The sequence below is a fragment of the Rattus rattus genome, chromosome 9 (genome assembly GCF_011064425.1).
Source record: "Rattus rattus isolate New Zealand chromosome 9, Rrattus_CSIRO_v1, whole genome shotgun sequence".
Taxonomy (NCBI): domain Eukaryota; kingdom Metazoa; phylum Chordata; class Mammalia; order Rodentia; family Muridae; genus Rattus; species Rattus rattus.
In genome coordinates, this window is record NC_046162.1 from 60,143,769 (window position 1) to 60,286,416 (window position 142,648).

The window sequence follows — 142,648 nt, forward strand, 5'->3', positions numbered from 1 at the left end:
GATACCTCTCATAGGACCATACTGCTTCTCCTATATTGTGAGGACACCAGTCTTAGGATACAGAAAGTGCTGGAAGGAAACTGAATAGAAAAGTAGGATCTTGGAAATTTCCAGAAAGATACCTGGAGGTGTAGAGATGACCACTGGGAGACAGCTCTCCGTCCACTCTGGCCTGGCCAAGAGAGAAAGAGACCACATGGAAGAGCTCCAAAGCCTGGCTCACAGCCTGTGGCCATATATCCTTCCGGTTCTCAGCCAGGACTAACTGGAGCCTCCTTCCTTCATGCTCGTGGATGACCATGTGGCTGCCACAGAGAACAGCTCCTTCATTTCACATCCTTCCTTCATAGCCACAGGGAGATCATGAGATCTCATTTTCTTGAAACGTAATTGAAACCACAACCACGATCCACTTTAGCCAGAGACCCATGTTTATCTGACTTTCCTGTGAATACTTCTCTGGATCCCAGGAATCAGACTGGCTCTGGGGATCCACCTGCCACACTTTAGCCAGGGAAGGGCCCTCATGGGAATTTTCCTTCTATGGTATGGGAAGAAGTCAGATTAGGCCTTGAAGGCAATAGTGGAGGCTAGACCCTTAACAGACAGGACAGGAGAGACCACAGAGCTCTGGGACCTATGGAAGCTGTCACAGGCAATGCCTTGTGAGAGTCTCTGGTGGTATGCAGGATTGCTTCTGCCCAAGATTGACAGCTTGATTTTCATCCAAGTTCCAGCTTATCGTCCATGTGTCCTTGCTCAAACTGTTTGACATCTTTGAAAGCCTCAGCTTCCCCTCATGGGCAAGTCAACTTTAGGGGGTGATGTGAATATAATCTTTCAGGGTACATGCAAGATTCTAATAACAGTGGGGCAGGTGTCCTACCAGAAGGGACATGAGGAACAGAGACGGGAGACCCAATTGTTCTCTGTCTGCCCTTTCGGACTGTGTGACTCTTATATCATGTAAAATGTTAGTTAGATGGTTGTTCTGTTTTTAAAGGAAAAGGGAAATGTGACTGGGTGTGCAGAGGCAGCCCTGAAGTCCCAGCAACTTGGGAAGCGAGAGTTGGAGGATCACTGCCCAGGAGAGAGAGAGAGAGAGAGAGAGAGAGAGAGAGAGAGAGAGAGAGAGAGAGAGATTAAACCAACTAAGCATGTTGCTTGCTTTAAGGAAAGGCATGTAATAAATGTGTGCTTTCTTTCCTTCTCTCAGCCTAGCCCCAGCCAGCTTGCTGGGTCAGGAAGGAGTAGATTTTTGCTGAGGGGAGGAAAGGGTTGGGAGGGGTAGGGAGGAAAGTGGAGGGATGGAGGCGTAGATCCAGGCAGGACTCACCACCTGGAGATTCTCAAGCTCTCCTATCTGGAGCCTGTGTACCTCACCTATCTGGGCACCCTTCCAGGAATAGTTAAGGGGTGGCTCTCTGGAAAGCTCAAGGGCCCCCATGTCTCCTGGGACAGGGTCACCATGCCCTCTACACCCAGAGTCCTGGGGCGATGGTGCATTAACCAAGGGAGGGTGTGGCTGATGCAGAGGAAAGAACACTGCCAGCACAGCCGGTGTCTTGCCAGCTTGCAGGGCAGGTTAGGAACTCAGAAGCCAGCCCAGCGACAGACAAAGATGCTGCAGAGGCTGCTGCTGCTGCTGCCGCCGCCTTGGGCTGGAAAGCAGGTCAATGGGATGTGAGCAGCCGGAGGCTAGGACTGTGAAAGGCAGAGCCGGTGGCGGGGCTCTGGGTTGGGGAGAGCGATCTAGGAAATGCCCTGAGCTTGAAGCTCCGGGAAGCCCTGAGCTGTCTAAAGGGCCTTCTTGTCCAACAAAACATGTACTTTGAGTAAGCAGTAGGATGCAGGCTTTGAAAGAAAAGAAAGGAAAACAAAACAAAACGAAAGCACCACCAATGACAACAGATTAGGACTGTAAGGGACACACAAGGGTTGGGGATTTAGCTCAGTGGTAGAGCGCTTACCTAGCAAGCGCAAGGCCCTGGGTTCGGTCCCCAGCTCCGGGAAGAAAAAAAAAAGAAGGGACACACACTACACGTGGAATGCACAATACACAGAGTACCAGACGCTCTAACTGAGACTTGATTGGTTGGTTTGTTGGTTTGCTGAGACAGAGTCGGCCCTGGCCGACCTCAAATTCACTGTGTAGCCCAGGCAATTCTGTCTCAGCCTCCCTGGTGCTAGGATGGCGGCCATGAGGCGTTATCCCTGGCTTCGTGGCTAGTTTTAACAGTATCCTGACAGATGGGTCTTGCTGGCCTCCTTCTGGGAAAGAGGGTGCTCGGCCCTGAAAGTTTGCTGAGCTTGCGCAAGATCACATGGCAGAGGCAAACTTTCTATCAGGCCCATACAACGCTAAAGACTTCGTGTTTTCCTCTAAGATCGCCAAGACTCTGTGAGCAAATAGGAGGCTGTCAGCAAGGGACCAAAGGAGCACTGGTGTTCCAGGTGGGTGGACGGGGAGTAAAGACTTGGGGTTGAGAGGGGGTGCAAGGGGACCGGGGTGGCTGAAGGCCAGGGTGAAAAGAAAAGCCCGTGCTTGGGACTGAGCTGAGTAGAGCACGGAGACCAGGCCCAATGCCAAAGGTTTTGGTCTTTTTGAGGTTATGGTCTCCATTCTCTCCTGGGACCATTGAGCCCTAGTTAGAAGCTTGGAGGACAGGGAGCAGACAGGGACAACGTGGGTGGGTTGGAGACTTAAGAACTGGGGAACAATGAGAAACAGACTGTGAGAAAGAAAGCCCCTGGGGTCATAACAAAGGGAAATGGCGAAGCACTGGGGGGTGGCAGGGAAGGAGCCCTCTCCCACATACCCCCAGAAGACCGAGGTCAGGTCCAGGCTGGTCATGGCACAAAAGAGTTCTTGTTGAGCTGGAAGGAGGGCAAACTAGCTCAGCGGGAAGAGGGGATGATAGCCATCAGGGTGAGGACACAAAGCCAGACTGGCCTGGGCTCCTTAGAACGGTGGCCAAGCCCACTCCTGCCCACTCCACTCTCTCCCACCACGTCCCTGGCCTATACCTGCCGCGGGCCGGGTGTGCAAAGCACAGGATTCCTCCTGCCCACCTGGCCAGAGAGAAGATGGGCCCCCAGTGTTGTATCTGGACCCTCTTCTGTCTAGTGTACCCGACCTGCCAGCCTCTCCTCAGCCTAGGTGGGCAAGGCAGCTGGCAAAGAAAGCAGGATCCCTCCCCTCCACTGCACCACCCAGGCTAATCCCACAGCCTCCTCCCTTCCCCCTATTCCCAGAAACAAGGGACAGTGACTGTGCCTCCGGCAGGGTAGCCTTCTGTTCTCTTGGTGAGTTCTCTGTAAACTGACTTCTCTGAAGAGTGTTAGAGACCAGGGGACAGAGGTGGAAGAAAGGGGCTTCACCCCAATCCTGAGGTCCTTCCCCTTCTCAGCATTCACAGAGAGAAAACACACACACACACACACACACACATGCATGCACGCACGCACACGCATGCACCCACACACACATAAACACACACGTGCGCGCACATACACACATACACACATACATACACACACACGCATGCATGCACAGGCACGCACCCACACCCACACCCACACACGCACACGCACACACACATACACACACATACACACATACACACATATAAACACACACACACGCACCCCCACACACACACACACACATACACACATACACACATACATACACACACACGCATGTATGCACACGCACACACACACACACACACACACACACACACACACACACACACGCACACACACACACACACACACCACACACACACACACACACACACACACTTGCATGCACACACACACACACACACACACACACACACACACACACGGTCCTCATTCTCCAACTTCTATTCTGGTCTCTTCTGGCTTCATGGTCAAGGACAGCACTTCTACACAGAAGCGAGGTGGGTGCTGAGCACTGGTCTGTGGCCAAGGCCGGGGACTGGAACAGTTGTAGCCAGTCCAAGCAGAATACGGATGAGTGAAGGAGGATGTTTAAGAGCCTCAGGGGTGTCTGCTCTCCCCTTCCAGCCATAGAACACAAACACTTCCTGGGACACCTCTAATTTTCTTGGGAACACCTCCCTGGCTCCCAAGCGACAGAAACTCTCCTGGAAGAGGAGACGAGCAGAAGAAACAGGAGATTCTGCTCCAACTGCCTAACCCAGGCACGCGAAGCCAAAGGAGACTTCTACCTCTGCCTGTTCGTCCTACTAGGTGCTTTGCAGGCCTTTCAGACTCTCCTGATGACTGAGAGCACAGCGAAAGGTCACTTCAGCATTATCTTTCCCTTCTCCATAAAGTTAATCCCACTTTCACACAAACACATGGTCACACGGACTCACCCTGTACAACGGGGCTCTGCCTAGCATGGGGGTGCAGGAGCCATGATCAATACCAAGAACCACCTAGCGGGGAATCTTTTTACTGGCCTGGGCTTAGAGATGGTACAGCTAGGAATGGTCACTGAGCCCCTGCCCACAAGCTATTGGTAGCAGCAACCACATACAATACCAGACAAGGTCTCTTCCACGGATGAATCGCTGGGGTGATTCCAGCCCTATCTTCATTCAATGGCGGCATAAATGTGCCATGATTCAGGCCAAGATGGGTGTGGAGGGAGATGGGTTTCTGTGGGATTTGGGGGCATGTGTACATGTATACGTGGACACACCTATGTGTATGTCTACCTATGTGTGCATACGCACATGGGGAGGCCAGAGGTCAACCTCAAGAGTCAACCTCAGGAGGTGTCCACCTTGCTTGTTTAGCTAGGGATCTCTCACTGGGACTTGCAGGAGGTGACCATGCTTGGATGGCTGTACCTCAAGGCTCAGGGACCCCACTTGTCTTCATAGCCCCAGTGCTAAGATCACAAAGTGCATACCACCATTTTGGACTAGCTTGTCCCATTTTATTTTGAGCCCTCCCCCTCCCCTTACTCCAACGAATACTGCAACCCCAAAATTGGGGACAAAGCATTGTCAGAGGCAAGAGGCTATTTCCAATTCCACCCAGGTCCCAGGCCATTTCTCATCTTCCTAACTCCTTTCCCCCAGGATTCAATTTTCTCCCTTAGAGCTTGGTCCCCTAAAACCACCAGGGTGCTTTACCATGGGAAATAGCAGAGACCAAACCAAGGCATTGAAAGCAAAAGCAAAAACAAACAAAAACAAAAAACCCAAAACAAAACAACAAACAAACAAACAAAAACCCTAAAAGCCAAATTTGACACTTCCGGGTAAGTTCTATTATCCAGAGTCATAACCACAGTCACCTCTGCTCCCAACCCAACCCAACACCTTCCCTCCTCAGCTCCCATCTTGGGAAAGCTGTAGACTTGCCCTCCTCCCCATCTGACCATCCTGTCTTTTCCAGAGAGAAGTAGAAAAAGGTGGAATTGAGCAGTGAAAGACACAACCAGAAGAAATGGCAAAGTGTCTCAGTGGGTAAATGCGTTTGCCAAGCAAGTTTGGCAACACTTACAGGGTTGACAGACATCACTCCACCATTGTCGTCCCCTCCACACAAGGGCCACAGCTTATGCACACACAATAGTGATAAGAAACAAGAAAATGATACAAGGTTTAAAGATACAAGGTTTCAGAGCCTCAAAATGGCCCAGAGAGAGCCTGAGGCAAGGCAGGGAGCCAGCCACCTGTGGGTCCTGGTGAGGTCCGGGGACATGAGTGGGCTCTGCAGACTCTTCTACAGTTCTGCTCAAGGGCACCTCCATCCTAGCTTTTGAGTAAGCAGGCCTAACCGCCTTCCCAGCAAGCCAAGCCCAACCCAGCCAGATGTGGGAGCCCCAGACTTCTGCGGGTCCTGGTGAGGGCGGGGTCTAGAGAAGTCAATGCCTGGAAATGGGTGGGCAGCTCTGTACCGCCCACTCCCAGGTGTCCAGATGGAGAGCATGGCCAGCGTGGTCCTCTACCTATATAGATGTAGCTCAGAGATCTTGGGAAACCTATTGAATCTGCTGTCATGCCCGCTGTGAATGACTGGGGACACCGGTGCCAAGTGGGGTCCACCTACCATGAGTCAATTGGCTTGGATTTGCCACACAGGCTCCAAGAGTCTAGTCAAGTCACTTCCCCTATCTGGCCCTTTATCGTTCCCACGGGGAACATCACCTTCATGCCCACTGCCAGCTTTGCTTACTGATGGTCATCTGGAGCCGAGGGTCTACTTGGCTCCCATCCAATGCATTGTGCAGAGTGGAGGAGGAAGACGGTGGGGGTTGGGGGGGCGATGCTTATGCTTCTTCCTCCTGAGCCCCTTACCCTATCTGGTGCTGGCAGGGCATCTGCAAAGCAAGGTCCCTCCCATCCTCCGGTCCTCCTTGCAAACCCCCCCCCACCTCAGTTTTCAATTCCTTTCCTCGTGATCCTGCCAAGTAAAGTCACTGTGACCACACGCAGAGGGCGGGGACAACCCAGACATTTCAACTTCTGCAGAAAAGGTTCAGGTTTCCCCCCCCCCCCTCTAAAGTAAAAAGGGTAAAAAAAGAGGAGGTCGAAAGACCAGAAAGAAGGATCAGGAACTAGGAATGGAAAGAAAAAATACAAGAAGAAATTAGTAAGAGAGGAAGCCAATTAAAATGATTCCCTCCAGGCCACTGGGTCTTGGCCTGATGGTCTGTGAGTAGGCAGCCAGGCTGGCCCCTCCTTTGGTACTGCCTATGCCAAATGCCAGGCAGAGAGGAGGCCCAGAGGAGAGGGAAGCCGGGCAAAGGGGATGGCAGACTTCCAGCCTGGCCTTGTCCAACCCCTGGGCCTTGAGGGGGAACTCTTAGGGCTGGGGACTATGATCCAGGCAAGACTCCAGGAAGCAGGTCTGCTCCCCTGGCAAAGTCTGCGGGCAGATGTGAAGTTAGAAAGTGCAAAAGGCCCCTTCCTGGGCCTTTTGAAAAGGTAGGACCAGCTTTAAGATGTAATCCTTCTAGGTGACTAGAGGGACGGAATCGTTTGTGGGTCCTAGTCTGCTGATGAGTCTGTGATGTGACCACAGTGTGGTCCTGGGCAGGCCCCTTCTCTTCTCTGGATTGACGTTTCTTACCTGCAAAGGTCGGGAGGGGGTGGAGGGTTGAAACATATGCTTGGCAAGGTCTTTTGCTCCTGCTTTAACGGGGAAGGTCACATGGTAGAAATCATGCAAGGAGGAAGACTTTAGAGGTGGGCTTGGCTTCTCTGGAATCCCCAGTCTTTCTAAAGTTTTGACTCTGCAGGGTCGGAGAGACCACATACACCCTTACCTAGGCACACACACACACACACACACACCATATTTTGTAAATCTAAAGACAAGAGTCGTTGACGCCAGAGGTAGGAGCCATCTCTGATTAGCCTTTTTTTTTTTTTTTCCCTTCCTCCCTAACCGCCCCCAACGCCCCCCTCCCTTTTTTTAACAGATGATAAAACTGAGGCCCTAGTTAGGGATTTTCAGAGTTCGGTACTTCCCGGCACCCTCCGGCTGCTCCAGCTCAGCTGTCCCAGGACGCTCCTCCCTCATCCCCCCTCACCCCACCCCCGGAGCCGCAGGGGAGCACAGACCGGGAGTCCCGGTGGTGGTGGGGGACCCCCGCTGTAGGGGCCGTCCTCCGTACAGCGCCGCCCAGCCTAGTGGTCCGTCTTGTGAGCGGGGCGCCCTAGCGCACTCGCCCGGGAGCCGGTGATCGAGGGCGGAGGCCAGGAGGGAGCGACCGCTGCTGGGAGGGGTGCTGGCGCGAGCTCGCGCGCTGTGTATGGTCTATCGGAGGCAGCTGACCTTTGAGGAGGAAATCGCTGCTCTCTGCTCCTTCCTGTAGTAACAGCCTCCACCGCCGCCGCCGTCAAGAGCCGTCAGGAGCCGTCAGAAGCCCCAGCCCGGAGCGACAGCCGCGGGCGCTCCGCAGCACCAGGTGAGTGGGTCTCCGTGGCGTAGCCCGCCGCGCGTGGACAGGGGATCTAGGCTGCAGCCACGTCCCTGGGACCCAACATCCTGGAGTCCCCATGGCCTGACACGGGATAGGCATCGGTCCCAGCTTCGAATGGGATCTTCAGAGGGAGCAGGGACAAGGAACGGGTGCAGGCGGCACCCAAGGGTGGATTCACGAAGTGGACACTGACACTGTCAGGCTCCACCTGAAGCAGGCAGACTCTGGGGTGCAACCCAGGGCTCCTCTGAAGATAACGTCGACCCCTTAGTCTTCTCTCTCTGACAGCCCCAGACACGTGCCTGGGGAGACCTGCACCTCCAGTGGCCGTAGCTGCATTGGCCTAACTTTTAGGTTGGAAGAGCTTACCTTCCCAGAAACTGAGTGCGGGTCCTAGTCTGAGTGGCAAGAATTTTTGTGTTTGTCTAGTTGGGGACTGTGGGCCTCTCTATGTCTTAAGTTTCTCTTTCGGTTTGTAGACCACCCCTTTCTTTAGTTTGGGCATAGCTTCGTGGAGGGAAGGGACATGGAGGGAAGGGACAGGAAGAGAGGAGGGCAGCCTCAAGGGTTCCTTGTTGGAAGGGAAGGGTGGTCATCTCTCTTCTCCGCACAGGAAAGCGTGCCTGGGGTGAGGGAGGAGCCTGGCCTCACCTCCTTAGGTCCTTTGGTGGCACTGAAGGGCACTGGCAGGCTAGAGACTTCTGCAGAACAAATGACTTATCTTCTCCGCCAGGTGAACAGCCATGGCGGGCTGGATTCAGGCCCAGCAGCTGCAGGGAGACGCTCTGCGCCAGATGCAAGTGTTATATGGGCAACATTTCCCCATCGAGGTCCGGCACTACCTGGCCCAGTGGATCGAGAGCCAGCCGTGGTGGGTGCCCCATGCCCTGAGTCTTCACCTTCAGAATGTGTCCCTGCTATCCAGGCCAAGGGTCTCTTCTTGTGGTTTGGTGTGACTCGGGTTCTATCTGCCCTGGTGCGGAAGGGGTGGTGTCCCTGGGAAACAGGAAGAGGGAACAGAAGCTATCGGAGGGGAGACCCTTCTAGAGTTTGATGCTTATACGACTACCAGGAGCAAGTCTCATGGGACTGGTAAGCCCTGAATCACTCTTGCTGCTTTAAACCCCCCCCCTTTTTTTTTTACGTCCCAAGGGATGCTATTGACTTGGACAATCCCCAGGACCGAGGCCAGGCCACCCAGCTCCTAGAGGGCCTGGTGCAGGAGCTGCAGAAGAAGGCAGAACACCAGGTCGGGGAAGATGGCTTTTTGCTGAAGATCAAGCTGGGGCACTATGCCACGCAGCTCCAGGTGGGTGTGAATGCTTGCTTTTGGCAGGAAGGGGCCCCCTTAAGCTTTCTCTCCCAGCATCAGAACCCCTGGGATTTTTACTGGCTTGGCCACTGAGTCACCATGTGACCAAAAGCTTACTGGCAACTTTTCTTCAACTTCCCCCACCCCCTCTTTCTAAGTCAGACCTGTCAGATCCTTTAACATATTACAAAGCAAGAGGTGGGAGTGTGTGGGGAGGGGGGAGGGGAGTGTTTCCAGCCTGGTGGGGAAGCAGCCCTGTGGATATAGATCTAGCAGTAGAGATGGGGCTGGCTTGAGTCAGGTGAACCCCTCAGCAGGACAAAGGAAGCCTGGCAGTCTAGAAACGAGGGAATAAGGCAAGCAGACATTCCCCTTGGGGCTCATTTAAAATCAAGACAGTTGCTGAAGAGAATCAGAGTTGCCCTGGAGCGAGAGCTGGATGAAAGGCATTGGGAGAAAAACAAAAGGAACCTTCCCTTTCTATGGGCTGGGGGGCGGGACTTTTATGGAATCAGGAAAGGGGTGTGGGTGGCGTTCATGGTCAAGCATTAATCAGAATTCACTTGTATTTCTTAGAGAACCCCTCTTACATCCAAACAGTGGGATGGAAGGGGAATAAAATTTCATCCTAGAGAGAGGAAGAAACAGAAAGAACAGGAGAGGAAGCAAAATAGGAACCCGGGGCCAGGTGCCTAGCGGAAAGCACCTTTATGCTGACCTCACATGCCCCATGTCTGTCTGTCTCTCTGTCTCTGTTTTCTCTCTGTGTCTGTCTCTCTGTGTCTGTCTCTCTGTGTCTCTCTGTCTCTCTGTGTCTCCCTGTGTCTCTGTGTCTCTCTGTCTCTCTCTGTTTATCTCTGTCTGTCTCTCTTTCTCATTTGCCTCAGGACACATGCCTAGCCTATCTGAACATCAATTTTCCCATCCATGACTTGAGAACAGTTTGAGTTTCTGTCGTAGGATTTCCATGCTCAAGAGAGTCCATGCTGGTGGGAGGTCGGAAGCAATTTTATGTTTAGAGTATGCGTTTCTCAATCACTATAAACCCAGTAAGAAGTCCTGGGAGGGGAGGGGCAGAGAGAGTTGGAGGTGTCTGATAATCCTGGGGCTCCTGGGGGAAAAGCTGAGACTTAGGGGAGAGGAAGGAGTGCCAGCAAGGAAGCCAGGTCAGAACCAGGTGGCCATTGGTGGTTCCTGTGTCCTCTTTCAGAACACGTACGACCGCTGTCCCATGGAGCTGGTTCGCTGTATCCGTCACATTCTGTACAATGAACAGAGGCTGGTCCGAGAAGCCAACAACGTGAGTGCCTGTAGGCGTGGGCAGAGGAGCTGGGGAGGCCTTCATATGACTTCCTCTCTAGATCCCACTGTGTTTATGTAATGCGGCTAAGAGGAGAGCACAGGAGAAATAAAAGACAGGGGCAGGTGTGAGAGACGGTGTATTTTAGGCTGTGGACAGAGTGAGTGACCTCCCTGGGCCCAGTCCCTGGCTCTCTAAGCCTCTAATTCTTTTCTTTCATTTCCTTCCCTTTCTCTGCCTTTCACAAAAAAATAAAGAGTTATCTTACTTTTACCTTTTAACCTCGTGTGCAAGTGACCTTGGAAACTAGAGGCATCAGGTCCCCTAGAGCTGCAGGCCGTTGTGAGATGCCTATCTATGGGTGCTGGAAACTAAATTCGGGTCCTGTGCGAGGGCAATATACGCATTCTTCATGCTGGACTATCTCTCCAGCTTCTCAAGCATGGGTCTTTTTTTTTTTTTTTTTTTTTTTTTTCGGAGTTGGGGATTGAACCCAGGGCCCACGCTTGGTAGGCAAGCACTCTACCACTGAGCCAAATCCCCAACCCCTCCAGCTTCTCTTTCATCTTCTCCTTTCTTTGTTCTTCCTTTCCTGGATTCTGAGGATGACCCAGGGCTTCCAACCTGCTAAGCGAGTCTCTACCAGTGCCTCCCCAGGCCCCGCTGTTGTAAAATGTCTATAGCGATGGTCCTTTCGTGATAGGGTTATTATGAGGATGAAATGAATTTGTATGCATGCTGAGTATGGACAGCCACACTGCAGGACTGAAGAGAAAGCCCCCCGCATGTACACATGCACGCACACGCACACGCATACACTAAATAAGTTTTAAAATAAAATAAATACTTGAAGCAGAGCAGTCTCCGCCTAGGAGTCTCAGCAAAGACGGGACTCGGAGTGAGCTGAGTGGTAGGAAAACACAGGGCATCTGACAGGGTTGTGTCCTGAGGGGACAGAGGAGGGAAGGAGCAAGGGTGAAGGATCGCTTTCGTATCCTAAAATAACATCAGTGTACTTTGGGGCAGGAAGGTGCTGGTGTTGCCCGATGGTTGAAGACTTGCAAGTGGTTAGCACAGCAAGAGAACCAAGTGGGGAGCCCCAACGGGCACGGAGTCAAGAGCCAGGCACTGCACCCCCCCAGCCCAATTCTGCGTCCCTGAATTGTAGAGATTGCAGAGCCACTTATAAAAGCACGCAAAAGAAGTCACCTGGGTTGAGAAACTCGGTGTCTACAATATGGGGTTGAAAATTGCCCATCTCAGGAAGATCTGCTGCCAGAACGCTCCAGGCTGATCGCATAGCGAGTGCAAGGGCCCTGGGGCAGGCATAGACGAGGTTGAAGGGACAGAAGGTGCAGAAAAGCACACGTGGGATTGGGGATTTAGCTCAGTGGTAGAGCGCTTGCCTAGCAAGCGCAAGGCCCTGGGTTCGGTCCCCAGCTCCGAAAAAAATAAAAGAAAAAAAAAGAAAGAAAAGAAAAGCACACGTACCTGCTGCACACTGGCGACAGGCAGCAGACAGAGGCCACCTGCCAGGCTGGCTAAAGCCAGGCCAAGGAGTTTAGATTTTGTTTTGAGGGCGCTTAGTTTGAAAGTCCCTGAATACATGGTGGCCTCTCAACCAGACGTTGTAGGAGTGATGGAATTCAAAGAGACATCCGTGATATCTCTCTCCCTGTCACTTTATGTAAGGGGTCTCCAGGATGCCCCCTGTGACAGGTTTGCTTCTTTCTCTGTCCCTCCAGGTGTGAGGGAGGACGCAAAGGCCGTGTGTGTGCATGGGCTCTGCCCCTTACTTGTCCCCAGCACTTAGTGTAGTCAGTGGCATTGCATCAGTAGATAACTGTGGCGTTGAGGCACGCACGTCATCCTTAGGAAGATCATGGGATGCCTGCCAGGTGTCCCCTCCTGGTTTCTCTAAAGGAGATTTGATGGATTCTCCGTATTCTCTAGGGTAAACCAGACCGGACACAGACATTTCTGCCGCAGACTGTCAATTATTTGCCAAGCCCCGTGTTTAACTTCTCTGTTTCCTTTCTGCTCCAATTCTGGCATCCTCTAGCCCTCCCTTCTAACCCCAGATTTGGAGTTTGGGGTGTCTGATGTTGGTCTCCTTTCTGCTTGGCACACAGCTCCTGACATTTCTGTTGAGTCTACCCTTGTTTGGTTGTTTGCTCTTTTCATTTTGTTTGGTTTTTCAAGACAGGGTTTCTCTGCATAGCCCTGGCTGTCCCGGAACTCACAGAGATCCACCTGCCTCTGCCTCCCAAGTGCTGGATCAAAGGCGTGTGCCACCACCACCCACCCAGCTCACTCAACCTATTCTGTCCCCAGTGCAGCTCCCCTGCTGGTGTCCTGGTTGACGCCATGTCCCAGAAGCACCTTCAGATCAACCAAACGTTTGAGGAGCTGCGTCTGATCACACAGGACACGGAGAGCGAGCTGAAGAAGCTGCAGCAGACCCAAGAGTACTTCATCATCCAGTACCAGGAGAGCCTGCGGATCCAAGGTGAGGCCTGGAACAGGATCCAGGACGCTGCGAGCATCTTGCAGGTGGGAGGGAGAAACATTCTGTGATCTCCAGCGGGTGATGGTGAGAGGAGGCTCACCATCCCTTGGGCACTCTACCCAAAACCTGGTAAGAACCACCGTGGCTTCCACGGGTTCCATGGTTCCAGCACTGCCCACAGTGGTCCAGATGCTGAGTTAAGTCCTTTGCGTATACAATGCAAGGCAACCTCCCAAGGAGCCTGCAGAGGGCAGAGCTTGATGTCTTTGTTTTACAAGGGAAGTTTAAAGAGAACAAATAACTCGGCCTAGGTTGCCTGTAAGTTGCAGGACCAGATCTTCACCAGAGATAGGTCATAAAGCCCTGTTATCTTCCTAACCGAGAGTCTCCCCCTAGACTCCGGCAGACAGTGAAATGTGAGCAAACAAAAAGATATGGATCAAGTGTGCCCCAACCAGAGGGAGCTCTTGACATGGAGTCTGCTGGTTGACTAGGCTGAGAAGAACCAGTATAGCAGCTTTCCCTCTAATCGACTCTCTAAGGGGACCTGGTCCTAGAGGCCAGGTGACTGAAAGTTTTCTGCTATCTCCTAGCTCTGTAGTTTGTCACTGGCTGTTAGAGTAGCAGTGTGGGGAAAGAAACGATTGTTTCCAAAGGTAGAGGCTTAGCTCTGGAGTTCAGTACTTTCCTATGTATTGAGATATATAAGTGTATAAGCAAAAACCCAACTACATATATTTATACATACTTATCTACACAAAATATTGTATCTGTCACAGAAACTGTAAGAAAGAGTGGTTTTTATTTTGTTGAGACAAGATCTTACTATGTAGCCTGGGAAGACCTAGAACTCGCTCTGTAGACCAGACTGGATTCAAACTCACAGACATCCACCCGCCCTTGCCCTCCTGAGTATAGAGGTTCAAGCTTTGGAAGGAGTAAATCTTGTGCTCTCTCTAGGTATATTTTTCAAAGATGTAAATCTTCCTCTACAACCGGCTTTATGGTGCCCTGTACTTTTTAAGAGTCTCTGTGTGTTCATAGTGTTCACTTTGAAGTAGTTCCAATCTCTCTTGTGATTAATCCCGTCACCTGTGTTTTGTTTAGAAACACATTGTCTGATTTCCGTCTGTCTGCTATGTTTCAACGTTGCACTTTTACTAGCCCTGATACTATCTTTTTATTGAACTCTACCTAGCCTAGAGAATATGTTCCGTACCTTCTCAGAACTTAAAACTTTACCGAGACTTTGATATGGCCCAGAATACGCTCTGTCTCGGTGAAAACATTTTGTGTGCTTGAAAAGAATGGGTCTTCTATGGCTGTCACCTTAAACAACAACAGAGAAAGCAGAAATTTGGTAATGTAACCATAAAAGGAGAATTAAAAAAATTTGCTCTTTGGGGCTGGAGAGATGGCTCATTAGTTTAGAGCACTGACTGCTCTTCCAGAGGTCCTGAGTTCAGTTCCCTGCAACCACATGGTGGCTCACAACCATCTGTAATGGGATCCGATGCCCTCTTCTGGTGTGTCTGAAGACAGCTACAGTGTATTCATATACATTAAATAAATAATTTAAAAAAATACTCTAGACTTTTCCAAAGTCAAATTTAGTGAATAGAAGAGACGTGGCCTTCCCCCACCCCCTTTAGTTTTTCCACATAGGGTTTCTCTGTGTAGCCCTGGCTGTCCTTGGAGCTCGCTCTGTAGACCAGGCTGGCTTTGAACTCACAGAGATCTGCCTGTCTCTGCTTCCGAAGAGCTGGGAATAAAAGTGTGTACCACCCCCAACTCCTACCAGAGTGGCTTTCAGATAGTCATGTACCACACAACAATGCGTTGGTCATCAATGGAATGGGGCTCTTATATGTTTCATACCACATAGCCTGAGTATGTAGTAAGCCGTGACCTCTAATCTGTGAAGTTTTCTGATGTCCACACAATGACAAATCCCCTAACCATGCATTTCTCAGAATATATCCACACCCTTAAGCATGGCTGTCTTTGCAAATCTCTTTCATGGCAACCTTGATAAAAGATAGCTGTGTCTTGCTTTCAATCTGTGGTAATGTCTTGTAGCCGCTGGAAAATTCCACGGCACACTTGTTAGATATCAAGAGTGAAGCCTCTGGCTGGGGATGTGGCTCAGTTGGTAGTTTGCTCGCCCAGAGTGAAAAAGTCCTGGGTTCCGTCTGCATAAATCGAACGTGGTGACCCAGGCCTGTAATTCCAGTAATTGGGTGTTGGAGGGAGAAAGATTAGAAGTTCAAGGTCATCCTCAGCTATACAGCAGGTTCAGTCTAGCCTGGGCTAAATTAGATCCTGTTACAAAAACAGAAAGGATAGAAGACCCAGGCTTGGTGTGCTTATCTATAATCTCAGCACCGAGAAAGGGCTATCAGCAAGAGGATGAGGAGTCTAAAACTAGCCTAGGCTACACAGGGAAACCACATCCCCGACAAAACACATGGCAGGGTAAATATGAATATATATATATATATATATATATATATATATATATATAGTGTGTGTGTGTAAAATTATCAAAGAGAGGGCTGGAGAGATGGCTCAGCAGTTAAGAGCACTGACTGCTCTTCCAGAGGTTCTGAGTTCAAATCCCAGCAACCACATGGTGGCTCACAACCATCTGTAATGGGATCTGATGTCCTCTTCTGGTGTGTCTGTAGACAGCTACAGTGTAATCATATAAATAAATCTTTTTTTTTTCTTTTTTTCAGAGCTGGGGACCGAACCCAGGGCCTTGCGCTTGCTAGGCAAGTGCTCTACCACTGAGCTAAATCCCCAACCCCATAATAAGTCTTTAAAAAATTATCATGGAGAAAATCAAAATTATTTTAAAATAAGAAAATTAAAAAGCCATTATTACCCCCAATCATAAAGTTACCAGTTAAAAATCCAAGATTCATTTGCAATGATTTTTGTGTACAACATTGGTACTGTACAGTAAGAAAATTCAAACATTTTTCAACAAACTCTTTTTGCTGTGTTGGTCTATTACCCATATACTATGTAATTTGACAAGTTAAAGAAATTCAGCAAAAGACAAAACAAGTATCATGGCAAGGCAATTGAGGTCTTAGGACTTTGTGAAAAATGGTTTCCCTTCCTGAGGGAAATTTCTGAGGGTCTCGGGTGCTCACCTGGGGTCCTTTAAATGACTCTTTGAAAACCGCAGATCTTGGTCTTTCGATCTTTTAAAAATGACATTTATTTATTGTGTGTGCTTGGGTGGGCGTGCCTGTGTACATGCTTGTGACACATGAATGCCATTGCAGGCATGTGGAAGTCAGAGAACAGTTTGTAGGAGATGGCTCTCTTCTCTAATGTGAGTCCTGGCCATTGAACTTGGGACTTGGGTCTTCGTGCTTTTCAGAAAGCATCCCCCAACCAGGCTGATGACCCTTTTATTTCTAAAGAGTTTTTGTTGTGGTGGTTGTCGGGGTTCTTTGGTTTTGTTTGTTTGTTTGCTTTGGGGTTTTTTATTGTTGCTGATTTCAACTACTAAAAGAGAGGCATCGGAATATCCTCCATGACTAGTGCTTTCTGTAAGCACTTCCTGTAGGAATTTTGAAGCTGTTAACAGGTGCAGGTACAAACACTTATGATTAGTTTGCTTTTCTGATCAAGCATTCTGACAATTCTGGAATGGTTTTTTCTTTTCTTATTTATTTATTTATTTATTTATTTATTTATAGACTTTTGAGACAAGGTTATGCCATGTAGCCTAGGCTGGCTTTGAACTCATGATCCTCCAGGGGATTACAGATGTGCTTTGTCATGCCCTCTCTCTCTCTCTCTCTCTCTCTCTCTCTCTCTCTCTCTCTCTCTCTCTCTTCCTTCCTTTTTTTTTATTTTAGAGTTTATTTTATTTTATTTTGTGTGTGTGTGTGTGTGTGTGTGTGTGTGTGTGTGTGTGTGTGTGTGTGCACTCTGAAGATACAGGCAACTGTGAGCTAGGACACAGGATCTGGGAATCAAACTGGGGTCCCCTGGAAGAACAATAAAAATAGTGAGAACTTTTAAATGCTGAGTATCTGTCATATCCCTTAAAAAAACAAAAACAAAAACAAAACCAAAAAGACAGGATCTTACTGTGTAGTCTTGACAATCCTGGAACTCACTACGTAGATCAGGCTAGCCTTGAACACACAGAAATACACCTGGCTCTGCCTACCAAGTGCTGGGACTAAAGGTGGCTGCCACTCCCAGTTTATCATGGTTGTTCCTAAATTTCCTTTTGCCGCCCTCCTTTCTTCTTTTCTTCTGTGCATGTAAGTATGTGTGCATGTATGCACGTGTGCATGTGTGCATGTGAGCATGGTGTCCTTGTGCACTTCTGCATATAGAGGCCAGAGGTTGGTAGCTAGCATCTTGTCAGTTTTTCTCTATCATAATTTTGGAGCTCTCGGAGCTTCAGAGGTCTTCCGTCTCTGGCTCCCACCCTCCCCCCTCCCCCACCACTCTATGAAGCTGGGGTTTCAGAGGAGCACCTTCATGCTGGGCTTTTATGTGGGTGCCGGGATGCACGCTCAAGTCCCTATGCTTGCAGGTACACACTTCCGCCACCGAGTGATTTCACTGGCCCCTTATCCATGCTTTTAAAAAATGTATAATGTAGCAAGACTTAGTCGTAGCATGAAAAGGGTTCATAATGTAGACTTCGCCCTATTGAGTTTGGCTTTGTATTTATTCTATTTCATTTTTAAGCTCAGCTAGGCCCCAGCCTCCCTGTGTACCTGGCAATGGCCTTGAGCTGCCTCAGCCTCCCAAGTGCTGGGATTTCGGGTGTGTACTATCACCTCCTGAGAACCCGTGTTTAAGGGAGCCGTTTCCGTTGCCTGTGTGCAGCACTGGCTTTGTGTTCTGAGTGAGGTTTGTATCCATATGTAGGTGGGGTCACTTTGTCTCGTTTATCCAGCTCGATACTGTAAGCACAGAAGGTTGGAAATAGAGTTCAGTCAAAGAACCCTTGGCTGGCAGGCCTGGCGCTCTGGATTTGATCTCCAGCCCTGCAAATCAAAACACGAAGTACTGATCTGTTTGCAGAAGGGAAGACCCAGTTCCTCCGATGGAGCCAACGGTTGTCTTGGATCGTTTGGCCTCCTTCCCAGAAACCTGTGCAAATGGCCAGGAGAAATCTAAAGGGATCCTCGAAGGGGAGTCTGGGCCAGGACATTGGCAGCCCTGTGTTCAGAAGGAAGTTCTGAATCTAGTCAGTAGTCCCTCCGCCCACCACACTGCCGGAAAATGGGAACCACGTTCCCGTGAGCTTGTCCTGGTTGGCTAGCGTTGCTTTTGTCTGTCCCAGCTTGTGTGTCCCTGGGGCAAGGATCAGGTCAATGTGACATGGTTCTCGGAAGCCAGCCAGGAACTTGAATGAGCCATGCCAGTGTGCATAGTTTCTTGACTAGACCTAAGTAAGGATTCAGGGAGGCTCCAGGACCACTAAAGAGAGTGGTAAATGCCAGCATTCAGGGTCCTTTTAATGTGGCACAGGGGAGGGTTGCCAGCAGTGGAGATGGCTGGTAGCTTCAACCCTCAACTTGTTTGACGCTGAGCCAAGCTGAGAGAGCTGAGCTGCTGGGTTTGTGTTCCCTGCATCACTCTGTCCCACACGTGTCTCGTGATTTCTTCTCAAATGTGAAAAGGGTGCCGGGGTGAGGGGTGAGCATGGATCTCAGCTGGTAGAGCACTAGCGGGACATGCAGGAAGTCAGTCAATTCCCAGTACCACAGACAACTGTGCATGGTGGGCTACATCTGTGGCCCCAGCATTGGAGAATAAGTGTTCGAGATTATCCCTGGCTATACAATGAGTTTGGTGCCCTCCTCAGTTTCATGATCCCTAGGTCAACACCCACCTCTGACATAACATATACACACATATGCACACACACACAGAGACATGCTTCAGCACCTACCCCTGCATAGACACACCCATCCCCACATGCACGCATGGGTATTAGAACTACATTTCACCACCTGTTCCTGCCACCCATGGGCTTCCCAACAGCTGATGGTGAGGCCCTGTCACCCCTCACCTTGTTCCTTATGAGAATCTTGCTGATTGTGATGGTTGTTCCTGGTTGTCAACTTGACTATATGTGGAATGAACTACAGTGCAGAATCGCAGGGCTCTCCTGTGATCCAGATCTCGAGGCTGGGAGACACAAGTTTCTGACCTGGATCTTGGCCTGGAGATCTTGAGGCTGCTTTACCAGATGTAGCTTTGTTACTTGAGCAAATTAACACACCTCCTGGTACCTGGTATGCAGCTGTTGATCTAGCAAATGCCTTCTTCCCAGTACCTGTCTATAAGGACCACCAGGAACAATTTGCTTTCAGGTGGCAAGGCCAGCAGTATACCTTTACTGATACACATAGGGTATATTAACTCTCCTGCCCTGTGTCATAACTTAGAAGGGATCTCGATTGTCTGTCTCTTCGGCAAAATATCACATTGCTGCACTATATCGATGACATTATGCTGGTTGGACCAAGTGAGCAGAAAGTAGCAACCACTTTAGACTCATTGGTAACACATGTGTATATCAGAGGCTGGGACATAAATCCAACCAGAATCCAAGGACCGTCTACCTCAGTGGAATTCTTAGGAATCCAGTGGTGTGGGACATTCAGAGATATTCCTTCTAAGATGAAAGATAGGTTATTGTACCTGGCCCCTCCCACCACCAAGAAAGAAGTTGCTCAAATGCCTATGGTTTCTACTCCTGCTACAATGCCATCTGCTGCCAAGCATGCACCTGTAGTCTCATGGGGGGTTCCCTGTGATCACCTGACTGAAAAAGAGACCATAGGACCTGGTTGTTGGTTTAGCATGTCATGCTGGCACTACCCGGAAGTGGACAGCTGCAGCCTTACAACCCCTTTCCGGGACAACCCTGAAAGGTGAAGGAAAATCTTCACGGTGGGCAGAACTTTGGGCAGTACACATGGTATTACAGTCTGCTTGGAAGAAGAAATGGCCAGATGTATGACTGTTCACTGACTCATGGGCTGTAGCCTATGGATTGGCTGGATGGTCAGGGACTTGGAAAGATCCCGATTGGAACATGGTGAGGAAGACGTCTGGGGGAGAATTATGTGGATAGAACTCTCCAAATGGGCAAAGGATGTGAAGATATCGGTGTCCCATGTAAATGCTCACCAAAGGGTGACTTCAGCTGAGGAGGAGTTCAATAATCAAGTGGATAGGATGACCCATTCTGTGGATAGTCAGCCTCTTTCCTCAGCCATCCCTGCCATTGCTCAATGAGCACAGGAACAAAGTGGCCATGGTGGGTGAGATGGAGGTTATGCTTGGGCTCAACAACACGGACGTCCACTCACCAAGGCTGACCTGGCTACAGCTGCTGCTGAGTGCCAGATCTGCCAACAGCAGAGACCAACACTGAGCCCCAGCTGTGGCACCATTCCTCGAGGTGACCAGCCAGCAACCTGGTGGCAGGTCAACTACCTTCCCCTCCCTGGGCCAAACATACTCAACCCATTACACTAATGATATTCCAGGGGACTGTGCAATGCTTGTGTGCGTCTGTCCATCTGCCTCTCCCTCCTTCTCAGCTGAGCTCATGGTGGCCCACCCTGGTCAGGCACCACGCAGTCCCAGCCAGTCACACTGCTCCTGAGAAAACACTGCTGAACTCAAGGGTGACTGGATGAGGTGGAGGAGCCAGGTCCTCTGGATGGGGCTCCCACGTCACGGATGGGGCTGAAAGGGCTTGTCTCTGTCACCCCTCATTTGTAACCTTCGTCTGTCCACCAGTTAGGACCAACCTGCATAGATCCTACACGTGACAGGCACTTTACAGCACCATCAGGTTTTAGTCACCATAGTAGCCCACTGGGCTAGTGTCAGGATTCTACCCTTTTACAGATGGGGAAACTGAGACACAGGAAAGCAAGGTATTTGGCCATTTCACCCAGCTTTTTTTTTTTTTTATAAAGATTTATTTATTTTTATTTTCGGTGAATTGGTGTTTTTCCTGCATGTGTGTCTGTGTGAGGGTCTTGGAGCTCCTGGACCTGGAGTTACAGTCAGTTGTGAGCTGCCACGTGGGTGTGGGGAATTGAACCCAGGTCCTCTGCAAGAGTAGCCAGTCCTGTTAACCTTGGAGCCAACTCTCCAATCCCAGCTTTTCAAAAGCAGAGCTACTTGTGCCCATCTCTAAGCCCTATGGGAAGTTGCTGACAGTGTGGTGGGGGCAGACAAGGGCCACCTCTGCTGCTTCGCTCTGGACACTGACTCCCACTGCTCAGGGGAGAGTCAGCAGGAGGCTAGTGAGCAGTCTAGAAGCTGTCTTCTGAGGGCACGACCTTGAGCACTCACGCCTGTAGGCACCATAACTTGTTACAGATGGGAGGCCTGACTGAGAAGCTCACTCCAGAGCATCTGAGTGCAGATACTAAAAGGTTCCTGATGGACACCAGAGATGATGACTTGTCCCCTCCTCCAGCTCAGTTTGCCCAGCTGGCCCAGCTGAACCCCCAGGAGCGCATGAGCAGGGAGACAGCCCTCCAGCAGAAGCAAGTGTCCCTGGAGACCTGGCTGCAGCGAGAGGCACAGACACTGCAGCAGTACCGCGTGGTTAGTGGGCCCGGCATCCTCTGCCCTGGGAGGGAGCTCTGTCACCTGGGATTCAGGGCATCAGGTGGGGGACAGAGCCTGGGAGAACAGGTCCCCTCTCTCCTGGGGTGCACATGAGTGAAGCGGGTATGAGAGAGCCAGGCCCTGGGTTCTAGGCCAGGCCCTGAGGAATGCTCCCCGGAAGCCAGAGAGCTGCTGTGCCCTCACACAGGAGCTGGCTGAAAAGCACCAGAAGACCCTGCAGCTGCTGAGGAAGCAGCAGACCATCATCCTGGACGACGAGCTGATCCAGTGGAAGCGGCGGCAGCAGCTGGCCGGGAACGGGGGTCCCCCCGAGGGCAGCCTGGACGTGCTGCAGTCCTGGTGAGGGTGAGAGGTGGGCAGGGTGGGCAGCTCGGGCGAGGATGCCAGCTGCCTCTTCTGTCCCTGCGTTGGTGTGAGCGGCAGATTCCCACCGTCTATGACAGCTCTCACTTTGGCAGTAACTTGGCTCCTGGTGGGACTTGGCTCCTCACGCCTGTGCCACCTCCCCCAAGGGATAGTGGGGTCTTGGAATGGGCAGGGCTACTTTTGAGCTGGTTGGTGCCAAGTTGGGGCCACCCTAACAGTTCTCTGCTTTTGGAAAGAGGGACTCTGTTCTATGCCTGTGCAGGGTAGCTGTGACCAAGGCCAGCATCTTTCTAGGGGTGGGGGGCAGTGCTTTGTTGGGAAGGAGAAAGCATATCCTGCACCCTCCTCCCCTGGCCTGGGCTGGAACAGAAGCCGCTGTCCCTCTGAAGGCCCTGGGCTCCTTGCAGGTGTGAGAAGCTGGCCGAGATCATCTGGCAGAACCGGCAGCAGATCCGCAGGGCTGAGCACCTCTGCCAGCAGCTGCCCATCCCAGGCCCCGTGGAGGAGATGCTGGCCGAGGTCAACGCCACCATCACAGACATCATCTCAGCCCTGGTCACCAGGTGACTGCTGCCTCCAGGCCGTGCTCAGAGGGACATGGCAGTTCCTGGGGGGTGGGCACGTTGAGGCCCCGGAACTGTCCAAACCCAGAGCTCTGCCCTGGTCCTGCTGGGCTGCCCTTCCCCCGTCCACTGTGGCTCCAACAGCCCTGCTGCTGTGGCTCCCTGCCCCAGTGTGTGTCGGGGACACTGGGGGAAGCACCACAGCCTCCAGCTCCCCTCACACCTGTCTCCAACCCCACATCCTCTCCTGGAGGAGGCCAGGCCCCTCCTCCCCCTGTCTTCCTTCGCCCATCAGGTCCCACAGGAAGACCCTGCCTCCCAGCTGGCCCCCAGCTCTCTTCCCTGGGCCAGCGTCTGGCAACCGTCTGGTCACTTGTGTCCCCTGCAGCACGTTCATCATCGAGAAGCAGCCTCCTCAGGTCCTGAAGACCCAGACCAAGTTCGCGGCCACCGTGCGCCTGCTGGTGGGCGGGAAGCTGAACGTGCACATGAACCCTCCGCAGGTGAAGGCGACCATCATCAGCGAGCAGCAGGCCAAGTCCCTGCTCAAGAACGAGAACACCCGCAAGTGAGTGTGCTTTCCCCACCCCCGCTCCCCCGTTGGTGCTGGGTGGGGTCTGTGCGTGGGCATAGCCCAGGCTTCATCCCTTCCAGGCATTCGCGTGTTCCTGGTTCTCCGTAGTACACCCCTCTCTCTCTGCTTCCTCAGCCCTGCCTGTGTGACATCTAGTAGGGAGCCAGTACTGATAGACACTACCCCTGCCATGCGGTCCTATCACGCGTGCTGAGAGCAGTGGGTACACAACCTTGATCAGAAGAGAACTTGCCTACTTCCTAACTGGAACACTGACTGACCTTAGCCTTCTTGGTTCAGTGAACTGTCATGGCTGGCACAGCTCTCTGGCAGGCAGGTTCACGTACGTACTGTGCCTCGTGTGCCTGGTGGTGAGAACTGACGTTTAGAGACTGGAGTGGGTGCACACGCCCAGTTCTAGGGTGGCAGAGGCAGGAGGATCAAGAATTCAAAGCCGCCCTCAGCTCCACGGTCAGTTTGAAGCCCGCTTGAGCAACCAAGAGACTCTGTCCAAAAACCAAACCAAACCAAACCAAAAAACCCATGACGAGCAAACTCAGCTGGGCATGGTGGTGCCCACCTGGATGCCAGTGCTCGGGTGGCCAAGGCAGGTGAATCTCTGTGAGTTCAAGGCCAGGCTGATCTACATAGAGAGTTTTGGGCCAGCCAAGGGCTACCTAGGGAGACTGCCTTACAAAATAAACAAAGTTCCTGAAGCGTCACCTCAGGTCACGGTTGGATAGGGAGTGGCTAGTGAAGGTCAGGGAGGAGGGGACAGCTGAGTTTTCTTTCTTTCTTTCTTTTTTTAAATATTTATTTATTGTATGTATATGAGTACACTGTAGCAGACACACCAGAAGAGGGCATCAGATCCCATTACAGATGGTTGTGAGCCACCACATGGTTGCTGGGAATTGAACTCAGGACCTCTGGGAGAACAGTCAGTGCTCTTAACCACTGGGCCATCTCTTGCTTGCTTGCTTTCATGCAGACACCATGTGTTGAGCTGTAAGAGTGTAGAGAAGCATATGAGAATGGAAACGGGTCAGGACAAGCTATCTATTTGGTGCTTGAGTGAGTGAGTGGATGAATGAATGAATGAATGAACAAATGAATGAGTGAGCGAACGAATCTATAAAGGATTGGTACAGGAGGCTTGCCCATCTTTTATCTTTTTATTTTTTTTTTTTTTTTTTGGTTCTTTTTTTTCAGAGCTGGGGACCGAACCCAGGGCCTTGCGCCTTCCTAGGCAAGCGCTCTACCACTGAGCTAAATCCCCAACCCCTTTGCCCATCTTTTATGATGGTCCCATTAAAACATGTCTCCCAGGCTCAGGGATGTCAGTTAATGATTCTGTGCCTGTGTAGTGTGCACAAGGCCCTTCCCGGGGCCAGACCTTGGCACCGCACTGGCACTGAGCTCTTCTCTCTTTGCAGTGATTACAGCGGCGAGATCCTGAACAACTGCTGCGTCATGGAGTACCACCAGGCCACAGGCACCCTCAGCGCCCACTTCAGAAACATGGTGAGGACCGGTCCGCCTTGGAGGGAAGGTCCATCCAGGATTGGGGCTCGGTGGCTATTTTATCCTTGGCTTTGCAGTCACTGAAAAGAATCAAGCGTGCTGACAGACGCGGTGCAGAGTCCGTGACAGAGGAGAAGTTCACGGTGCTGTTCGAGTCTCAGTTCAGCGTTGGCAGCAACGAGCTGGTGTTCCAGGTGAAGGTGAGGTTCCAGCTGCTCCGCCCATGAGGGCCATCCAGCTCAGTTAAGGGACCTGCCGAGGTTACCGGGCTCCGGTGAGAAAGCTGCAGACTGAACTAGTGGGGATGGTGTAATCCATCTAATCTGTAATCTGTAATCCCCGGAGTTAGGAGCCAAGCAGGCAGACTACAAGTTCAGGGCAGACCTAGGCTCCGTAGTAAGTTCCTGACCAGCCTGAGCTACCAAGGAAGATCATGTCTCAAAAAGCTAAAAAGGGCTATAGAGATGACTCAGAGGTTAAGAGCACTGACTGCTCTTCCACAGCTCCTGAGTTCAATTCCCAGCAACCACATGGCGGCTCACAACCATCTATAATATGATCTGATGCTCTTCTGGCATCCAGGTGTATGTTCAGACAGAGCACTCATACATAAAAAATAAACAATTTAAAAAAAAAAAAAACTAAGCAAAAATTGTTAATACGAACACACAAACAGCCCCAGGGGCTGGAGGGCAGGAGAGAAAACAACTACAACAAAATATCGCATGCAATATAATATAATACAAAATATCACATGCAATATAATATAATACAAAATATCACATGCAATATAATATAATACAAAATATCACATGCAATATAATATAATACAAAATATCACATGCAATATAATATAATACAAAATATCACATGCAATATAATATAATACAAAATATCACATGCAATATAATATAATACAAAATATCACATGCAATATAATATAATACAAAATATCACATGCAATATAATACAAAATATCACATCACATACAATATAATACAAAATATCAAAGCCGGGCAGTGGTGGTGCGTCTTTGTTCCCAGCACTCCAGAGGCAGGTAGATCTCTGAATTTGAGGCCAACCTGCTCTACAGAGTGGGTTTCAGGACAGCCAGGGCTACCCCATCTTGAAAAACAAAGGAAAAAATTATGGAGCTCTGAGTTCTCTTGCCTCAGCCCAGTTACCCTGTAACTCCCTGTGAACCTCTTGCAGGCTCCCGATTGTTGCGTTCGGCAATCACTTGAGCAATAGGCTAAGAAGAACTATATCCCCAGGACGCTCTGATTTTGTTTTAGAACAAAATCTTGCTATATCTCCTAGACTAGCCTTCACTCCACAGCCCTGTCTCCCTCTCCCAAGCACTGGGACTACACTCATAGGCCAACAAGTCTCGCTCATGCTGTCTGGGTTTTGCTTGTGTTTAGAACTGTTGGGAAGGGCCTGTGGCTGAATGGTGGGTTTGCGATAAGGGTCAGGTGTCTTGCTTATGCACAGGGCATGCTGTGTTGAAAACCCTTAACTCTTACCCTCTGACCTCCGTAGACCCTGTCCCTCCCTGTGGTCGTCATTGTTCATGGCAGCCAGGACCACAATGCTACTGCCACCGTGCTGTGGGACAATGCCTTTGCTGAGCCGGTGAGTTCTGGGCCTGCTCCCTTGGCCCCCAGGCCTTGGAACTGTCCTCAGGTTGGTCCAACTCCTTAGGCCTCAGAGCTGAGCTGGACAGTGAGTGCCTGTCCCATTGGCTGCCATGTCCTCGTGTGTGTGTGTGTGTGTGTGTGTGTGTGTGTGTGTGTGTGTGTGTGTACATTTCAACCTCCCTCACTCTTCCCTTTCTTGTCTTTTCTTCTCCCCCTCTCAGGGCCGGGTGCCATTTGCCGTGCCTGACAAGGTGCTGTGGCCGCAGCTGTGTGAGGCGCTCAACATGAAGTTCAAGGCTGAAGTGCAGAGCAACCGGGGCTTGACCAAGGAGAACCTCGTGTTCCTGGCACAGAAACTGTTCAACAGCAGCAGCAACCACCTCGAGGACTACAACAGCATGTCCGTGTCCTGGTCCCAGTTCAACCGGGTGAGTGGCCGGCCGTCAGCTATCCGCCAGGGACCATCAGGGCCCTGACACACTGTCTTTTCTCTCGAAGTCAGGCTAGCAGCCCATCCTCTACTCCCAACCACACTCCCCATAATCGGGAGAGGTTGACACTTAAACCACAGAAATGCAAAGAGGGACCACGTTCAGCCACAGGACCCAAAGCAAGACGATAAGGGGAACCCTGAGCTGAGAACCACTCGTGAGCCTGCCATTAATATTTAGGCCTTGCCTGCTCTTCGTGTCTCAGTTTCTCCATCTGTCCATGAAAGGATGGGGCGAGAATGACCTTGATGGGTCTTTCCAGCCCAGACCACTCCTCTTAGCGTCAGTCCCCACTCACAGGGTGGCCCCGTGTGTAGCAATGTGAAGACTTGACTAGGGGCTGTCAGTTCGTGGCCTGGTGGGGGCTGAGGCTTCTGGGCTGCCGTGACTTGGGGTGTCCTTGGGCTCCCAGGAGAACTTGCCCGGCTGGAACTATACCTTCTGGCAGTGGTTCGACGGGGTGATGGAGGTGCTGAAGAAGCATCATAAGCCCCATTGGAATGATGGGTAAGGAGCAGGATCCCGGGGGAGGGGGGCTGGGAGGAGCAGGCGGGTGGAAGGCTCTGCGAATGTTGCCTGCCTACCCAGCCATGACACCAAATGGACCACACACGCAGGGCCATCTTGGGTTTCGTGAACAAGCAGCAGGCCCACGACCTGCTCATCAACAAGCCAGATGGGACCTTCCTGCTGCGTTTCAGCGACTCGGAAATCGGGGGCATCACCATTGCTTGGAAGTTTGACTCCCGTGAGTTCCCGTCTTGCCCACACTCCAACCTCATGAGCTCTGTCTTCCATTTCCTCACTCTGTTTCCATGAGCACCTCTGTCCTTAGCTGTCTCCCACTTCTGGCAGAGGCGGGAACTGAGCTCAAAGTATGGGAGGTGTGGGAAGGGAAATGACACTTCTTCACATGATTTTGGTCTCCAGGAACCTAAAACCACCGATTCCACAGAGAGTAGACACCTGGCGAGACCTTTAAGTTTTATGCCGTCCCCACCCTTCCACGAAGTTTGATGAGTAGAATGTTCCAGTTTGAGCTCCCTTGAGTGCAAAAGCAGGAAGGCTAGGGTTGTAGTGCATGCTGGGAAAGGCTCTGATTTTTTTTTTTTTTTTTAAAGCAATTCTTCCTAAAATCCCAAGTTCCTCTGGGGCGGTGAGAAGCAGCTTTTGAGACAAATTATTCTTTTTACAGCGGACCGAAACCTGTGGAATCTGAAGCCATTCACCACGCGGGATTTCTCCATTCGGTCCCTGGCGGACCGCCTGGGGGATCTGAATTACCTCATCTACGTGTTCCCAGACCGACCCAAGGACGAGGTCTTTGCCAAGTACTACACTCCTGTACTTGGTGAGTCCTGCTTCCAGGAGGGCTGGACAGGGCCATCTCCCTTATGGGCTTTGAGTCTCAGCATGGCGGATATCAGGGCTCACACCTGAGGAGAGAGAAAGTGAAACCTGCCCCCCCAACCCCCCAGCTTGCTTCTCTCCTGAGCTGAAAGCTGAGATCTCAATTCTACATTTCTACCTGAGGAGGAGGTGAAAGAGTTGAGGGAGGAGCTGGGGCATTCCCATGGTGTTACTCTTCTGCCCCTCTAACCAGCAGCTCTCACCACCTTCCGTGGCCCCCTCAACCTGCCCCAAGTTAAATTAGAAGAGAGAAATGGATGCGGTCTTCTCTTCTATGTCCCGTCCATTGGTGGGGTTTGTAGCTTGTTGATGCCATTTCCTTGGCAGGCATGCAAGTGGCTGGGAAAGAAACCAGATAGAGGATAGGATTGAAGCCAGGGATCCCAGTGGCCCCCAGGCTGGATCCATTAGCAGGGGTTTATCGGAAGTCCTTGGGAAATCACATCCCTCAGAAAGCTCCAGGGTGGTGTGGGCAGGAGGACCAGGGCACGTTGTACTCACAGCTCTTCCCCCCTCCCTCAACCCTGCCCGGCAGCAAAAGCAGTCGACGGATACGTGAAGCCACAGATCAAGCAAGTGGTCCCTGAGTAAGTGTCCGGAGCCAGCTCTGGGACTCCTCTTCTTGTTCTTCCTCCAATACTGGGAAATGTGGCTTAGCCCTTGAGAAGGAAAGATTCAACTGTCCTGGGATGGCACTCAGGACCTCATGGCCGCAGCCTGAGCCTGAAGCCCAGTGGGGACACTTGGATCAAATGCCATGAGGATGCTAGAAGCCCCTCCCCCAGTCTGTACCACTGGTCTCTCTGGACACCGAGGCTGAGTTCTGCTTCGTTTTTTGCAGGTTCGTCAACGCTTCTGCAGATGCCGGAGCCAACGCCACCTACATGGACCAGGCTCCTTCCCCAGTGGTGTGCCCTCAGGCTCACTACAACATGTACCCACCGAAGTAGGTCGTGGTTTTATGGGGGTCCACGGGGAGAAACTGGGGCTGGGCCTGGGGCTAGATTCTTGATGGACAAAGGCATCCAGAGGTCCCCTGGATTTGACTCCATCCAGACCAGGCCCAGGCTGTAGCTCTGCCCACGATGTAGGAAGGTGAAGTTAGCCAGGAACTTGTGAATTTTGGAACTAGACAGCCAGGGTACTGTTCTCATTCTGGAAAAGTCTATATGGTCCCGAGAAAATGTTCTCCAGTGCACGTGTAAACTAGAAGCAGTGGGTGTTCCCGCCACCGTGGAGGAGTGGGGATTAGGATCAAAGGGAATGGTGACGGAGAACCTTTACCTATAAGGTTGTCAGAAGGGTATAAGACAGTGCTGCTGCTGTTGGAGAGGATTCAGGGTGGGAGTGGGACGCAGAGTTTGTCCTTTCTAAGCTATAGTGGCCTAGGCCGGATGCCTGGGGTTAGGAAGGTAGCACGCTGCAGTTGGACAGCACGTGGAAATGACAAAGACTTATATTCTTTCTCCCGTTTTTGAAGTTTAAAATCATGAGCGTGTGCATGGATGTACACATGACTGAAACAGGGCATCGGACTTCCTGCAGCTGGAGGGACAGGCAATTGTGAACTGCCTGCATTTTTAAGTTTTAAAGTGTGTGTGTGTGTGTGTGTGTGTGTGTGTGTGTGTGTGTGTGTGTGTGATAACTTGTGTGAGTCAGGTCTCTCCTTCCACTCTGCGGGTTCCAGGATTGAACTCAAGTCATTGGGATTGATTTGTTGACAAGCGTTACTGAGCCATAGGATCATCGGCCTCCATATGATTATTTATGTATATGGTATATATCTATGTGTCCACGTGGCTCTGTGCATGTGTACATGCATGTGGAGGCCAGAGGTCAAAGCCAGACATACTTCTCAATTACTTTCCACCTTATTTTCTGATTCTGTCTCTCACCAAACCTGAAGCTTCTCCATTTTCCCAGGCTGGCTGACCAATGGATTCCAAAGACGCTCCCGTGTCTGCCTTCCCCATCCCCTTGTGCTGGGGTTGCAGACACACACTGCCCCGCCCCCCGGCTTTTTATGTAGGTGCTGCAGATCTTAACTCAGGTCCTCTTGGTTGTGAAGCAGTCCCTGACTAAGCCACCACCCAGCCTCCTTTGAAAGTTCTTTCTCACTAGCAATGTGTATTGTTCCAAGGGACAAGTTTCATAATGCCATTGTCATTCGGGGCCTAGGCTCCAACTCTTTTCCCTTTTTTACAAAAAGACAGAGTCTATGTAGTCTTGGCTGGCCTGGAACAAAGAAATCCACTTGTCTCTGCCTTACAAGCCTGCACTACCACACCCAGCCAACGTCTAGATTCTGAGTCTAGCTACAGGCGGCTCCATGTTCCTAATTCTCACCTGAAGGTGGTTGAAGGATTGGTGGTTAGTGGCCAGAAGCTACCACCACAGGGGCTTCATGAAGGATGTGGTAGCATACGTAAGTGAAGAACGTCCTAGGTGAGAGGCCGGCCACCTTGTCTTACAAGTGCGGGCAAGGGGAAAACACACCCTGAATTGTTGTATGAAGCAAGAGAAATGAGTGGTGGTAGATTATCTTCCCAGGTCCACCCTGGTGGGAGTTCCAGTCAGGCTGCCACGGGTCTGGTCCTCACGTGAGACCCCAGTGTTTGCGAGGAGCAGCCTGACGACTCTCTATGTGGGTTTGGAGCCATGAGACCTGCCAGTTTCCCCAACATCCCTCTCTTCGCCAGCCCCGACCCTGTCCTTGACCAAGATGGTGAATTTGACCTGGATGAGACCATGGATGTTGCCAGGCACGTGGAGGAACTTTTACGCCGGCCCATGGACAGTCTTGACCCCCGTCTCTCCCCACCTGCTGGCCTCTTCACCTCTGCCAGAAGCTCCTTGTCCTGAACGCTGGACTCCGTGCTTCTCTTGGACAAGCACCTTCAGTGTGAAGGGCCCGTGTCAGTTGTGTCCCTGTTCATACCAGTGGCTTTGCACCTTCGCAGTTCCGCCTTGCCCACAGTTCGGGGCCTGGCTAAAGCAGTGGTGGCCTTTTCACTCAGACCTCAAGGGTCCCCTGGACCTCTCCTCTAAGAGCTGAACCTGTCATTGCTGACAAACCTATTTCTCCGGTGCCCTTCACCTGTCCCGGGGCCATTGAGTGAAATGATTCTAGAAAAGGAAGGGCGGCAGGTTTATGCAACTGAAGTTGGAGTTTTACTCCTGAGCTAGAAGCTTCCTCCGGACTGGTGTGCGTGCACCTGTCCTCGCACATGTGGTAGCCTAACTGATGAACCCCTCTACAGGGAGATTGGGGCTCACCTTAGTAACCCTTTATACGTTAGTGAATATGGGCTTGGATTTTGTGACCGCTCACAATGTGCATAAGCTGTTCCCACCAATACAGGCGGCTGCCAAAGCGGACTGTGTCAGTTCTCAAACCAGCGTGGACATGGGATTCGGGTCTAATGGCCTCGTCTGCATCCCCTCTTCCCCATCCGATGTCCTCACCCTTCCATATAGAGTCATCCTTGCTTTTTGTTTTGCTTTTTTTTTTTTTGGTTCTTTTTTTCGGAGCTGGGGACCGAACCCAGGACCTTGCGCTTCCTAGGCAAGCGCACTACCACTGAGCTAAATCCCCAACCCCATTGTTTTGCTTTTTTGAGACAGGGTCTCTCCATATATCCCAGGCTGTCCATGAATGATCCTCCTGCCTCAGCTTCTGGAGTGCTAGGATTATAGGTTTGCATGACCACACCTGGCCTCAGCCTTTCTTCCTTTCCTGCTTGCAACCTTGCTTGTTATCAGAAAGGAGGGGAATACTGGGTGCCTGGGATTAGGAGACCTAGGGCGAAAACCTTGTAGCCCACGAAAAGGAACAGAGCTGCCAGTTACTGCAGGCAACACAGTGTGTGTGTGAGGGGGAGGCTCAGTCTGGTCCACTCTGCTGGGAGGTAGGACCTGGAACAGGCCCTGCCTTGTTGCAACATGGGTTGTGGTCTAGGAAGGCCTCTCAGCAGCTCTTCCCTTGGAGGCTGTGACAGAGCGGCCAGGACTAGTTGACTAGGAGTCCTGGCTTCCAACCTGAGGGAAGCAGAGGATGCACAGAGGGATGTTTTTTATATTTTGTACATAGAACTCACATTTATGGAAAGTGTTTTTGAATAAAATTTCTGTTGGGTTTGTTTTTGCAAATCTACCAGTCTGCCTTCTGGTTTACTTGGGCTGGTGATGGGTGGGCCTTACTAAAGCTGAAGTTGTTTTGTTCCCATTTTAGCTTGGAGTTACCTCTGCTCCCTCTGCTGTGATCTCAAGGGTGCTGCCCTAGAACGTGTCAGAAAGCTAAATAAAGAACGGTGTGTGTGTGTGTGTGTGTGTGTGTGTGTGTGTGTGTGTGTTAGGGGCTACATGACCAGGAACGCAGGGGCTTACGGTCTTGGGGAAAGAAGATGCAAGAATGGCTGGGGGAGGGGTCTGGGTGGGGAGAGCAAAGCCATTGAACCATGCTGCCCCTCTCCAGCTGCCCCTCAGCAATCAGTGGGGCCAGTGCCAGTGCCTGCCAACCTTCCTGTGGCCAGGGGCAGTAGAGCCTGGGCAATAGTCCTTCATCCCCTTGGCCTCTTCCCAGAGCCTAGCAGGTGACACCAGCCAACTGCTGCCGTAGACAGAGAGCAAAGGAAGCTGGTCAGGACAGAGAGAGGCCCGACTTGCCCTGGCTGGACCTCTGACACCCAGGTACAATTAGTCCAGGCCCTGGGGTTGGGGCCTTGGACTTAGGAACACCCTCCTGAGGGCTAAGGGTTGGAGCACAAGGAACTGTAAGACAGGTTACCTCAGAGCTCAAAGCGTGGTTGGGGGCAGGGGCTTAGTCCACAGCCTGTCCCAGGGAGGCCCAGGGTGGCTGGGGGTTGGAAGCAGGGTCTCCCCCCCGCCATGCTAAGCACTGATCTCTGTGGGAGAAGCGCTGGTATCTTTCACAGAGGCACCCAGTACTGGGCTGGGCTCCAAGGTACTGAGTGGGGAGTGGAGTAGGTGGGGAGATGCTGAGGACAGGCAGACACCTTGTCTGTGGCCTTTTCCTGAATTATCATTACTGACTGCCCAGGGGCCCTGCAGCCACCAGCCAGGGAAGTGTCTGCAAGTTGTCCCCACTGATGGAACTGTAAAGAAAGTGATAATGGGCCAACCGTGGAAGGAGAGGCCTTGGTCTACACCCCAGCCTGCCCGCCCTCCACTAGGGAGCTTATCTGACTCCAGAACAAACACAGCGACTTTGGGAGGGCAGAGGGAGGAGGCCACTCTGACACTTTCTTGCCGCTGGACAATGACCCCTGGCTCCTGGGTCACCTCCGCTGGAGGGTGACAGCTGATATAAGATGGAGGCAGGGGGCTGCATCACCTCAGGAATGAGAAGCAAACAGAACCTCAGCCGAGCTGGGTTGCTATGCCCCCTCTTGACTCTCCTGTGCTCCTGGCCCAGCTCGGCCTGGATGGAAGGTCTCTTCCAAGCACAAGCTAGGCAAAGGTGGTCCCACCAGCCACCAGTCCCCACTGCCAGACAGTTCCTATATAATCTTTATTTCTGGAAGTTAAAGTAGTTACAGCAATATACAAAAACAAACAACAACATAAAACAACCCACAGTAATATAAATTTTTACATTAGAAAGTATACATTGGAATTTGAGTGCAGTGGCCAGGACAGAATAAAAGCCACTGTACTGGGAGGCCAAGCAAACTGCAGGCATGGCTGGGTGAGGTTGGGGACAAGTGGGGCCAAGGGGAGGGGAAGTGGGCCGTTCCAAGGGCTCACTATGGGTGATTAACCCAGATACAGACTTCCCAGAGCCCCTGAGGTACAACACCTGCCCCAGAGAAGCCCTCACCTTGTTCCTGGGTCCCCAGGATTGGAAGCCATCAACATGCCCATGCCTTGCCTTCCTAAATACCCTTTCAGTTTATGAGTTCAGCTTATTGTGTAACTAAAGAACCTGGCCAGGGAAGGGAGAGCAATGACTGCCTCGAAGCAGAAGGCTGGGGTGGTCAAGGCAAGCAGTTTGTCTTGGAGACAATGTCCTCACTGCCCTTAATTCAGACACTGGTTAACTGGAGAAAAACAATTCCACAGACAGATCAGCTGAGCAAGGTGGCTTTGAGTCACTGAATCTAGCCATGCCCCTGTATCAGGGGAGGCTTGCCTTGAACCACTCAGTGTTCAAGTATGCTCAGTGACTGAGGCAAGCAGGTGACAGGAAGGCCACAGTAGGGGCAGGCACTCTGTCCCACCTCACCTAGGAGCCCCAACGGGGAGCATACAATCGGCACTCGGGGGCGGGGGGGAGTACGCCACTCACATGAAGGGCAGACCTGGATTTTATCAGTCAGCTTTTGTCCTGTGGTTACAGGTACCCCTGGGAACCAAGCACATAGAATAAGGACCATACTCCCTGAGCTTTGCTGAGGACCTGTAGTCTGAGTTAGGTTCAAACCTCTAAGGCAATCCCTCTCGACACAAGGTTCTGAGGCAGGGATTCCCAGTGTAAGCAGGACAGGGGCCTTTGGACATGGGAAGGAGACATACCACTAGCAAGGTCAAGTGGGAAAGGGAGCCAGGTTGACCCTAGGCCCAGTAAGGCACCCACAGGGCAGGATGACCCTGGAACAGGGTCCAGAGTCTGGGCTGGGGAGGGGGGTATGACAAAGGTTTTCCAGTGCCCTTGGCCTACCTCACCCCTCCAACAGACAAGCATACTGGGTAAACAAAACCCAGTTCGTGACAAGAGTCTGGGATATCTAGGTTCTCTCTAACCTTTGTGTTTGAACCACAGTTCTCAGATGTCTTTTACAGATTTGATTTGAAACCATTTCAGAGTTTATATAAATGATCAGCCTAAAGACAGCTTAAAGCACCGAAGAGGCTGTTAACCGAGTTTTCTTGGATATGGAAAGGCTATGCTGTTTCAGTGTGTTTTGCCCTTTAATTCTTAGTATTTTTTTTAATTTAAAGAGAAGCCTATAGGCTTAGTCCTAGCTTCTATGTGGACATTAGCAAGGTTGAAAGTGCAGAGCCGGGAGTCCCCAGCCTGGGGTATCAGCTCACAGAAAGGGGCAGCAGGGTGCCATGGGCACCAGGAGGCGCTTGTCCAACAACAGACCAGAAGGACAGGCGGACAGAGCATAGGCGGTTCCTTTCCCCCCCCCAGCCCTCTGCTTCCACAGCCATCACGGACTCGGAGGTGCCCTCCTCCTCACATAAGAGCGCATCACCCACGCTCACTCAGTTCTCTATTTTAAAAAGTACCCAGATTGCCCAAAGATAGCAGAAGTAGGAGATTAAAGAAAAAATCTGGAACCACAAAGTTGGGAGTTTCAGATGATCTGGGAGTTTGGCTGCTTAAGGGGTGGAACATGGGGCAGGTGTCTCAGTCATACTCTGCAGTTTCCGCTTTCAGCTCCTCACATCGGGGAGGTAGCACACTCCGAGGTCAGATCCATGTCAAACGTGAGCGACTCTGTGGAGACACAAAGAACACCAGCTCAGCACCCGACTGAAGCCGACTCACAAGCCCCATCCCTGGGTAAGCGGACAGGGCTCAGGAAACTCCATTAGCCAGTCTCCTGTTCCTTCAGGCATGGACAAGGTCAGAAAAGCCAGACTTCCTGCCCCTTACAGGGCCTTGCCCTCCATAAGAGCTCAGTCTCCACCTCAGCCCACACTCTCTACTTCAGGGGGTCTGAGGCTGCCCTGGATGTGGTAGCCTTAGCCACACATAGCCACTGAGCGCTTGAGACTAGCCTAAATCAAGGCATCAAAACCACTACATTACAAAGATTCAGTCGAGGAGACCGCGATGGGGGGGAGGACAGCCCCGTGACTTCTCAGATGCTGACGTGAAGTGTGCGTGTACCTAACGTATGTTCTTGCCACTTTTTATTGATCTTACTATGGCTACTGGGAAATTACACATGTGAGGCTCGTTTCCATAGCAGAATGTGGCTCTAAAGACCAGTTTTCTCTGTGTAACAGAGCCCTGGCTGTCCCGGACTCACTTTGTAGGCTAGGCTGGCCTCGGAACACACAGATCTGTCTGCCTCTGCCTTGAGCCAGGGCCACTACACCCAGCTCCACAGCAGTATTTCTACCAGTGTGGATGGCAGCCTCTGGCTCTGTATAGGCAAGCGTCAATGGGCCCACTCTCCACACTCACCAAACTGCCCTCCTGCTGAGGGCTCAGCGCCTTCCCCGTTATTTCCAAACTGCATCAATGAATCTAAAGTGCGGGGGGACATCGGCAGGTCAATGGTATTGCTGCAGGTCGTTCTGTAGGAAAGGGGGACGGCAGGAGTGGGAAGGGCCAGGTTGACAAGACACAATGGAAGGGGGAAAAAAAAAAAAAAGAACAAACACACACACACAAGCCATCAAACTCTGGTCTCCAACAGAAAAAATAAAACCTCAAGCTTTTTAAACACACAAGGTCACTGTGAGCACTAACAAGCCCAGAGCTTTTTAAACACACAAGGTCACTGCGAGCACTAACAAGCCCAGAGCTTTTTAAACACACAAGGTCACTGTGAGCACTAACAAGCCCAGGGGCTTCCAGTCCTTCTCGGGAACCTCTCCCCCCGGTCCTCCCTATTCCTGGGGACAACTGAGGACACTAGAAATGAATGTGAAACTGGGAAGGGCAGCCACTTACGGTGTCACACAGATGAACTTGGTCTTCAGGTAAGGGGCAGCACCTGCAGAGAGGAAACTGGGCTTTAACTGATTGTGACTTGCTTTGAGAACGTGCAAGAGGAATCCCCCTGCCTCTCCTGGATGACTTGAGCCAACCTTACACAGAGATGGCCCAGACACTGCCGTCCACCTCTTAGGCTCTCCTCCCTCATCAGATGCTGCTTGACATCCAATCCTGCAGTCTGAAGCTCTGTCTCTTCCATAGAATTTCCTGAGCTGCAAAGACTTCTGTAGAGACACCTGCCTCACCTATACCTGTACCCTGCATCCTTCCCCACCCTGCCTGAAAGTCAACCATCTTGTGTAGTGTTAGAGGTGTCTCCTGTGACCTGGTCATACCTGTGAACTGACTTCCCTGTTTGGTGACCAGCCCAGACACCAACAGGACTGAATGCTTAACATGGTTAGTGCTGGAGGCTCCCAGGCCACTTCCAAGCAGGAAAACACATCCCAGCCACTGGGAAGACAGGACACCACCAGGTCCGAGTACATACGCAACAGAAGGGAAACCTGGCCAAGGCACCACCTCTCTGCTGTGTGAGATGGGAGAGACAGGGCTGGCTGCCTTCCATCTCTGCCGTTTATGTTGGAAATGTGAGGACTGAAATGTTAGGCCAAGAAATCAGGAAGCCCTGGGGACACTGGCATGAAGCCCTGGGGGGTTCAGTTAACAAAGTGCACAGCAGGCCTGGGGCCATGTGGGTAGGCTAAGAAAAGCACAGACACAGCACTGGGGCTGACAAGCATCCAGCAAGACAAACCCCTGGGAGAAGCCATTAGAAAGTGGCCCTAGATGAAAACCCACGCTCAGTTGTGGCCAAGAAACAGGTTCACTCAGCACAGAACCAAAGGAGTTACTGAGGCAACTGTGCTGTCTACAAACCCAACCGCTCTGGTCTTGAATAGTTCTCTAGGGTGAGAACTGTCACCCTTGAGAGGCAGAGGGGACCAGGGAGATGGCTTAGTAATAAAGTCATCTGTCACCAAGTCTGATGACCTGAGCTCTGTCCCCAGGGACTTCATGGTAGAAGGAGAAAGCTGACTCCTCCAACAAAGACACAAGACACACACACACACACACACACACACACACACACACACACACAAAACTAGAGAGAGGGCGAGAGAAGAATTTCACTCTCCAATGACCAAGAGAGCTGAGAAATATACTTTGACCCCAGGTAGGAATGTGGGACACAGGACACAGAGAGAAGAGCGAAGAAATGGCCTGCTCCTGTCTGGTGAACTTGCTCAAAATCCCTAAGAGAAACACAGGTATGGAGTCCTGGCAGATAAGGAAAACCCAGGAAGAGGCTCTGGGTGAGGTTCATACCATAATACTCCTGTAGCGGAGGCAGAGGAAGGGGTCATCACAGGCTCAGCTCCCTATGGGGTTCATCAGACCCTCCTACCCTTCCTCTGTCAGGTTCCTTGAGCCCTCAGTGCACTCTCTTTACGCTCACAGGCGAGCACACTACATAAGGTTTCCTTTCTCACGCCCAGGGCCTTGCCCCTGAGGAATGTCTCTGGGCAGCCTACACCGGGGTTGGTGATGGAGGTGGATGCCTCGGACCAGGGGCCTGGATCTTGAAACCAAAAGTAGTCAAAAGGATCAGCGCTTGGACTTCAAAGTCCTCTGTTAAAAGAACAAAGACTAGCATGAGAGGGACTGATAAACAGATCTTCCAACTGAAGGCAAGGTGGAAGCAGAGATAAGGGACAGACAGGAAGTGAGAGCTGAACTCCTCCACAGAACGACTAGAACTCAACATCAGAGCAAAAGGAAAGGAAAGTAACCGTCAACAAGAACGACTCTTCCAAGAATGGCGGACAGCCAGGGGGAGCTGTGCACAGGTGCTATGTGAACCAAGGCAGGTGTGTGAAGAAATGCTAGCGGGAGGAGGCTCACACATGGTACCTCAGAGCCTCACACAGGCAATGATCAACAAAAGTCGCAGACAACCAAGTCCTCACCAGCAATGAGGCCAGAGGCAGAGTCAATGCAGCAAGTTTGAAATGACTTCAGACCCGACAGCTCTGACTCTTTATGCTGGGGACAGCCCCAGACACCACAGACTTAACACCACGTGACTTCTATTTTTTTTTTTTTGCATAATTTATACCTTCAGTTCTCAACCTTCCTAGTGCTGCGACCCTTAAATACAGTTCCTCATGTTGTGGTGATCCCCAACCATAAAATTATTTTCATTGATACTTCATAACTGTAATCTTGCTACAGTTACATGAGTCATAATGGAAATATCTGTGTTTTCCTATAGTCTTAGGTGCCCCCACCCCGTGAAAGGCTCAGAAATGCTGATTTACAGCCACACGCACCCCCACATAGTAAATTCGTCTTGTTTCAGCAGCTGTACATTCCCTCTAGTCGTTCTCTCCTGAACGTCAACACCCCCACCCACCCTGCTGTCAGCTCTGCCCAGGCTGCCCACAGCCACTGCCCCAGAAAGCCTCTCTTCAGACTCCTGGTACCGCTAATCAGGACAGCAAAGCATGCTGGGCTCGAATCTTGTCTCAGGTCTGGAATCCACTGTGTAAGAAGCACCAGAGAGGAGACCTGTCCTCATTCTCTCTTCCTAGTGTTTCGAGGTGTGTGTGTGTGTGAGAGAGAGAGACAGAGAGAGAGAGAGAGAGAGAGACAGAGAGAGAGAGAGAGAGAGAGAGAGAGAGAGAGAGAGAGAGAGAGAGAGAGACACTATTTTCATCTTTAGATTTCCAAGCTCCCAATGAGACCGGATTCTGTCCTCTTGAATCTTGAGTCAGTCGCCCCGCCAAGGCACCCGATAAACCGCTCTTTCCCATAGGAAGGAATCACCAGTCCCTGCTCCCATAAGATACCCAGCCATGTCCTTGTCTCTCATCCAAGGATCTACACTTTTTCCCTAAGAAGGAAGGCAGAACCACGGAAAGTCAACAACTACCTGGGTCAGCTTCAGGGTGCTCCTGGCTCTCGGGGCGACAATACTTTCCGAATGCCTCCTCCTTGGGAATGTCAGGGTAGAGGTAGACCAGTGGGGATACCAGGATGTTGGTAGCGTCCATGATCTTATAGCCCATGATGATTTCAGCAAATGACATGTTGTTCAGCTGCTGCTTGGTGTATGGTTCTACAGACTGGATCTGGGTCTTGCCTGTCAGGGAACATGGGAAGGAGAGATTATGCTAGGCTAGTGCTGGAGACTCTGAATGCCCTACCCAGTGACTTGGAACTGTGGCAATATTCAGGCTGGTTTTTAGAGATCCAGCTGGCTCACAGGCAAAATACTTGCCTCAGATGTGTTAACGGGGTAGGCAGGAACACAGAAGTAAGATTTAAATCACACTTTTCTACACAAATATTAGCCAAACGAGTGAACAGAACAAACTGGCAGGCAGCCCCTTCAGAAAGAGGCACAGGCCCGCTCTGCCCTCCAGGGGGCAGCAGGACACAGAACATGGAGCAGCCAGGTGCAGCCAGTGGCCACCAGGTGGAGCAAGTGAGACAAGAGGAGCAGGTGAGCGTTCTTACCACTGATGTCCTTTTCCACCCAAGTGAAAGTGACCCCTCCTTCCTTGCTGCTCTCGCTGAACCGCAGCAGGAAGGTGCCCGGGGGCTTTGTGCTTAGGATGGCCCTCTCCCGCTCCTTGCTGATGAAACCCATGATGTACCTGCAGCCAAGGAAAACCAATCACAGGCTTGCTGGGAGCAGGTGACTTGGGGACACAGTGCAGCTGACACTGCAGAGTTCAACCTTACCCTTCATTCCAAAGGGCCAAGATATACTTTTTCACAAGGTCGATGATATTGTCTAGCCAGACCCAGAAGGAGAAGCCCTTGCCGGCCATGTTTTCCTGGGGAAACAGGATAATGGGAAAGTTAAGTCTGTCACCATTCATCCCAGGCCTTTCCTGCCAGAGCCTTCTTACTCCACTGCCGATACCCTCAGGCAGCTCCTAATGGCTGCTGGAGAAAGGGGTCCCAGGCTTTGCACAGTCATGGCCCCCACAACCACCTTACAAATGAGCACCCCACACCTGCCTCCTAACCGAGGGAATCAACGAGATCACTTACTTTGCAAAACTTAGCCCATGTGATCTGACACCCTGAGTAGTTCACACCAGGCCCTAGAAGAGAAAACAACCAGAATTTCAGCCTTGATCAACGTTGTTTCTCGGCAGGATTTTCAAACATCGCCACGTATTTGCAGGCTGTGGGTTGTGTGTGCTCACAGACGCCCATGTACACCCAAGGCCGACACCTGAGTCCTGGACTAGGCTAGCCCAGATGTCCTGTTGGGCCCCTGCTCGTCCTTGTCGTGTGTGACCTGGCAACACAGTGACAAGGTTGACAGCCAGGGTTACAAGGCTGTATTTGCTGGCAACGCTGGTCAAAGCTGCTTTTGGTCCAGACTTTTTTTTTAGAGAGAAGACAAAATTTAAACTAGTGCCTATGGCTTCTTAAAAAAATGGGCAAGGAATGTCAAACACACTTAAACACACTTAAAATACCTCCTCAGGTAAGAGAGAACAGTGCCTTCGAAGGCAAAAAAACCCAAAAAAACCCACTCTCCTCCATGTGTCCTAAAGAGAACGAACACCAGGATATGTCCGGACTCCCAACCTGGCCCTGACTTAGCGCCTTGCCCTAGGCGGACACTGGGAAGCACTGTCTGAATGGCCACCCCCAGGCCAGACATGTCTGAAGCTGTGAAATCCCACCTAAGAGCTTCTCGGCCAGCGTGGTCAGCTGCTCGATGCTCAGCCCTCGCTTGGTGGTGGACGAGAACTGCCAGCTCAGCACCTCGGCCACTTGGTCCCAGGTTCCAATCGGAGGCTTAGTGAAGAAGTTCACGTTCTAGTGAGAAGAACACATTTGTTCACGTGGGTGAGAGCAAAGCTGACGACCTGCACCGGGGGCAGAGAAGCCGCAAGGCTCAGGGATTTCGGAGAGGGTGTGGGGCAGGGAACTCACCTTGGGGTTATTGGTCAGCATGTTATACCACAGGATTGATGCCCAAGCATTAGGCATCTGACAGATGTTGGAGATCACCACGACTGGCAAGGAGTGGGTCTGTAGAGTATGGGGACAGGCGGGGAGTGACTTAATGGGACAGCTGGTCTCTCGCGGCTCCCAACCCTCGTCACCTGTATCTCAGTAGGTTAGAATTAAAAGTCATGCCATGGCCACCCTGATGCCCAGTGCAGACGGAGTGAGAACACCAAGAGGAGAAAGACCAGTCTGCATCTGGACTGACCTCTGAACATAATCAGTGACTTACAAAATGTCACTTGTTCAAAGTCAGGCCCTGAGACTAACACTAACCCAAACCTAAGGCTAGCTCAGGCCCTCAGTCCCGACTCTCCAGAGACAGACCTGCCAGGCAACCTCCAAAGTTCAAACAATCGGCATCTTTCTATGAAACTGAGTGAGAAATCAAAGGATGTCTGCTTTTCCACATCTAACTTAATAAAATCAAGAACGATGGAAAACAGGGGGCTGGAGAGATAGCTCGGCGGTTAAGAGCACTGGCTGCTCTTCCAGAGGTCCTGAGTTCAATTCCCAGCAACCACATGGTGGCTCACAACCATCTGTAATGGGATCCGATGCCCTCTTCTGGTGTCTGAAGACAGCTACAGTATAGTCATATACATAAAATAAATCTTTTAAAAAGAAAGGAAGAAAAAGAAAGGAAGGAAGGAAGAATGAAAAGAAAAGAAAGGCTAGAAAACAAAATCTAAATGGCGGCTACTAAGACCTATTACTTGCCTAAGCATCATTGAATCGATTCTAAACAATCACTAACATAGATCCTCATAACAGGTACTCAAGCAAGACTTTACTCTTGGGGGCAGGAGGTAGCTGCTCTCAGCGACTTTTCAGAAATAGATAATGAGAAGTAAATCCAGGCTGGGCAGACGGCCACCACCCCAGCAGGCATTTTTGCCCTGGCATCACTGCGCATACACCCCGGCACTCGAGCTGTCGGTCCTGTGAAGGCCTCACCTCTAGGTCGATCTTGAGACCTTGGTGGTACACCTCTGTCTCGAAGGTGATCAGGTGCAGCTCCTCAGTGACAATCAAGGAGGCCTACAACAACAGCAAGGTCTCTTCAGAGAATGGCACTGAGTTCTCGTGCCGGCAACAGACATAAGACATAATAAATTAGGGCCTCGGTCACTAAAAAGGTGGCGGAAGACACTGCCGGGAATACAACTCTGCCTTTTTTCTTCCACACAAAGACCCTCAAGGACATGGTCCTCACCCTGATCTCCTATTATGTACTACACAATACATTATATTTTATAATACACATTCAAGGCACAAAGAATAACAAAGCAATGAACATCCAAGGATAAGCCACCCAGCTTACTTCCTTATTTGGGGGTCAGCAAGATGGCTCAGTGGGCAAGAGCATCTGCCTGCCAACCTGCGCCTGATCCCTGTGACCCATCTGGTGGAAGGAAAAACCAGTCTGGCAAGTGGTCCTTTGACCTCCACGTTCACACCATGGCACATGCACAACCATACACAAACACAGACACATAGAAAGGAAGGAAGGAAAGAAGAAAGGAAAGGACGGGAGGATGAGTTAAGAGGAAGGGAAGGAGGGAGGGAGGGAGGAAGGGAAGGGGGAGGGAGGAAGGGAGGAAAAGGAAGGGAGGATAACTTAAGAGGGAGGGAGGGAGGAAGAAGGGAGGGGGGAGGAGGAAGGAAGAGAGGAAGAGGAGGGAGAGAGGAAGAGAAGGAGGGAGGGTGGGAAGGAGGAAGGAGGGAGGAGGGAGGGTGGGAAGGAGGGTTGGAAGGGGTAAAGAAGGCTTCTTAAGTTTCTTCTTTTCTCTCTCCCTCCTTCCTTTTATCATGAACTAGGGAGCAAACTCAGGGCCTCATGCATGCTAAGTGCACCCCAATACTGGGCTACATCCTAGTGCTACCATCTGGTTTAAGGACAAGCCATCACCACTGAGATTCCCCAGGTGAACTAATTTCCCCTTCTCGCAGTTGCCTGTGTCTTTATGTCTCTGTTGTTTCCCAGCTCCTCCTAACTGTGTTCATGGTTGTCTGTCCAAGCGTGTGTTTCACATGGTGAACTGCACTCTCAGGACGCTCCTGCTCCTGACACCAACCCAAGCCCCTCAGTTTGACGAGGGTGTGAGGTCCTGTGCAGCTCCCAATTCTTTCAGAGCTGTAGAGTAGCCCACTGTGCCTACAGCACAGCCCATGATCTGAGTGCTGATGGATCTGGACTATGTCAAGAGTGACCCGTGGCTGTGATTGTGTTATCTGTCCCTGGTTCACCTATGCAAAGCTTTTTCTACTGTAAATCCCTGAGACTGGAACTGCCGGTTTACAGGGTGTGCGGTTTACAGGGCGTGCTCATTTTTACGTTAAGTCACTTTCCAAAGTGAGCGTGGCAGCCTTCACTGCAGCCACCTGTGTGTACATGAATCACTGATGGATTCTCAGGAAGGAAATTCCAGTTCTTTTACATGTATGTGCTGATTGACAGAATAATCTCAAACTCATAATCCTCCTGCCTCAGCTCCTGAGTGCTGGGGGTTTTTGCTGTTGTTTCACTCTGACTTGCTAACTTGATGCCTTTTGTCTCACCAGGCACTGAAAAATGGAGCCAGCTGGCAGGTGGTGGCAAGGGACTTTGGGAAGCCCCCGGCAATGTGGAAACTTCTTTTCTACCAAATGGGTGTGGGTAACAGCTCAGCGAGGGACTTCCCACTGCTGAAGGGGAGCCAACACTCAGGGAAAGGCTCCTCGCTAGAAAACTCCACAGCACTGTGACTTCTGAGCTTGTCACAGTGGCCCAGAGAGCAACTGACTTTTCTAAATGACAAACAGCTGAAATAGTGGGTTGGTCTTTAATTCTGTGGGGGTTGGGGGAGAGGGAAGAGAGAGAGGGAGAGAGAGAGAGAGAGAGAGAGAGAGAGAGAGAGAGAGAGAGAGAGAGAGAGAGAATGTTTTTCTTCCTCAAAGAAAACACTCGCAGTTAGCTTTTAGCCTGAACAAAACTTACATCACAATTGGCACGGCCCCCATTCCCACATCTCTGCTCCCTCAGGGTCTGGAAGAAAGGAAAGAGAAAAAAGCAAGTTATCACTTGAGGCTGTGCCAGGCTCTCCCTATGCCGCTTGTCTGGTGAGAGGCCTCTCGCCCTCTCTCCTCCCTCGGAGGACTGACTGACCAGGTGCTTGAACTCTGCAGACAGGCTGCCGTTGTTGGACTCCTCCATGTTCATCACCTTTGTGTTCGTGCCCAGAATGTTAAATTTCCGAGACCTGAATCATGGGAGGAAAAACAACACCGAGTGAGCGCTGAGTAGCCAGAGGATAAAGATGGATGAAAGAGAACAAAAGGTGGCTGAACTCACCCTCTGAGGGCAGCAACATCCCCAGAGTCCCTGTAAAGAAGACAGCCGGGCGTTAATAAACCTGAAGTTATAGACCCTTTCTCTCCAGAACCTACTCGGACCACCTGTCAACATCCTCTGGTGGGAAATGCTTTCAGATGTCCAACTACATTTTAGGTGCGAAACAAACCTCTGTAAGTCCTTAAGCAGCAGTCAGCGGGGCCTACCTCAAGTCTCTCCCTTCACTCTCCTCAGCAGGGGAAGCAGCACCCACTACCCCCGGAAGCCCTGCTCGCTACATTCATCAGAACAGAGGAAGGCACGGAGAGGTGAAGATGGGGTCTGCCCCATCTGTTCTGTTGGCTTTCTGAGCCAGGGCTCTGCGTGTAGCCCTCCTGACTGTCCTGGAACTTGTTCTGCAGATCTGAACGCAGGCCACCTGCTTCTGCCTCCTGGTGCCATGGGAGTGAGGGCCTGCTCCCAGCTGGTCTGCCTTGTCTCAATCAGACCAAGAAGGCAATGTCCTAGGCTGCTCTTCTGTCCACAGCCATGGAACAACCTGGAAGGGGCCCTGTCTGCAGGGGACACGGTAAGGATGGCACGGAAGATCCTGGGTTCCTGAAGACACCTGTGAGTCACTGGCCTCGTCCTTAGGGACTTGCCCCAACTGCATTTCCAGTTACACAGGTTGTGAATTTCCTTATTATCTGAGCCACGCTGGGTTTTCCATAAAGGTATATTGTTACCGAAAACTGACACCACCTCCCACGACGCAGCTGGAGACACTGTCCCCATGTGACCACCGCTGCCTCTGTCTCTGACTAGGCCATCTTTTTATATTATGATGTTTCTGTCTTTCTCTTATTTCAGAATACTATTTTACAAGTTCTCAGCCAGGCATGGTGGCAAATACCTTTAATCCTAGCACTGGGAGGCAGAAGCAGATGGATCACTGTAAGTTCAAGGCTAGTCAGGGTTATATAGTAAGACTCTCTCTCAAAATAAAAATAAGTAAAATTTATTTTCCATTGCTATATATTTACCTACAAAAAGTGTATTTTGGTGGGTTTGTGGAAGAGGATTATTAACTTCTAACCAGTTCTCCTTCCACATATTATATTTTCAAACTAATTATTAGAAAGTTTTCCTTGTGTCTGAATTGTATTTCTCTCTTAAAAAAAAAAAGATTTATTTTATGTATATGATATATTCTTGCTTTCTTCAGACACACCAGAAGAGGGCATCAGATCCCATTACAGATGGTTGTGAGCCACCATGTGGTTGCTGGGAATTGAACTCAGGACATCTGGAAGAGCAGTCAGTGCTCTTAACCACTGAGCCATCTCTCCAGCTCTGTACTTCTCTTTTTTATATTCCCCTTTTCAAGTTTTTATCTATAATCCATAATCAAAAAATTGTACAATCTAAAATGTTCAGCCGTATGAAGCTGGTTTCTAGTTAAATGTTATGCACACCTATGAAACAAACCATCAGCACAATCCAGAACAGACTTACCACCCCAAAGTGTCCCTAAACTCATCTGTAATGCAACCAACCCCATACTCCACCCCTTCTTGGCCCCGGACAAGCATTACTGTGTTCTCTTACTACAGATTTGTTTGCCATTTTACAAATATATACATGGAAACATAAAATACACACTCTTTTGTGGGGAGGAGACCTGGTTTCCTTCACTCAACATAACTACATTGAAGATTTATTCCTATGTTACAACCATCAATAATTCCTTTCCTTTTGCTTGTGCGCAGTATACATTGTATTGATCTCTTATCTTAACCTCCGGTCTGTTTCCAGACTGCAGGGTTTGTTATGCGCTCAATCGACGCACTCTTGCCCCAGTTCCACTTTCCCTTCACAGCTGGAACTCTGGATGCATCTTAGCATCTGGCAGGGCAGCCTTCTGTACCCATGCCTAACGGAGGAAGGGAGGAGGAGTACTGCTCAGTCAGGACGATCCCTCAGGTCCATAAAGTGACTGCGTCTTCAGACCTGCTGCACGGCAGTGTGACCGTCCGACACCACTGAACCAGACATTAGGGAACAAATACAGGGGTGCGGAGGCGGATGGATGGGTTAAGTGTTTGCTGCACAAGCCTGAGAACACCAGCTTAGGTCCCCAGCCATTACATTAGATCTGGGTACAGCGGTGAGTGTCTGTGACACCTGTGCTGGGGGACTACAGAGACAGTGATGCTGACCAGCCAGCCTGAGCTCTGCTTCAGTGAGAGGCCTTGTGTCAAAAAATAAGTCATAGAGGAAGACATTTCATGTCAACTTCTGGTCTATACTCACACATTTACACACGCACTCACATAGACACACATGCACACACATGCACACAGACACACTCACACACACACACTCTCATACACATCACCCTGCTGTCTTTGCTTACCTCTTGAACTGGGGTATAACACGGCAAACGTTATTCATCTACAGCTTTTATTCTTCAGTATGGGGGTTGGACCCAGGGCCTGTGCACGCTACGTAAGCAACACTGAGCTGTCTACACTCAAGCTTTTTTATTTTCAATGCTTGAGGCAAATTGGCAAGGTTTTGCAAGGTTTTTGAACACAGATGTTCACAAAAAGATCCCTGAACAGAGACATCTCTAAAGTCAATGTCTGTCAAAGTTCTTGCTTCTCCATCCCATCAAGAAAATAAAAACCCAATTAAAAATAGGGTCCAAATCTAAACAGAAAATTCCTAATAGAGGAAATCCAAGTGGCTGAGAAACAAAGAAATGTCCAACACCCTCAGCCATTAGGGAAACGCAAATCAAAACTACTTTGAGAGTCTATCTTATGCCTATCAAAATATTAAGATGAACACAAGTGACAGCTCGTGCTGTCGAGGATGTGGAGCTGGGGAAACCATCTCAGATTGCTGCTGGGAGTGCAAGCTCGCACAGCAACTATGAAAATCAGAATGGCCACTCCTCAGGAAGACGGGAATCAAGCTACCTCGAGAGCCAGTTGTATCACTCTTGGGCACACACCCAAAGGATGCTTCATCCGACCACACAGACAGACACTTGCTCAATCACGTTCACTGCTGTTCTCTTCAGACTAACCAGAACTGGAAACAACCCAGAAGTCCCTCAACAAAAGAATGGATAAAGAACATGTGGTTCATTTACATACAGAGTATTACTTGGCCATTAAAAAATAAATAAAGGGGTTGGGGATTTAGCTCAGTGGTAGAGCGCTTGCCTAGGAAGTGCAAGGCCCTGGGTTCGGTCCCCAGCTCCGAAAAAAAAAAAAGAACCAAAATAAATAAATAAATAAATAAATAAATAAATAAATAAATAAAACCATGAAATTTGCAGGTAAATGGATGGAACTAGAAAAAAAATCCTCCTGAGTGAGGTGACCCAGACCCAGAAGGATAAAACTGGCGTGTACTCACTTATGTGTGGATATTAGCTGTGAAGTCAATGATAAGCAAGCTACATCCACAGAGGGCAGATAGAGAGTAAGAGACTGTAGGGAACGAATAGATCTGATTAGGAAAAAGAAATAGAATGGATCTATGGATGGATGAGGGGTCTGAATTGGAAGAACAAATGGGGAAGCAGAGGGGTTGGAGAGCTGGGGGTGGAAGGGAACAAAGGGAGACAGCAAAAATTATGGCGCATCTGTGAGGTAGCATGGAAATCTGTGGGGTAGCATGGAAATCTAGTACAGTAGAAACCTCTAAAACAAATATATATGAAGTGATTAAATTAAATCACCAAATAATGGGAGAGAATCAGGGTCCCAACTGGCCATCACTTGTCACCAAATGAAGCTTCTAGTACTGGGTTTGGCTTACATATAATTGAATTGTTGGCCAAAGGGAATCCCTAACAACCCATGCTGTTGTCAAGACTATAGGCTGCTTTCCACACTGACAGCAAGGCCCCACTGTTGAAGACAACAGCTAGACAACTCACTGAACATGGACACGTCGAGCTGGTGCCTACACAGAGCCTCCCACTGTATGCCAGAATCTCTGTTACAGGAAGGTACTCTGCATGTTATCAAAAGAGACGTATAAGGGTTGGGGATTTAGCTCAGTGGTAGAGCGCTTGCCTAGCAACCGCAAGGCCCTGGGTTCGGTCCCCAGCTCTGAAAAAAAGAAAAAAAAAATGTGCAAAAGAGACGTATGAACACCAAGCCAGCCCCAAACCCTCTATGTATAATAGTGTACCACCTGCAGGATATGCTAGGGCAATGGTGGCACCACACTGTGGAAGTGACCGACAAGAGTGAGTTTTAAGGCTCACTCCACGAGATGAAACTCATACCCAACAAGGCTTGGGTGACCAAGAACCAGAGACTAGACAGCCCAAGGACCTAGGGCAAAACTAAATGATACTGATCTAAAAAAGAGAAAGAAAAAGGAATGGAAAGGAAAAAGAAAAAAATGATAAAATGACTCCTAACGATATTCTGGTACACTCCTAGATCAGTGCTTTGTTCTGCCTTAATCAGGAGTCCTCCTGAAGGAGATGGGAAGAAATAGAGACACCCACAGCCAGACATCATGCAGAGGAAGACTTGGAATGCTCATCCCTAAATGGGATGTTTCCATCAAATCCCTGCCCTCAGAGCTCAGGGAACGCTGAGGAACAGGAAGCAGAAAGAGTGTAAGCCAGAGGGGTTAGAGGACACGAAAGACACAGGCCCTCTATCACCACCAGCAAAGCTCCTCTGAACTCAGAGATGGCAGCAGCGTGTACAGGGCTGCGCGGGGCTGCGCCACGGCCTCCTTGCTAATATTGTGGCTTCCACTGCAGTGTTCTCATGGGATTCCTGAGGTGCAAACAAGGGGGACTCTGACTCTTGTGTCTTCTCTCAGATTGTTTCCCTTCTGTCGGTTTGCTTCATCCAACTCGGATGTGATAGTCTTTGTTTTGCCTTGTCATATTTTATTTTGTTACATTAAAAAGATGAATGAATGAATGAATGTAAACCCAGCCGCTAGGGTAAAAGACTAACAGTGGCACTGCTGGGAGGGGAAGAGCAAGGTCCCTCTCTTGGAACAGCACTGGTTAATCAACCACGCCGTGCGGGTCTCGTGTGCAGGACAGTTGACCAACAAAGTCTGTGGTGTACGTTCTTCTTAGTTACAGTTTGGTGGTTTGTTTTAGTTCCGTTTTGTTTGTTTGTTTTCTTTTTGGGTGTTGTATTTTGTTTTCAAACTTTTGGGGACTTTGTTGTTGTATTAGGGTTCTGGTCCTTTTTCTTTTTCTTTTCTTTTTTTTTTTTGAGAAAGAACTTAAAGTTGGGAGAGTAGAGCAGTAGAGGATCTGGATATACTTGGGAGGAGGGAGGGAAGTGCATGAGCAAAGCATAAATTTAAAAGTTGCTTTTAAATAATAAGAAATTTTATATAGAAAGAATACTTACTTATCAATGCACACTTTAATTTTAAGCTGATAATTCAACTCAGGAAATTTGACCAGCAACCTATTAAAAACATATAGTCAAAGAAAGTTAGTAGGCTTTGTACCATGATCTCGTTTAAAAAAAAATGTAAAACCCCCTAATACTTCAGGTTCTAAGAAGTAAATACATTGCTGAGCATGGTGGTGCACACCTTTAATCCCAGCACTGGGGAGGCAGAGGCAGATGGCTCTCTGAATTCAAGCCAGCCTGGTCTACAGAGTCCCAGGCTAGCCAGGGCTACAAAGAGTCCTGTCTAGATGAAAAGAAAAAAAAAATATTTACAACCCCAAATTCCACTTCCACACAGGGTTACCTTTGATATTAGAGCTGAGCACTGACCCTTTAGCCAGGAAGTACGGAGATGCCTAAGAACGTGAACCACACTGTGAGACTCACGATGAGGAGTGGGCTCCACCACTCACCCAGTGGGGCCCCTCAGCTATGGCACCACTGAACCTTCCTTCCTTTAAAATCCCCAAGGAAGAGAACTGTACATCAATCAAAACTCCACCGAGAGCGTAAGGAGAGGCCCACCTGACTTTTGTGGTAAACTGGACACCAGTCTTGATGACTAAGGGCCGGTCCGGGTGCATGGGCATACAGGGCTGCCGCTCTACCACAAAGGCACTGGAAGGGAATGGGATGGCATCTCAGATGCTGGGCGACCGGTTCTGCCTGTTCCTTACTTCGGAACATCAGCTTTTTAAAGTTACCTCTTCATTAAGTTTCTGAACAGATCCACGATCCTCTCCTCCAGCATTGGCCGGTGCTGCACAATAGGGTCCCCCTTGTAGGACACTTTCTGCTGCAGCTCCTCCAGTTTCTTAATTTGTTGGCGGGTCTGAAGTTGAGATTCTGCTAATGAAGTTATCCTGCCACAATGAAAGAAGTTCCCAGTCACCTCCGTTGCCTAGCGGTGACCCCAGCCCTCAGGAGACCTTACGGCACCCTTCCTATCGCAACAAAGGAAGGAGACGGGCAGCTGCTACCTGCAACCGGATTTCTAGCTTCACATGTATAGCTATGACATCACCTACATATTCATGACATCACATGTATAAGAACATGACATCATATGTATACTCATGATATCACATATATATTCACGACAGGTGTCTACAGAACGATTGTCACATAGTCTGGTGACTTGCCGGTACTACTCAAAGATTGCATTTTAATTTTTTTATTTCGTTTTATTAGTTTTATATATATTCGGCTATTCCCTCTTTGCAAAGAACATATATTGTTTCAGATTATTAAAATAACTAAAATGGAGAATTTAGTGTTAAATAGAACTGAAAATATTATTTAAATTGAAATATCTTCTTTTCTTTTCTTTTTTTTCGGAGCTGGGGACCGAACCCAGGGCCTTGCGCTTGCTAGGCAAGCGCTCTACCACTGAGCTAAATCCCCAACCCCTAAATTGAAATATCTTAAGTAATCTAAGCTTGCTTTCTTTCTTCTTTTTAATTAACAATGTTGGCTGGGCAGTGGTGGCTCACACCTTTACTCCCAGCACTAGGGAGGCAGAGGCAGGCAGATCTCTAGGCGTTTGAGCCAGTCTGGAGTCTGATCTACAGAGCATGTTCTAGGACATAGAGAAACCCTGTCTCAAAAAAAAAATGTTAAAATTGGGTAATGGTTTTAATTCTTGGACTAAACTTGAGTGTAAAAGAAGCCACCTTAAGGCAGACATGGTGATACATGCCGGTAATCCCAGATATTTGAGAAGATGAGGCAGGAGGATTGCAAGTTCAAGGTCAGCCTGGGCTATACAGTGGGTATGAGGCCAGCCCACTCAGCTCAGTGAGATTCTTTCTCACAGGAAAAGACCAGGTGCCATCCTAGCAACAGTGTCCAGCACTAGGAGTGCAGTGCAGTGGTTCTAGCACACCTGTCTGCACACATCCACCCCAGCACTAAAAGGAAAAGCGAAAGCACGGTGAGGGGGCAGCCCCCTCCGCAGGCCCATGACTAAAGAAAGGAGCCCTTCTTCCCACTCTTACCAGTTTTCCAGACGGTCCAGGCAGATGTTGGGAGGGCCTCCGATGCACGCTATCTGCTGCCGCCTCTTCCAGTCAGCCAGCTCTTCATCGGTCAGTGTCTTCTGCACGTACTCCATTGCTGACAAGAGCCCTGCCAGCTCACTCACGATGCTCTGTTTGGAAACCAAAACAAAGTCAGAATGCACTTCCCCAGGCCATGTCTAACCACAGTCTCTAGTCAGTTCTAGAGAAGGAACCCATCAGAAACTGTCGAGGCTTCTCACGACAGGTGATGATGCTCAGGGAGCATCCAGAACGCTTACCCTCCGCATCTGGTCCAGGGCCGTGAGCATCTGCTCCAGCTGCTGCATCTTCTGTCTGGTCACAGACTGGTTGTTTCCATTCAGATCCTGCATGTCTGATGGGAGGAGGAAAGACTCCTTAAGCAGAGGGGATCCACACAGCCTTCTCAATGAGGCTCTCCACTCTGTGTGTAACTGCAGTCCCTGCTACTTGGACAGCTGAGGTAAGATGGTAGCGGGCTCACGGTCAGCCTGAGCTACATAGTCAAATCCCATCTCAAAACCAAACAATTCAAAGGTGGCCCCCTGAAGGGCCAGCAGCTCCCCGTCCTACCATGAAGTCCCACGGATGAAGGCGGGTCCTGAACTCAGTGACACCGCTAACCTCCCACACACCACATCGCGCCGCTCACTTGCCTCCTTGACTCTTGAGGGTTTTATAGTTGAAATCAAAGTCATCCTGGAGATTCTCCACCACTTTCATTTTCTGTTCTAGATCCTGTTTAAACAAACAAACCAAAAACAGAAGTAAAACAGAGGTTACCTTTGGGAAAGGGAAAAGAAAGTTTTGAATGTAATGAAAGTGTGCACGAAGGACCACTCTGCCGCCCCGGCACGGCTCCCCGGGGAAAGCCTGACTACCTGCACACGCTTCCGGACATCCTGAAGATGCTGTTCCAGCATCTGCTGCTTCTCCGTCACTACAGCGGCTGTGGGGTGGTTGGCCTGGCCCCCTTGCTGCCCAAAAAAGACAAAAAAAAATTAACACATACATGAATTTGTGGAAACCTCTCGTCTGATCTCCATCCCATCCTGGTACCTGTCAGTGGTGAAAAAGGGGGTGCTGGGAAACGCTCTCATTGTTCTTCAACAGGAAACACTGCAAACCCATTCTCTACACTAAACTAGGAGGCCCCATGTTGAACTAAGATGTCTCATTCTTCAAGCAGCCCAAGGGCAAACTGTCAAAAGAAAAAACTAGAAAGAAACTGGGGTGCAGTCCAGTCCTGGAGATTCTGCCTAAATACGTGGGTGAGGCCCAGGAGATCCCAGCGCTGAGAGAATATTACTAAGTAAATTAAGAACAGACGGCAGCAGAGTGCAGTATATTTCCATGAAGAAACATTTCCCAAGGATTTTCAAAATTGCACTTCCTCAGCCAGGGAGAGGCTGATGCCTTAAGGGGTCATTGGGACTAGAAACTAAAATGATGGGCTTTGCAGGGAGCAGAACCAGACATCTGACAGCAGAAAAGACAAGCAGGAGCTCACAGAACAAGATGGCAGGACAGCAGCCCAAGGATAGCGGTAGCCATCTAGAAGAATGTGATAAGGAGAGACGTTATCCACCCAGTTTTCCCAGCTAGAAATGCTCACACCCTGGGCCTACAGCTAATTGCACACACCTATCACACTTGTCAAATCAGGTTCTAATGCTGGTTTTACTTCCTTTTACTTTGTTTTGTTTTCTACTCTTTAGACGTATCTACTTCATTTTATGTGTATGGCTGTTTTGCCAGCAGGTGTGCCCAAGAATTCCTGTGTGCCTGGTACCTAAATGGATGTTGGATTCCCTGGAACTGGAGTTATAGATGGTTGTGAAGCACCTTTTGAGGGCCGGGAATTGAATCCGGGTCTACTCTCCAGCCCAGCGCTTTGCTTCTAGGACCTCTCATTTCTGGTCTGTTCTCTCCACTATGACAAGTCCCCAAAGTAGGTCTGAACAGGTCAATTTAGAGACGTTCTTCCCACTTCTCGTGGATGCCCAAACTATAGAATATAAACCTCTCAGAAGACTTGGAAAAACAACCCAGCCGCTCCCATTTTTCCCCATTATGGGAGCAACCTTGACTGATAAGACAGAGAAGTACCACAGACAGATAAGACAGAAAGACCCTCACAGGGCCCAGCCCCAAAGCTGTGCCTCTCCCTCTATCCTCTAAACTTGCCTAGGGCAAGAATGAAGGCCTCGCCCCTAAGAACAACTTCTGTTGGGCAAGCAGCGGTCTAGGCCCTCTCAAGCTCCATATGGATTACTAGGGAGGTGTGCTTCAGCAACTCCCAAGTCCTAACTCAGGGATCAGCACGGAGAAGTCCCCGTGGACCAGGCATGGTGGCTCACATGGTGGCTGAGGCAGGAGGATCTAGAGTTTACCATAATGGAGGATGTACTGAAGCCAAGCCTGGGGACCCCTGACTAAAATCTCAATGACTGGAGACTGAAGCAGGGGACTGGGGTGGGTTTGAAACAGCTCTGCCCACACAGAGCGTTCTAGGCAGCATGGGTAACAGACTGTGACTCTGTCTCAAAAGCTACAATGAAAACAAGAAAAGGATGTGTGGGAAGTGTGGTGACATCACAACCCCAGCACTTGGGTGGCAGAGGCAGGAAGAGTATCCCAAACTGGAAGTCAGATGTGCACAGTAAGAGCCTGACTCAACAACAACAAAAATGGGCGCGTGTGTGTGTGTGTGTGTGTGTGTGTGTGTGTGTGTGTGTGTGTGTGTGTGTGTGTCTACCGTGCACGGAGCCCTGGTTTATCCCCAGCATCTCATGTACAGGATGTGGTGTGAGCTCCTCAACTCCAGCCCTCAGGAAGAGGAGGCTGGGAATCCGAGCGCAAGCTCATCGTCGGCTGCAGCAGCACCGTTCGGGAGTGGAATGGAGGTCATAGGACGTTTTCTGTCATTTTCAGTGTATGTTTGGATCTACTCCAGTGTTCCCTCCCTCTTCAGCAGTATTAAACTGCTTCTGTTCCATTTATTTAGAGTCGCTTGCTCCCCGGTTTCCTGCCCCCCACTTTGCTTCTTCTCAGTCTCACCTGGGCTGCCGTGGCTGCTGTCTGGAGGAGGCGAGACTCTTCCCACAGGCATCGGGCCACAATCCGGGCAATTTCCATTGGCTTCTCAAGATACCTGCTCTGTGAGTGAGACCAAAAGAGAGTGGAAGGCTAGGGCCAACCGAGGAGTTGTGGCATGAGCTTGGCTAACCTAAAAGCCACTTTCTCAGAGCCTCCATGAAACAACAGACCAAAGGCTTCAGCATCTGACTGAAATTCGTGGGGAAGCGAAGGGAGGAGAATGTGGCCTCTGAGATGGCAGAAGTCCATCCTGGGACAGTGTGTCATCTGGTTTTATAGGGAAGTGGTTGACTTTACCCAGGAGTACCCAATTAATGGCTAAACTTTTAGCATTTAGAACCAAGAGCCATGTGCCTATGGCGAGTAGGTGTTTTAGCATGCGTTTATAACACAGAACAGCATTAAGCCTTGTTTATTGCTTCAACTGTAACATAAGAAGGGAATTTCTGGTAATGGTGCCCAGGGGCCAGTGTGCAGGGCATGGAGAAGGAGCTAATTACTGCTCCCCTGATTTAGAGTCCAAGACAGGCTCTTGTCATCTAGCCGAGGGAGGAGAAACACTTCCGGGAAGGAACAGCAGCACTCCACTGTGTGGGGCCGGCGTGCCCCATCTCACCTGCAGGAACTGCTTGATTCTTCGCAGGTTGTGCTGATAGAGGACATTGGACTCCTGCAGGAATCGGCTATACTGCTGGTCGATCTCGCCCAAGAGGTTATGAAACACCAGCGTGGCGTGTGACTCTTTGCTGGCTGCATATGCCCTAGGAAGAGGAAGTGACCTGCATGAGTAATCTGGAGAGCCTTTGCTGAGAGCACAGACCTATAACCAGGGCTGTGGAGCTGGAGGATCAAGAGTTCAAGGCCAGCTTTCTCTCCCGAGGGTTCCTAGCTAGTCTGGATGACCTCTCCAAAACAACAACAGAGTCCACCATCAAGGGGATAGTATAACACCTGATATCATAAGGCATTCATCATTTCCCATGTCTCTTGCTCAGATCAACAACACTATCAATAGGTGGTTATAGCTCAGTGATACACACTTGCCTCGTGTGCCCAAGCTCTGGGTTCGGACCCCAGGCAAAAAAAAAAAAAAAAAAAGGGGGGGGGTTAACAGGAGAATGATTCCAGATATTATTCTTCATTCTTCTAGTCTATAGGACTAAAATATTTGAGCAAGATGGACAGATACAAGTCTAGTGTGGTGTGACAAATGTAATCTGAGAACTACTTGAGAGGCTGAGGCAGGAGGATTGCAAGTTGGAGACCAGACTGGGCTACACAGTGAGTTCTAGGCCAGTTCTGGACTATATAGTAATACTTTGCCTCAAAAAACAAAACAAGGGGTTGGGGATTTAGCTCAGTGGTAGAGCGCTTGCCTAGGAAGTGCAAGGCCCTAGGTTCGGTCCCCAGCTCCAAAAAAAAGAACCAAAACAAAACAAAACAAAACAAAACCCCAGAACAAAATAAAGCCAGACCTCAGTGCGGCAGCACACACTTACGATCCTGATACTTGGGGGGTAGAAGCAGGAGGGTAAGTAATTCAAGGGCCCCTCAGCTGAATGCAGCAAGTTCCACACTAGCCTGGACTACATGGACTTGTCTTAAAACAAAACAAAAACAGAGGAATGACAAGATGGCTCAGGAGATAAAGGATCTCGGTAGGGACACTGACAATGTCAGTTTAGTCCTTGGAAAGCTGAAAACTGACACCGTGAAGCTGTCCTCTGACCTCCACATGCACATGGTGGCATGTCCATGTACTGCCCCAACACCATATGCACACAACAAGAACAAACAACAATGACAAGTAAGGGACAGACACCGCCTGGGCATTTGGTTCAACCTTAAGAGTACTGAGGACCTGAGCTCCCTTCCACAGAACTCACATAAAAATGCCGGGCATGCCAGTGGCAGGTGGCAAATCCATTATCATTTTTGGTGTTGGTATTGCGTTTTTATGGGATTTCTGTGTGTGCACATGCGTCTCTGCAACTGTGGGTTTCTTACACTTTTCCTTTGCCTCTTTTTTTCTGTTTGTTTATTTCACCTTATTCCAGTCTGTGTTTGCCTTATTTTTTTTTTTTTTTTTTTTTCAGAGCTGGGGACCGAACCCAGGGCCTTGCGCTTGCTAGGCAAGTGCTCTACCACTGAGCTAAATCCCCAACCCCGTGTTTGCCTTATTTTATTACTGTTTTTTAGACCGGCTTATGTAAGAGAAAGGGTATGGATTTGGGTAGGAGGGGAGTTGGGGAATATCTGAAAGGAGTTGAGGGAGGAGAAAACATAGCCAGAAATATTTATTTTAATATAATATAATATATTTTAAAATCTATTTTCAATTAAAAAAAGAAAACGCTGGACACAGTAGCACATGCTTGTAATCCCAGCACTGGGGCATCAGAGATGGATCTGAGGGCCTGCCCTAATTGGTGAGCTCCAGACCGAGGAAAGACTCAGTCTCAAAGGATCCAAAAGGTATTCCCTAAGGGTGACACTTGAGGATGTCTTCTGGACCCACACACACACACACACACACACACACACACACATACACACACACACACAAGCACCACGCATCTGAATCCATACAAACATGCACGGTTTGTTCTGTTTTTTTAAAACAGACAGATAAGGCTGTTTGCCTTAAATTCTCTGTCAGCCCTGAGGTCAGCAGATTAGTGTGTATATAAGTGCATATCAGCATAGTGAGCAACCCAGGCTGAGATGCTCTCCATCATCTCCTCGGCCCCTCACCAACTCAGCTATGTATTCTGGGAAAAGTGGGTCACGTGCACATAGGCCTGACTTCGGCCAAAACCAGCAGATGGGCCTGAATACATTAAAGTGAGGTGCAGTTGGCATTTCCTCTATGACTCTATTTCCCTTATCCATGTCTCCTCTTTAACAGAGGAAGCACATGACATAAATTTATTTACTTGACATAAAATTCCCAAATTTAAAAAAAAAAAAACAAAAAAACAAAACTATATCTTCCTGAGGTCCTGTTCAAAAGAGAAGCTCACAACCATCTGTAATGAGAGATGCCCTCTTCTGGTGTGTCTGAAAGCTGAGTGAGTACAATAAAATAAAAACCTTTAAAAAAAAAAAAACAAAACAAAACTATATCTCCCTGTTAAGAGAAGCACAATGTGCAGAGATGTCACCAAGTGAGTGAGTCACAAACCTGACATCTGCCAGCGAGCTGTTTCAAGGTGCAGAGAGGCCGCTGGCCAAATGCCTGCCCTTTGAACAGAGACACTTACGGAGACTAAGCTACCTCTGCTTTCCTAACCCTTCCCCAGGACCTGCCCGCATGTCTTTGATGAAAGCTTCAGTAAAGTGTGAACCTAGAAAAGGTTGTGTCCCGCCCCCAATTCAGGGAGCTTCTCAAGGCACTCACCAATCTTGGCTCTCAATCCAAGGCGCCAGGAACTGCCGCAGCTCCATGGGGAAGCTATCGCTGTACAGCTGGTGAAGCTGCTCCAGGTAGCGCGTGTCCAGCTGCTGGAGCTGGTTCCACTGAGCCATCCTGCCGCAATCAGGGGTCACCACTAAAAACCAAAATGTATACATGGTCACCACAAGCCCTCATAGGGGATACAAAATCTGAAAATATCCTGGTGGCTTTGAGAAGGAGCGTGTATGTCTTGTAGTCTTTTGAATAATGTGTGTACATTCTCAATTCCTACCTCCACAGCTCTGCCCGCCCTATGATGCTGGAGAGCGAACCCAGGGCCTTGCACAGGCTATACAAGTTCCTCACCACTGAGCTCATCTCCAGGTCCTGGATTTTCTGACACAGGCTCTCAGGCTCGCCTTGCTATTTCCTGACTCTGCCTCCTAAATACCTGAGTTTCAGGCATGAGCTGCTCTACAAGGCTGGTACACAATTTCTTCTGGTACGATTCTAAGTTCTAGAACACACTTTCAAGCCAGGCACGGCGGCTCATGTCTGTAATCCCAGTACTCCTATGATATCCTGACAGAGAGGTCAAGGCCAGCCTGAGCCCTACACCACCGGCCACCCCCACCTCCACACAGAGAGAGGGAGAGTGCTGGAGAGGTGGCTGAGCAGTTCGATGCACTTGCTGCTCTTACAGAAGACCCATATGGTGGCTCACAATACCCTTAACCCCAGCCCCAGAGGATCTGATTTGACACACTCTTCTGACCTCTGAAGGCACTGGACAGTCACATGGTACACATATGTACATTTGGGGAAAATACTCATTAAAATAAGACATTAAAAATTAAAAAACAAAGAAACAAAAAACTGACCAGGGCTGGAGAGATAGCTCAGAGGTTAAGAGGACTGGCTCCTCTTTCAGAGGTCCTGAGTTCAATTCCCAGCAACCACATGGTGGCTCACACCCTCTTCTGGTGTATGCAAAGACAGCTACGGTGTACTTACATAAATAAAATAAATAAAAAAATTAAAAACCTGACCAAATCACAACAAACCTATTATCTACCCGAGGTTATATGAAGTTGAATGGTTTCTTTCTTCTGGATTTCTATTTCCTCATCTATGAAATGCAGATGACTGCTTCTCCTTGGGACCAGGAAGTCACATTCCTAAGGCCTCAACTAAGAATACAGCACCCAGCAGACGTCCAACACACTCCAGTGCCTTCCCACAGCTTGCTGCATCCAGGCCATCTGTGAGGCCGTAGAGAGTAAACCTGCACGACTCTGACCGCTGCTAGGGAGGACAGAGCAGCAGGCTCCCAAGGACAAGTGGCATGTGCCTGGAATCTGCCCACTCGATAAAATGAATTATATGTACTTATTTATACAAATATATTTATATAAACTTAGAACATATATTCTAAATATGGAATTAAAAAAAAAAAAAAAGGAGAGCTAAACACTATGTAAACACGTTGACCTAAGACAGGGACCACCCCACTGAAGAGCTCAGCTAAGAGAACCTGACCCAGCTCCGCGCATGACAATGTCTCTCCGGAACAAGTATCCAAAGGTCTAAAAATAACCATGAGTAAGAGCCCAAGCTTAGGGAGTGGCATGTGTACAGCAAACGCTCGCTGGAATAAACGCCTGCCTTCCGGAGCACGTGCTCCAGCCTGAAGTGCTGTGCTCTCTGTGCAGTGCCCCTAGTAAGAAACCAAAAGCTCTTAGGGCCCTCTTCACGGAGGCCCAGTCAGAATCGCCTCTCCTAGGAGGAAAGCATTATGCTGTCCTGTGGTTGTCAGAACCTGATTTACATAGACTCCAAACCAATTTGGAGCAGGGAAGAAGGCTCAGTTGGTGCCATGCTTGCCTCTCCTGAGTGCTGGGGACCCGAGACTGGATTCCTAGAACCCACATATTAATAAAAACCTGGGCGCAGTGGTGCACCCACAGTGGTTCAATGGCCAGTTAGTGGACTTGGCAAAGTTTCAGGCTAATGAGATGCTGTCAAAAGGTGAAGGAACCCACAGCTGCACTCTGACCTGCGCATACATATACACATGAAACAATTTATGGAAACATCGCTGCTGCACAGACTTCACTGACCCGGAAGACTGCAATGTTCAATGGAAATGTGGATGTTCACACCCATATATGCAGCATTTGAAAACAGTGAGAGAAATAAATGTTGAAATATTATTTTGGAAATGTTAGGCTAAATACATTATAAAGATTATTCTTCCTATTTCTTTTTTAATATGATTACTAGAAAATTTAACAGGCTGGGTGTGATGGCATATGTCTTTAATCTTGGTACTTGGGAGGGAGAGGTAGTCAGATATGTATGAGTTCAAGGCCAGCCTAGTCTGCATAGCGAGTTCCAGGGAAACCAGAGCTACATAGAGAGCTATCTGAAAAAGAAAAACAAAGAAAAAAGAAAAAAATCCTAAGAAAAAATGTAGTATGACATATGTCACCTGATTTCTATTAACTAAAAACAAGGACATTGTCACTCTGGGCCACATTATAAAAAATGCTGTGGTCCTAATTAAATCATCTGCTTGAAATAGTAAATTCCAATGCTATAAATTAATTACAAAACCAGACTATTTCATCATTTATCTTGAACACAAATGCAGAGCCAGTCCCAAGAATCATAAAACCCACCCACTCTACCTACTTGTCACAGATGAACAGTCAGTCAGATACACATTCTCAAGCTGACATAAAAAATGCTAAGTTGGGCCTGGAGAGATGGCTCAGAGGTTAAGAGCACTGACTGCTCTTCCAGAGGTCCTGAGTTCAATTCCCAGCAACCACCTGGTGGCTCACAACCATCTATAATGGGATCTGATGCCCTCTTCTGGTGTGTTGAAGGCAATTACAGTATACTCATATACATAAATAAATAATTCTTTTAAAAAATGCTGTTATCACAGCCAACTTATTTCTAGTCTATAAACTTGTTTCATTGTTGATACTTGGTGTTTTTAGCTGGTAAATGGTATAATGGCTTTTTCTTACACCAGACACCAGCTTGTGCCTTTTTCCAATTAACTGAACCATCAAGAATGACTGACTAATTTTTGTGTTTTGTTTTGATCTAACCAAGATAGGTAATGCTACCAAACTATTCCACACGAAGGAAAATTCTCCTACATTAAAGGAAGAGCAGGTATTACTTCCAGGAAAGTATGGGCGTTTGGGTGACTCGGTTTAGCTTTCAGTGCCCAACAGCCGTGCCCTCATACGCTGCTTAGTTGCAAACCACGCTAATTAACAGAAGACTCGGGGCAACTGGACTAAATGTTCTTCACATGAACAGCAGATCGTTTAGAGATAATTAGCCAAACTGTCTAGGAAAATCACTGGCTTTGCTGTATTTGTGTTCCTGGAAAACATTTAAAAGAGACACTTTACAACTTCAATTCTGTTTTTTTAAATTACAAACTGATTTAGCGGCCAGGGACAATGCTTCGTGGCACAGTGCTTATCTAGCAAGCTCAGTGTCCCGGGTTCCATCCTCAGCATCACAAACACCAACAAAAACAACTTAATCTGACCCACTCTACCATTTTTTTTTTTTTAGCATGATATGGCTGTGTAGTCTAGGGTGGCTAATCTCCCTACCTCAGTCTGGAGATTACACACCATGCCTGACTTCCATAAGTTCTAACTTTTGTCTTCAAAATCACTTGAAGCCTGTGCTTTAATAACAAGTCATTGGAAGCCAGAACACAAACAGTTTGAATGCCATGTACCAACCTGGACGCCAGAGTAGAAGTCAAGTCTTTGCTCTGGTGGCTGGATTACAGTACGACATAAGCTTACTGCTCTACTGGCTTTCATGAGGCTTGGGTGAGCAGAACATCAATGCAATTGTACAGAGGAAAGTTAAAGTGTGTGTGGTCCTTTGAGAATGCTGCTCATATGTCTGAATGCTTGGCCATCAGTTAGTGGAAGTGTTTGGGAAGGATTCGGAGGTGTGGCCTATTGGAGAAGGTGTTACTGTAAGTCCATATCAAGTCTTATCTTTCTCTGCCTGCTACCTGTGGTTCAGGATGAAAAGTTCCCAGCTACTGCTCCCTTGCCTGACCACTTCCTGTCGTGATGATCACTGATTAGCCCTCTGAAACTGTAAGCAAACCCCAAACTTTCTTTACTAAGAGCTGTTTTCGTCATGGGTCCCTTCACAGCAACAGAATAGTAACTAAGACGCTGGGATCCTATTTTCTTTCGTTTTAAGGGATTTGTTTTTATTTTCTTTTGTTTTAAGGGACTTATTTTTATTTTATGTATGTAAGAGTTTTGCTTGTATGTTATGTATATGCACTGTGCATATGTGTGCACGCATGCGTCAGCAGAGGCCAGACACAATTCCCTGGAAGTGGAGTTACAGATGGTTGATGAATGGTCATGTGGGTGCTAGAAACTGAACCTGTATTCTTTGCAAGAGCAACAGTCACTGCTCTCAACCTACTAGTCATCTCTCCAGCCCCCGATGATCCTAGTCTCGTTAACTCCAGAGAAAAGGAAAATGAAATAGCAAGTCACCAAAGCCTTCTAGACTTCTCCAAATAGGAATTTCTTAGCCCTGTGGGGATAACCTACCAACAGTAAGTCATAAGGAAAATAACTCCAGTCTAATGAGGAACTTCTTACCAGAAAGATTACCACTAAAGTAACGGTCCTCGTTTGTATAGTTCAGTCTAAAGAAACCAAGGGAACCACAGGGGACCACACGCAGAAGGGGTTCATCACACAATTTCTCAAACTTTCTAAGCTAAGACGGATACTGCACATATGTGAACCAGTAAATCTAAAATGGAGGAGATGGAGGAGGAAGAGAGGGACAGAATTCAGATGCACAAAGATCCACAACGCAAGTGATACAAGACACTTCGGAAGCCGAGTGTAATGGGACTCGTCTTAACCCCAGCACTCGAAGGCAGAAACAGCGGGCTCAGCCTGCCTCAGCTACAGAGTGAGTTCAGTGCCCTCCTGAGCCATGTGGGGCCCAAGCTTTAAAAAAGGACAATTCCTCTCCTATTTCACAGTGTGTCAGAAAGTCTTGTTTAGGGCCACCTGTGTAGCTGTGGCTGACCTGAAATTGGATATGTAGAGCAGATTGGTCTCAGCGTCAGAGATCTGCCTGCCTGGCCTCCTGGGTACTAGGATTAAAGGTGTGATTCACCACTTCCTCCTCCCTTCCAGCATGTCAGGGGAGAGGGGGAGAGGGAGAGGGAGAGAGAGAAAGAACACAAAACAACAAAACCAGTGATGCTCGCTTGATGCCATAACCATTGCTGAGGCTGTCTGCTCCTTTATACTGTAATGCTGAATACTGGCCCCCAAGGCCTCGTGCCCAGGGATGAGGAAATCCTCCTGTACACCAAGTAATGTTACATAACCTTGCTCCATAAATTTAAAACCATTGGTTGACTAAAGATGCCTACAGCCTATAGCTAGACAGAAGAGATAGGGTTTCGGTTCCTGGGCTTGGGGTCAGAGAAAGGACCATGAAGGAGAAGAGAGAGAAGGTGGAGAGAGGAAGTAAGGGATTGTGGGATCTGGCCATGGGGGCTGGCCAGCTGGAGTAAAAGCAGCCCAAGAAGAACATGGCAAGTCATATCTCAGGGTTATTTGCCCGAAATTAAGACAAAATAGCCATAGAGAATTGATATCTGCTCAGCTTTAGTGCTGTTTAAGGCTTATTATAAAAGTTTTGTGTCTTTTATCTGGGAGCTGAATGATCTGAGGCAGGGTAGAAACCCCCAATAGAGACTAAATGCTTACCACAACAATCCATAGCTCACATGAGATATGCACCATACTTGATTTCAAATATTGCAGATAAAAGGAGCCAGAGGACAGCAAACCTTTAGATTGCAAATGTCCCAGGCAGACAAGCTTTGTCAGCCACTACATGCATGGTCTAGCTCTGGATAACAAGCAACAAGAGACTAAACTTGTATGCAAGGTCACCTCCCCAGGTTGGGAGTCTTCCACACGCTCCACGAGGCTTGGCTGCTGAATAGGCCTCCTCTTCAGCAGAACAGGGACTACCCCGCCTTGGAAGGATGGCTCTAAATAAGTGACATCACAGGTGAATAGTAGCCTTCTGATGGCACTTGTTCCTGTGCTGTTCCTTCTGAGTCGGTGACCCTCTCATCAGCGTTTAATGTGAATTCCATTTCCCAGTACCCCAGGGAGCCAGAGCCTGACATCAGTTCATCCAATGACCTAGGTGTTACCAGAGGTGGTCACAGAGCTTTCCCTCAAATGGAGAAGCATGTGCATTATATGATATGATATGAAGAAGCATGTACATTATATGATATGATTGGAGAAGCATGTGCACTATATGATATGATATGGAGAAGCATGTGCATTATATGATATGATATGGAGAAGCATGTGCATTATGTGATATGGAAAAGCATGTGTATTATTTGATATGGAGAAGCATGTGCATTATATGATATGGAGAAGTATGTGCATTACATGATATGATATGGAGAAGCATGTGCATTATATGATACGATATGGAGGAGCATGTGCATTATGTGATATGATATGGAGAAGCATGTGCATTAGAATGGACCCTCCTGTCATATCCTGAGAGGGGGGTGTTAGCATCTGGTAACTGCACCTCAGGACAGGAGCTGTCCAATGATCAAATCTCTCCACACATACTTTGCACAGGATAGCTCTAAGCCTAACACTAAATATGAAAATGCATGCTTTCAATTCCTACCCTTGGAGCATAGATGCAGGATGACCAGCTTAAGGACATCCTCCACTAAATGGTGAGTTTAAAGCCAGCCTGGACTATACTAGAACCTGTCTTCAAACCACCACCACCAACTACAATGAAAAGGCCCACTAAGAACTATTCAAAATAAAAAGATGAATGTCAAGAAGAACCTTGGCTGAAGAACAATACAAAAGCTGGAGGTGTGGCTGAGCTGGTGAAGGGATTGCCTAGCACATATGAGCCCCTGGGTTCCACTGACAACACCACATAAAACCAGGCATGGCATGGCGATGTGCACCCGTGAGCACTCAGGGGGCAGAGGCAAAAGGATCAGAAGTTCAAGGTCATCCTTATCATACAGTGAATTTGAAAATAGCCTGGGCTATAAGAGGCCCTGTCTGAAAAACAAAAAGGAAAAAAGGAAAGGAAGAAAAAAGAAAACCAGTGTCTATAGCTAAATACTGTGTGGAACTTTTTATCACACATCGGGTGAGCATGGCCTTGAGCATCTGACATATGTTTTACTGATTCATCTCATTTTTGTGCTAACCCTGAGATGATGGTGATAGCATCGCCATCATCATCATCATCATCATCATCATCATCATTATTGCCACGATCATCATCACCACCATCGCCATCATCACCATCATCAACATCATCACCATCATCACTATCACCATCACCCTCATCATCTCGCGTGTGTGTGTGTGTGTGTGTGTGTGTGTGTGTGTGTGTGTGTGTGTGTATCTCCAGAAGACAATCTTCAGGGAGCCATTCCTCTCCTTCCACTTTGTGGGTGGTAGGGATTGAACCTAGGCTGTCAGGCCCAATTGCAAGCATCTTTACCTGCTGAGCCATCTCACTGGCCAAGACAATATTTTATCTTCATTTTACAGAGGAGAAATGAAGGCGCAGAGTTTTGCATGACTTATTCAAGGTTTCGCAGGCAGTAATGGCATGGAGCGGCATCCTAACGCAGCCTGCTGTCAGAATTCCTGGGGACTCAGATCTGGAAATGCTGTAGGTAAGTCATGAGTAGGCACAATGCTAAGGCAATGAACTTTTCCAGAGTTCCAACAGATAAATGGTGCCGGAGTCAAAAGGTCTGTGAGTCTTGCTGTGCCACAGAAGCCTAAGGCCCTGTGTTGACCTGTGTTGGGTCCTAGCACCTTTGGTGTGGGCCTGTGAGGCAGCGCTAGGGAGGTAGAGGTGTAGGATCTGAAACCAAGCTGAGGAAGAAAATGTAAATTTTGGAATGTCAGCCACAAGCCTATGCTATAGCACAATGCTTACTGGAGAGAAGAAAGAAATTTCCCAAACCTATTCAGGTCACTTTCCCTTAAGTGACCCTAAGGAAGTCCTTAGTTATTCAGCATAGGCCAATGTAGGCTCAGAACCTGTATGTTTACACCTATAATATTAGCACTCAAAAGGCTGAGGCAGGAGGATGGTCATGAGTTCAGGAACAGCCTAGATTACAAAGTAAGACTGCCTCAAAAAGGAAGAGGGAAGGAAGGGAGGGGGGAGAGGGAGGGAGGGGAGAGGGAGGGAGGAGAGGGAGGGTGGAGAGGAGGGGAAGGGAAGGGGGGGGGAGGAGAGTCGTCTCTCGGGTGTGTATGGTGGCACGCACCTGCTCCTTTCCCTAAAAGTCACCATGGGCTGATTTGGAATAGAGCCTCACATCCAAACATCCAGTGGTGGGTGGATAATCTGTCCTCTTCATCCTTTGCTCCTCTTCCCCTGGACCTGGCTAAAGCCATCCCTAGTCCAGCATCACGGGGCTGGAAGTGTGAAATGCACTTGTGGCGCTGAGGAATTGAACCTAGAGTCCTGACATTCGAGTGCTCTGGGGGTGGGCGGTTGTTGGGGTTTTTAAACAAAGTCTCACTAAATTGCCCAGGCTGGTCTTGCAATCACTCAGTAGTGTAAGCAGGCCTTAAATTTGATATCCTTCTGCCTCAGCCTCCTAAGTAGCTAGGACTTCAGACCTGTTCCATGAGGCCAAGCTGGACAGGAAAACTCCAATGCCTCTGGATTCTCCTGAAAGGCCAAAGGCTCTCTAGAACCCAGCTACCATTCTGCAAAAAAACACAAGACAGACAGACTGACCTCAGGCAGACACTTGATCTACCATCACGCTAGCTACAATCACGCTAGGCCAGGCATGGGCTGATGAAAAGCCCAGATGTTCAAGGCTTCCCAACTGATACCCTAGATATCAAGTAGTAAAGACAAGCACCACCACCCCCGTGTCGACCAGAATCCCTGCCCACAGAAAGCGTTTACATAATAAAATGTTTGTCCGTTAAGTCACTGAGTAAGGTGGCTCACCCCATTTGTTGATTCCAAAGATATTTCCCCCAAACTAATGACTGAAAGCAATCTTTACAAAGTCTTAAGATTCATGAGAAAATATTTCACAATTTTACAGGAACAGGCATTGCTGTAAAGCTCTCTTAATATAAACCTCCTGCTTTCTCTGCAACTCACTTTCTAAATGATTCATCTAGTCTCGATCCTTCAAAGCACTCTCTACACTCCAGCAGTCCCTAGATCTCACCTCCAGCCCCATCCTCTCTGACGAGCAAGCGCCAGACTCTGATGTCCAGCTGCCTCCTCAACACCTCCACTTAGATGACTAAGACTGTGTGTCTGAGGGCAGCTGAGGGCTGCTCGGAGGCTATCTCACAGAGTCTAATTGTGGCCTCGGTAGAGCAACACGCAAAATGCATGCTTTTCTCTGTGGTTTTCTAGCCGAGATATGGACTTAGGCCATACAGGTCTCTGCTGGCTTGCTGAATATTTCAGTTAACTCTTTGCCAGGTTCTCTGCTAACCCCAGAAAAACCCAAGTACAGAGTCAGAACCAAGACAAGGACAAAGCCTGATAAGGCAAAGAGTCCCCCACCACCACCACCAAGCATAACACACCTTGGCTCCCACATTCTAAGGCACCAACAACTGTTTTGATGGAATGGCAGTCCTAGGAATAAAAACTACCTGAAAAGGGGGCTCAGTGCTACTCTAGAAAGTTTCACCAAGACAGCAGGGCTACAGGAGAGATGGTCATTCTGGACAGGAAGGGGCAGCCAGTCTATGCAGAGGGAACAGTGTGTGCAAACAAGGATTGTAACACATATCTTCTGAGTGATCATGGCCCAGAAGCCAATGTGGCGCATGGACAAAGAATGCAAAGCAAGATGACAGTGGACAGAGAGAGAGAGAGAGAGGGAGAGAGAGGGGTGGGGGAGGGAGGCAGACTGACTGAGAGATTAATTCATAGGATTCTAGAACCCAGAGAGCGCAGGGTGGTACCTAAGCTAGCATAGCTAAGCACAGCGCTGAAATGCTTGCCCATAGCACACAACTTCAAACAGCCCAAAGCTGGAAGTGGAAGGTACAGTAGGGGGCAGGGTCAGAAGCCTCAGGGGATAGCAGGAGAATCGGTGATGAGCCTATAAGCTGGGTGTGGTAACACATGCCTATAAGCCCAGCACTTGGGAGGTTAGAGTATGAGAACGGTGAGTTCAAGGACAGCCTGAGCTATGAGCTGCACAGTGAAGCCAGGTCATGGTGTGAAGGGATGGGAGTGAGACGGTGGGCAGCACCTGAGGCCTAGCATAATGGTCTATGCCTGTAATCCATCTCTCAAAAGCCTGAGGCATTTTAGGGTTGTGACTGGGAGCAATGCTTAGGAAGTGGTGTGGGAAGAAACACCATCTCTGCCACTCTAGGCTGGCGTCTGTTCTTTCTTTTAATGAGACTGTTTGCCTTTGCATCTTACTGGAGAACTCCATTTATCCAGCATTTCGAGTTTTGTACAGAGTCAATTTTAGCATCTTCACCACAGAAAGGAGGTGACAATCCTGAGGTAAAAGTAAGACTTGCTGTGGATCTGAATGGAAGTATGAGGGAGGGAAGGAGTCAAGGCTGGCTATGGGATGCTGGATTGCACAGTGTGGTGATCTGAATAGGAATGGCCCTCAGAGACTCCTCTGGGAAGGATTGGAAAGTATGGCCTTATCGGAAGAAGTATATTATAGGGGGCAGGCTTGGAGGTTGCAAAAGACTGACACGATTTCTAGTATGTCTCCCTTTCTCTGTGTCTCTGTCTCTCTTTGCCTCTGTCTCTCTGTCTCAGTATCTGTCTCCCTGCCCTATGTGTCTCTGTCTGTCTGTCTGCCCCCGCCCTCTTGTGATTACATCCTAGGATGTGAGCTCCCAGCTACTTCTTCAGTGCTATGTTGCCTGTTTGTTGCCAGGCTCCCTCCCATTATGGTCACTAACTCTCTGACACCATAAGCCCCAGATTTATGTTTTCAAGGTCCTTGATCATGGCGTTTTATCACAGCAACAGAGCAGTAACTAAGACAGGAGATCAAGATCTACCATTTAACTGAACGTTGGACTACGAGAGAAGCACAGACTTTTGGAGAGGCAGCTATAGGACTAAGGTTTTGACAGAAGGATCAAGAGGCAAGTACACAAAAGCTACCCATGGGGAACTGTCAGGAAAATGGCAGAAGGCAGGTGCTAGAAGCCCACAGGGGCGGACATGCATCTCCACCTGGTAGTCATTATCAGAGTTAGGACCAAAGTAATGGCTAAATGATCTGGGGACCTAGCTCGGTGGTCAGTAGGGTGCTTGCCTTCCATGCAGAAAGCCCTGGGTTTACTCCCCGCCCATGTAACCTCTACGCAAACACCAAGTACCTGCATCCCCCCAAAGAATACACCATGCATAGATACACATTTTAACTTAAAAAAAAAAAAAGAAAAGAAAAGAACCCAAGAAGAATACAGTGATTCTTCTCAAATAATTATTTTGGAAGTTGGGAGTGTGCCTTAATGTCAAATGCTTGCCAAAGGTTACATTCCTAACACCAATTTAAGACCAGGTTTTTCTACATAGCTTGTTGGAGGATACATAGCAGAATCCAGTTTCAAGAGAAAAAAAAAAAAAAAAACCCACTCCAACAGCAGCAACAGAGAGTAGGAGCTGGGCGGGATTTAAGTCAGCAAGGCTCAGCTCTGAAGGAGGAGTCAGAAGTAATCCAGGGGACACCCAAGAGCAGACACACCAGTCTGAACAGAAGTGTCAGCATCTTGGTAAGTGGTTGGGACTGAAGCCCTGTGCCCAGCCTTATCTAAACACAATGGAGCTAAAGGTTAAAATCTTAATTACCCATGAGGGGTGGTACACAAGTACTTCACTTCCTTGTCCCTGGTTCTCTAACTTCAACCTCCCAGCATTAGTGTCTGCATGAAACTGAATTCTCCAACAAGAAAAACTAAAAACTGTATCCACCTAAAATGTTCTGAGGAGGAGGGCTGGGGTAAGACCTTGAGTTTCATGAAAAAAAAAACATTAAATACATCCAAAGAGAACTGTGAATACGGATCAGTGTTGGCGCGTGCCTTGTGTGTTGTAGCCCTAGTCTCTTCCACCAAATGTACATGGACACGCGTGTATCCAGAACATACTGAGAACAGTTTTAAAACTCTCAACAATTAAAAATAAATCTCAATGTAAAGCTGGGTGAGAGTTGGGCCTGGCAAAGTAGGCTTGTACGCCCAGCTACTGGGGAAACTGAGACAGGGGCTTCCCAAGGTCACGTCCTGCCTAGGCACACATCTTCAAGACTAGCCTGGTCAATGTTGTGAGACCCTGTTCTCAAACTAAAAAATTTTTTTAACAATTAGTGGGGTGTAGCTCAGTCGGGGAGCACTAAACTCTTGTTTGTTTTGAGGCAGGGTTTCTCTGTGTACCCCTGGCTGCCCTGAAACTCCCTCTGTAGACCAGTCTGGCCTCAAACTCCAGAGTTTTGCTATCCTCTGTCTCCTGAGCGCTGGGATTAAAGGCACATGCCACTACACCCAGCTGTGGAACCCTAAATTCAATTTCTGTTGTACTGCAAAAAGGAGCAAAACAACTGAGAGAAAGTCTGATCCAATATCACACCAAAGAGAGTACACAGCCAGCATGTGAAAAGCAGGACATCGGACACCATTGGAAGACTGCAAAATCCAAACAGCAACGGACGAAGGATGTCCTTTGGACAAACCGTACATGCACTAAGGGAAGGGCCACACAAGGCAGTGTTCCTCAGCCACCCAAGACAAGGAGGAAGCTGAATTCATACTGCTATGAGAAAGGAGGCAACCTGGAGAGGCCACCGTACCACTGGCCTCTAAAAGGCTACTTCCTACATGACAGTCAGATGAATGTTCTGGAAAACAGGACTATGGAGATTGAAAAAGGGTTGAGCAAGTGGCAGGGGCTGCAGAAGGGGGGAGTGGGTAGAGTGCAGGGTTTTGGAGGCAGTGTATACGTTCACTAGTACTGCACCAGTGGACACGCGGCACATGCTTGTGCAAATCCACAAAACGGCCCAAGCGCAGAGGTACAAACCTGTAATGCCAGGACTCGGGAATCCGAGATGGACAGACTCCAAGTTTACCTTCACCCTGAGCTATAAGAGAGAACATGTCTCCAACACTGTCAAACAGCACAACTATGTAACGCAGTGAAGTGTGACAGAAACCGTGTGCTCTTTAATAACAACATGTAACTGTTATTATCAATTACAACAAAAGCATCACACTATGACAAGATGTTAACAGTGGAGAAATTGAAGACGAAAAGGGAGATATTTTCTACCTTGTCAACCTACCTGTATCCCAGCACTCTGAAGGTAGAGACAGGAGGATTGCCATGAGTCTAAGGCCAGTGAAACCTGTACATCAAGTAATAGACCAGAGCCAGAGCTTTATAACAATGACTCAAACGAACTTCACGTGTGTGTGTGTGTGTGTGTGTGTGTGTGTGTGTGTGTGTGTTTGAAATGAATTTAACTTTATGAAAAACGTAAAAAAAAAAAAAAAAGCAGGCCCACAGCTCTGTTGGTAGTGTTTACCTAGCACACAGGAGGCCCTGAGTTTGTTCCCTGGTGCCACATAAAGCAGATACAATAGCACATGCCGGAATCCCGGCATTCCGGAGGCAGAGCCAGGCAGATATACTGAGTTCAAAGCCAACCTGGTCTACAAAGCCAGTTCCAACCCAGCAAGGGTTTGTCTTGAAAAAACAGAAACAAAAATCAAAGTCATGCTCAGCTATACAATGAGGACAGCCGGAGAGAAAGACCCTGCCTTCAATAAACAGAGCAAAAGAACAAGCAAAAACAAACAGCACTCTGATCCCAGGGTGAGCTACACAAGCTGTTCTGTGAAGTCTTCTCAAAATGAATAACACACGGAGAACAATAAGTGAGGACACAGAAGGCAAAAGCAACGTGAATTAGGGTCAAATGATGGCTCAGCAGGGGCTGCTGCCAAAGCTGAAGACTGAAATCAATCCCTAGGACCCACATGATAAAAAGCAAGACCTGACTCCTGAAAGTTGTCCTCTGACTTCCACACAGGGATACATACACACTGATAAAGTTAATTTTAAAAAATTGTTTGTTTTTAAAGAAAGGAACAAGCAAGCTGAGCTGTGGTGGAACGAGCCATTAATCTCAGCAGAGGCAGAGGCAAAGGCAGAGGCAGGTGGATCTGAGTTCAAAGCTAGTGTGGACTACTGAGTGAACTCCAGGACAGCCTGGGCTACACAGAGAAACTCTGCTTAAAACAAAAACAAAAACAAAAAAAAGAAAGAAAGAAAGAAGAAGAAATGAGGAAGAAAGAACACTGTCCAGTTTTCTGGGAAAGCTGTAACCTAAATTCTAAAACTCACACCCATACAGAATGTGGCCTGAAGGAAGAATTCACAAAAATCTCTCCAGTCAATCTCTCAACCAGAGGGAACCCTGAGGGGGGCAAGATAACATTGGCGTGCTCCCAGTAAAGGTCTTTCCCATTTTATAGAGAGGGTCAGAAAGGAGAAGTGGCTACAGCAGACAAAGAGAAGAGTGCAAGGCAGATAACGTCCCATCCCGTGTGTTTTGAACTTGTTAGTCACAACAAGAAAAATGCCTTCCGGGTTGGGGATTTAGCTCAGTGGTAGAGCGCTTGCCTAACAAGCGCAAGGCCCTGGGTTCGGTCCCCAGCTCCGAAAAAAAACAAAAAAAAAAAATGCCTTCCTTTGTTTTATAGATCTGACTTAAGTCAACATTTTTTCCAAATTAAAGTGTAATTCACATCAGAATTATCTTTAAGAATTATAACTGGGTGTGTGTTGAAGACAGAAGCAGACAAATCCGAGTTTGAGGATGGCCTGCTCTACAAAGCGAGTTCCAGGACAGCCAGGGCTATCCAGAGCCTTTCTTAGAAAAACAAGACAAAACAAGAAACCAGCCAAGCACTCAGAAGCTACCAGAATCTGGTGAGGTATGGCTCAATTACAATCAATCCAAGATTCATTCTCAGGGACACAGACACCAGGAAAAATCAAAATAGAAATCTCAAAGCGGGGTTGGGGATTTGGCTCAGTGGTAGAACACTTGCCTAGCAAGCACAAGGCCCTGGGTTTCGGTCCCCAGCTCCGGAAAAAAAAAAAAAAAAAAAAAAAATCTCCAGCGGTTTTATCTTTAAAGCAGTTTTTTTTTTTTTTTTTTCGGAGCTGAATTAAACAGGCCTTTCTTTAGTGGCGCTACCACTGAGCTAAATCCAACCCCTTCATGATTCTAAACTCCTGGACAGGACTTCACTCATCTGAAGAATTTATGGCCCTTGTAAAAGGGATTCTCAAACTAAGGACCAATCTGTACCGTGCTATGTGGTGCAGTGGTTACAATGACCCTAGACCAACGTAATCAGAACCATAGATTCCCTCTCCCTCCCAACCCTAGCTCCTCAAATAGCACAGGAACACTTACACTAAAACCTTTGTTTTAATAGTTCTTAACAGTTCTCAAAATGCATTGCTTTCAGGACTGGCCATGACCTCAAAACCTGAGGACACTAACAAAGCTTTGTTTACAGAGATCACAGTTATTAGAGATGCCGAAGAACTTGTCATGGTAGCACATATGTGTAAGCCCAGCACAATGGAGGCTGGGGCAGGAGGATTACCACAAAATTGGAGCCAATCTAAGATATGTGAGTTCAAGGGCACCTGGAGATACAAGACCTTGACTCAAAACACCAAAAAGAAAAGAAAATACCTATTAGATATTACCCAGCAATAGAAATTATATCTATAAGCTAGCCAAGACAAGGGAAGCTCCCTAAATCCAAGGCCAGCATAGGTTACACAGGAAGACACTGTCCCAAACAAAAATTCATTTAAACAATTAACTTTGCACAGCACATTAACCTAAGTAGCAGTAATATTTATGAAACATAACCACATTTTCCGAAGAGGGAGACATTAATGGAAAAAGTGGCATTGTTGAAATTTTCACAAATGTAGGGCAGTAGAGGGCTCAGAGGGCTTGAGGGAAGGTACCTGCTGCACAAGCCTGGTGACCCAAGTTCCATCCCCAGAACCATATAAAAGTGGAAACAGAGGTCTGACAGCAGAAAACCGCTCTCTGATCTCCACACACATGCCTACACAGGCACATCACGACACAGTGAGAATCATAAAAATAAATGTGCATTTTGGTTGGTTGCTTGGTTGGTTTTTTTCGAGACAGGGCTTCTCTGTATGGCACTGGTTATCCTGGAACTCTGTAGACCAGGCTGGCCACAAACTCACAAAGATCTACCTGCCTCTGCCATCCGAGTGCTAGGATTAAAGGAGTGTGACATCACCGCCTGGCTAATAATGATTTTTTTTTAAATAGAAGGTGTTAGTAATCTAATTTCTGGTTCAATAGAAATGTGTTAAAGCTGGGTGGGTGTGATGCCTCAGGCCTGGCATCCCAGTGCTTGAGAAGTGAAGGCAGAAGGATCAGGTGTTCAGGGCTAACCCTGGCTACTACACTGCACATGTGAAGTGAGTTTAACATACATGAGACCCAAGGAAGGAAGGAAGGAAGGAAGGAAGGAAGGAAGGAAGGAAGGAAGGAAGAAAGGAAACGGAGTCTCAGAACAGCTTGCACACGCCTGTGGCAGTATGCTATTTTGGTTAAAGCACTCCAATGAGAGTTGGCTTCACCCAGATATACTGAATAGCGAATAGCGGATTATACATCCTTTCAAGGTAATTTGGAAATCTTTACTGCTACTCAAAAAACTGGCAGGTGGTAGTTCCAAAAGACAGGTAGGTGTGCACTCTGGGGTCATCCTCAGCTACGTTAAGATGCTCTCTACCTTGTACTTGTCATGGAATGTCTGCCATGTGCTTTTGTAAGATACGTTCATTAGTCATTTAGAAAACATTGGTCTTAAGATTTACAAACCTAAATGCTGACACATTTTAGTCTCTATCATTAAAAAAAAAAAAATCACATCTATAACCCTGAAGAGTTACAGTCATTAATATCAGGCAACTACTGAACAGGGCACTCTGTAATTTAAAATTTGTACTGCTAAGCTCAATTTTTATAATTTATCTTTCTCTAAGTTCAAATTCTACAAATGACAACAAACATTGCCACTTTCGCCCTTGGACAAAGACATCTTCTCTTTTGTTCATCCTTTTTGAGTCCGTGCCTGCCACATCCCAGCTCATCTGCCACTCCTTCAGGGCTCTGCACAGCTTAGGCATGCACTGGACGAAACTGCACCCCAAACCTGTACAGAGCACTTGTCATCAGGGCACCCCAGATACTTCTGCAGAAAAAGAAATCACTTTTTAATTAGTAAATTTTACTTTGAAAGCGGCTTTTTAAAAATATAGAGGAAATCCCATCTATCTATCTATCTACCTATCTATCTATCTATCTACCTACCTCCCTATCTATCTATCTATCTATCTATCTACTTATTATTTCTTTGCTCGAAGTTGGCATGTTGAGATGTTTCCTTGTGTAGCCCTGGCTGATCCAGTACTTGTTATGCAGCCCAAGTGCCCCCAAATTCACCAAGATACTCTTGTTTCTGCCCCCCACATACAAGGATTACAGGTGCCGCCCACCACAGCTTTCCGAGCAGCTTTGGTTCTCGACAACGGAGTGGAGTACAGCATTCAGTACCTCCCGCCTGGCCTCATGTGCAGTGCTCCCATAGTAGACACTGAAGCTCCAAAGGACTCCATGACCCTGAGAATCTTCATGCAGTCATTAGGCTTGAAATCGCCCCACACCCAGAACACCCCCATTAGAGGGCCGTATGCAGAGGCTGCCCTGATGAATGAAGTCGCACTGGATTTTTTTCACATGTAATTTGGAATGAATATTAAGGCAGGGGAATACTGAGAGTTCTCTGGACTAGACAGAAACCCGTTAAAACAAAATACACATACGTGCATTTATACACACACACACATTTATATATACACAGATACATTTCCATACACACGGGCTTCAGAGCACTTTAATTATCTCACCTTATCCCCTCTTATGCATGAGTTTATTTTGATTAATGCTAAGAAAATTTGTTTTTCCTAAACATTTTGACAGAAAGAAGACCACAACAAAACGCATTTGCCTGGGAAAGTCAGCCTTACATTAAATATTTATTGTGTTCAAACCACAAGTAGGAAAAAAATCCAAAGGCTAACTATTTTAATGATAACTCACATTGTTTGGCTTACGGGAAAGGTAATTACACAGCTCGAATCTGGGTTTTGAGGTTTTTAGGATTTTGTGGGGGCGGGAGAGGGGAAAAGGAAAAGTCTAATGCATTTAGATTCTGTCAGAAAAAAAAAAAAAGAGCTGCTAAAAGCAAAACAAATCTAGCAATAGATACGATGTGGGAAAACATGCTCGTTCGCTTTCACCTAAGCAGGTGCTGAGTCCAGACTCAAGGGCTCCGACTCTCATACCGAGAACGAGAGGTCGGGACACCGCAAACTAATTAAATCACTCAGCCGTCGGAAAGCAGATGCTGCAGGCGGGGCAGAGTTTTCCTTTCCTAATCCCAAGCAGTTTTCAGAAATGGCTGCTACAAAAACTACCCAAACATCCCCCTAATAAATTGCACTGCTCCTCCACAATGGCGAAGCCATTATTTACAAGAAGTTTTACTTTCTCTTTCAAGCTCCGGCTGCCTTCCTCCTGCTAGCTCCACATGGGCCCAAGGGGTTGGACCTGTTCCAGTTCATTCCTGTCTTCTCCAATCCAAACTTAACTGAGCTCCACCTGTGAGGCTATTCTGAACACTGGTTACCGTCCAAGGAAAAGTTACAGTAAAAGGAAAGTAAGCTTTATATATCCAGAGAAGGATATCCACCAACATCTGCACGTCCATACACGCCCTCACACGAGCTTGTACACACATATGCACAGATGTGAAGAGAGACGATCAGCAGCGTTGGACACACCAAAGCAACTTCCAGTATCATGTGGGTAATTCTTGGGGTCATCTGACATCCAAGCCGCCTGGATCCCTCCTTCCCACCTACCTTCTCCCTCCCCCCAAACCAAATTCTGCACTGACTGAATGTGGTAGCTCCTGTCTGTAGTTCCAGCTACTCGGGAGTCTGAGGGATACTCAGATCGTTCTAAAATATAAATGTAAAAGAAAACTTAAACGCTGATTATTTTCCTTACCTAATTCAAAGCAGAATTCCTCCTGTTAGCTTCTTCTTAAGAAAAATTCAACCCTAACCACTCCTCTACCCTTCAACTGTTCGAGGGTACCTGACCCTTGTTTGGTTTTTTGTTTTGTTTTGTTTTGATATGGACCAGTGTGTGGTAACACACATCTTTAATACAAATACCAGGGAGGCAGAAGCAGGCAGATCTCTGTTCTATGAATTTGACGTCCACCTGGTCTATAAAGTGTGTTCAAGGCCTTCCACCATCAGAGCTACATACTGAGAACTTGTCTCTGTCTCTGTGTGTCTCTGTATCTCTCTCTGTGCATATATATATAATATATACATATATATATATATATTTTACTGGAGACTAAACCCAAAGTGTTCTGTTCACAGTAGGAATAGCTCTACCCCTGAGTTATACCTCTGGCCATTTTTAAAAATCTGAGAGAGAACTGAGCCAGGCTTGTCTCACACACCTAGTCTTCCTGCCTCAGCCCTCAGAATCACTGGAGTTTATGGGCATGCGCCACCAATCATACTCTGTCTGCTTCTGTTTTAAAACAGTGTTTTACATTAATCTACTTGTACATATGAGTGTGCACATAAACCATGTTGGAGGTGTGGACGTCAGAGGACAACTTATGGAGAACAGCCCTCCTCTTCCACCATATGGGTTCCAGGAATCCAACCCGGGTGATCAGGCTTGGTGGCAAGCGCCTTTACCCACTGAACCATGCCACCAGCAACACCCACCGCCACCACCCATGTCTCAAGACGGTATCTCATACAACCCAGGCTGGCCTCAGACTCCCAATGGTGACATCAGTCTTCTGATCTGACCCCACCTCACGAGAGCTGGGGTTTTACAGGAATGTCCCACTACATCTGGGTTTACATAGTCCTAGGGATGGAAGCCAGGGCTTCATACACACTAAAGAAGCACTCTACCCACTCAGCCACATTCCCAGCCTGTAGCCGTACTTCTCAGATCATGAAAAGCTCCAAGGGACTCTTACTGAGTGGTGATCAACTCTCAGTGTGTTGACTATCACTTAAAGTAAGTGGACCATAGGTCTTTGAAGCTGCAAAGAGGCCTACCATGAGAGCCTTTGTGTAACAGAGGCGCAGTCTGCCACGTTTATACCTCTGTGTGAAAGCCTCCATCCCCTCAGCCACTGTGTAAATCCCCAGTCCCTAGTCACGTAGCTTTCCCTGTAGGTCAAAATCTCCCTATTACTCTTTCTTTCCTTCAGGTCACTAATGGTGTCATAAATTATAACTTGCCCAACTCTGTAGCCAGAGAGAGAGAGAGACTGCAGCTTTCAATAATGATTAACAGCATCTGAATGCTAGCTATGTGCTAGGCGCTATGCAAAATACCGTATGACAAGTGATCTCACTCAGTCTTCACAACTACCCTGTGAGTGTGCCTAGTAGACAGTTTGTGGACAAAGAAACTCAGAGTTGAGTTAAAAACCAGCCTTAAGGACAAAGAGGTGTTGTTCTCTGAAAACGCAAACCCAAGGTGTCTGGCCTCAAAGCGTTGCTTTAAAATGCCATTTCGTCTGTCCATATACCACAAAACCCTCAGGCACATTACCCAAGCAACATTTACCTTAGGAGAGCTCAAAATGTGAGTTTCTTGACTGTTGCAATTAAAAGGTCAAAGGTCAGGTAAATTGTTCAGTGGTTAGTAAAGTCATTTACTACCGCAGAGAGAGCTGGCAAGATGGAAAGCCGAGGTCTAAACATCATTTCCTTATGGGGGTAGATTTGCCTTCCATATTTTGTTGAGCTGTTAAAATGATTTTCAATAAATAGATCCAAGATAAACTGGTAAGTTAAAGAGTGTCTGGGGAAACACATGTTGAGCTATTAGTGGGAAAGCGGGTTTAGCTTTTTAACACAGCATCATTACTTTTGTGAAAATTTCAAATTTTGTGAAAATTCAACTTTCTTGAGGCACAGGTCTAGTGACTTAGGAGCAGAAGGGAAGGGACAAAGGATGTGGCTCTGTGGCCTCCTTCCTGTTTCCTTCTCCTCAATTAAGAGCTTCTACTTGGGCTGGAGAGATGGCTCACTGGTTAAGAGCAATGACTGCTATTCCAGAGGTTCTGAGTTCAAATCCCAGCAACCACATGGTGGCTCACAACCATCTGTAATGGGATCCGATGCCCTCTTCCTGTGTGTCTGAAGACAGCTACAGTGTGCTTATATATAATAAATAAATAAATCTTTAAAAAAAAAAAAGAGCTTCTACTTATAGCCCCTGCACCCACTGTGCTGTTCTAAGCTCTGCACCATCCACACCCTCCTCTACCTTGAATGAGCCCCACACTGCAAGGATTCCTAACCCTCCCACAGGTCCTCCAGTGTTCCCTGAAACTAGCCTTACTGTAACCTCTCACCCCTGGATAGAATGAACCTCTTTCCTTGGACCTTTTCCTAAGAACTTAGATGCCCAGGGCTCTTGCTATAGACCAGCATGCTGCAGCATTTCACCCACATGAGCTTAATGAAGTTTTTGTTCCGCTTCATTTTGAGATAGGCTCTCCCTGTACAACTCGAGCTGTAGACATGGGCCAACAGGCCTGTCTCTCATCTTTTTTAAAAATCAGGTAAGAAAACTGATGGTCAGCCAGGCAGTGCAGGCAGTGGTGGCCCACGCCTTTGATCCCAGCACTTGGGAGGCAGAAGCAGGTGGATCTCTATGAGTTGGAGGCCAACCTGGTCTACAGAGAGAGTTCCAGGACAGCCAGGGCTACACAGAGAAATCCTGTCTCAAAAAACAAGTGTGTGTGTGGTGGTGGTGGTGGCAGGGGTGGGAGGGCCTTAGAGGAGGACACTGAGGCTTAGATTCTGATCAGGAAGCAGCCAATCCAGGATCCAATCCCAGATGTCTTTGCCTCTGAAGGTTATCCTGAGTTCTGCCTTAAGTATGCATGCAATAGAGCTTGTAGGCATGTGCCCTGGTCCCCACTACTCCCACAGTTCCATAAGAACTGGGGTGAGATTTTGAATACTCATTCTCCTTGGATCCTGCCCAGCTTCTACTCTCTCTGCTGCTGCTGCTTTGTTCTGGTTTGGTTCCTTAACATGGGGTTCTCAACAGAGCCCCAGCTGGCCTGGACTTCAATATGTAAACCAGGCTTCCCTCAAACTTGTAGCAATCCTCCTGCTCTGTGGAAGTGTTTTTTCTTGAAACAGGGTTTTGCTATGTAGCCTCCAGCTAGCTATGCACAACACCTGGCCTTAAATCGGTTGTGGGCCTTCTGCCTGAGCCTCCCAAATCCTTGAATTACAAGCATGTACCATCAGACCTGGATCTGCCTAGCCTTTTTTGGTTTTTGTTTTTGAAACAGGGTCTTATTCTCTACTCATAGCAGGCTTGGAATTCACTGTGTAGCCCAGGCTAGCTTCAAACTCAGCAATTTTCCTGCCTCAGTGCTTGGTTAGCCACATGCTAAAACTGCAGACATGAGCTTGCTTCTGCTTAGTGTTTTGTTTCTGTTTTAAGCCAGGGTCTCAGCTGGCCTGAAACTCGATTTGTAGACCAGCTGGCCTTGAATTCTTAGAGATCCAACTGCCTCTGCCTTCCAAAGGCTGGAATTAAGGACATGTGCCACCAGCTCTGCTCATCTGTCTAGGGTGTGTGTTTGTGTGTGTTTGTGTGTGTGTGTGTGTGTGTGTGTATGTGTGTAGAGCTCTGCTCACCTGTCTAGAGTGTGGGGTGGGGTGGGGGGGTGTCTAAGTGTGTGTGTGTAGAGCTCTGTCTAGGGTGGGGGTATGTGTGTTGAGCTGAATAAAATTATACCAAACATGACATAAAAAAATGAGAACCATAGTAGAAATTCATTCTTCCAAATGTCACTCCCTTAAACAAACCTACTTCCAAGAATTTGCCACCAAATACAATCTGGAAACCCCAACTATCTACACCACAGCAAGCCACAGCTCCCAGCAGCAGGCAGAACACTCTTTCACCATCAAAGCCAGCAAGACAGCCATCCTGCACTGTCTCACTGAGGCTGATCCACAACGCCAGGAGTCCTTCAAGAGTTAGGGCTATCCTTCAAGCTCTCTTTGGATGAGTTTTGTTTTGGTTTTTTTTTTTAAAGACCCAAAAGTTTGGCTAGAATTTTAAACACAAATGACATAAAAAATGTGTTCCAAGGTAAAGTGTTTGCTTAGCAAGATGCTCAGCTTTCCCAGAAAGGGAGAAAAGGAAAGTGAAAGGGAGGGAAAACTGTGAGGGAGCGAAGGAAGTAGGGAGGGATGGAAGAGACAGGTTAAGGAATGCGAGGAGGCTCGGACTGGGATTTAGCTCAGTGGTAGAGCGCTTGCCTAGCAAGCGCAAAGGCCCTGGGTTGGTTCCCAGCTCGAAAAATGAAAAAAAAAAAAAAAAAAAAAAAAAAAAAGGAATGCGTGGCTCCCTTTAATGACATCAACCTGTTGTATGAGACGATAAAGCATGTATCAAGTTGCTCCAACAGCCCGAAAATTCTACACACAAGATGTATCACACGCTCCCTAGCACTCTTTACAAAGTCAGACAGTATTCTATCCAGTGCACACCATCACCATCTCTAAGAAGACATCAGCTAAAAGGCTGCTGGGCCTGGGCATCTAGAATGGTATTCACTACGTCTGCCCTTCTCACGTTTGAATGTCAAGATCAAAGAGCAAGGGACTTTCTGTAGACAGAAATGGCCACTGACCACAAGGCTCTCTGGCTTAAATGTCATTGAGGTCACAGCCACCCTTTATTTGCTTCAACATCTCCATTAATAAGTAGCTGATGTTTGACAAGTAAATTATGCTAACAAGAAAGGAAGAGAGAGAGAGAGAGAGAGAGAGAGAGAGAGAGAGAGAGAGAGAGAGAGAACCAATTACTTCCCAGGTGAGACAGAACAGTTACTTAGCTAGCAGTCGCCCAGCATCTCTGAGTCTTTCAGATCGCTGCCAGTGTTTCACTATCCAGACTTTGACACTTCTCAACAGGGGACATGCTCACTCTAAATTGAAACTGAATACTTAAGCAGAGACCAAGAAATGTGTACTTTTACACATGTGCCTTTCACAAGTTTCACCACTATGACACACGATGCCTTAGGCAAGTGTCTTGTCCTTTCGGCCTCGATTTCCTTATCTACGAAATGAGGTTAACATTCTGTGAACCACCCACCTCCCAGCCCCTTTGAAGGGCCTCATGATTGAGGGTTATTTCTAAGTGGTTATTTGTCCCCGATGAACTACAGATGAAAATAAAAGATTCATGAATCTGCTAATGGTTCTCTGTGGTGAGTGTGTGCTAACACTGAGAACCAACACTGCAACTTTTTCATTATTATTATTATTATTATTATTATTATTATTATTATTATTTCAGATTTTCTTCCCAGTGGTTCTTCCAAAAGTCCTGGGTTTCATTCCCAGGACCTACATCCATCTGTAACCAGTTCCAGAGTACCTGATGTCCACTTCTGGCCTCCTAGGGCACTAGACACATACTGGCACAGACATGCATGTAGGCAAAATACTCATACACATAAAATAAGGATAAATAAAATCTAAAAGAAAAAAATAAAATAAAAAATGATCCTGCTAGTGCTCTAGTCTAGCAATAATGAGACAAACAAGTTTCCTCAAGGAACACGGACATTATTTAATATAAAAAGAAAAAAAATGGCTGGCTCAAGTCTAATTCTACATATAAAAAGGTGGAAGTGATTTGTTGCGTTTACATACTTAAGTCAATGCTTTACCTGTACTGACAGCCCAACATTTCCATTGCATACACAAATAAGCACTTCCATGTAGTAAACAGCAGGTTATAAACTACACACATCTTGAATAGGAAAAATGAATGATCACTGACTGTACCAACACGCAGGTCAATTGATACAACAGAGTGATGTGAACTAGGTAGGAAAGAAGGAAGCTACTTGAGCCACAGCCTGGATTTTGCCAACCTACCAGTTTACAGCCACACACCCCCAACAGGTAAAGTTTACACACAGAACTCAGCCAAGGCCAGCCTGTCTTTGTTTCCCTAGCTTCTGCATTTACCCAAGAGCTTGGCTACGAGACAGAAAACTCCCACTCTTGATTGGCTCACTCTGGCCTAGGCAATTAAGCAACACCACAATCCAGTAAATGCAATGGCTCAATTATTTATCGTCTCGTCGAGGAGTTTACCAGGTGTTTATGAGAGAACAATGTCAAAGAGGAAAGAGGTTTGTCGCTCTTTAGAGCTGGTTTGGCCAGGGATTTATTTTGAATTGAAAAAAAAAATTTTTTTAACAAGGTGAGAGAAAGCAGAGCGTAACACGGAAAGAGATGGGAGAGAATTTAGAAAGAACACAAGTTTGTCAATTTCCTATAGGAAATCTGATTCTTAAGAAAAAGATCTAGTCAGCCCAAGACGCTGAGGGGGAGGGGACACAACAGTTCCCACCTCCTAAGTGGGTACAGCTGGCTACTGAAGAACAGGACCAGGGCAAGGCATAGAAAGTGGCTCAGCGCGGAGAGGCCAGGCCCAGCACGGGGGCAGGAAGGAGGCTCTGTCTAACTCCCCCACACCAATGATCTCCACCTGAGTGACAGTGGCTCTGGTGGCCCGAACGTCCCTAGCCTCCGGGAACAGTCACTGGAGGGCCGCTTCAGTCACTTCTATTACCCTCAGCCTAGAATGCCCTCCCCCACGGTCCTACCCCCCCACCCCCCGAACTCCCCACTCTCCCTCCACATCTCCCCCTCGAAACTTACAGCGTCCCTTCCCTTCCCAGGCTGGTTCCTGTCATCCGGAAAGCAGTACCGCCGGGGCGACCCTCGGTGTCTCCTATCCTCCCGCCCCACGTAAGTGTCCATTCACAGTTCTAAGCACCCCCACAGCTGCAACCGCACGACACCCCGTGGGGTCCCCCTTGCCGTCCGGGAGGTGGCCCCACCCTGCACCCCCTTCACCTGTCTCTGGGGCTGAGGCCCGACTGGCCGCCCTACGCTGGCTCCAGGCGCGAACTGCTGGGCTCCCGCGGGCCGCCTGGCCTCTCCTAGCCGACGCGGTCAGGCGACACCGAGCGGGATTGTACCTCAGCGATCCGGTTAGGGCTCGTTCCCTCCGCCGCGACGTCGGAACCCCAGGCTCCCCCTCCCTGTCTAAACTGCAGCTCCGGAAACCGCTGAATTACAGCCCCTCCAGCCAATCCCCACCCAGCTGCCACTGGCCAAGACACGCCTCCATGCATAATTAAAGAATGGCCAGCTGGCTAGGCCACCCTGAGGCCTCCGGGCGAGCGCTGTACTTCCGAAGCCCCACCCACCACCCAATGAGAAACGCCTCTAGGAGAGAAGGTGGGGTCCAGAACTCTGGGCACACCTCCCTGAGTTGGCTGTTCCGAGAGCCTCGTGCTCCTCCCTCCGCAACCAAGAGAAGCGCAGAGGCCTAGCTCAGAAAAAAGCCCGGGGGGAGGGAGGAGACATTAGCGGAATGTCCTGCTGAAAACTCAGCTGAGTTCCTGGCAGTGTGTGACGTCAAGACACTTTAAATGCCCTGATACGGCTCGCTTCTGCCCGCTCTCTTTTCCCGGCCCTTGGCACCACGTGGGGGCGAGATCGTGAGCCTCTTACCACGTGGGAATCAACCAGTTAGGGGTCCCCTACGGTATCACCCCACTTAAGCATTTGGGTTTGTGGGGACATCAAAAAGAACATGGGCGACTCCTGGCTGCTCTGAACTTCAGTTTCTGCGTGATTCTGGGCATACACCCGGAAATATGACGTGGAAATAGAGTAATTACTAGATTGCGTGGGGGAGAATACTGGCTATAACCTGGTGCCCTGTTCCATGGTTTCAAACCTAAAACTCAACAGCAAAGCCGATTGGTCAGCTCACAGAAATGCACAGAGCTTACACATGACAGCTGACACAAATACACTGTATTTGCCATTTCCACGTGTGCCCGAGGTTTTTTTTTTAACTTTGTTATATTGGATCTTAAAATTCTGTAACAGTTTTGACCAACTTGTTTCCATTAAAGGTACCTATTTTAGGAGCTGGGCCGGATGCCTCAGCAGATAAAGGGACTATCTGGTCCTGATAGAAAATTCAGGTTCAAGTCCCAGCACCCCATATGATGGCTCTTAGTCATCTGTAACTCCACTCCCAGGGTGGGGTGGGGATCTGAGGTCCTCCCTCCTCAGGCCTCTGCCGGCACCAAAGATACACACCTTGTGCAGAAACATACATGCAGACAAAATTAAATCATTTTTAACTAGGTACTAGTTTAAAAAACTGAAACTAACACACACACAGAGAGAAGCCCCGTAAAATATTCTCCTGATTTTTTTAGGATTCATTGTTAACATTAATTAGTTTGCCATTAGCTTAAATGTCCAATGGAGACAGCCAGTTCTTCGACGTTTTCCCACCATTGCTTAAGACTAGGATGGCAGGTACTCGGGATAACATTCATTTAGTCTTTTCTGAGGTCTTGAAGCTCTTGAAATTCTCTGACCTAGTTCCCATCTTGTATGTTAGGTGTGCAGATTTTACTGAGCTGAAACTGTCAGTTCGTAGTACATACGTGTGCTCGGCTTTTTGTCATAGAGGATGAACTTTGCATACTGCAATGATTTGCATGTGTATGCGACAGCAGGGATTTACAATATAGCAACAGCCTTTGTATTACTGGTGATTAGCTAAGGAGGGATAATCTACAAGGGGCTATTATCTCTCCACAAAGATAACCCCAATGATATATTTTAAAAAAAAACAGCTAAGTTTTTTTTATATATATTTTTATTAGATATATTTCTTTTTTTTTTTTTTTTTTTTTTTTCGGAGCTGGGGACCGAACCCAGGGCCTTGTGCTTGCTAGGCAAGTGCTCTACCACTGAGCTAAATCCCCAACCCTAGATATATTTCTTTATTTACATTTCAAACTTTAAGCCCCCATTCCCTCCCTTCCCCATCTCCCTCCCCCATACAGGTATTCCCCCCATCCATCTCCCTTACTGTCCCCCCCATATTCCCCTGCACTGGGGGTCCAACCTTGGCAGGACCAAGGACTTCCCCTTCCCCTGGTACCCCGACATGGCTATTCTCTGCTACATATGCAGTTGGAGCTCTGGATCAGTCCATGCATAGTCTTTTGGTAGTGGTTTATAAGTTGTTTTCTTGAGACAGAATCTCAGAGATTTTCTAGCCTCTATCTCCTGAGTGAGCTGAGAGTGCTAGCCTCTATCTCCTGAGTGAGCTGAGAGTGCAAACCCCCCCCCAATACACACACACACCCCTGGAAGGCTTCAAATTTGTCTGTTTGTTTTTTAAAGACTTATTTTACTTATATGAGTATGCTATAGCTATACTCAGGTACACCAGAAGAGGGCATCGGGCCTCATTACAGATGGTTGTGTGGTAGCTGGGAATTGAACTCAGGACCTCTGGAAGAGCAGCCAATGCTCTTAACTGCTGAGCCATCTCTCCAGCCCTGTTTGTTTTTTGAAACAGAGTTTCTCTGTGTAGCTTTGGCTGACCTGGAACTCAGTCTGTAAACCAGGCTGGCCTCAAACTCTCAAGAGATACATACTTACCTCTGCTGCCCCAATGCTGGGAATAAAGGCATGCGCCACCACTGCCCGGCTAGGTTGAAATTTTTTCTTTCTTTTTTTTTCTTTTTTCTTTTCTTTTCTATTTTTTGGAGCTGGGGACCGAACCCAGGGCCTTGCGCTTGCTAAGCAAGCGCTCTACCACTGAGCTAAATCCCCAACCCTTGAAATTTTTTAATAAAAATCTTCACCCTCCTTCTCTGTCAGTCTTTTCCCCTAAAGATAGATAACGTTATTAATTTCTGGTGAGAAAAATCAATGACTCTTAACCTTTCCTGGGTCACAGATACTCTGTGAGACTGATAGAGATTATGGATTCTAGGCCCCAGGAGAGAGACAGCCAGGCTTTCACTCACATCTACTTATGACTTCCCAGATGCCTAAAACCTGTCCAAAGCCTCCAGATTGAGACCCCAGGTACCACCTCAGCTCCATCTTTAGGAGTATGTAATGTTTAGAATAGAATCTGTAGCTTTGATCGTGCCGAACACATGTTTTATCACTGAGCTTCTTCCCCAGCCCATACCTATTTTCAAAGCAAGAAGCGAATGCATTTGGGTAGGCCATTGGTGTTGGACTTAAGTTTCCCATTACCTGGGTGATCCACTCCAGCGTGGAAACTGTTATATATACCTAGGGAGGTATAGGGAGAGAGAACACAAGCACACACACACACACACACACACACACACACACACACACACACACAGCACAAGCATGCATCTTCACAGCAGGATATCCCCAGATATCCCCCATGTCACCTAATTCTCTTTGAGCTTGATGGCCCACGCAGTCTACTAGCTCCCTGATAACATAGTTTAGTATTGTTTAATGAATCCCTGATAACAAAGCACATGTAATCATTGCCCTTTTGTCAATGTTTGGTTTAGCCAGGTTCTCTCTAGGGAACCCAGACTGGCCTACAACCAGGTTCCTGACTCTGCTTCCAACGTTACGACTGCAGGGATAGGTCGCCTCACCCTTCGCATTGTCTCTTTTCTTTTTTGCACCAATCATTTAGCAAATAGGAAAGGCCATGTTATCTGCTCATAGAACACTAAAGCTGACAGTCATGCTTTGTGGCTCAAGCTTATAAACCCAGTTGGAGGCCAGGGAGATAGCTCATTTGATAGTGTGCCTCTATGCAAGCCTACAGACTTGAACCCAGATCTCCAGCACTCATGTAAAAAAGCTCAGTGTGCTCCTAGCTTTGGTAGGGCAGAGACAGAGGGATCCCCAGAGATTGCTGGCCAGCTGGTCTAGCCCATCAGTGAGTTCTATCTTGGTTTAGTAAAGGACCACTTCAAAGGACAAGGTGGAACTTTCTAATTGACTCAGCAGGTAAAGGCGCTTGTCACCGAGCCTGACAACCTGAACTCAATACCCAGGATCCCACATAATTGAAGGAGCAAACTGATAGCTCCAAGATTTTCTCTAACCCTCCCACACATGCCATGGTATACAGACATGCTAAAAACACATATACATACATACACACACATACACAGATAGATGATAGATAGGTAGACAGATAGATAGATAGATAGATAGATAGATAGATAGATAGATAGATAGAAGACAAGTTTGTTTTGTTTTGTTTTGTTTTTTCAAAAAAGATGGGAGCCAGGTATGGTATTGCTTCAGTCTGACATCAGACGACTAAAAGAATGGAAAGACCAGCAGAAATGCTCCCATCCCTGGCCTGCAGTGAAGAATTAATTTCTACAACAAACAAAAATCAGCGTTAAATATGCATTCATGACTCCAACGTAAAGCTGGGCATGCAGTAGGAGCTCAATCTATGCCTCTCCTTTCCTCTGGATTTGACTCACCAAATCCAGTGCAGCCTCTTCCTAGGCATCCTTATTTTCAAAGCTGAGTGTATCTTCTTCCTCTTGAATGTGTCAGTTCCTCTGTAACTTTGTGTCTTTGTGGTTATTCTCTCCTCTACCTATATCTTCTCCTAGGCCCTAGGAGAAAACTGTGGTTCTTCCAAGAATCACCTTCTCTTGGTTACTCCATGTACTTTCAGCAAAGTTAACCTCTTTTCCTATACAGCCTCAGCAGGTCCTCCCCCCCATGTGGAATAACATTCACCACCTTGAAGTGCAAGGAATCCATTTGTTGACCTACTTCCTCGTAAATCAAATTAATGATGAACATTTACTAAGTAATTTCTATGTTCCAAGAACTACACTGGGAATGTAACCAGTGAGACAGATATTATACTTTTCATCTTGAGGAGAGGATGTGAGGCAGGGTCTTGCTTTGTAGCTCTGGCTAGCCTAAAAATAAATTACATAGACCAAGCTGACCTTGAACTTACAATCATCCTCTGCCTCTGCTCCAGCCCACCCCCCCCATATTCTGGGATTACAGATATGAACTACAACGCCTAGATTTTTTTCCCCCTCCTGAAACAGTGTTTCCTATAGCCCAGGCTTGCCTCAAACTTACTTTGTAGCTGAGGCTGGTCTTAAAACTCCTGCTTCGGGTTGGGGATTTAGCTCAGGGGTAGAGCGCTTGCCTAGGAAGCCCAAGGCCCTGGGTTCGGTCCCCAGCTCCAAAAAAAGAACAAAAAAAAAAAAAAAAAACTCCTGCTTCCCACCTTTCAAATTGTAGGATCACAGGCACATAGTTCTCATTCTACAGCAGAGAAAACTAATATTTAGGAAGTAAAAGACCGCTCTAGCATGGCGACGCACATCTATAATCCTGCCACTTGGGAGGTGTCATAGCAACAAAAAGGCAGAAAAAAATATAATCGTGTATTATTGCACACCTGTAATCCAGTACTCTGCTGTAGGCTTAGACATTTCAAAACCTACCTTAACTATGGTTCTGCTTCAACCTCCCTTCTAGCCCACTACCCACAGAGGTCGGGGGGAAGAAAGATTGATAGGAAATGGGGGTTGTGGACCTGTTCTTCGGGGCGATTCCAATCTTCATTGTCAGCAGTCCAGTCCCAAGCAAAACACCAAATACAAATCAGTAGCAGTGGCTCGATCCAGAAGAAACTTCGAGGCTCTGTACGAAGTCACGAAGTGAAGACAAGTGAAGAAAGTGAGGCCTAGTGCCAGAGCATCATCATCGAAGACCAGTAACAGCAAAGCCCAACAATGACCAACTAAGAGTTGCAAGGGAACCATGCAAGAGCATTACCCACTGTCTACCGGGCTATCCTTATACTCTTTCCAAACATCACCTACTCATCCTCTCAGGCATCCTCTCTAACAAAGCATCACATGACACAACGGAGTCTCCAAGGAAACCAGAAATCCCTACTTCACTCTGTAATCGGTGCTCAGGAGGCTGAGGCAGGACAGGAGGATAGCAGTAGTACTTAGCAAGTGTTCAAGGCCAGCCTGGGCTACATGAGACTTTATTTCAAAACACATCCCGTGAGCTTGCATATCTGCACACCCCTACAGTTCTCCCACCTATAAGTAGTCTGAATAACTAACATAATCCCATTCTCTGAAGGACTTGATTTATTTTTCCTGGTTCTCTGAGACTGGGTCTCATGTAGCCTAGGTCAGCCTTGAACACGATCCCCCTGTCCCCATCTCCTGAGTGTTGCCATTACAAGTATATACCAGGACACCCAGCAGAAGCAGAAATATGGCTGTGTGCTTTCTGAGGTCATACAGCTTCCACCTGACGCTGGCTTCGACATGCACCCTTGGAAACCAGCTACAGGGTTGTGTGGAAGAAGGAGGCTCCGTGAAGGTGTTCTGACTAACAACCCAGTTACAGTCAGTTACAGTAGCATGAAAGCTAGCCAGCCTCTAGTGTGTCCAGATCCCAGCTTTCAAGCCAACCTAACAGAGGCCGCGAAGAACAGAGATGATTCGTTAAAGCTAAGGTCTACCAAGATGGTAAATCCATAAGCAAAATAAACTGCCATTGCTTTGAATGATTAAATACAGGACTGGGGGCTGGAGAGATGGGGGAGCAGTTAGGAGCGCTTGCCGAGGGTCAGGAGTAGGGACCCATATCATTAATCATTAATCCCAGCATTTAGGCAAAGGCAGATGGGTCTCTGTGAGTTCAAAGCCAGCCTGACTTACACAGCTAGTTCCAGACCAGCAAGAGCTACATAGTGAAACCCTGTCCTCAAAAGCAACAATAACAACAACGACAACAACAACAAAAACCCTCACTGTCTTCGGAGAGGACCTGGGTTCAGTTCTTAGCATCCACACTGTGGTTCACAACCACCTACAACTCCTTCAGTTCACTGTATGTACTCAGTGCACATACTCAATGTGGGCAAAGCACTCAGATACATGAAGTAAAAGTAAATACATCTTTAAGACAATGTATGTGGGGCTGGAGAGATGGCTCAGCGGTTAAGAGCACTGACTGCGGGGTTGGGGATTTAGCTCAGCGGTAGAGTGCTTGCCTAGGAAGCGCAAGGCCCTGGGTTCGGCCCCTAGCTCCGAAAAAAAAAAAAAAAAAAAAAAAAAAAAAGACAAAGAGCGCTGACTGCTTTTCCAGAGATCCTGAGTTCAATTCCCAGCAACCACATGGTGGCTCACAACCATCTGTAATGGGATCTGATGCCCTCTTCTGGTGTGTCTGAAGACAGCTACAGTGTACTTATATATAATAAATAAATCTTGAAAGAAAGAAAGATGTATGTGAACTGGGTGGCAGTGGCACATGCCTTTACCCAGCACTCAGGAGGCAGAGACAGGGGGATCTCTGCATTTGAGGTCAGCCTGGTCTACAGAGAGTTTCAGGCCAGCCAGGGCTACACAGAGAAACCCTGACTTGAAACACCTCCCCCTGGGGTTGGGGATTTAGCTCAGTGGTAGAGCATTTGCCCTGGGTTTGGTCCCCAACTCGAAAAAAAAAAAAAAAAAAAGAAACACCTCCCCCCACACACACACATGGCGTGTGTGTGTGTGTGTGTGTGTGTGTGTGTGTGTGTGTACCTGGAAACCAAACTCAGGATTTCTGGGAAAGTAGCTTGTGTTTGTGGTTTTTTTTTGTTTTGTTTTGTTTTGTTTTTTTGGTTCTTTTTTCGGAGCTGGGGACCGAACCCAGGGCCTTGCGCTTCCTAGGCAAGCGCTCTACCACTGAGCTAAATCCCCAACCCCGTAGCCTGTGTTTTTTAACCTATAAGCTGTCTCTCCAGCCCATTTCTTTTTCAATTAAAAAATAATAAATTTGGGGGTTGGAGAGATGGCTCAGTGGTTAAGAGCACTGACTATTCTTCCAGAGGTCCTGAGTTCAATTCCCAGCAACCACATGGTGGCTCACAACCATCTGTAAAGAGATCTGATGCCCTCTTCTGGTGTATCTGAAGACAGCTACAGTGTACTTATATATAATAAATGAATAAATCTTTAAAAATAATAATAATAATAATAAATTTAGGAGTGGCTCATCACATGGCAATAGGTAACAAGTTAGTTTTCCATTTATCACCTGGAAGATTCAGGAACTGTGGGCTAGCTCAAGAACTGAGGCTAACCCAACTTTGTAAGGTTCTAGAAATGTTATGTTTACTCTCTGTTCCCCAGAGGAGGTCTTCTTGATCCTACATAAAAGACAAGATTTGGCAAAGACAAGATTTGGAGAAGTGCCTTGAGAAGTGAGCATTAAGTTGCTGAAGTGATCACGTAATCTAAGAAGCAACTGTGGATGCTGGGATCCTCATGTGTCTCTGGCTGGATTCCTCATGTGTCTACAGCACAGTAAGACTCAGGCAAAACTGTGTGAGTCTTGTCCTTAGCTTCACAGAAATTGGCAGGTTTATGTATTTGCAACATCTTTAGACTCTCCTACAAAACACTGCCCAGGCATCAACATTCGGGCCTCTCCCCTCCTGTCTACAGAATGGTCCTCCCCATTCTCCCCATTCAAGGCCAAGGTTTTTTCCTACATTGCTTAAGTCATTATTCATACCCTGTCATTCTGTTCCTACAGTGACTTCCTGTAGGGTCCTAGGATAGAAAGAGTTCTTTATCTCACCCTTCAAAGCCCTGCTCACTACCAGGGCTTCCTGCTGCCCACTGGATTCCAGCCAGACCATTTCCCAGCTTGGGGACTTTGCCGATGATGTCACTGTCCCTTCCCTGGCTTTGGCATAGCTGGTTCCTTCCCACGTTTTTTTGTCTTACTCAGACAGGTTTGATCTAATCACCTCTATCTAAAATAGTTTCCCACCTCTTCGTCTCTGTCTCTCTGTCCAGCTTCCTGTGAGCTCATCACAAGTCTTCTTTCTCGGTCCAGCCTTAGCTAGGTCTTCATCACACTGGTAGTTCCAGGAAAATGGTTGTCTGTGCCTTTGTCTTGCTAGTGCCCAGCTCAATGCACGCCATGTATTCCTGCTTGATAACTAATGAGTGAGGGCTATGGATGTAGCTCTGTTAGTCAAATGTTTGCCAAGCTTAAGTGAAGATCTGGATTTCATCCTCTGTGCCACATCAAACAGGTGTGTTGGCACACATCTGTAAGCCCAGCATTTAAGAGGGAGAGTCAGGAGGATCTGGAGTTCAAAGTCATCTTTGGCTAGTTGGTGAATTCAAGGCTAGCATAGGATACATGAGACTCTGTCAAAAAAAAAAAAAAAAAAAAGGCTAGAGAAACGGTTCAGTGGTTACAGAGTACCCAAGATGGGCCCCCCAGCACTTAGGTCAGACAGAGCATAACTTTCTGTAACTCCAGCTCCAAGAGATCTGGGACCCTCTTCTGACCTTTGTGGGTGCCTGCACTAACGTGCAGGTACTCATACTAAGACACATACCATATGTGTACGTAATTAAAATTAATAAAACTGGGTGGTGGTGATACATGGTTTTAATCCCAGTACCTGAGAGGCAGGTGGGATCTCTGTGAGTTTGCAGCTAGTCTGGTCTACATAGCTAGTTCCAGGACAGCCAAGGCTACACAAAGAAACCGTGTGTGGCAAAAAAATAAATAAATAAAATAATAATAATAATAATAATAATAAGTATTTTATGAATAAGCATGGTGGCACTTGCCCTTAATCCTGGCACAGATCACTGTGAGTTTGAGGCCAGCCTGGTCTACATTCAGAGTTGCAGGCCAGCCAAGGCTACAGAGCAAGACCCTGCCCTCTTCCTCCCTTCCCTCCAAAAATGAATGCCTAGCTATGAGCCGCTGATCTCATTCCTCTTCTCTCCTTCTCCTGACTTGCTTTTCTTCCCTCTCTTCCGTCTCTGTTTTCTTTTTCCTGTCTTGAGCCCGATATTTCCTCAAGGTGCCTCCCTTCCACCACCACTACCCCTATGTCCTTACTACACGTGCTTCAAAGTGGCTTCTGCCCCCTACAGGACAGGACTCTTGTAGGCACCGAGAACCTCATCATCAGAGTTGATGTCTTTTCTCCAAAATTTGATTTTGCTATAGGGCCGCATGCTGTTGGCCGTCTTCATTGTCCCTCAGCAAATTAGTGTAGTTCTTACCCCTCAACAAAGAAGCTTCTCTTTGCAACAGAGAGGCCATTATAGAAAACCACAACCAACCAAAATGTAGAGAACAAGGGATAGTGTGGTGCCCAGCCCCAACCGATCCATCTGGAATGCACCTATAGCCCTGTGCCTAAGGCCTAGGGAACATCTTAAAAGAGAGAATGGAAACATTGTAAAAAGCCGGAGGAGGAACCATGTCTGCTGTGAGACTGTGGCTTCTAGCAATGTCAGTGGAGCTACGGCTGTGACGTTCCAACAGCATGGCAGCCTAAACAAGACTGGAACACTGATGACAGGGAAATGTCACAGAGCTCCAACCCTAGACAAGGAACTACAGACAACTAAGGAATGCTGAGAATGGGAGAAACTGTCTTCCCCAGTGAAAGCCCTCACCTGGTTAATCTAATACCAAGTGGTTGGCCCTGGAATCATAAATCTGCAAGTAACATGTTACAGACTGAGCAAGTTGTGTCTATATATTTAGAAAATATATACATACATATATATGTGTATACATGTTAAATATACATCATACATGTATATATGACATATGTGTGATGTATATTTAACCTACACACACACACACACACACACACACACACACACACACACACACACGATGAAGAGATAGTGACTATGAATTTAAGAGAGAGCAGGGGGCAGGATGGATACATGGGAGAGGAAATCAAAGAATGATGATTCTATTTGGGTTTAAAAAAAAGTTTAAAGAAGGGAGGAAGCTGAAATTGTTCTCAAATTGGAAAACAAAAACTTGGGCAGCCATGCTGTGGGAAAGGCAATCCCAGGACCAGGAGTTTGTGGCACTAAAGCCCTGCCCTCTGTCATGACTTGATTGGAAATGTTCAGTTCTATGACCATCCACTCAAAACTGTCAGAACCTAAAAGTTCATTGACTCAGACAGGACTTGACATCCACCCTTACTTGACAAAGCAGCTGGGGACAGGGACAGGGGTGTCAGCCCACAGATGTGAAGCCATGCGGGGAAGGAGCAGGGCATTCTGAGCAAGGGATGTCCATATACACCAGAATGGCCCAATGTGGTGCTCATGAAAGGGTCCTGAACCAGTAGGAAGGTGTCTTAGTTTTCTATTGGTGGGAAGAAACACTATGACTAAGGCAATTAACAATATTTTGTAATTAATTAATTAATTAATTAATTAAATGCCTCGTTGAGCATTTAATTGAGAGCTTGTGTATGTTTCAGGTGAGTCCATGATCATCATGGCAGCAGGAGGGCAAGCACTGTGCTGGAGCAGTAGCTAAGAGCTCTGCATGCTGAGCTGAGAGTGGGAGGCAGAGAGAGCAAGACTAGACTTGGCTTGTGTGGACTTCTGAAATCTCAAAGCCCACCCTCAGTAACACATCTTATCCAACAAGGCCACTCCTCCTCATCCTTCCCAAAACAGTTCCACCAACCAGGTGTCCTAGCATTCAAATATATAGGCCTATGAGTGTCGTTTGTCATTCAAACCACAACAGATGGCCCTCCCTTTTCTTTTCTTTTTTTTTCTTTTTCTTTTTTTTTTTTCTTTTTTTCAGAGCTGGGGACCAAACCCAGGGCCTTGCGCTTGCTAGGCAAGCGCTCTACCACTGAGCTAAATCCCCAACCCCTGGCCCTCCCTTTTCTAATCATGCCACAGGCTACTCACTTTTTAGACCCACCATCTCCTAAAGGAGGGCTGTCCTATCTTTGTTTACTTGACTTGATTCTGGTGTGCTGAAGATGAGCCTAGAACCTTTACTATTGAGCCACATTTCCAAACCCATGTCTCTAATTCTACATGTTTCTCTTTTATTTACTTAAGTTTCTAAGTCCTTCATCCTTCAGCCAACTCATCTAATCTATTCACTTCAAGAATGGCTTTTTAGGGGCTGGAGAGATGGCTCAGTGGTTAAGAGCACCGACTGCTCTTCCAGAGGTCCTGAGTTCAATTCCCAGCAACCACATGGTGGCTCACAAGCATCTGGAATGGGATCCGATGCCCTCTTCTGGTGTATCTGAAGACAGCTACAATGTACTTATATATAATAAATGAATAAATCTAAAAAAAAAAAAAATGGCTTTTTAGGGGTTGGAGATTTAGCTCAGTGGTAGAACGCTTGCCTAGCAAGCGCAAGGCCCTGGGTTCAGTCCCCAGCTCTGAAAAAAAAAAAAAAGAAAAGAAAAAAACAAACAAACAACAACAACAAAAAAGAATGGCTTTTTATTGGCCTCTCTTAAGTTAGGTTTCACTCAGTACAGAGAAATGTCTTTCTCCCCTTGCATTTGTAGCATTCCTGTAAAACGTTCCATTCCGTTTCCTCTTCTACAAAGCAAGATCTCAGCTTGGTATGGTGGCACGTGCCTAGACTCCCAGCACTTGAGTGGGGGAAGCAGGAGGCACTCATTGGTCATCCTCTACGACATAGTGAGTGTGAAACCAGCCTTGGCTATATGAAATCCTGTCTCTGTCTCGAAAAATAAATAAAAATAAACACTAGGCATGGTAGTACACTTGGGAGCCAGAGACAGCCATATCTCTGTAAGTTTGAGGCCAGATTGAGCTACAAAAATAAAGATGTCTTTCATGCAAGGTGTCTTTTATACTAACTTGCTGTCTTTCCACCACCACCCTTTTGCCCACTCTTTGTTTTGCCTGGGGGAACCACCCTGCTTCATCTCTTTGTTCTCATGCAACCAACATACATGAACACTTGCACATATAACATGTGCACATATATGTGTGTTATTTATTAATTTATAATGCACATATATTTGTGTATAATGTGTATGTTAATATATAATGTATATATTTCTATATATTAAAGAAAACAGGGGTTGGGGATTTAGCTCAATGGTAGAGCGCCTGCCAAGGAAACGCAAGGACCTGGGTTCGGGCCCCAGCTCCAAAAAAAAAAAACAAAAAAAAAAAAAAAAGAAAAGAAAACAAAACAAGTGGCCAGCATTCCATGGGAATGACATCATAGGTTGTCTTCTGTTCTATACACATAAACATATGCACACATCAGAAACATGTACACACATACATGGATCCTGTCCTCCTAGCTATAGATTATTAAATCCAGGGTGAACATTAGTGTTAACTGATTTAATCAGATTCTCTCCACCAGGCGAGTGGAGTTTGAAACTGAGACAAAGAGCCTGAAAGCCCTTAGAGCTGAGCTCCATTAACGTCATCACCTCAGAGAAGGCTGTCCATCAACCACATCTGTAAGAGTCCCTGGAGATCCCCCAGCCCTACTCTTTTTGGTGTGTGCTCAGGGATCCTTTGGAGACCAAGGGCTGTCTTGGCTGCTGTCCAACACGCACTATCCTTTTTCCTTCCAACTAGCCAACGTCCTTTCTCTTAAAATCCTGTGTCACATGACAACCTTTCAGTCCATGATGGATTGCATGCACTCCAGTGGTTCCCTAAGACTGTTACCCTCTGGTGATGTCCGAGCCCCTCAGTTTATATAAAAGTTCCCCGTGTGATGTTTGCACAATGTGAAAATGGCCCTTGGACTTAAGTAACATATGGTTGTACTTTTAACCAAACCAAACCAAACAAACAAACGAAAAACCTGATGCAATAGTGTTTAAGACATGTTTAGGCGTGATGATCTGAAAATCAGTCAACACGATACTTCTGCACCCTAGCAATGCTGAAATGCTACCTGTGTTTAGAACAGCGATTCAAAAGGCCCTCCCTCTTTTAAGTTTTCCACATTCCCTGCAGAGGCCGAGGGAGTGGAGAGCATTGTCGATGAGCTTTGTATGTCGTCGCGGCTCTTCTGGCTTTGAAGCTATTTTGAACATCTGCCTCTACCACTAATTGCAAACCCTTTCAAGGACAGGAGCTTGTTGTCATTTTAGACACTGGCTCTCAGTACAGAGGCACAGATGTCATTTAGAATGAGCACTCGCTTTTCTCTGTACATTTTCCTCTCCCTTTCTGTTGCTATCACTGACTTGGTTTCTTTTGTCCTTCAAGCAAATGACTCTCCTTCACCCTTTCTTTCTCCTCCTCCTCTTCTTCTTTTGTGATTGGTGATTGAATATAGTACCTTGTAAAAACATGTTTTCTTTTTTCTTTCTTTTTTTTTTTTTTTTCAGAGCTGGGGACGGAACCCAGGGCCTTGCGCTTGCTAGGAAAGCACTCTACCACTGAGCTAAATCCCCAACCCTTGTAAAAACATGTTTTATCACTGAGCTATATCCTCAGTCTTTCATTCCCTGCTCTGTCTATCTCTGTCTGTCTGTCTCTCTGTCTCTCTGTCTGTCTCTGTCTCTCTCTCTATGTCTGTCTGTCTGTCTCTCTCTTTCTCTGTCTCTCTTTCTCTGTCTCTCTGTCTCTGTCTCTCTCTCTCTGTGTGTGTGTGTGTGTGTGTGTGTGTGTGTGTGTGTTCTCTTTGGTTTTGTTATACAGGCATTGATGAAGGGCTTTCCTTACTCATTCAAGACAAAACACACCCCTGAGTTTTACCCCCAGTATTTTAATTTTTTTTTCTTAAGAAAGGTTCTCAGTGGGGTTGGGGATTTAGCTCAGTGGTAGAGCACTGGCCTAGGAAGCACAAGGCCCGGGGTCCGGACCCCAAAACAAAAAAAAAAAACCAAAAAAAAAAAAAAAAAAAAAAAAAAGAAAGATTCTCAGCCTAGTGGTGAGATGGCACACACCTAGAATCCCAGCACTTGGGAAGCAGAGGCAGGCTGTCTGGTCAGCCTGGTCTACAGAGAGAGTTCTAGGACAGCCAAAGCTGTTACTAAGAGAAACCCTGTTTCTAAAGAAACAAAAAACAGACAGGAGGAGGAGGAGGAGGAGGAGGAGGAGGAGGAGGAGGAGGGGAGGAGGAGGAGGAGAAGGAAGAGGAGGAGGAGGAGGAGGAGGAGGAAGGAAGGAAGGAAGGAAGGAGAGGAGAGAGAGAGAGAGAAAGGAAAGGTTTTCATTAGGTTGCTTAGGCTGGCCTTGAACTTGCTTACATTACCCAGGCAAAGATCTACCTTGAGATCTCCCTGGTTCCACCTTCAGGGTGCTGAGATTACAGCCGTGGGCCCCCACGCCTGGCCACATTCACTCCTCAGTCCATGTTTTAGGTTGGGAGGAAGGGAGTCTAGAAGTGATCACGTAATTGCTATTTCCAGAGGCACAGAAAACCGGAAGAGGCCAACTAGCATCCCAGCTAACATTGTAGCTAAAAGTATCTGGAAAGCAGAGCCCCTCCCTGGGGATGCTCAGTTGTTAGGGCCATCAGACTGCAGCTGCTGCCAGTCATCTTCACCGCCACAGGGAAAGCATGTGTCTTATTTACAGATTAAGGCATTGTAACACAGGAAAAGAAACAAGGGAGCTATAATTCTGGCTATATTGTATCAGATCCTGCTATGATATCAATTACATATGAGCTTATTTGAGGGGAGTTTTCCCCAAAAATATCTATTTGCTTATTCATTGTATTTCATTTTTATTTATGCATATGGGTGTTTGGCATTTTTGTATGTATGTATGTATGTATGTATGTATGTATGTATGTGCACCATGTGCATCTCTGGTGCCCTCAGAGACCAGAAAAGGGCATCAGATACCCTGGAACTAGAGCCACAGATGGCTGTGAACTGCCACATATGTGCTGGGAATTGAACCCAGGTCCTCTGGATGAGCAGTCAGTAATTGGTTTTTATTATGTAACATACGTGCGCTTGTGTATGGATATTGCATATGCATATTGCATGTATGGATATGCAAGCGCCTTTGGAGGCTAGAGGCCGAACTGCAGCTGAAGTCAGAGGTAGATGTGAGGCACCCAACAAAGACACTAAGATCCAAACTCAACGTCTCTGCCGGAGCAGTACGCTGGGCCAACTCTGAGTCTGGGAGCTTTCTGTTATAGAAATTTACTCCGAGGGTTGGGGATTTAGCTCAGTGGTAGAGCGCTTGCCTAGCAAGCGCAAGGCCCTGGGTTCGGTCCCCAGCTCTGAAAAAAAGAAAAAGAAAAAAAAAAAAGAAAGAAATTTACTCCGGATTTATTTTCGATTTTAGTGTTTTGTCTGTTGGTTTTCAGAGATGAGTTTGCGACACTTAGGAGATGAAGAACTCTAAATTTTATCCACCCGTTCGATCAATGTTTACTAATATGTTTACTTATATGAAGCTCTAAGGGCTGTCTGTGGTGATTACTATGACTAAGATGGAGTTGGGAAGAGACTCGGTGGTTACGCATGCTCGCTGCTCTTGCCGAGAACCCGGATCTAATTCCCAGTACCAACACAGCAGTTCACAACCGTCTGTAACTCCAGTTCCAGGGAATCTGATATCCTTTTTGTTAAGCCTCTGGGGGGGTGGGGGGTTCCTGCATGCACTTGCTACATAGAAACTCATAAAGGTTCCCACGCATACACGGTTTTAAAAATCTTTTCAAAAAGAGGTTGATTTAAGAGGAAAGATGGAGTGTGGTTCAGCGGTAGAGCGCTTGCCTAGCGTGTGAAGTCTCACATGCTAGAACTGGTTCCACGTCTAGGACTACCAAAATCGAAAAACAAACAAAAAGAGACGTACACAGGGGTTACGGGGACATGCCTTTAGGCAGAGGCCGGCAGATCTGAGTTAGAGGTCAGCATGAGCTACATAGCTCTAGAGCCAGGACAGCCAAGACGAGATGGGAAAGCCCTGTCTGGAATGGAAGGAATTGGGGGGGGGGGGGGGGAAGGAAAAATCCAGAGGTGGTGAACAGCCCAAGCAGAGACCCATAGGCCTGAAAATGGTTCATCTTTGGCCAGCAATGTCAACATGTTGAGAAGCAGCAAAAACTGAGGCAGAGGCCAGAGTTTTAAGGATATTATCAACAGTGGCCAGGAGTTTAACTTGTGTGTGGTGTGTGTGTGTGTGTGTGTGTGTGTGTGTGTGTGTGTGTGTGTGAAGTAACATACACACACACACACACACACACACACACACACACACACACACACACACACACAGAGTAAGGCTGTCTCAAAAACAAAAGCAAAAAAAAAAAAAGGAAATAAAAGCAAAAGGGGGGCTGGGAAAAATAGCGGTAAGCTCTTGCTTTTTAAGCGCAAGGCCCTGAGTTCAGCCTTCAGTGTTCACGTAGATGCCTGCCACACTGACCTCCATTCCCAGTCTCCCCCCTGGGGAGGGAGTGGGGTCTAGCCGAGCCCAACTAGTGAGCTCCAGGCCACTGACAGACCCTGCCTCAAATATGGTGAATAGGATTTCCAAGGAAAATCCAGCCTACACACACGTGCCAGGTGCACATGTGAATGCACAAACATAAAGAAACAAACAAGCAAACAAACCCAAGGACCTCAGGAAAGAAAGAAAGAAAGAAAATGAATGAATGAATGAATGAATGAATGAATGAGGACTTGGAAGGTGTTATAAAGAGACCTGCTAACTCAACTTGAGTCTGTAAAGGGATGTCACAGATCCATGGTGACATTAACAGGATCCCTTGGCAGACATTTTCCCTATTTGATCGCCTCAGTGTAACTGTCGGAATTAATGCCGACGACAGGTTAGTGGAAGACACCGAGTGGGTAGGGACCTCGGAACACCATCCTTCCTTTCTAGTGGGCAGTGGAAAGTTTAATCCAAAGCCCACGGGCAGCAGCCCCTGTCTCGCTACAGTGAAAGGAGTCTCTCTGGTTCTGGAAGGGCTTTGGGGGAGGTGAAGGAGGGAATGGGGTGCATGGTACCCACTAAAGGGGCTAGTCAGAGAATCAGGGATACTCTTCCTAGGAGGAAGGCCAGACTGGAATTGGGTGAGAGCAGCCCAATGAAGGAACTTGCTAGTAGGAGAAGGGTGGAGAGAAGAGCTAATGGCAGACAAAGGAAAAGCTGGTGGGCGAGCAAATTGAGATCGGCTGGGTATCTCCGGGGTATCCGGTTATACCTGGGCCCCTGGTATCTCCCTGCTTCACAGCCGCATGTGAAGTGACACCCTGGGTCTGTGTCTCCTGGCAGATGGGAATGTGAACGACTTGGAGGCTCTAAATGTCCGGTGTCAGTATAGTTTCTTTCAGTGGGAAGCCAAGCCTTTATGGAGGACTTGGAACTCTGGCCTCGTGGACTCTGTTGCTGGAGGAGCGCAGAGAGGAATGTGTGTGCAGCTCCTAAGAACTCAGTCTGCTGTTTGAAATAGGAGCACGAGGGTGGGGTGCAGCCCCAGAAATGGCATTACTTTTACAAGGGACACCCTTCCTGAGATTCTGAGGCAGTCGGAACCCACAGGATGTCAAAAGCCCCATTGTTTCAGGAAATTCATCACTGCCAGGCAGGGTATAGTTGGTCCAAGGAGAAGTGACCAGACAATGGAGAGTTGCTAGAGAGTGAAACTGATGTGTGGGTTCACCTGGTGCGTAGATGTACCACTGTTCTCTCTCTCATGTGCAGTCCTCTGGGGCAGCCTCTTATTCCCGTCCTCCTCCAGGCCTATGACTGGGGTGGAGGAACATCTGGAGGTTAAGTCCCTAGCCCTGGGGAAGTAGATCCAGGCAGGACCCAGACTGCCGACTTCGACCTTTAAACAGTTGGTGCAGCCAGATTAGTTGCTGTGCGACCTTAGACAGGTCACTGTTTCCTCTGCTCTGAAAGGAATGACAGGAATCTAACTTGGAGTACTACCAGGTCAAATAATGATTATAGAACACAATGTTAAAAAGCGTTCCAGTAGAGAATGCTCAATATCTTGGCCATTGTTATCTGCCTCTGCCACCCCAGCCCCACTCTAGGAAGCCAGGCAAATGTATACCCCACTCCTTCCCTCCTTCCTTCCCCCTCTTCCTCTCCCCCTCCTCTTTCCCTGTTTCACGCCTGCTTTCCCTTAGTTCAACAACACCCTCAGCAAGTGCTTTGGACAATATAACCCCACACGAATCCTTTTAGAAAAGCAGGTTTATTGGTCCGGCTGCTCACCAGAACACAGCAACTCGAGGAGCTCCCCTAGAGCCCACAGGAAACTGTATCTGCCCACAGTGTTAGCCCATCAGCACAGGGGACCTCATCCTGCATCTGCCCACCCTCCTCAGCTTATCTGTCTCCAATCAGAGGAGGGAAGGGGACCAAGAAAAATAAAGGAAAATTAAAAATAAAAAATAAAAAGCAAAGCTTCGTATTGTATAAAAGGTTTGTGGTTTCCATCTCCCCCCCCCCAAAAAAAAGTAATCAATTAGCTGCAATTCTAAAAAGCAGGGAAGATGTGTCGTTGGGGAGAAGGAAGTAGCCTGTAGCTATCATTTGGGGGAGGTGTTGCCTTTGCTCCTGACCAGCCTTTAAAGGGGGAATCAATGTGTCCTCAGGAGAAAACCTGGTCAGTAACTATAGAAATCAAGCCTTGGACAAGAAGTAGCACCCCACCCTCCCTAACTTTCAGATAAAGGTGCCCACAAAAGCAAGGAACTTAGGGAGGCAAGCTCTACAGTTTTACATTAGGGAAAGATCCATGCTAGAAGCAGCTGAGAGGGAGTTAGGGTGAGCAAGCCAGCAGGCCCTACTTCCCCAGTTTCCGGCTAGGGATCGCCACCAGAGGCCTGGCCTTTAGCACCTTGCCTTCTCCCTTCCACCGGCCAGCCCTCCACAGCTCGCTGCTGCCCCCTGCTGGAACGCTAATTTTCTGGGCTCGGAAAACAAGACTTCCCAGAAGGCAGTTCCCAGATCCTGGAAGAGAGAATCCAGTCCGGCTTACTTCTCTTTGGAACACACTTTCTAGAACTGACTGCCCTCCAGATCCAGAGACTGTCCTGCTGTCCTGAGATCTTACCAAAGCGGAACTCTTGTCTTGAATTTCTTTGTGTGGCTAATGAGGGCATTTCTTTCTTATTTCATTTCAACCTCTCCTATCTTCCTATCTCTTCCCAAAGCCATACTCAACGTGCTCCTGTGTGCAGATTTTGTAGATTTGTAAATGTGCTTCTCTCCTGACACACTTCCCATCCTTTCCTAGGCTCAACTCACCTCCTGCTTACTTCGGTGAGACCTTTATCCAGGGTAACACTCTGCCTTCACCCACCGTATTGCCTTAGATTTCTCCAAAGACCCTCAGGTCTTCCCGTGAGCCACCTCCCGTGTGAGCAAAGGTCTCCCTACACACATTTTATCTTCGTGGTACTTTGAACTGCCCTTATTTTGAAACAGCGTCTCGATAAATTACTCAGGCTGGCTTTGAGCTCACTCTGCAACCCAGGCAGGTCTTGAACTTGCAAATCTCCTGCCTCAGCCTCTCAGGTAACTGGGAGAGCAAGCAGGCACTAGAAAGCTGCCCCTACAAGGGTTGTCTTTAGGATTCGCTCTTTTCTCTTGCTGCAATTTTGGCTTTGGAGTCTCCCAGGGTGAGGAAAAGGAGAAACAGCTCAGGAAGCAGGGGTGGTGCAACTTAGTATGAAGCTGTGTTGGGGAGGGGCAGGCCTCTGACAGGGCCTAACTAGGGAGCTTAGAAAAAGCATCCTGGAGCAGGACAACCAGGGCATGGGTCATTCTTCCATATCCTACCCAGACTGTGTTCAAATTGAGGCTGTCCATGGTGAGAGACCATCTATCCCTCGGTCTAAGGCCTATGCTTTGGAAGGCTGCTCTTCCAGGGGATATGATTTCCCCGCTTTAAAAAAAAAAGAAAGAAAAAAAGAAAAAAAGAAAGAAAGAAGAAAAGCCCAACCAGACTGGGGCTTAGAATGCAAAAGAGAAAGTTTGAAATGAGAAAGGCGTTGGGCAGGAGTGGGGGTCAGGGAGGACAGGATCAGGCACCGGCCTCCAGGGCAGAGCCCCGTGAGTCCTGCTCAGTCGCTGTCGCTCTTGTCCACCAGGACGGCGTCCGACTCCTCGGTGATCTCCAGCAGCGTGTGCACATCGGGGCTGCTCCCGCGCAGCAGGTCAGTGGCCTCGCCGCGCTCCGCGCCAACCTCGTCGTCATCGGGACCCACCTCCACCATCTCGGTGGCCTTCAGCACCTCCACCTCGCCCTCGCGGATCTTCTTGACGTGGAAGGTAAAGGGCGGCACCTTGTAGACGGCGGTCTTGGAGCGCGCGTACACCACGTGGTCGGGCGTGAAGGACTTGCGCAGCTTGTCGCGCGACGTCTTCAGCTTCTCGCGTCGCTCCACGGGCACCAGGCGCGTGCCCAGCTTGTTCATGCGCTTCTCCAGCGTGTGCCGCGTCTTCTCCAGGTTCTCCTTAGTCTTCAGGCGCGTCTTCTCCAGGTTCTCGCGCGTGCGCACCTTGGTCTTCTCCATCTTCTCCTTGGAGAAGGCCTTCTTGAAGTCGTCCACGCGCCGCAGGCCGCTGCGCTTGATGCGCTCGGCGCGGGACTCCTCGATCACCTCCTCCACCTCCACCGCCTCGTCAGACGACAGCTCGATCGCCGCGGCGTCCTCCTCCGGCCGCTCGCCCTCGCCCAGCTCATCGCCCTCCTTCTCCGGCAGTGCCTCCGACTCTTTCAGAGACTTGCTGACGCTCAGTTTGGCCGGCAGCTTGACTTCATCCTAAAAGGCGAACAGAGCCTAGATGAGAAATGCCACTGAAGAGGGCAGAGAGAGGGCTGGATGGGACCCCGGGCAAAGTGCTGGCGATTCTGGGGAGAGCATGGGAACTTATGTGATGAGGGTGAAATCCACCAGAATTGTTCGCTCTCAAACACCCCCAATGCCTGGTACAGATGTGGTCATAATCTGTGCGTCGCACAGTCCTTATACAGACAGCAGCACGCGGAGAGAGCAGAGCTTCGGGTCAGAAATTGATCACCATTATGATTATACTAAATATTCCCAGGGACCTTCAAACCCTTTTACACTATGGCTACGGCTATGATTGCTTTAAGCGGCTGTGACTTCGGAAGAAAACAGCTTAACTTTGAAAATAGCAGAGCGCCCTCTGGTGCCCTAATTTACACAAGGGGCAAAAAAAAAAAAAAACAATTTGGGAGAGTTTAGAAGTTGAAGCTTCTAGGGGGATGGGCACAAAGCCGATCCCAGGTGATCCCCAAGTGGGGTAGCTCTAAGCTAAAGTAAAGGATCTTTGTTCTTGGGATTTTAACCAGTTTGGAGGAAGGAGAGCTCTGCCTACAGCAGACGGTTTCCGTCCTTGACTTTCTCATGTTCTTTGGCTCCACCAGTAGGCATCCCATACCCCTACGTGTAAGTAAGAGGAAAGGGAAGAAACTGGCTGAATGCCACGGATCTGTTTCTCTCCAATCTGAACATTTCTTCTGCTCCTGTTTTCCCTGCCCTGGAAGAGAAGGGAGGACTGCTATTCTAATCTTGTTTCCCAGGCCGGAGCTTAAAGAGCCAGGAGTGGGGAGGGTGGCTTTCCCATCCAGGACTGCCTAGAGCTCTAGAACTCTAAGGTAACTTTTAGTTCTCCTCTTCCTCTCAGAGCTCCTAGCACCAGTCCTATTCTTGATTCTGTGGACATTTTTCAATAACCTGACTTGCGATCAACAATTCATGATTTTAAGCCCCCCCCATACCAAAAAGTACGCATGGGTGAGCACAGACCAGAAAAAAGTCTGACCTAGATCAAAAATGGGAGCTCCTAAAATGGCCCAGGCTCTTTATAGGTTTTTAAATCCAAGAAATACGGGAGGAGGGCACATTTTTCCCAAAATATTTTCTCCAGGTCATTTTCGAAAATTATAAGAAAATCCCATCTCCTGAGAAAACAAGGCAACATAAGTTGATTCTTCCCATAAAAAGATACACACACACATACAGACACGCGCGCGTGCACAGGAAAAGGATACACAGAAACACATCTATTCAAGACATATAATCTTTATACCACCTGCTACAGAAATGCCTTCCCCACCCCCAATCCCTTTCCTATTCCCTCCCATTCACATCCCCTGGGGTTTCCTGGTTTACACTAGAAACTAGGAACACCTCCTCCCAACTTCCTTCCCTCCTTGTCAATAACATTAGCAGGAACAGAAAAGGAATGCCGTCTCCATTTCGTCTCCCAACTGGGCACCAGCTCTGTCGGGCACCAAGCCACCTCATGCTATCTATTACACTACTACACCTCCCAGCAGGCAAGGTAGCCGGAGCACAGGGCATGCTGGGATTTGTAGTCTCCACCTGCCACAAGTGGGGCTTAGTCCTACCGATAGAATCCTAGGGCATCTGCCATCCCTTTGCCTCTTATTCACTGAGGTGCTGAAAAAATGTTTTCCTTGTACTGAGTGTAGGAAGGCCTCAGCCTCTCCCAGCATTCCTTCTGACTCCGGCAGTACCCTTTGAGTCTCTTGCAATCAAGACTGACATCATACACATCATCTTAGGACTCCCTAGGATGAAACTCTCTGCCACCTTTTCCAGGTATCTCAACCCAGATTCACCTGTCATTCATTCATTCATACATACATAATACATACATAATACATACATACATACATACATACATACATACATACACACATTCTCTTGGGCCAGGCTTGGTGGTGCATTGGTGCATTGCAGGTCTTTGATCTCAGCCCTTGAGAGGCAGAGGCAGGTGGATCTCTGTGAGTTCAAAGCCAGCCTGGTCTACAAAGTGAGCTCCAGGCCAGCTGGACTACACACAGTGACACCCTGTTTTAAAAAATGTTTCACCCCTTAACTCCTAGACTGAATACCTACCAGAGCACGGGCACGTACACACACACACACACACACACACACACACACACACACACACACACACACACACCACACCACACACCAATTTTACTAAGGTCCAACAATGTGGATGGAATAAAAGATAGTCAGGAAACAGTCTCAACTCCTGGAGAACAAATCCCTGCCCCTACCCCTACCCCCACCCCTGTGACTCTCCTCCTGTCCCACCCTAACCCTAAAGACGGAGCTGCTTTATCTGGCCTCTAACTTCTAGATAAAGGTCTTTGCCAGCTGAGCTCAGAAAATAAGGCTAAGGAGAACACCACAGGCTTCTCCTGCCTACCCCAACTTCCACTGCTATAGTGTTGGGGAGTGGTCCAAGGGAAGAGAAGTTTATGCCTGGGCTTTCCCAAGAAGGGTGCCTAGGAGGGTGTCCAAGAAGGGTGCTTTCATGGTGGGCTTCCCCAAGAGTGATGGCTTCTACCAGAGGCACCATCTTCTGGATGGAAGGCTGGGATGTGGGCAAGAAGAAAGAACTTGGCTTGAGTCCCTGCACAATGTCCTGAAGGCTGGCCCTGAACACAGCACATCACCATTAGCTTTTCCCTCCATTAGTGGATTTCTCTTTTCCACTCCCATTTCCAAGCCAGGCTTCCCTCATGACTCACAGCCTTGGAGCGCTGTCTTGGGCCCACCCAGCCTGTCTGTTGCTACAACAGCCAGCAACACAATCCAAAAGCACCTCCCCTCGCTCTGGCCAGGCACCTTTGTCTCACCCTGTGTATCTGCCAGAGTGATTAGGGCAATGGAGGGGCCTCGTTGGAGAGCAAGAAGGGAGGGTCCTGCTTGTTCCGATTTCCCGTTTTTATTAAACAAAACCACCACTCCCAACAGGCTTGGTTTCCAGAGTTACCTTTAATGACCAGGTCTGAACAAAAGCATGCACGGCTTCCCCAGCCCCTGCCAAGCTAGCACCCCAAGCCAGGAAGGCACTCACACTTCACCTCCCACCCCTGCTGCAGAAAGGAAGACCTTCTGGTTTAGCAATGTCACTATAAGATTATAATCTGGGGTTGGGGATTTAGCTCGGTGGTAGAGCGCTTGCCTAGGAAGCGCAAGGCCCTGGGTTCGGTCCCCAGCTCCGAAAAAAAAAAAGAACAAAAAAAAAAAAAAAAAAAAAAGATTATAATCTGCTGGGCACGGTAGTGCATGCCTTTAATCCCAGCACTCAGGAGGCCGAGGTAGGTAGCACTCTGTGAGTTCGAGGCCAGCCTGGTCTACAGAGAGAGTTCCAGAACAGCCAGGGTTGTTACACAGAGAAAGAAACCCTGTCTCAGAAAAAAAAAAAAGTATAAACTGAGCACCCATTATGCCCTAGGCATTTCATATTTGTTAGAGAGAAGGACAAGTATTAGCCAGCTGGGGGTAGGAGCCTCTCTTGACCTAGTGCTAATCAGTTCTATTTACACTGGTGCGGAGAAAGACACTGGAGTTGATTCTGAGACCTGCTTAAAGAGCATAGTAGAAGAGACGATGTTGTGGCACGGAAGATGCATTGTGAAGAAGAAATGAAGGGGGGAGTCCTAAAAGCCCAAGCCCTCTCTCTGCTTTGGGTTATGGAGTCAAGGAGGCGCTTTCTCTACAGCTCCCTCAGCAGTGACGACATTGTTCCTAAGAGGAACGGAACTGACTCTCGGGAAGATGGCAGGGCCTCTGTTATTAGGACTGTTTGTGGTGCTCCAAAGAACCCCCATACAAAAACAATCATACCGCATATCTATAGTATTACATTTTCATGAGGGAGGTAGATGGGGGGAGGGGGGAATGCACAAGGATTCCCTAGGGGGATGGATGAAAAGAGCAGAGAAGCTTTGTGCATGGAGTCAGTTAAAATGTCCTCCCTTTGGGCCTCTCTGAGCTGGCAGCTCTTGGGTGCCCCACCCAAGGTAGGATCTGGCAAACATAAGGGATCCCTTTGCAAAACACTTCCTAAAAGAAAATGAGAAAGAAAAAAAAAAAAAAGTTAAGTGTAAATGTTTTCCTCAGCTACAGGGAGTGGGTGAAGAGGGCACGGAACAACTCCCAGGCCTGGGCCTCATGAAGGCCCCCCTCCAAAGAGGCTTTGAGCCAAGCTGGCCTGTCCCTGAGGGGTAGGGAGTGAGGGGGCAGGGAAGAGGGAACCAGAAGACACACCCAGTCTCATGCAGTTTCATGCAAGGCAGCCTTCGGGTGCAGCTCAAGTCTGGTGCTGGGAGAGCTACAGTTGAAAAAGAAATCAACCAGTTCTGTGGTCGAGCATTTGCTTAGCATGCAGGGAGTTCTGGGGTCCATCCACAGCACCGGGAGAGCAAAACATCCCCACCACCACCCAAGAAAGGGAGAGCCCACTTCCTTACCCTCCACCCCCACCACACACACAACATTTTTCTGAGCACTGAGGCATAGAAGCATTTTCCAACACCCATTGCCAGCCCATAATGGACAGCAGCTTGAAAGGACAGAGCCATGAAGGCACTGTCTTCCTTCAAATGATGAGCCAATAAGAACTGGGAGGGACACCCTGTTCCCAGAGGGCCCGGTGTCCCAGGAGATCCTAGATCCTCCCACCAGCCATTGGCTCCTCTGGGGTGGATCGGAGCCCAGGCTCTGGGTAATAGGGCAGTGGGCTGGGCATCTGCTCAAAGGCTGGGCGGTCAGGCACTGTTTCAGGCTTCAGGTGAAAGGGCTCAGTCTCAGGCAGGAGGTCAAGAGGCACGATCTTGGGTGTGGCTGGGCCAGAGGGTGCATTCGGCTTCTTCTTGGGCTAAGATGAGGAAAAGGGGTTTAAATGGCACTTGGGATGAATGCAGGGAGGTTGACAGAAAGAGGCCTCTGTGACATGCGGAGCGGGGTCTGGTTGAAGAGGGAGAGGCCCCAGAATGAATCGGGGTGTGCCGAAACCACATTTGAAACGCTTCTTTAGGAGGGCCCAAGGGCTAGGAAGGGGTGGGACAAACCCAAGCCCATGAATTAATAAACAGCTTCAGCTGAACCCCCATCCACCTCCTTCCTATCTTCCAGAATGTTCCCTGGTCCTCTCCTATGGCTCACGCCCTCTATTGCAATGTCACTGTCCTGCACGAGATGGTCATGGCTTACTGAGGGGCTGGCGTGAGTAGGGAGAGATTCTGCCAGGCATGGAGAAGGAATGTTTTGAGACCAGTTGGTAAATCCTAACAGGAAGGCTCGGCTGAGTGAAAGAGACTCACACTCCCTTCCTTCTGGTTCTTCCCCAAGGCAGGGTGGGCATGCGTGGGTGCCACCCTGGATCAGAAAAGGGACAGACACAAAAAGAAGAACACTCTGGCTACTTCCCTTTTGGCGTCGTTTCTACCTCCTCCCTCCTTTGCTATCAGGCACTGTAACACAGAGAGAAATCAGAATCTAAAAGCAACAAGCTATCTTCAGGACAGGTGGGCCTCCGGGATTCCCGGGAGCAGCTTCTGACCCTCTCCAGAGCTGAGCTCACACTCTTGCTTTGTGCAGTCAGAACGTAGGAGAGGGACAGTTGGGGGAGCAGCAGACTCAGACAATAGCGATGTTCGGTAAAGCACGTAAAAGTCCCAAGGCAGCAACAGGTCCCTGCCTGCAGAGTCCGGGGAAGAGGCAGGAATGGCAGGGAGGTGGGTGGGAAATGACTCCCCTAGAAAGGGATCCTAAGCCAGGGACACCCATGGCTGCCCTGGTTCGTACTCCTTATCCCGGGCAACTTCTCCCCACTGCTCTCGCGTTCTAGGTGACCAGTCTTTGCTTCTGCTTCAGCCACTAATGGCCATCAATATTTTATTGCTGGCCAACATAGCACATGTATCTGCGTGCACGTGTGCACACACACACACACACACACACACACCCCACAGGGCCTATATACCCAGGTTCTTGCCCAGTTTACTTGTTGCGTCAGCGTCTCCTGTAGCTCAGGTTGACCTCAAACTGGCTATGAAGCCAAGAGGGACCTTGAACTTCTAATCCTCCTGCCTCTACAGACTGAGTACTGAGATTACAGGCACATACCACCCGGCCAATTTTTGTGGTGCTGGAGATGGGAGCCTAGGGCTGTAGCCCGCTAAGCAAGCACTCTAGCCAACATAGCTAGATTCCTATCCCGTTTGCTTGTCTGGGGTGGTGGTGGTTGTTTGAGAGGGTCTCCCTAAGTAGCCCAGGCTGGTCTCAAACTCACAATCCTGCTTCCAAAGCCTCCAGAGAGCTTAGAGCTCAGCTGTGCACTACCACACTCAGCTGGCCCCAGTTTTAAGGTTACCTCATCGCTTAAGTGACAATCGGCAAGTAACTTTCCCGGTCTAGGCCCCAGCTTCCTAAGACACACAATGGAGAGGATGAAGCTGGTTATCTTCTAGCTCAGAGGGCTAGAGCCACTGAAGGATGAAATATTCACATGAGTAGTGTTGCGATTAGCTTTGCTACCCCACCTAAGCTCCGGGAACGGGCCATGCTACACTCATCTCTGATGTTGTTGCTTAACGGTGTGCTACCCTGTCCCCTCTTGCTGCCGGCTGCTGGCTTTATACCCTCCCCTCACCCTTTTAACTTGGACTTTTACAGCAGTCAGATTTGACTTTTAAAACGGGGTAGTGGGTGAGCAGATAGTAAGATTTCCTTCAGTCCTGGGAATGCCCCTAAAAATACCCTGTCTGCTTTGGATTGCATGACCAAGAAAAAGAGCCCAAAGCTGTCAGTTAGACATACCCCACAGGGATGAGGCTGAGGGGGTAAAAGGGAGCAGAGAAACAAGCTGCAAGTATTTTTAGATAAAGGTTTAGGGTTCTTCTAGAGAAAGGTATCTGTGATTCACGTGGAGTACAGGAAGGAAGGAATTAAAGGCCGGTGAAGTTTTGAGGAGAAGCCAGCAAACCCTCGTTCTAGCCATACTGTCCTCTCCTCTAATGTCTGTGAGTAATCTGATCTCTTCAAGGTTTCTGGGTCCTCTTCCCAAGCCCATGGAGCAGATCGAAAGGGTATCGGCTTTGCCTCATCCAAACTTGCCCACCTTTGGGGGATATAGGGCAATGGCAAATCACTTTGCCTAGGGCGCTTGAGCTTGGAAAAAATTACAACTTCCGGAAAGCATTTGTTTCCATTTTGTCTCCCCGTCTAGGTTCCAATCTAGCCCTGGAAGTATCAAAATCATCACTGTACCAGTGGCCGTGTGGATTTCGGCTCTCCTGGGTTGCCCGGTGCCCATCTGCACAAATTACCCAGACCTCCCACTGGCCCTCAGTCTACAACCGTTAGACTTTACTTCCCTGCCCAGCAGTGGTGACACACACCTTTAATCCCAGCACTCAGGAGGCAGAGGCAGCCGGATCTCTGAATTCGAGGCCAGTTTGGTCTATAGAGGGAGTTCCAGGACAGCCAGAGCTGAAAACAACAACAGCAGCAAACCTCTGTCTTAAAATAACAAGACAAAATAATAAAAGAATTCAATCATTCACTTCTCCCCTTCACTAGCTGTTGCCTATAACTGTTACCCTATAGGACAGAATGAGACGTCACACCGCTTGCTTTTGTTTAGAGCCACACACGGGTATCCCCACACCAGGAATGGGGCATGGGTGGCCAGACATCCTGATCCCAGCACGGAGGCTCCCAGACCCTTGGGTACCTTCTTCTACAGTGTCCCCTTTGCACATCATGATCCCCCTACACCTAGAGGGGTAACGTCGAATCTCCTTTCTACTTCCCCTCTAAAAACTCCTATCTTCTGGAAGCTCCTTTCCAGTCAGTATCTTCTCCCCCCCCCCCACTCCCCACCCCGGCCCGGCCTGCCTTGCTCTCTCTGCCTGGCCATCTCCTTATCCTGAGTTTCCCATAAACTCTGCCGCCCCCAGTCTTCCCTATTAGGCCTGCCAAGACACACGGCTATTTTTACCCTATTCTTTTCTCAGACCGTGGACCTCTGCGGACCCGGGAGGATCTGCAGGCAGCTTTCCTCCGACCCAGGAGGCTCCTCCCCCTCACCCCACCTGGAACATCCTCGGGGCAACGCAGGGAAGCTCTGCAACTCTGAGCCCTACCCCAGGTCCTGGAAGCCAGTCCTTACCTCTGAGCTTGTCCCTGTCACTTAAATGACTCCTTCTTTCTTTTTAGATTTTTTTTTTTCTATTTTGTGTATGGGTGTTTTGCTCGTATGCGTGTCTGTGCGGCACCCCTGCTGAGGCAGAAGAGGTGTTAGATTGTTGTTAGCCATCATGGGGGTGACTGGTTCTCTGGAAGGGCACTCAGTGCTGTGTACGACTGAGCCAACTCTCCAGTCTCAGTCCCCAGCCACTCTTTTTTTTTTTCCCCCCCGGAGCTGGGGCCCGAACCCAGGGCCTTGCGCTTGCTAGGCAAGCGCTCTACCTGAGCTAAATCCCCAACCCCCAGCCACTCTCTCTTAACTCCCTGCCCTCTTCACCCACTGGCTTGGTTCAGACGTAGTCAAAGCCATCTGGTGAGTGCCCCACCCCACCCCATCATTCAGACAGTGACGACTGTCAAATGTTAGAGTTGGAACAGAACAGAGAGGACGCCGACCTCAGCAGAGAAGTCCCCCACCCACTCAACATTTGTCCTTTCTCTCAGAATCCTCAGCGTGGGGAGGTTTACCTCCAGGCTGAGAATGTCCCCAGTTTGCACAACCTGGGACATTTAAAATGAGAAAGTCACCTATCCGAGTTCTTTGTGACAAGCACAGAAAAGAGCTAGCTTGCTTCTCTTTGCCTAAACATCACCCGAGAGGGCCACACAGGTCTCAAAAACAACTCACAGGACCCTCCTGCCTCTGAGTAGTTAGACAGTGAAAACAGGTTTCCTCCTCCCCAGTGGGTGCTATAAATGGGAGAAGCAAAGCTCTTTGCCTGGTTGGTTTTAGACTGAGTCGTGTTAGTTACATGGCCTCAGGAATGATGGGGCCATGGGTATGCACCAGCAGGGCAAAGCTGTTTGCAAGTCCCTTGAAAGAGTGTCTCATTAGTGTGTAGAGGTAGGCACTGGGAGCAGGCCTGTTCTGCCTCTGTCCTACCACCAAAGTCTCCAAGCATACAGACTGCTCAGTTCTTCCCCAGACACTGTCCCAACTGCACAGCCCACGGTTACTCTTGGGGGAAAGGAAGCTAAGGTCCTCATCTCACATCACATGGTTACTCTGAAGCATCCTGATCAGGGATCAGGCAAGTCTCAGAGCTTGGTGATCACAGCTCCTTTACACAGGTCCTTAAAGGTGGGGCGTGCGGGAGACCTAGTCTTCTATTTTTCCATTCTCCTCAGGAGCATAAACTAACCCTACAGCCCTTCAGTCCTCTTAGGAATGGAAGCATCAACCAGACCCAAGCAGGAGGATGCTGGGCTCAGCACATTCCCTTCCAGGGAAAGAGCGCCAATTCCACACTCAGCTCAGACTTTCTGTCAAGGGGATCAGGGAGGGGAGAGCAGGGACAAATCTGCACTGACACTCTCAGATGCTTTAGGGGTTGATACTAGAGCAGGAGGAACCCAGAAAGGTGCAAAGAATGCAGCGGGTGGAGCCTGAGTGAGGCAGCCTCCACCCGCTAGCACCTTCAGAGCGCGGGGACATAGCCCCCGCAGTCATGAGGGGGTGATTCACAGCGCCCAGACTGCCACCTCCACCAGCCCCACTAACACTTCTAACGCCCACCCTACCTGCCCCACCCGCTCCTACCAGGCGCCAAGGGCGCCCGCGCACCGCAAAACAGGCTGTCCCCAGGGAACTGAAAGTGCCTGAAGGCCAGGGGCAGATCACGGCCTGGGGACATGCGTGGGTAGCCAAGGTTGGTGCGGGGGCGCGGGGATAGGGTGAGGGGGGACTGACGGTCGTGTCCCTTGCATGGCGCCCCCGCCACTGCGTGCCTGAGCCCTGAATCACCCGCTATATCGGGCCCACAGCGACAGAGGCCCCAGGCCCCGGGCCCCACCTTTAGTGTCTGCTTACAGAGGGGCACCCAAAGACCACCAGGGACCTCGGGCATCTCCAGCACCCCCCCCCAAAAAAAAAACTTCCTCTAAGTGGAAAGGCGTTTGACAGAGACAAGCTGGGAGCTTTCAGCGTTCCCAAGTCTAGCCCGCTAACTTTTCCAATAGAGTTAGAGACCGAGGGGAGGAGCCTGGGGAGGAAGGCGCAGGGTGCGCCCCTCTGGGAGCCCCAAGAGTTCGTCACTCCCTGAATCCCACTCCAGCTGGGCTCGCAGGAAGGAGGGAGGAGCTCCTGACCGCTCTCACCCGGCCGGACTGACGGAGAGACGAGCCTCAGCCCGGTGTCCCCACCCGGATCCCAGGCCAGGGCCGCGGGGGTGGGGGTGGGGTACCCCCAACTCTGGGCGCGGTCCGCCCCGCGGGCTCACCTGGTAGATCATGACTTTGAAGTTGCGGCGCCGCAGCAGCTCCGCCTCGTTGACCTCCAGTTTCTTTATCTGGCCGGCCTGGCGCTCCAGGCTGCCGCGCACCGTCTTCACGTTGACGCTGACCTTGCGCACCTTCTCCAGCAACTTGCTCACGGTGTTGCTGGTGGTGGCGTGCGCCTTGCCCAGCTTGCTCAGCTCTCCCTGGATGCTCTGCACAGCGCCCTCCATCTCCGCCTGTCGCTCTTCCAGCTGGGCTTGGGTCAGCTGGATCTGGTCAACGGCGCCGATGATTTTATCCAGAAGGCTCAGCACCAGTACACCGTTTACCTGGTCCGACTTGATCAGCTCGTCGGAACCGGTCCCCGACGGCTCCTCCGTGGCCCGTGCCTCCCCTGGGGTGGACTCCGGGCCCTCGGAGGAAGCATCGGGATATCCGGAATACGGCCGCTCGACGATATGGAGCGTGACATCCTCCATGGCTTCCCGGAGCCGTGCGGGGCCGACCCGGTGGAACTGGAGCGGGAGACCCGGAGAGAAGGAGGAGCGAGAGAGGGGAAAGCAAGCAGGAGCCTAGAGCGGAGGAAACTCGAGCCACGTCCGTGCGCACCGGGACTCTAGCCAGAACTGTGGGGCGGGGAAATCCGCGAGTTGCCCGGCTCCCAGACCAAACCTGGAGTCACGTCGGCCATTGGCTGGCCCCACCCCAGAAAGGGAGGAACCGGGGCTGGAGGGGAGACCAACCCCGGAGGGGCAGCGGAGAGGGACCCAAGAGCCGGGCGCCCCACCCTGTTCAGGATGGTTGGAATAGTTGGAGCGGGAGTCTAGGGCCCCCCTTGGCAGTGAAGGCTGCGGCAGCGGGACTGGGGCGGAGGAATGTGAGCTGGGGAAAGGAATTAGGTCCTCCGGAGTGTGCTCTACAATTCTCTTTCCTTTTCTTTTTCTTCACCCACAAACCCACTCTAGCCTTTGAAGATCAAGCTGAGGCCCAAATGGAGTGTGAATAGGATGTAAACAAGTTTTATGTGTCGTGCCTCATGTCCTTGTAGGATCCTTGCCTTATACAATCTTTTTCAAAGGTTTGAGGGTCCTCCCTACGTCTGTCTATACACTGAGCTAACCACTGTCCCCCAAAGCTTGTGGGGCTGTTAGTGAGAGGGAGGGAAGAGATAAAATGGCAGAAAGGTTGACAGCCTACAGAGGGCCTCTAGGTTTCTCTCAGAATTGTCAGGGCAGGGCAGGATTAAGGCAAGAAGCAAATTATAAAGTAAACCTCTTGACCACCTCTCCCTGTGACCCTTCAGCAGGTATCTAGCAAACTCCGACCTCAGAGAATGTGACTTCGGACTTGTTTTTCCCTCGAGTTCCCGGATATTAGGTGAGCATTCAGGGAGATCATGGAACCACATCTCTTTATCTAGCAGAGAAAGGAAGGCCAAGAGGAGGCAGGTGGCTCGCCAGGGTTCACTCCAGGTTACTGTTGCCATCTGTTCTCAGCTCCAGGTCTCTGAACTCCACCGGTACTCAGAACCTTTCCCTGGGGCAGGAATTAGGGCAACTATAACAACACTACTAAATGGGGAAGCAAACGGTTTCTTTATGGTGGACACCAAGGAGCAGAAAGTTCTGCGCAGGCGCAGAAAAGTCCTTCGCACAGAGGTCTAGAGACACTGGCTGGCCTGCTCCCACATCTGGTTCTCAGCAATCCCTGGACCAACCCCAATTCCCTTTCCCACAGAGATACAGAAAACCTTTTCCCTGCTTAAGAAACCAGGCTTGGGGTTCCCCGGCTGGATGGGCTTTCGGCAAAAGGTCATTTCTAGTCTCGTGTCCACCAGCATTAGGAAGAGTTAAATACTGCTCTGTGGAGACTCGAGGGTCGTCAATCTAGTCGTACAATTCACCAACGTGTGAGGCAGGAGACTGCCATATGAGGTATAGAACTTTAGAGACCACTGAATGTAACAGCAATCCCGGCACTCCCCCCCCCCCATACTCCAATTGGTTTTCTCACTTGAGGTTAAAGAAGAGAGACCTTCAGGCTGGTGTGGTGACAAAGGCCTTTAGTCCCAACAATTGGGAGGCAGCGGCAGGCAGATCTCTGAGTTCGAGGCCAACCTGGTCTTCACAGTGAGTTCCAGGACAGCCAGGGCTACAAAGAGAAACCCTGTCTTGAAAAACAAAACAAAAAGGAAGAGGGAACTTCTACATACAATTGAATATTTGCCAGGAGTGGTGGAGCACACCTTTGATCAAAGCATCTGGAAGGCAGACTGGCAGATGGCTATGAGTTGGACACCATCTTGGTCTACATAGCTAGTTCCAGGCCAGCCAGAGCTACACATTGATACCCAGTTTCAAAAACAAAACAAATGGGGAAACAGAGAAACAAACAAACAACAAAAACCCCACATATTTTATAACCATTACAATTGGCAGATTACCAACTTTTTAAAAGGAAGAAAGAAAAGAAAAGGGGCTGGAGAGATGGCTCAGTGGTTAAAGGTGCTTGCTGCTCTTGGAGAGGACAAAAGTGTGGCTCCTGATAACCACGGTTCCTTTGCGTCCAGAGAATCTGATGTCCCCTCTTCTGCCCTCAACTGGCACCTGCCCACACTTGAGTGTTCCTCCCCCCACACACAATAAATAAATAAGTGAAATAAAGAATTTAAGGGAATTATAACAATGTACATTTTTTTTCTATTAAGAACTGAGCATGCTTTGAGGAAAAAGAATGACAGGAGAAAGCCTGACTGACCCTTCAAACTATTCCTGTTCCTCTATTTTCAGAACAGGGCATGGTGGCCCACACCTTTAGTCCCAGCACTCGGGAGTCAGAGGCAGGAGGCTCTCTGTGAATTTGAGGCCAGCCTGGTCTATAAAGCAAATTCCAAGACGGTCAGGGCTCTTACATAGAGAAACCCTGTCCCCCAAAACAAAAAAAAAAACAAATAAAAGAATGGGGCACACGGAAGAGTTGCTCATGGGTTAAGAGCATTGCTGCTTTGCTGAGAGAGAACCAGGTTCAGTTCCCAGCATCCACGTGGTGAGATGCCGCTGACCATCCGTAACTCCAGTTCCAGGGGCTCTGGTGCCCTCTTCTGATCTCTGCCAGCCCTAGGCCAGCACATGGTGCACATACATCTATGCAAGGAGAACGCTCAAATGCACTAAACAAATGAATCTTTAAAAAAGATTAAAAGAACCGTGTGTGTGTGTGTGTGTGTGTGTGTGTGTGTGTGTGTGTGTGTGTGTGTGTGTGTGTGTGTAGGTTTGCATGTGCAGAAACGAGAGGACAAGTTTGGGAGTCAGTTATCTCCTTTTGCCGTGAAGAGTTGGGATGGAACTCAGATCATCAGGCTTGGAGGCAAGCACCTCTACCTGCCATGCCGCCTCCCCAACAGCCCCCAACTGCATTACAGGCAAGGCGCAGGTCGCAAGCAGTACGCCAAGCAACGCAGAGGAATGAAGCCATGCATGTGCCGTTTTCTCTTAGACTGCAGACATGAACCAACATGCCCAGCTCTTTTTGTCCCTTGAGATAGAACCTTGCTAGCCGCAGACTCATGGCCTCATGCTCATGGTAATTCTCCTGCCATCAACCTCCAGAGACCAGGGGTTACAGACATGCTCTGCTAGGCCCGGCTGAGGAAATTGGACTTCTTTTCCTATCCTAGATATTATCCTAGATATGGTCTTCCCTCCCAGAAAACCAGTGTTAGTATTTTCCTGCGGAATTTTCTCCAGCACATGTCTGCGTACATGTTATGTTTAATCATATATTAATCATATATACCTGTAATTGCAGCTCGTGAGAGGCTGAAGCAGGATGTTTATGAGTTGGAAAAAAAAAAAAAAAGGAGGAGGAGGAAGAGGAGGAAGAGGAGGAGGAAGAGGAGGAGGAGGAGAACATGGTAACATAACTTTTAATCCCAGCACTTGGAAGGCAGAGATAGAAAGCTCTATAAATTTGAAGCCATCCTAGTCTACCTAAGAGAGTTCCAGGCCAACCAGTATTACCCAATTTCAAAAGGAAGAAAGAAAGAAAGAAAGAAAGAAAGAAAGAAAGAAAGAAAGAAAGAAAGAAAGAAAGAAATTAATTTTGTGCACAAAGAGATAATATTATATACATATGGTTTTTTTGTTTTTTTGTTTGTTTGTTTGTTTTACTTTTTTGGAGTTGTTAACATTCCCTAAGATTTTCTTTTCCACCCAGAACTGCCTTATTTTTCTTTCTTGCAAGCGCTCTACCACTGAGCTAAATCCCCAACCCCACTATTTTTCAATGTATACATAGGCCTATTCAACCCATCAGCAGACATTTACATATTACATTTCAAAGAGGCATTTACAAATGATTGGCTTCTGTGGCTACATCTTGCATATTGGTTAAGTCAATATGGCTGTGACTTTCCCACCAGGAAAGTATTTGCAGCCCACTTCTTCAAAAGGAATGTCGGTATTTGTGGATGAGTCAAGTCGTGTCCCAGGGGGTAGCCCCGTGAACACAGATCTGACTCATTTGCTGCCTCCCTCCCCCTCCTCCTCCCTCCCTCCTCCCCCTCCTGCCCAGAGAATCTTTGCAAAAGGGCCCTACCCCTGCAAAGCTATTTTGCAAAATATATCCACATTGGCAAACTTCTCCCGGGATTCTTATTAGTAAATGCCAACTAATTCCAACAGGGGATGTGTCGAGCTGTGCGCAATGTTTTTACCAACCCTGACAGACACCCAGACCTGGAGCCCGGCCATCCTTTCCAGAACCCTTCGTTTCATTTCAGTGGAAAGCAGCGAGCCCTTTTCCTGTGTCACTGCATGCCACCAGACGTTGCCGACATTTCAGATTCATCTTTGGGTTTTCCATTGCTCTGTCTGCTCACTGAAATGTGTGTGTGTGTGTGTGTGTGTGTGTGTGTATGCTATTCACTATTCCCTGGTTTGTTTCAGCTGCTGAATATGAGTCCACACAATGGATGGTGAGGGCAAAGCAAGTATTTCCTTAGGTGCAGGAAAAGCACACACACACACACACACACACACACACACACACACACACACACGCCAGATTGCAATCATATCAGCAGCTAGACTCTCCTGGTGATCTATCATGTTCCTCCAACCATGCATCTGCTCAATAAAGGGCCAGAGTTTACCGTGAGCCAGCTTTGGGGGCGTGAGAGAGGATGGAGAAGCATCTGTAGGAGTCAAGTAAGGGACCAGCACGACCCTGGAAATGGCGGAGTTATGAAAGCAGATGGTGAAACAGTCGAGCACTGTCCACCTCACCGTGGTTCTGTCCTTCTCTTTACTAGGTTGCATGTAAGGAAATGCAGCGAGAGATGTCTAATCTGTTCCACTCAGCTTCCGGTCTCAGTGGAGAGAGATCCCAGGCGGACACTGTGTTTGGTGAACAATAAACCGTTGGGATGGGGGATGTGTCCTTACATCAGAGAAGCCAAGGCCAGCCATCAGCAGCTGGCTCACAGCTGCCGCAAACAGCAGGCACCCCCACCCCAGCTTTAATGGTGCTATTCTTATTTCTCTCATGTGTTTAAAAGACCTTCAGTTGTCCGTATGTTTCTTCTCCTCAAAAATCCCTTCTCATAGGGGTTGGGGATTTAGCTCAGTGGTAGAGCGCTTGCCTAGCAAGCGCAAGGCCCTGGGTTCGGTCCCCAGCTCCGAAAAAAAGAAAAGGAAAAAAAAATTAGTATGTTGGAGCCAAGTGTGGTGACATATGTAACTGCATCATTTGGGAGGCACAGGCAAGAGAATCAGGAGTTCGAAGTCACACTCAGTTACATAATGAGTTTGAGGCCACCCTAGCTACATGAGACCCTATCTCAGACAAGCAAGCAAACAAAAACTGAACAGAATAGCTACTGGGCTGGTATGTTAGTGGAGTCATATACCTAGAGAATGTTAGGCCCTGTCTTAGGTCCCATGGATCAATCAATAACTTTTTTTTTAAGACAGTGTCTCCCTGTGTTGCCCTGGCTTCCTTGGAACTTGCTACGTAGACCATACTGGTCTTGAACTCACAGAGACCCACCTGCTTCTGTCTCCAGAGTGCTGGGTTTGAAGGTGTGTGCCATCGTGTCTGCTTAATTTCTAAAATTTATTTATTTTTATTTTATGTGCATTAGTGTTTTGCCTGCATGTATGTCTGTGCGAGGGTGTCAAATCTTGAAGTTACAGATAGTAGTAAACGGCTGTGTGTGTGTGCTGGGATTTGAACCCAGGTCCTCTGGAAGAATAGTCAGTGCCCTTATCCCCCGAGGCATCTCTCCAGCTCCCTGTCTGGCTTAATTTTTGTTGTTGTTTGCTTGTTTGTTTGTTTGTTTGTTTGAGGCAGGATCTCACTATGTAGCCCTGGCTGTCCTGGAACTCTCTATGTAGACCAAACTGACCCTAAACTTAACAGAGATGTAGCTTCTCTCTCTCTCTCTCTCTCTCTCTCTCTCTCTCTGCTCTCTCTCTCTCCTCTCTCTCTCTTTCTCCTCTCTCCCTCTCTCAGATTTATTTATTTATTTTATGTATGTGAGGACACCATCACTGTCTTCAGACACACCAGAAGAGGACACCAGATCCCTTTATAGATGGTTGTGAGCCACCATGTGGTTGCTGGGAATTGAACTCAGGACCTCTGGGAGAGCAGTCAGTGTTCTCAACCACTGAGCCATCCACCGTTGCTCATCCTTTTTTAATATTTTATTTTTTCCCATTAATTAATTTATTTATTCCCTTTACATCCTGATCACTTATTTTGGAATTTTCGATAATTAGCCTTGGACTCCCAAATGCCAGGCTCCCTCCTCCCATCCCTCACAACCTACTTAGCTATCCAGCCATCATCCCAACTCAACACTAGAATGCTCTTCTGCAATCGTAGAGGGTCCTTTCTGTTAACGGCACCGTCATCAACTAAGGTCACAGTGCACTCCCGACTCCTTTAACTTCTCTCTTGCCCACACATCCCAAACCAAGTGAAATCCCACCGTCTGCCTGTTCTCCTCCATGACTGCTTCCCTGCGGTTTCCGTTCCTGGAGTCAGGGTGCTGGCAGTCACAGACACCCACACTGTTACCATATTCCTTATTAGTACATTGCTGTAGTCTTTAAAAAATATGTATTTATTTTTATTATTTCAAAAAAAAGTTAACGTATTTATTTGTGCGTGTGCACAGATGTGCGTGGATTCCTAGGGATTCGGAAACGGGCATCAGATCCCCTGGAACTGGAGTGATAGGCAGCCGTGAGCCATCAGTGTTAGGAGTCACGGTCTGGTCCTCTGAAGGAGCGGCGAGTGTTTTTAACTGAGCCATCTCTTCGGTGTCTTGTTGCGTCCTTTTAAACGTTTTGACAGCGTGTGTGTCTGTGCATGCTATGTGTGTACGAGAGCAGATGCCCACAGGGGCCAGAAGAGGGCCTGGAGAGCTCTCAGGTTTAATTCCCAGCATCCACACCGCAGCTAACAACCCTCTTGTAATTTCTGTTCTAGAGGATGCGACGCCATCTGCTGGCCTCCTCCGGGCCTAGGAATACCTGTGATACGTAGTCATACATGTACACGAAATAACCATATGCATAAAATAAAAACAAATAAGATATTTTTTTAAAAAGAGAAGGACCTGGTGTTCTCTGGAGCTGGAGCTCCAGGCCACTGTGAGCTGAATGCGGGTGGGTCCTCTGTAAGAGCGACGCTCCCTCTTTTGTTTTATGAGGCAGCTTCTGGGATCCCAGGCCATCTCTCCAGCTCCCGTCTCTGGGTCTTTAACTCTTCTCTTCAATTCACACTGCAGGCACAGCATGGCTGGTTAATTTTCCTAAAACTTTGCCTTGGTTGTCCGCTCCCTTTGGAGGGGGAGGCACCATCTGCAGCTTTACCTCCCTGGAGGGGGCGGAGTCAGGAGACCTGGCTGCCGGATCTTGCCTGGCATTTAACCTTTAATACATAGTAATGATTGCTGCTCATTTCTCCCTTTTTTATGTTAACCTCCTGCTAGTCCAGTTCGCCTGATAGATCCTAGTCCAAAGACAAGCCACAGCCACCATCTGGTTGGGTATTGCTTCGTTCTATGCATGTGTTTACTCTCCAGTTAGACCAGAATCTCTCTGATGCTGATCTGGTGGGAACACAGATATGTTTAAAAGGAGCTGAGGATAGTGGTTCATACCTGTCCCCTCCACACACGGGAATCAAGGAAGGAGGATTTTTAAAATATTTATTTATTTATTTTTATATGTGTGTGTGCCCATGTGTGCATGTATACATGTATGTGTGGATCTGCAGAGGCCAGAAGAGGGTGTCAGATCCCCTGGAGTTACAGGTGATTATGAGACGCCTGGATATGGTTGTTTAGAACTAAACTCAGGTGCTCTGCCAGAACACGGAGAATTTTTGAGTTGGGAGTCAGGTTTTCAATAAGAGCTGGGGACCGAACCCAGGGCCGAACCCAGGGCCTTGCAAGCGCTCTACCTCTGAGCTAAATCCCCAACTCCTCAGGGGGACATTCTTGACTTGGGAGTCACTCCTGCTTCCCCAGAAAGAGAATCTCGAGTTCAAGGCAAGCTGGGTTTTATAGTAACAAGATCCTACCTCAAAAAATAAATAAATAGGTCTGGAGAGATGGCTCAGCGGTTAAGAGCACTGACTGCTCTTCCAGAGGTCCTGAGTTCAAATCCCAGCAACCACATGGTGTCTCACACCCATCTGTAGTGGGATCTGAGGCCCTCTTCTGCTGTGTCTGAAGATAGCTATAGTGTACTCATGCACAAAATAAATAAATAAATCTTTAAATTAAAAATAAAAGGAGGCAGGTTAGGGCCAGCATAATGGCTCAACAAGTAAAGATGCTTGACACCAGGCTTACAATCTGAGTTCCATCCTAGGATCCTCAGGGTGGAAAGAGAGATCCCCTCAGATTGTCCTTCACGCGCACGCGCGCGCGCGCGCGCGCACACACACACACACACACACATATTCTCAATAAGACTAGGCCTGGCGGTGCATTCCTACAATGTCAGCACATGGGAGGTGCAGGGAAGAGAATCAGTTCAAGGTCATACCCAGCTCCACAGATATTGCCAGACCACCAGGGATACCCCCATGAGACCTTGTCTCAAAATAACAACAGGGCTAGAGAGATGGTTAGGCAGTTAAGAACACTAGCTGCTCTTCAGGAGGACCCAGGTTCAATTCCCAGCACCCACACTGTGACTCACAATTGTCTATAACACCCTCTGGGACACCACGCACACACTGCACAGATGTACATGTAGGCAAAATACACATACATGTAATATTTTAAATTACAATAACAGCAACAATAGCCAAGGACGTTGCAAGGAGGAAATATGTTCACGCCTGTGAGGAACATGTCAGAACAGTAGACGTGCTCTTATGGCAAGCAACCTGCATGGCCCCTTTCAGTTTCCCTCACTTGAACGAGTCTAGAATGAGGTTTCCAGTAGTTCCCCATAAGCTCATGCTACATCGGAGCTGAGCCTCCTTTCTTTCCAACTTTCTGCTTGGAACCAAACTCAAACTTTCAAAACAAGTTGTTCTCTACAAACACAGAAGCATTTAGCAGCTGAGCTCCACTCGGCCACGGCGTCTTTGGTGGAATTTGGCCCTTATCCCAGGAAACAGTGTTTCCATTTCACAATGTAACAACAGGAAGAGTGTGAACTTCGCTTGGGTTATAGATTCCTGCAGGGCCTCTTATTTCCACAACTCCATTGTGCTCTGCTTGGGAGAGTCCAGCTGTGCGTTGGCGGCGTGACTCACGTTTCCCTCAAGACACATATTCCTGAGTCCCAGGGGCTCTGACTAGTGTGGAAGGGCAATTATCTCAGACTCTGGTCCTGGATCCCCTGTGTGATTTCCAAGACATAATGGTTTCCCCTTGGGCTGAAATTCAAAGAAGCCACTGGGCTATGCAGAATTGTATGCACCAAACATTGTATGGCTTACAAGTGATTGAGTGACCCAGTGACCATTTTGACACCCAAAAATGGTACCCAAAAGAAGCAGGATCTATATGTACCGCTGGATTGCCTAATAGTCTCTTGAAGGAAATACACAAAAAGTAAAAGGTGGCGTTTTCTTCTGGTTGTTTGGTTGTTTGTTTTGTTTTGTTTTTTTCAGACATGATCTCTGTATGTAGCCCTGGCTGTCCTGGAACTCATCGTGTAGACCAGGCTGGCCTCAAACTCAGAGGTCCTCCTGCCTCTGCCTCCTGAGTGCTGGGATTAAAGGTGTGTGCCAATGCCAGCTGGCAAAAGTTTTAAATTAGATGTGGTGACTCATGCTTGTGATGCCAGCTCTCGGGAGGCAGAGTCAGGAGGATTACTAAAAGTTTGTGGCCAACCTGGGTTCCAGGTCTCCTGACTGACTGGGACTCCCCCCCCTCCATATATATATACTTTACAGAGAGAAAGTATAATTTATACATAACTTACAGAGGGGGGGGAGAGAAAGGAACTTTGTTTCAATGAAGAAAGAAGAAAGACTAGATGCTTCAAAAAGATGCATGTCATTCAGGGGAAACAAATATGTAACAGGATCTCCAGAATAAGGGAAGAGACTATCTATTTGTTTTGGAGACAAGGTCACAAGTAGCTCAGGCTGGCCTCAAATTCAGTATGACCCTGAAGGTGACCTTAAGGCCTTTATTATGCACCTGAGTTCTGAAATCATGGGTGGGTCTAGGCTAAAAGTTTTCATTTTTTTTTTAGATTTATTAATTTATTATATATGAGTACACTGTAGCTGTCTTCAGACACACCAGAAGAGGGCATCGGATCCCATTACAGATGGTTGTGAGCCACCACGTGGTTGCTGGGAATTGAACTCAGGACCTCTGGAAGAGCAGTCATGATGCTCTTAAGAACTGAGCCATCTCTCCAGCCTCAAAAGTTTTCATTTAAAAAAAAATTAAATTTACAGGGAAAAAAAATTCTTGTGTCAGGGTGTGACGGTTTGTATATTCTTGGCCCAGGAAGTGGCAGTATTAGGAGGTGTGGCCTTGTTGGAATACATGTGTCACTGTGGGTGTGGGCTCTAGAACCCTCATCCTAGCTGCCTGGAAGTCAGTATTCTCCTAGCAGCCTTCAGATGAAGATGTAGAACTCTCAGCTCCTCCTGCACCATGCCTGCCTGGAGGCTGCCATGCTCCCACCTTGATGATAATAGACTGAACCCCAGAACCTGTAAACCAGTCCCAATTAAATCTGTCCTTTATAAGACTTGCCTTGGTCATGGTGTCTGTTCACAGCAGGAAAACCTTAACTAAGATTCAGGGTCTGCTAAGTAGCCCTGACTGGCCTGGAACTAGCTACGTAGACGAGGCTGCTCTCAGACTCACAGAGTCACAGCCTCAGCCCCCTCAGTGCTGGAAGCTGAGGTGTGAATTATCATTCATTTTACATCAAACCCCAGACCTTATGGTTGCTAGGCAAACACTCCAGCCCCAGATATATACTCCCGGCCAGATAACGGTCTCTTTAAGGGACTCCCTTCAACTAGCGCAACAGCCCCTCATTCTTCCATTGACTTGGGTAACAGACCTTCTGAAGGTTACCTGACACTTATTCTGAAAGTGTTCCCCAAGTTCCCATGAGATTAGGTGGTGGGGATTTTATCACATCAGGGACAGCAGAAAAACGGAAGCTGTGTTCCTTTTCCTTCCAATCAGGTAGACAAAATATGTAATTTGCCTATTACTACAGCAGTTAACCTTGGTCACGTAAAGGTCAAGGATGTCCTCTGCCAGCCAGATTTCCCGTAGGAAATGACTCTTTATCTCTCCTATAAACAGTAAATATTTTGACAGGCCAATATTTTGAGACTCGTTTAATATTCCATTTCTCTATAAATGTTTGCTTGCTCATTAGTTTGAGAATGCACTGAGTTTTCTGATTGAATTAGTGATGTCTATGATAGCTGTTCAATGATAATTTTTAATCTGAGTTCATATTTATTTATGTATTTATTTATTTATGGGTACAAGTGTCTTGACTGTATGCAGGGATTGGGCACCATATGCATGCCTGTTGGAGTCCCTGAAACTTTTAGTGACCACCTGGATGCCGGGAATTGAGCCCTGGTGCTCTACAAAAGCAACAAGTGCTCTTGACTACTGTGCCGCCTCTCCAGCCCAGAATGGTAATTTTCTCTCTCTCTCTTTTTATTTAGTATTTGTTTAATGTATATGAGCACACTGTAGCTCTTCAGACACACTAGAAGAGGGCATCAGATCCCATGACAGATGGTTGTGAGCCACCGTGTGGTTGCTGGGAATTGAACTCAGGACCTCTGGAAGAGCAGTCAGCACTTAACCATCGAGCCACCTCTCCAGCCCAGAATGGTAATTTTCTAATTCCATTTTATTTCTTCTCTTTTCAAATTGATGTTCTCCAAGCGAATCTCTCTCTTCTATCTTACTTATATAGACTATAGGCTTTGAATTACTATTTTATTTAGAGGCATATAATTTTTTTTTTTTACTCTCACCATTTTTGTGTTTCAACTAGATCTTGTGTAGCCTAGGGCTAGACTTAAATTCTTTTTTTTTTTTTTTTAGACTTGAATTCTTGATCTTCCTCCTCCTCTATCCATCACTGGCCTGCTTCACAACCACCAGTATCATCGATTTGATGCTCAAATTGTCCCAGATTTGGCAGTGGAAGGTCCTCCAAGATGGTTTATGTACCATTTTGCCATTGCACCCCATTCCTCAAACCCCATCATATTGTTACTACAAGATACTCAATGTCGCCAGGCAGTGGTGGTCATGCCTTTAATCCAGCACTCCCGAGGCAGAGGCAAGAGGATCTCTGTGAGTTCAGAGCCAGCCTGGTCTATAGAGGCCAGCAAGGCTACACAGAGAAACCCTGTGTCGAAAAACAAAAATAAAAACTAAAAAAAAACAAAAAAACAAACACAAGATACTGGATGTGAACTCTCCCAGCTCCTCCCGACAGTGTTGTTTTGTTAGACCCTGCCGCGGGCTGCAGCACTGCTGTGGGTTGAGGTGATTAGTAAAAGGTCTATTGAAGTGGTAGCATAAAGTCATAAAGAACAATTGCAAGCCCTTAAGTTTTGTTTGCTTGAGACGGTCTCGTACAGTCCAGTCTGGTCTCAAATTCTCTATGAAGTCTGTCTGACTGTCTTGCCTCTCCCTCCTCAGCGCTGGAGTTACAGGTGTACACTACCCCAATGTGTTAACGCTGTGCAGGGGATCCGTGGGTGCATGCTAGTCCAGCACTCTACCAAAGGAACTGAACCTCCCGCCCTACAAGTAACTCATAAACACAGGGCTTAAATTTCTTACCCAGAGAAACGCTGTGCTCAGCGATCAACAGGCAGTCTAGGAAATCAAGGAGAACGGAGCTCCCACCAGCTCCTCGTCTGCTTCTGGGAGAATAGGAACAGCAGCCTCGAACTGTCCAAAGACCCTAATACAATAGCAAAGCCAGGACCCTGCCTTAAAAGAGTGAGGGTCTCCCAAGGCGACCGGGCTGGAGAGGCAGGCCAGCTTCCGGCTCAGCTCTAAATTATCCCACCAGAGGGCGCTCTGGTGCAGCAGTGAGTGTGCCTGTGACTGGGAAAAGGCGCCGCTGCACTGCCTGGGTCTCCGCTCTGTGCCCCTTTTCGTTCCCCTTTTGGGAACCCAACGCTGGGTAAAGTCCTGGGGCACAGCTGCATCTTGAGGAAGAAATCACCATCTGTGTGATGGGGTGTTTTTCAAAAACGCAGGCGGCACGCAGTTCCTTGTCTGCATGACTTAGAAGCTTGACGACTGAGCCTATCTATGTTCTACTGCAAAATGACTTTGACAGTTTGGTGTCCTAACAGAGAAGCTCAGCTACCCAGTGAAGGTAGCCGTGCTTCTTGCCGTTATTAATATAAATATGTATCATACACTGGAAACGAGCCGCCTCTTGGCTCCATGGGCTGCACAAGTTTCCACACAATTTCACACTGCGTGCCCCTGTTTTTAGAAGTCCTTACTGAGAGGCAGACGCCGAAGCACAGAGGTAAAGGAACTTGTAAGGAGTCCGACTGCAAGGAGGTGCACAGGAAGGACCCAGAAAGCCATCATTCCTCTTGTTATCTTTTTTTTTTATTATTTACATTTCAAATAGCATTCCCTTTCCCAGTTTCCTGTCCATAAACCCCTTATCCCATCCCCCCTCTCCCCTCTTCTATGAGGGTGTTCCCCCCCCCAACCAACCACCTCTTCCCGCTCCCCGCCCTGAAATTCCCCTACTCTAAGGGGATCCAGCTTTGCCAGAACCAAGGGCTTCTCCTCCCATTGGTGCCCAACAAGGCCATCCTCTGCTACCTATGCAGTTGGAGCCCAGGGTCAGTTCATGTGAGGTCTTTGGGTAGTGGTTTTGTCTCTGGGAGCTCTGGTTGGTTGGCATTGTTGTTCTTATGGGGTTGCAAGCCCCTTCAGCTCCTTCAATCCTTTCTCTAACTCCTCCGATGGAGACCCTGTTCTCAGTTCAGTGGTTCGCTGCTAGCATTCGCCTCTGCATTTGTCAGGCTCTGGCAGAGCCTCTCAGGAGACAGCTGTACCAGGCTCCTGTTGGCATGCACTTCTTGGCATCAGCAACATTGTCTGGGTTTGCTGGCTGTATGCATATGGCCTGGATCCCCAGGTGGGGCAGGCTCTGGATGGCTGTTCCTTCAGTCTCTGCTCTAAACTTTGCCTCTATATCCCCTCCTATGAATATTTTTGTTCCCCCTTTTAAAAAGGAGTGAAGCATCTGCATTTTGGTCATCCTTCTTGAGCTTTATGTGGTTTGTGGATTACATCTTGGGTAATTCAAGCTTTTGGGCTAATATCCACTTATCAGTGAGTACATACCATGGTTTTTGTTTGTTTGTTTGTTTTTGTTTTTTGTAATTGGGTTACCTCACTCAGGATGATATTTTCTAGTTCCATCCATTTGCCTATGAATTTCGTGAAGTCATTGTTTTTGATAGCTGAGGAGTACTCCATTGTGTAGATGTACCACGTTTTCTATATCCATCCTTCTGTTGAAGGGCATCTGGGTTCTTTCCAGCGTTTGTCTATCATCCCCTTGGTATCTTTAATGATACCTGGAAAACCAGAAAAGGTTCTTTCAGTTAAGGCCCACTATAAGCTGCCCAGTGCCGGTACTGGGAATAGAACTCTGGAAGGGCAGAACACACTCTTTTATTTGTTTTTGTTTTGCTTTTTGGTTTGAGATTGGTGTTCAGGTTTTGTTTGGTTGGTTGGTTTTCATTTTTTTTTGAGACAGGGATTCTCTGTATAGCCCTGGCTGTCCCGGAAATCACTCTGTAGACCAGGCTGGGCTCAAACTCACAGAGATCTACCTGCCTCTGCCTCAAAGGTGCTGGGATTAAAGGAGGGGGCTGCCATTGCCTAGAAAAAAAATTTATTAATTATTTGTGTGTGTGGGGGGGTGGGTGTGGGAGAGAGAGAGAGAGAGAGAGAGAGAGAGACCTTACTCCTGTGGAGGTCAGAGGACAACTTTGTGGCATTAATTCTCTCCTTCCACCTTTACTGGGTTCCAGGAATTGAACTCAGGTCCCTGGGCCTGCTCAACCAGCACCTTCGCCTGCTGAAACATCTCTCCAGATGGGAGGTGGCAGGGCTTTCTTTTGGAACCGTCTCTGTATGTAGCCCAGGCTTGCACTTCTTATCCAAGTGCTAGGATTATAGATAGGGACCATGATGCCTGACTTTAGTAACAAACTTTGATGGGTAAAAGTTCTTAACTTTAGCTTGAATTAAAAATTTAGATCTTAGATACCTGCCTCTTTCTCTCTTTCAAGTGCTAAGAGTAAAGGTAATATGTCACCACCATCCAGCTGTGTCTCAAGTTTCTGTGATGACACATTTTCTATTCCTGAGGTGGTTTCTTTCCCTTTTTATTTATTTATTTTTTTTCGGAGCTGGGGACCGAATCCAGGGCCTTGCACATGCTAGGCAAGCGCTCTACCGCTGAGCTAAATCCCCAACCCCCCTTTTTTTAAAAAAAAAAGATTTATTCATTTATTATATATAAGTACACTGTCGCTGTCTTCAGATACACCAGAAGAGGGCATCGGATCTCTTTACAGATGGTTGTGAGCCACCATGTGGTTGCTGGGAATTGAACTCAGGACCTCTGGAAGAGCAGACAGTGCTCTTAACCGCTGAGCCATCTCTCCAGCCCCCTCTTTCCCTTTTTTAAAAGATTTATTTCTTATTGATGTGTATACGATTTGTGTGTGTGTGTGTGTGTGTGTGTGTGTGTGTTGTGTGGTGGTGGTGGAGATGTGCAGGTACCTCTAAAGGCCACAAGAGGGCACTAGATCCTCTGGAACTGGAGTTACAGGAGTAGGCAGTCTGATATGGGTACTTAGAATCCAACTCCAGGTCCTCTGGAAGAGCAGAAAACCTTAACTGCTATGCTATCTCTCAATCTGCTCATTCCCTCAGGTTGTGTCTTGTGCCCCCAATCACCTCTTCCTCTGAATTTCTCCAAAGTCTCTTAAGTTTTACTAAGTCTAGGGGCAAGAGGGATGGATCTGAGGTTAAGAGCGCTCACCATTCTTCCAGAGGATCAGAGTTCTGTTCCCAGAAGCCATGTCAGGTGGCTCACAACTGCCTGTAACTCCAGCCCGGTGGACTCAGCGCCCTCTTCTGGCCTCCACAGGTACTTGTACTCACATGGTACAGACACATGAACACAAACGTTTTTAAAAGTTTTTTTTACTAGTCTGTTCACCAACTTTTGGGTTGGCCGGTCATTATAAATTTCCATTAAATTTCCTTTCTTCCTCTCTCTGTGTTAATTTGTATAAGTGTTTTGCCTGCATATACGTCTGTGTTCTGTGTGTGCCTAGTGTCCGCAGAAGCTGTAAGAGGGCGTTGAGTTCCCTGGAACTGTAGTTACAAATAAATGAACTGTGCCATGGTTTGTATCTGCTCGGCCCAGGGAGTGACACTCTTAGAAGGTGTGGTCCTGGTGGAGTGGGTGGAGTAGGTGTGACTTTGTTGGAGTTGGTGTGTCACTGTGGGTGTGAACTTAAGACCCTCACCCTAGCCGCCCGGAAGTCTGTATTCTGCTGGCAGCCTTCAGATGAAGATGTAGACCTCTCAGCTCCTCCTGTACCTGGATGCTGCCACGTTCCTGCCTTGGTGATAATGGAGTGACTCTCTGACCCTGTAAGGCAGCCCCAATTAAATGTTGTTCTTATAAGAGTTGCCTTGGTCCTGGTGTCTGTTCACAGCAGTAAGACAAACTGCCCTGTAGGATCTGGGAGCAAACCTAGATGGTCCAGGAGAGTAGCCAGCACTTTTAACTGCTGGGCCATCTCGCCAGCCCCCTGTTTTCTATTATCTCTGTGCACTAGTCACTACTTTCTTTCTCTTCAGTGTATTTATCTATCTTTTTCAATTTTCAGAAATGACTGTTTAGCTCATGAATTTAGAGCTTTTTTTCTTTTCTTTTCCTTTTTTTTTTAAAGATTTACTTATTTATTTTATATAAGTACACTGTAGCTGTCTTCAGACACACCAGAAGAAGGCATCAGATTCCATTATAGATGGTTGTGAGCCACCATGTGGTTGCTGGGATTTGAACTTAGGACCTCTGGAGGATCAGTCAGTGCTCTTAACCGCTGAGCCATCTCTCCAGCCCCCCCCCCTTTTCTAATACATTCATTAAAAGCTATAAATCTCCATGTAGTCCAAGCTGGCCTCAAATTTTGAATTGCTTCAGCTGCCCGAGTGCTGGTACCATTACCCTTAGCTGTTATGGTCTGACACTCCACCCCCACCCCACCCCAATAGAGTAGCCATTTTGTTCCATGCCTGCCAGCTATTTCATATTGTTGCTGTAACACGCCTGTCAGTCACTGACACAGAGCAGTGACTTGGCTCAAGGCCAAGCTGACCACATCCCCTGTTTTGTTCTGTATGTCCTGAATGTTCTCTATGAGGTTCGCTAGTCTTAAGAAATTCCACAAAGCTTTACACAGGACCTATCCGATCAAAGGTCAATATGAACTGTTACTTTCAAATATCTTGAGTCAGAGCTGACCACCAGGCAGCCCTTCCTGCACCTACGTATGAGCTCACTCTGGTTTTTGTATGTCTGACACTGAAGAATGCTACTAATAAGCCAAAAAGTTATGATTATAATATGCATGCTCTGTTACCTCATTTTTCTGAAATTCCCTGCTCACCACCCACCCACCACCCCCAATCAGGACCAATCAGCTTCCAGGTGAGCTGACAATACTTTGCCTAGTAAGTCAATTACTGCCCTCCTTGCCCTTGAAATTTGCGAACCTGGTTTTCCCTATAAAAAGCCTACCCTGAGAGCAGACCAATTGCAATTAGGCTCCTGAGTCCTCTTCACAGTCCTGGACGTCCAATATTATGGTGTGCATTCAGCAACCTATTCTTGCCTAACTGGGATCAGTGTTTGCATGGTTTGAGTGGCAATTTCTGAACCTCAATATTAGCCTTGCAAACATCTTACTATAAAATAAATGTGAGCTTACAGAAAGGTTACAAGAAGGGGGCTGGAGAGACAGCTCAGTGGTTAAGAGCACTGACTGCTCTTCCAGAGGTCCTGAGTTCAAATCCCAGCAACCACATGGTGGCTCATAACCATCTGTAATGAGATCTGATGCCCTCTTCTGCTGTGTCTGAAGACAGCGACAGTGTATTTATATATAATGAATAAAAAAAAAAAAAGGTTACAAGAAAACAAGCATGTGCTTTTCACCTCGAGAGGCAGGTACCCCATACAGTCCTTATCATACCAAGATTGCTTGATCGTTCGTTCTCTGTCACACACACACACACACACACACACACACACACACACACACACACACACACACCACAGGAGAGTTGTGGATGCCACCATGTCCTTTACCCCAGAATCTACAGCACCATTATTCCCTAACGACAAAAACACACAATCTCTCATGTAACCACAGTACAACTGTTTTTTTTGTTTTTTTTTTTTAGTTCTTTTTTTTTTTGGAGCTGGGGACCGAACCCAGCTGTTAAAATGAGCTAAATCCCCAGCCCCAGTACAACTGTTAAAATGAGGAAATTCAGCACAGATGTGATATCGTCTAACCTATCACAAAATCTCATCAACCGTTCAATAGTGACTGTTGTGAGCTTTCTCTGGTACAGAATTCAGTTCAGGAGCACATACTGCATTAAACTATCAAGTCGTCTTTTTTTTTAAGATTTTTTATTTATTATATATATGTACTGTAATATATATATATGTATATACTGTCGCTGTCTTCAGACACACCAGAAGAGGGCATCAGATCCCATTACAGATGGTTGTGAGCCACCATGTGGTTGCTGGGATTTGAACTCAGGACCTTTGAAAGAGCAGTCAGTGCTCTTAACCCCTGAGCCGTCTCTCCAGCCCACCACTGGTAAATTTCTAACAAGGTAGGTGTTGCTGCTGTTTTAAATTTTATTGTTCTTGTTACTATTATTGTTGTACACTGTGCTACACACTAAATGTAGTGGTCAGAGGGCAACTTTGTAGCATCCAATTTTCTTTCTCCTTCTTTCTTTCTCTCTCTCTCTCTCTCTCTCTCTCTCTCTCTCTCTTTCCTTCTTTCTTTCCATGAGACAGGGTTTCTTTACTTAGTCATAGTTGTCTTGAAACTGAATCTGTAAACAAGGCTGGCCTCAAAGTCACAGAGATCCACCTGCCTCTGCCACCAGAGTGCTGATATGTGCCACCACCACCCAGCTTCTTTCTTTCATATATGGGTGCTGGGGCTTGGATTCAGGCCCCCAGGTTCGCACAGTAGGGGTGGTTTTTGTTTTTTTGTTTTGTTTTGTTTTGTTTTTTTGTTCTTTTAAGATATGTTTATTTGGTACATGTGAGTTCACTGTCACTGTCTTCAGACACACCAGAAGAGGGCATCGGGTCTCATTACAGATAGTTGTGAGCCACCATGAGGCTGCTGGGAATTGAACTCAGGACCTCTGGAAGAGCAGTCAGTGCTCTTAACTGCTCCAGACCCCCGCACAGTAGGTACTTTAATCTGCCGAGCCATCTTTTGTCATCCCAGAGTAGAAATTTGTAGAATACACGCTAATTTTAGTTGATGTACTGTATACTGTAATTAGATTTAGATTATATAAGATCTCAGATTCAAGATAGACAATGAAGCAAGTTGACCTTTTGGATAAAAACTTGGGCTTTTGAGAAGATAGTAGTGCAGGGGCTCTGAGAGGAAATCAGACTCACAAGGCTGAGTGGGGACTCCTCTCACATGGCAAACAGGGAGAGGGAGGTCTCATGACATCGAGTTGATGAGTAGCCATGGTCTGTGCTTGGAGTAAAGTTGTCTGTGATTTCCAATCAGCAGGGGAAGGGGGAAGGTTCAACCCTTTAGTTAATGCATGTCCATCAGAGAGCAAGCACTCCTGATAGCTTAGGGTGCTTGGTTAAGCTTCCTTTGAGGGAAGTGAGGATTAGAGGATTACAGATTCACAGGCAGCCACAGCAGAGTGTCTGATCTTATAGAGCAGCTGTGGTGAGGGCAGAGAATTTACTTAATAAGTACTTGAACATTGTCATATAAAAAAATAAATAAGGTATTTGTCTCCTCTCTACACTGTAGCATTATTATTTTTATTTTAATTAATAAGTCATTTATAAAATGACAAAATCTTCCATATACACTTAAGTTTTTGCCACCGGTTTTAACATTCACTTATTTCTTCTTCTTTTTTTTTTTTTTCTTTTTTTCGGAGCTGGGGACCGAACCCAGGGCCTTGCGCTTGCTAAGCAAGTGCTCTACCGCTGAGCTAAATCCCCAACCCCTCTTCTTCTTTTTTTAAAGATGTATTTATATATTTTATGCATGTGAGTACACTGTGACTGTCTTCAGACACACCAGAGGAGGGCATCAGATCCCATTACAGATGGCTGTGAGCCACCATGTGGTTGCTGGGAATTGAACTCAGGACCTTGGGAGAGCAGTCACTGCTCTTAACCACTAAGCCATCTTTCCAGTCCTTATTTATTTTTTATATGACAATGTTTAAGTACTTATAAAGTAACAGGTTTAATGGTGATATTTTCACTCAACAAATAACATTATTAGCATTACTGTTATTTTGAGACTAGGCTTCACTCTTTTAGCCCAGGCTGGCTTTGAACTCACGGACAGGGAGTCCTCCTACTTTAGCCTCCAGGGTACTGGGAATTCAAGCTCACTTGTCCTCTGCTGTACCTCTTCCCCTTCTCTTTCTGGTCCTCTTCTTCTCTCCAAATAGTCCCTCTTGTTTTCATTGTAGTTATTTATAGTTTTCCCCCAATCGAGTATCACTAGAGTTGTTTGTAAGAGAATGATTTTCTAACTCTGCCATTCCTTCTACAACTGGTTGACTCTCTGTTACCCATCTGCCAGTCATCAATGTTTGTCCTGCTATTGTTCAATGGATTTACTACTGAGTCCTTTAAAAATTAACCATCAAGTTAATAGTGGTTTTTAAATGTCTTTCAAGACAATCGGAGACTAGTGGGATGCTAAAGATACTGGCTATCGGGGCCTGAGGACTTGAGTCCCACCTTGGGAACCGTGGTGGAAGGAGAGAACTGGCCACTGTAAGCTGGCTTATTCATTCATGAGCACAAACACGTGCGTGTGCACATAACACACCCACAATGCAAAGGACATTGAGGTGCATTTTCTATATAGAACAGTTCACTCCGTCCAAGTGTACAACTTAACTTTACCAAAGCAATGCAACAGCCAGCATGGCAGGTCTTTCTACCCATTTACCTTCAACTTTATAATTTAAATGTCTAGACAGGGGCTGGAGAGATGGCTCAGCGGTTAAGAGCACTGGCTGCTCTTCCAGAGGTCCTGAGTTCAAATCCCAGCAACTACATGGTGGCTTATAACCTTATGTAATGAGATCTGATGCCCTTTTCTGGTGTGTCTGAAGACAGCTACAGTGTACTTGTATATAATAAATAAATAAGTCTTCAAAAAAAAGTCTGGTCAGTATACAGTTGTAATTTTTTTTATCCTTTCTGATCATCTCTGTCCTTTAACTCGATTATCTTTTTTATTTCATCTTCTTTTTATTTTTGTTAGTTTGGTTTGGTTTGGTTTTCTCTTTCCTTCTTTCTTTCTTTCTTTCTTTCTTTCTTTCTTTCTTTCTTTCTTTCTTTCTTTTTCAGAGCTGAGGACTGAACCCAGGGCCTTTCACTTGCTAGACAAGCGCTCTACCACTGATCTAAATCCCCAACCCCTTGGTTTGGTTTTCAAGAGAATGTTTCCTGCATAGCTGGCTGTCCTGAAACTCACTCTGCAGACCAGGCTGGTTTTGAACTCACAGAGTTCTTCTTGTCTTCACCTCCTGAGTGCTGGGATTAAAGGCGTGCATTGCCACCACCCGGCTCATTTACATTTATTTAGGAAATTGATGTAGTTGAATTTATTATTTCATATTTTCCTGTGTTTTGTGCTTGTCTCCTTTGAGGTTATTGTTCTGTTGTTCCTTTCTGCCATCTTGTATGGAATTAATTTTATACATTTTAGAATTCTCTTCTTATTTATGTGTTTGTTTATATTTAGTGTGCATGCATGTAAAGAGGGCAGGAGACAACTCGCAGGAATTGGTCCTCTCCTTCCACCTTGTGGGTCCCAGGTTTCAGGCATCAGGCTTGGAGGCAAGTACACTTAACTACTTGAGCCATCATGGCAACCATGGATGTCTATTTAATTAATTCATTTATTCTTTTAACGATTTATTACTTATTATATGTAAGTACATTGTCGCTGTCTTCAGACACACCAGAAGACAGCATCGGATCCCATTACAGATGGTTGTGAGCCACTATGTGGTTGCTGGGAATTGAACTCAGGACCTTTGGAAGAGCAGTCAGTGCTCTTAACCGCTGAGCCATTTCTCCAGCCCTAATTCATTTACTTTTGAGCCAGGTTCTTACCATGTGTCCTTAGCTGGCCCGGATCACACTATACAGACCAGGCTGGCCTCAAACCCAGACAGAACTGTCTGCCTCTACCATGCCAGAGATTAAAAGTGTGTGCCACCAGGCCTAGTCCAAATTCTTTATTTTATTTTCTATGTGTAAATGTTCTGGCTGCATGTGTGTCTGTGTACCATGGATGTGTCTTGTGTCTGAAGAGTCCAGAAGTGTTACAGTTCCTGGAATTGAAGATAGAGACTGTTGTGTGATGCCACGTGGGTACTGGGAATTCAACCTTGGTCTTCTGGAAGAGCAGCCAGGCAGCCAGTGCTCCTAACCGCAAAAGCATCTTTCTAGCTCTCTGAGATATATATATATATATATATATATATATATATATATATATATATATATACACACACACACACACACACACACACACACACACACACATATATATCGACAAATGGGTGTGTACAGGTGTGCATTTAAGAGTTGGAGGAGAGGAGGTTGGGGATTTAGCTCAGTGGTAGGCGCTTAGCGCATAAGACCCTGGGTTTGGTCCCCAGCTCAAAAAAAAAAAAAAAAAAAAAGCTCAGTTGTCATCTTCAGGAATGCTCCTCCTTTGAGATAGTCTCTGATTGGCCCCGGAGCTCATCCATTAAGCTAGGCTGAACGGCCAGCGAGCCCCGCTCTGCCTGTCCAGCACTGGGATCCCAGGTTCACACTGCCACACCCAGCTTTCCCCCTTGGTTCCTGGGGACTGAACACTCCTGCTTACTCCTGCTTAGCGGTGCGTCTTCACATCCTTTTAGTGAGTATTACAGAGATTACAGAAAAATAAACCTCCACATTTTACAATCTACTAAGCGTTAACTCTGTGACGAGTGCCCATGGAATGTGAGACACTCGGTCTTTTCATAGCTCCATTCCCATTCTTTGGTTGGGGGCTGGGGTTGCTTTATTTTATCTTATTTTTGAGACAGGATCTCTTTATGTAGCCCTAGCTGTTCTGGAACTCATTATACAGACTGGCTCTGAACTCCTGAAGATCCCCCTTTTATCCTCCCAAGATAAAATTAAGTAAGTAAAATATAATAAAAAATAAAATTAAATAATTTTTTTTAAAAGAAAGAAAGAAAGAACAAAAGAAAGAGAGAGAGAGAGAGAGAAGCCCTTTCAGGTGCCCAAGTGTTTCTTTGGTGTTGCCGTTTCCTTCCTAAAGATGCAGATTTGTATCATGTGCTGTTTATTTCAGCAGAACTCCTTTTACAATCCACAAGGTTCAGATCTAGCAGTGTCAAACGCTTCCATTTCATTTATTTTCCCTCTCCCCTCCCTTTCTTCTTCCCCACTTCTCCTCCTTCTGGAAGCCCTCAAACCCAGGGCCTTGCACTTGCCACTGACTTAATTCTCCAGACCCTGCTTGCTTGCTTGCTTTATTTCTTTTTATCTTTGAAGAATATTTTCCCTGGATCTAGAATTTTAGATTAGCACTTAGTACTTTGAGCACTTAGTAATATAGTTTTACTGTCCATGCAGAGAGAGAGGGAGAGGGAGGGGTGGGAGGGAAGGGAGGGGAGGGGAGGGGGGAGGCAGGGGGGGGAAGAGAAGGGGAGAGGGAGGGAGGGAGGGCGAGGGTTGGTTTCTAGCTAGTGCCTATGCTGGTTTTCTATGTATTTGTTATGCCTGCGGTTACCTAAGAATTTCTTGGAATCTTTTCTCCTACCCACTACAGACTCTCCCTCTCACTTCCCCTTTCTGCCTCTTCCTCTCCTCTTCCTTTCTCTACTCCTCCCCCTGGCTTCCTAGTGAAAACTCAGAAATGAGACAAAGTCTCTATGTAGCTGAGATTGACCTGAATTTACTGTGTTGTCCAGGCTGGCCTCACGCTGGAAATCCTGTCAGGATTGCAGGAATGGAGACTTTGTGTTCTGTCTTCTCAGACTCCAATCGTACCCCATCAGTTACTTGC

General features: G+C 47.9%; 3 protein-coding genes across 7 annotated transcripts; 1 reads left to right on the forward strand and 2 right to left on the reverse strand.

The window, feature by feature from the left end:
- Positions 1-7,795: 7,795 nt before the first annotated feature.
- LOC116909723 (signal transducer and activator of transcription 5A) lies at positions 7,796-31,781 on the forward strand. The gene is made up of 19 exons (XM_032913399.1): positions 7,796-7,924; positions 8,673-8,810; positions 9,092-9,248; positions 10,462-10,551; positions 12,886-13,060; positions 21,558-21,688; positions 21,900-22,051; positions 22,486-22,641; positions 23,030-23,209; positions 24,652-24,739; positions 24,817-24,939; positions 26,282-26,374; positions 26,601-26,807; positions 27,283-27,377; positions 27,488-27,618; positions 28,066-28,221; positions 28,816-28,867; positions 29,122-29,226; positions 30,980-31,781. The coding sequence occupies exons 2-19, from the start codon at positions 8,683-8,685 to the stop codon at positions 31,140-31,142; spliced, it is 2,382 nt and encodes a 793-aa protein (XP_032769290.1). The 5' UTR covers positions 7,796-7,924; positions 8,673-8,682; the 3' UTR covers positions 31,143-31,781.
- Positions 31,782-33,791: 2,010 nt separating this feature from the next.
- On the reverse strand, positions 33,792-59,501 carry Stat3 (signal transducer and activator of transcription 3). Of its 4 annotated transcripts, none has more exons than XM_032911778.1 (23): positions 59,332-59,501; positions 56,548-56,692; positions 55,893-55,991; positions 53,714-53,809; positions 53,489-53,570; positions 53,093-53,187; positions 52,791-52,942; positions 51,498-51,656; positions 51,319-51,411; positions 50,746-50,805; positions 45,353-45,382; positions 45,167-45,260; positions 44,999-45,046; positions 42,976-43,059; positions 41,944-42,042; positions 41,691-41,826; positions 41,044-41,096; positions 40,729-40,823; positions 40,501-40,640; positions 39,914-40,123; positions 36,934-36,976; positions 36,442-36,504; positions 33,792-35,745 (listed from the first exon to the last, which is right to left on the reverse strand). In XM_032911778.1, exons 1-22 carry the CDS (start codon positions 59,457-59,459, stop codon positions 36,480-36,482), a joined length of 2,166 nt encoding a protein of 721 aa, XP_032767669.1. In that variant the 5' UTR covers positions 59,460-59,501; the 3' UTR covers positions 33,792-35,745; positions 36,442-36,479. The 4 variants fall into 4 exon arrangements, with proteins under 4 accessions (XP_032767669.1, XP_032767667.1, XP_032767668.1 ...); XM_032911776.1 differs by having other exon boundaries at positions 36,442-36,554; XM_032911777.1 differs by having other exon boundaries at positions 39,911-40,123.
- A 45,084-nt stretch (positions 59,502-104,585) lies between these two features.
- Cavin1 (caveolae associated protein 1) lies at positions 104,586-118,362 on the reverse strand. Of its 2 annotated transcripts, none has more exons than XM_032913239.1 (2): positions 117,688-118,362; positions 104,586-107,182 (listed from the first exon to the last, which is right to left on the reverse strand). In XM_032913239.1, exons 1-2 carry the CDS (start codon positions 118,162-118,164, stop codon positions 106,481-106,483), a joined length of 1,179 nt encoding a protein of 392 aa, XP_032769130.1. In that variant the 5' UTR covers positions 118,165-118,362; the 3' UTR covers positions 104,586-106,480. The 2 variants fall into 2 exon arrangements, with proteins under 2 accessions (XP_032769130.1, XP_032769131.1); XM_032913240.1 differs by lacking the exon at positions 104,586-107,182 and adding an exon at positions 111,885-112,094.
- Positions 118,363-142,648: the final 24,286 nt, after the last annotated feature.

Bases quoted from the DNA above. Each gene is read 5' to 3' on its own strand.
- LOC116909723 (XM_032913399.1), top strand. From the start codon at position 8,683: ATGGCGGGCTGGATTCAGGCCCAGCAGCTGCAGGGAGACGCTCTGCGC. The intron at 22,052-22,485 runs GTGAGGGTGAGA...GGCTCCTTGCAG, and splicing joins CTGGACGTGCTGCAGTCCTG to GTGTGAGAAGCTGGCCGAGA. The intron at 23,210-24,651 runs GTGAGTGTGCTT...CTCTCTTTGCAG, and splicing joins AAGAACGAGAACACCCGCAA to TGATTACAGCGGCGAGATCC.
- Stat3 (XM_032911775.1), bottom strand. From the start codon at position 59,459: ATGGCTCAGTGGAACCAGCTCCAGCAGCTGGACACGCGCTACCTGGAG. The intron at 51,412-51,497 runs GTAACTTTAAAA...ATTCCCTTCCAG, and splicing joins TTCAGAAACTTAATGAAGAG to TGCCTTTGTGGTAGAGCGGC. The intron at 40,124-40,500 runs GTAAGAACGCTC...GTTCCCTGACAG, and splicing joins GGTGGAAAAGGACATCAGTG to GCAAGACCCAGATCCAGTCT.
- Cavin1 (XM_032913239.1), bottom strand. From the start codon at position 118,164: ATGGAGGATGTCACGCTCCATATCGTCGAGCGGCCGTATTCCGGATAT. The intron at 107,183-117,687 runs GTGAGCCCGCGG...TTCGCCTTTTAG, and splicing joins TCAAAGTCATGATCTACCAG to GATGAAGTCAAGCTGCCGGC.